The sequence below is a fragment of the Pseudophryne corroboree genome, chromosome 1, assembly GCF_028390025.1.
Source record: "Pseudophryne corroboree isolate aPseCor3 chromosome 1, aPseCor3.hap2, whole genome shotgun sequence".
NCBI lineage: Eukaryota > Metazoa > Chordata > Amphibia > Anura > Myobatrachidae > Pseudophryne > Pseudophryne corroboree.
The window spans coordinates 85,069,245-85,213,423 of NC_086444.1; the positions used below are offsets into that span (position 1 = coordinate 85,069,245).

A 144,179-nucleotide genomic window follows, 5' to 3' on the forward strand; every position below is an offset into this window, starting at 1 on the left:
ATACAGGATAAACAGCGAGTCAGTTTTCCTGACTCCAGCCGTCCTGGAAACATAAATTTTCAGGGCCCTGACTACGTCCAGTAACTTGGAATCCTCCAAGTTCCCAGCAGCCGCAGGCACCACAATAGGCTGGTTCAAGTGAAACGCTGATACCACCTTCGGGAGAAACTGAGGACGAGTCCTCAATTCTGCCCTATCCATATGGAAAATCAGATAAGGGCTTTTATAGGACAAAGCCGCCAATTCTGACACACGCCTGGCCGAAGCCAGGGCCAACAGCATGACCACTTTCCACGTGAGATATTTCACATCCACAGTCTTAAGGGGTTCAAACCAATGTGATTTCAGGAACTCCAAAACCACATTGAGATCCCAAGGTGCCACTGGGGGCACAAAAGGAGGCTGAATATGCAGAACTCCCTTGACAAAAGTCTGAACTTCAGGCAGGGAAGCTAGTTCTTTCTGGAAGAAAATCGACAGGGCCGAAATCTGGACCTTAATGGACCCCAATTTGAGGCCCAACGTCACCCCTGCTTGTAGGAAATGCAGGAATCGACCCAGTTGAAATTCCTACGTTGGGGCCTTCCTGGCCTCACACCAAGCAACATATTTTCGCCAATGCGGTGATAATGTTTTGCAGTGACATCCTTCCTGGCTTTGATCAGGGTAGGGATGACTTCCTCCGGAATGCCCTTTTCCTTCAGGATCCGGTGTTCAACCGCCATGCCGTCAAACGCAGCCGCGGTAAGTCTTGGAACAGACAGGGCCCCTGCTGCAGCAGGTCCTGTCTGAGCGGCAGAGGCCAAGGGTCCTCTGAAAGCATCTCTTGAAGTTCCGGGTACCAAGCTCTTCTTGGCCAATCCGGAACCACGAGTATAGTTTTCACTCCTCGCCTTCGTATTACCTTGGGAATGAGAGGCAGAGGAGGAAACACATAAACCGACTGGTACACCCACGGTGTTACTAGAGCGTCCACAGCGATCGCCTGAGGGTCCCTTGACCTGGCACAATATCTTTTTAGCTTTTTGTTGAGGCGGGACGCCATCGTGTCCACCTGTGGTCTTTCCCACCGGTTTACCAGTATTTGGAAGACTTCTGGATGAAGTCCCCATTCTCCCGGGTGGAGGTCGTGCCTGCTGAGGAAGTCTGCTTCCCAGTTGTCCACTCCCGGAATGAACACTGCTGTCAGTGCTAACACATGATTTTCCGCCCATCGGAGAATCCTTGTGGCTTCTGCCAATGCCCTCCTGCTTCTTGTGCCGCCCTGTCTGTTTACATGGGCGACCGCCGTGATGTTGTCTGATTGGATCAGTACCGGCTGGTTCTGAAGCAGGGGCCTTGCTTGGCTTAGGGCATTGTAAATGGCCCTTAGCTCCAGAATATTTATGTGAAGCGAAATCTCCTGATTTGACCACAGTCCTTGGAAATTTCTTCCCTGTGTAACTGCCCCCCAGCCCCGAAGGCTGGCATCCGTGGTCACCAGGACCCAGTCCTGTATTCCGAATCTGCGGCCCTCTAGTAGATGAGCCCTCTGCAGCCACCACAGCAGCGACACCCTGGTCCTTGCTGACAGGGTTATCCGCTGTTGCATCTGGGGATGGGACCCGGACCATTTGTCCAACAGGTCCCACTGGAAAGTCCTTGCGTGGAACCTTCCGAATGGAATTGCTTCGTACGAAGCTACCATTTTTCCCAGGACTCGTGTGCATTGATGTCCCGGTTTTAGGAGGTCTCTGACTAGAGATGACAACTCCTCGGCTTTTTCCACTGGAAGAAACACTTTTTTCTGGTCTGTGTCGAGAATCATTCCCAGGAACAGAAGACGTGTCGTTGGGACCAGCTGTGACTTTGGAATATTGAGAATCCAGCCGTGCTGTTGTAGCACTTCCCGAGAAAGTGCTACCCCCACTACCAACTGTTCCTTGGACCTCGCCTTTATCAGGAGATCGTCCAAGTACGGGATAATTAAAACTCCCTTCTTGCGAAGGAGTATCATCATTTCGGCCATTACCCTGGTAAAGACCCTCGGTGCCGTGGATAACCCAAACGGCAGCGTCTGGACTGATAGTGACAGTCCTGTACCACAAATCTGAGGTACTCCTGGTGAGGGGGGTAAATGGGGACATGTAGGTACGCATCCTTGATGTCCAGGGAGACCATGTAACCCCCCTCGTCCAGGCTGGCAATAACCGCCCTGAGCGATTCCATCTTGAACTTGAACCTTTTGATATAAGTGTTCAAGGATTTTAAATTTAAGATGGGCCTCACCGAACCGTCCGGTTTCGGTACCACAAACATTGTGGAATAGTAACCCTTTCCTTGCTGAAGGAGGGGTACCTAGACAATCACTTGTGAATACAGCTTCTGGATAGCCACCAACACTGCCTCCCTGACAGAGGGAATTGCTGGTAAGGCAGATTTTAGAAAACGGCGCGGGGGGGGGGGGGGGGACGTCTCGAATTCCAGCCTGTACCCCTGAGATACTACTTGAAGGATCCAGGGATCCACCTGTGAGAGAGCCCACTGTGTGCTGAAATTTCTGAGACGGGCCCCCACCGTACCCGGGTCCGCCTGTGAAGCCCCAGCGTCATGCTGTGGACTTACCGGACGCGGGGGAGGACTTTTGCTCTTGGGAACTGGCTGTATGCTGCAGCTTTTTCCCTCTACCTTTGCCTCTCGGCAGAAAGGATGCGCCTCGAGTCCTCTTGTGTTTATGGGGCCGAAAGGACTGTACTTGATAATACGGTGCTTTCTTTTGCTGTGGGGTAGCCTGTGGCAAAATGTCGATTTCCCAGCCGTAGCTGTGGAAACGAGGTCTGAAAGACCATCCCCAACAGTTCCACCCCTCAGCAAAATATTGTCCCTATCCAGGGTATCAATATTATCCGACAGGGAATCTGACCACGCAGCAGCAGCACTGCACATCCATGCTGATGCAATCGCTGGTCGCAATATAATGCCCGTGTGTGTATATATAGCTTTTAGGGTAGCTTCCTGCCTTCTATCAGCAGGATCCTTTTGGGTGGCCGTATCCGGAGACGGTAGTGCCACCTGTTTTGATAAACGTGTAAGCGCTTTATGTACCCTAGGGGATGTTCCCCAACGTGACCTATCCTCTGGCGGGAAAGGGTACGCTGCCAATAACCTTTAGAAATTATCAATTTCTTATCGGGGGAAGTCCAGGCTTCCTCACACACCTCATTTAGTTCCTCAGATGCAGGAAAAACTACTGGTAGTTTTTTCTCACCGAACATAATACCCTTTTTTGTGGTACCTGGGGTACTATCAGAAATGTGTAATACATTTTTCATTGCCTCAATCATGTAATGGGTGGACCTATTGGAGGGTACACTAGTCTCATCGTCGTCGACACTGGAGTCGGTATCAGTGTCGACATCTGTGTCTGTCATCTGAGGTAGCGGGCGTTTTAAAGCCCCTGATGACATTTGAGACGCTGGAACAGTCACAAGCTGAGTAGCCGGCTGTCCTATGTCGTCAAACCTTTTATGTAAGGAGCTGACACTGTCACGTAATTCCTTCCATAAGTCCATCCACACAGGTGTCGACCCCTCAGGGGGTGACAACACATTTACAGGCATTTGCTCTGACTCCACATCATTTTCCTCATCATACATGTTGACACAGCGGTACCGACACACAGCACACACACAGGAATGCTCTGACAGAGGACAGGACCCCACAAAGCCCTTTGGGGAGACAGAGGGAGAGTATGCCAGCACACACCAGAGCGCTATATACCACAGGGATATCACCTATAAAGAGTGTTTTCCCCATATAGCTGCATATATATATTATACTGCGCCTAAATTTGTGCCCCCCCCCCTCTCTTTTTTACCCTTTCTGTAGTGCAGGACTGCAGGGGAGAGCCAGGGAGCGATCCTTCCAGCAAAGCTGTGAGGGAAAATGGCGCCAGTGTGCTGAGGGAGATGGCTCCGCCCCTTTTTCGGCGGGCTTTCTCCCGCTATTTTAATATTTCTGGCAGGGGTTAATATACACCTATATCGCCTCTGGGGCTATATATGGTGTCAGTTTGCCAGCCAAGGTGTTGTTTATTGCTGCTCAGGGCGCCCCCCCCCCCCCCCCAGCGCCCTGCACCCATCAGTGACCGAAGTGTGTGGTGTGCATGAGGAGCAATGGCGCACAGCTGCAGTGCTGTGCGCTACCTTGAAGAAGACAGAAGTCTTCAGCCGCCGATTTTCCGGACCTTCTTGCTTCTGGCTCTGTAAGGGGGACGGCGGCGCGGATCCGGGAACGGACGACGAGGTCGGGTCCTGTGTGCGATCCCTCTGGAGCTAATGGTGTCCAGTAGCCTAAGAAGCCCAAGCTACCACCACTTAGGTAGGTTCGCTTCTTCTCCCCTTAGTCCCTCGGTGCAGTGAGCCTGTTGCCAGCAGGTCTCACTGTAAAATAAAAAAACTAAATTATACTTTCTTCCTAGGAGCTCAGGAGAGCCCCTAGTGTGCATCCAGCTCAGCCGGGCACAGAAATCTAACTGAGGCTTGGAGGAGGGTCATAGGGGGAGGAGCCAGTGCACACCAGATAGTCCTAAATCTTTCTTTAGATGTGCCCAGTCTCCTGCGGAGCCGTCTATTCCCCATGGTCCTTACGGAGTTCCCAGCATCCACTAGGACGTCAGAGAAAATAATAATATTGGTATACTACTTTTCTCCCAGTATGACTAAACAAAGTGCTTACATTTGTTTAAAAAAACCAACAAAAAAACCCCAAAAGATAGAAAATAAATGTGTTAATAGAGAACAGAAAAGACAGAAAAGAGAGCTAAGCATTTAGGTTATATTTTCTTTATTTAGAAACAAAAGGGACATTAATGAAATGAGTAAATAGTAAGCCCAGAGTCCAAATGGAGGCCTCTCAAGGTGTGCGAGGAAACCAGGGCTGGATTCACTCTCGCAGATCAACACCTCAAACCTGGCACACCAAATGTATGAGATATTTGCAAAAAATACTCACGTACAGCTGAGCGTCAGTGTAGGAAATCATGCTCTAAAGCAGACTTCCTCCATTTCAAACTTATGCTCTCTTCCAGTCTTCCAACCCCTGGCGCCTCTTTGCCACTCTCAACTACCTCCTCTGCCCACCCCTACCTCATCTCCCTTCCTCACTCTCTGCTCTTGACTTTGCCACTTACTTCACATCCAAAATTTACTCCATACATCAGGACATTAATCCCACCAAAAAAATCAGCACCCAGCCACCTCTCATCCCTTACCACCCCTCCCCATCCCTCTCACTAACTCTGACATCTATCTCCCATGTATCTGGTGAGGAAGTCATGTCCCTCATCCATTCCTTCCCCCTCCACCTACCCACATGACCCTATCCCAGGGCCAGACTAAGGCTTGTGCGGGCCCTGGGAAACTAAATTGGGGGGGGGAGACCCATCAATAAATTGACACCACCACTTACACTGTCTGCATGCTCTCCACTGAATGGCAGCACCAAAGTATATTCATACCTCTTAACATTGGAGGTTCAGGGAGCGGACCCACAAAGAGAGCAGAGCCTTGGGAAAGGGGAGGTCTTTGTGCCACCCCTGTACTCGTCACTGTGGGGGCTTGCCCAGCGCTGCCCCCAGACTCCCCATACACTGTGAATAGATGCCGTGCACATGTGCAAGGCTTCTATTCTCTTGCTGCTCCAAGAGCAGCGGTGTGTGCTCCCCCCCATCTGCCCCCCCCCCCCCCCACCGTGGAACACTGTGGCCTGCGGGTGGGACAGTGAAACACTCCAAGAAAAATGGGACTAGTTGAGAGGTATATTACAGATGGAGGAGTGCGGCTCCATCACGGACGTGCACTCCTGGCGGGACTAGGTGATCTGGCGCCTAGCCCCGTTACGGGAGTGCACATAGACGCTCCCATTAAAGTGAATGGGGCGCGTGCATGTCATGGTCGCGCGCGTGCCCCAGACGCTGCGATGGACGCGCCTAGGACGGCACGCCCAGGCACAGACGGAGCCACGATTAGCGTAGCTCCATCTGTACATCAGGGAACAGATTTCTCGTGGACATGGTCCACTGCCAGGAGCAAATGCAGGACTTTAAGTGGTGTGTCGTAACCAGGGGTTGCTTGGTCACTATGGAAACATACTGAAAATGTAAATATGTACAAAAAAAAACCCCTCACAAATAAATACAAGAATCCCAAATTACAGAACATAAATATACATAATATACAAAGCAGCAGTAAACCACACATATGTATCCACTCACATGCACTCTCTCTATACAGCAGCAGCCAAGAGCACATACACTTGTTGCAGCCTGCTAGCAGGGTAGCATCTAGTTGCTAGCAGCTCAGGTCTGCGAGGGGCGGTAACTTCACTGCATTAGGCCCCGCCCCCCCCCCTGCACTCCCGCGAATCGCGGCATTATATCAGCAAGGGGGCGGGGCTTTGATCTTCAGCCACTGACATCCACTGAGAGACGGAGGCAAACTAAGCTGTCTCTGGCCCTGATTCCGAGTTACTCGCTCGCTACCTGCTTTTAGCAGCATTGCACACATTAGGCCGCCACCCTCTGGGAGTGTATCTTAGTTTAGCAGAATAGCGAACGAAAGATTAGCAGAACTGCTACTAAATAATTCTTTGCAGTTTCTGAGTAGCTCCAGACCTACTCACAGATTGCGATCAGCTCAGGCCGTTTTCGTTCCTGGTTTGACGTCACAAACACGCCATGCGTTCGGCCAGCCACTCCCCCATTTCTCCAGACACTCCCGCGTTTTTTCCTGACACGCCTGCGTTTTTTAGCACACTCCCGGAAAACGCTCAGTTACCACCCAGAAACGCCCCTTTCCTGTCAATCACTCACCGATCAGCAGTGCGACTGGAAAGCGCCGCACGAACAACAGCAAAACTGCTAAGTTTTAGTTAAATAACTAAGCGCATGCGCCCTGCGTACCATGCGCATGCGCATTTAGCAACAAATCGCAGCATAGCGAAAATCGTCAACGAGCGAACAACTCGGAATGACCACCTCTGTCCCAAAACAAACAATGTAACTCGTCCATCAGTGACAGGGGCCTCTTTGTGCGCTACTGATCTGCGCTGCTGCCGAGAGCCAGCCAGGGGTGTGCAGAGTGGGGTTGGTCGGTTTACTTTACTGACAGTTTGCAGTTAGTGTGGGGGCCCCCAATGTGTGGGGGCCCTGGACGACCGCCCCGCCTATATTCCGGCCCTGCCCTATCCCCTCCCGCCTCCTCCGCTACCTCTCTCTCTGCCTGCTCCCATCTTGCCCACCTCAATTTCTCTCTCTCATCAGGCACTGTCCCCTCTGCCTTCAAGCATGCACGCATCTCTCCTATTCTTAAAAACCCTACCCTTGATCCACACACTCTCTCCAACTATCGACCCATCTCTCTCCTCCCTTTTGCCTCCAAACTCCTTGAGCATATTGTCTACAATTGCTTTACTGCCTTTCTTTCCTCACACTCACTATTTGACCCATTCCAGTCTGGCTTCCGTCCACTCCACTTAAACTGCCCTCACAAAAGTCTGCAATTACCTCCTTTCTGCTAAATCCAAGGGTCACTATTTGCTTACTCTCCTTGACCTCTCTGCTGCTTTTGACACTGTGGACCAACCTCAACTGCAAATCCTTAACTCTCTTGGTCTGCGTGATACTGCCCTCTCCTAGCTGTCCTCCTACCTCTCTGACCATTCCTTCTGTCTCCTGGCTCCACCCCCCTTCACTTCCACTAACTGTTGGTGTCCCCCAAGGTTCTGTTCTTGTTCCTCTCCTTTTCTCTCTTTATACATCCTCTTTAGGTGAACTCATTAGCTCTTTTGACTACGCTGACGATACTCAAATCTAACTTTCCTCCCCTGACCTCTCTCCTTCTCTCCTCACTCGTGTATTCGTCTCTCTGCTATCTCTTCTTGGATGTCCCAGTGCTTTCTTTTTACTTTGTAAATACATTTTTTATTTAAACACCATGTTTTGCACATTACATAATAAACGTGCATATCGCAGTATGCAACAATATTTCAAGCAGAGGGTATGCATGGAGTGTAATACAGGTCCAAAGCAAAAAGCAAGTAGTAATTATGAACATTAATAAGCTTCTTTCCCATAAAGTATGCAGACATTCAAAAATTTTAACCAAAGGAAATATTGCTGCAACTTGATCAATACCTTAAAGAAAGAAAGAAAAAAAATTCCATCCCAAAGATTTAGTTATTACAAAGTCCATCGCCCAGAGCGGGAGAGAGGAGGCCCGACCCCCGACCCATCTGTCAACACCCGACTCCCCAACCTACGATATTATATTAATCAGGGGGTCACCCATAATTGTTTGCATAGCATACCATTGGGTGTTTTTGATGGAGCCATGAATTTTACGTCTCTTGTCTAATTGCAGAGAATTAATGTAACTCTCCCATGTCTCCATAAACACATTGGGGTATATTTACTAAGGTCCCGATTTTGACCGAGATGGTGTTTTTTCTTCAAAGTGTCATCTCGGGAATTTACTAAACTCAAATCACGGCAGTGATGAGAGCATTCGTATTAAGTCCAAGAAAAAAAATACGAATGAATACACCATCGGTCAAACGCGGCTGTTTAGGTATGGAACACGGTCATTTACTAAACATTCGTATTTGGAATCTCTACCGTGAAAATGCATGTGCGGCCGTGAAAAAATACTAATCGTACAAAAAGCCTAAAAAAAAGTAGCCCTGCTTTTGAGAAGCGTGTTTACATGTGTTGTCAATTCTACATTAGTCACACCTGATTTTTTTGGACCTTTAAAAGGGGCCCCAACACATTTTTCACCACTCTCAATCTGAAATGGCTGCTACTGTGTGTACTACAGATTTCTTGTTTGCTGGGGGATACCTGACACTGCTCCATGAGGCTACAATAAACCCAGGCCAGGAAAATCTACAGGGTAAGCAGGTTGTACATGTTCCGCGTAGGCTGGCCATGGCTTGTTTTTTTAGTGTGCGTTTAAACGATAACACATTTGCTGATGACCATGTTATACAGATGCTCCGACTAAATGTAAATAACATTTTCCATCTGTATGACCTTGTCAAACTGAACCTAGACCCTGAGACAGCACGCTCTCGCTCTGTCTCAGGCCTGCTCAAACTCCTGGCTGTGTTGCACTTTATGGCTAATGGCAGCTTCCAGCCTGTGACTGGCAATGTAATTAGTATCTCACAGGCCACCTTTTATAAATATTTAATTCATGTGAGTTAAAACATACATACACGTCTATATCTAAGTCGTGCTTCTGTAATGTAATAGAACACAGTATTGTATTGATTACAGGTCATGACACTCACCTTTAATTTTGGATCGTCCACTCAGGTTTTGGATGTCTTGGATGGCTACATACATGCCTCTCTCTGCTTTCCTACCCAGGAGTCGCAGTGGCATGCAGTCAGGGTAGCTTTATCTGATCTTGCGGCCATGGCCAATGTTCTGGGTGCCATAGATTAGACACACATTGAGCTGAGGACACCTAGGGGCAGCCAATATATTTATAACAATACACATCTGGTCCTAGACACTAATGTACAGGTTGTTTCTGTAGCTAATTAAACAAGACACATATTCCGTGTGAGCAATTTATTTCCTACAGCAAAGGCATTTTTGCCACAACAACTCAACATAATATTATAATAGTGAAAAAATTAGCTGCAGGCCACATTATTTTTTTCTTTGTTGTGTGCTGGGTGCCGAGGATTGTGCTGGCTCGTTGCTCCTGGTTCTACTGGAGCGTCTAACTGGGGATTGAACTGGGGTCTGGTTTGGTGTAGTTGTCCCCGAGCTAGAGCTGACTTGGTGTGATGCCAAAACATTAAGGCTTTGGCTGAGTATATTGAGGCTGGCAGTGAGTTGCGTATTAGCTGCTGTGTGGCTTGCTATTATTCGGGACATGTTTTCATTGATAATTTGGTTGTGTTGGATGATCTGAATTAGGGATTGTTGTTGGCGCTGTTGTTCCATGATGCGTACGAGATTTGCTTGCATTTGGCAGTTGTCTGCCCTCATCTGTTCCATTGAATTGGCTATTCTTCCCACTTGAACGATAAGTCTGCCAGAGTTTCGAGCCAGTCTAGGCAGATGATGGGGCAGACTTGCCAGGTATTGGCTGTGGCTTTTCAGGCACGCATAGTTCAGTTCCTGTTGTTTGGCCCATCCGCTCCAAAACTCAGTGTCCATTTGTGTCTGGGCTGGTGTTGTGCTCAATTGTGGTCTGTGGGATGTTTGGGGTATGTCCTGCGGCGTGGTTGTCTGGGTATCATCTATGGGTTGCTGGTGAAGAGTGTATGTATCCTGCTGGTCACTTTCCTGCTGGGCATCCTCGGGCATGATGGCTGGTTCTGTATGGGGTTGAAGACAGCCAGTATTTAGTAACTTTTTAGCATTGGTCTTACTCTAGCTTTACGTCAACATGCATTTCTTCTTAATATTCATGTTTTAATTGCTCAATAGATTGTGGCATAAACTTAACTATGTTGTTCATCTGTTTGTATAAATATGTTGCTTCTATCCTTCACTACTCAGTTGATTTTTTTTTTTTTAATTGTTGGACTCTGAGCCACAATTAATGTGCGACCACGAAGAACTTGAACAAATACAAAGTACTACATTTACATATTGGGTATGAAGCTTCCTTTGGAACAACACACACAATACAATTAATGTGTTTACCAATACACTCATACATTGTTCAAGGCAGTCAGTGGTCTGGCAAAAACGTAAACAAATACAGTGTCCTAAAATGCACACATTAACAATGGTAGAAAAAGTATTACGGTGCACTATGTTTAGAAGTGGTGTTGTTGGCCATGCAAAACAATTGGATGAGACTTAACATTTATGTTGTTTTTTTACTACGAAAATTATGTGTCAAAAATGTGTTGATATGGCCAACATCACATCTGACAATTATCCATCTAAAAATACCTTAACGCCATCTGATTGTTGTTGTTGATTATTGCAAGGATGACTGGTCATTAGTTTAATTATATTTTCTATGTACTAACAGTGGGGCAGATGTCTAAACATGGAGAAGGCATAAGGAAGTGAAAAAACAGTGATATGTGCAAGGTGATAAAGGCACAAGGCAAACAGATCCAATATGTACATTAACAGTTGTGTTTATTTTGTACTGCTGCCTTTATCACCTTGCACATATCAGTTTTTTTTCAATTCCTTATGCCTTCTGCAGGTTAATAAATCGACAACACTGTTTGTTTACTTATTTACACGTAATTGTTATGTTTACTCACCAGACAACTGAGGGGATTGTGGATCCTCACTTTGGGGGCTGGCCAATAGAACTAGTGGTGGCACGGCCGACACTGCGGAGATGCGCCGTTGGGGTGGTGATGCTGGTGCTGGAGCTGGAGCCTCAAGACGGCGTCTCTTGGGTGGCCTCGTTGCCACAGTAACCGAGCCCTGTGATGGGCGCCTTAGTGTAGGTGGATTTGCCGAAGAAGAACCTGTGTGATAAGATAATCATTAACATTTTGTGTTTCTATGTGTTTGCAGAATATGTGTATACAGTTAAATCTTACCGGCATTGCCACCATCTGCATCTCTTGGCAGTGTTGGCTGTGGCCTGGCTGTGCTGCTTCTCTGGCATACTGTAGAAATATGAAGAATGTCCTTATGAACATACTATTTTGGTGATATGTTTTTGAAAATTCCTTATTGTGATGTAAACATATGTGGTACCTGATGAGAATAAAACTAAACGATGCTTATGGTTTTCGGCCTGACGTCATTGGGTGCGTATTCTTTAAATTAGCATAAATTATGCCAAACATACAATACACAAAGGCGCATAATGCAAACAATTATACTACTTAAAAACAAAACGTCGTAGCTTGACACAACCACAATATTGCACGCTAAGGTTTCAATTTTTGAAAATAATAATAAAACACTAGACAAAAATATCTTGTAAAAATTGGAAACATCACAACCAAATATGCATTCAAAAACACATCAAGCACACAAAGGGCAAGCCATAACAACACACAATGGGGGTAATTCCAAGTTGATCGCAGCAGGAATTTTTTTTAGCAATTGTGCAAAACCATGTGCACTGCAGGGGGGGCAGATATAACATTTGCAGAGACAGTTAGATTTGGGTGGGTTATTTTGTTTCTGTGCAGGGTAAATACTGGCTGCTTTATTTTTACACTGCAAATTAGATTGCAGATTGAACGCACCCCACCCAAATCTAACTCTCTCTGCAAATGTTATATCTGCCCCCCCAGCAGTGCACATGGTTTTGCCCAATTGCTTAAAAAATTCCTGCTGCGATCAACTTGGAATTACCCTCAATAATCATAAATGATATGAAATGTATTTACAAAAAACCTTTGTTTAAAATTTTTAAAATTTCAAAGCATGAAAACACACCTACAAACATTTACTTTTGACTTACAACACCAGAAAAACTCCAAGGCAACCAGTAATATTTTTTGAAAAAAAATATACAAAAAAAAACCCAGTACATCAGGCCTTGGCAACCTGTGGCTCTCCAGATGTAGTGAAACTACACATCCCAGCATGCCCTGCCACAGTTTTAGCATTCCCTAATAGCAAAACTGTGGCAAGGCATGATGGGACTTGTAGTTTCACAACAGCTGGAGAGCCACAGGTTGGCCAGGCCTGCACTACATCACCAACACATTAGAAGAATGAACAAACTGACAACCACAATTAGCTAGAAGACATTTCAGACAACTAAGGACAAAGCACACATGCTTAAATTGTTTATAAAAAACAAAAATAACTCACCATCCTGCCTTGGCCGATCCGAATCCCGGACATGAGTGGCACCAACCACTTCTTGCGGAATGAGTGCACACACAGGCTCCTCCCAATCTCTGTAAGATGCACGGAAGGGGTGTCCACCCCCGGTTTGGCGGGCCGATTTAGCCTCCTTGGCCATCTTGGCCTTGACACGGCGCTTTATGTCGTAAAAACGCTTACGACACGTGTCCTCGGTCCGCCTCACCACACCCTCACTATTCACAGCCGCAATGACCTTCCCCCACAGAACACTCTTCCTGCGTGACGACACCTTTGCAGCATCATGGCCAAACAACTGCCGATGATGCCTCATCAGCTCCCGCACCAAAGCCATATTTTCAGCATAGCTAAATTTGACATTGCGGCCAGTCTTTGTAGTGGTGCGTGGCTGCTGAGCCACAACACCATCACTATCACTGGAGGCCACAGCAGCAGCCACCCCCTCCTCCTCACTAACCACCTCCACCTCACTAACCTCCTCCCTCTCACTCACCTCCTCCCTCTCACTCACCTCCTCCACCTCACTCACCTCCTCCCTCTCACTCACCTCCTCCACCTCACTCACCTCTGCCTGGGACATAATCAGGACAAACAACAAATAACACTGAGAAAAAAAAACAGTTAACACACTCCTCCACTACCACTACCACTACACACCACACACCAAACACTCACTCACTCACTCACTCACTCACTCACTCACTCACTCACAATGACAATAGACGTTAAATAAAAAACAATGACTAAAAAGTAAACAAACTTTTAAATAACTACACAACAAGTATGACAAGACTACTTACACACACAGTACAGCACTCAACAATCGCAAATAACCTCCTCAAATCCTCCACAAACTCCAAACAACTCTCCAACTCCTAACACACCTTCCTCTCACCTCTCCACTAGCTAAACCCACGAGGTGCTGACGGTTTGGGGCGTTTTTATAGTAATGTGCACAGACACTCCTCCATCACGAATCAAACCAATCACGGACGAGTGACAAAAACTAAACTTAGTAAAAAAACGCGGCCATGAACGGACAAACACTGCCGTAACCAAAATGTGACGCAGTCGTAAAAAACCTCATAACATGGCCGCAAAACCACTAAATCGTCCGCATTCTACCTTACAAAACTACGAATGACATCGACATCTGAAAACACGGAAAAAAAAATACGACAGCTTAGTAAATTAGTCGTAATAAATTCAAAAAGTTGCACAATTACACATTCGATGTCATTCGTGATGAATCTCCCTCCAAATCGGTACAAGTACGAATTTTAGTAAATATACCCCATTGTCTCCGTCCAAAATTGTTTCAATCCATTTCATGTTAAAAAAACATGGAATAGTTTTTCCTGGAATAATTGTAGTGTTGGGGGATTAGTATTAATCCATGTCTGCAAAATTGTTTTACGTGCTACCGCGCTTATAATCAACAGCAGTTTTTTGCAGCCTTTTGCCACTCGCTGAACCTCTGGGAGTAAGCCAAATATTGCCCACACATTAGTAAGTGGAGAAGTGGAGCATAGTTTACCAAATGTTCCAAAGCATATGTATGTACTTGTATCCAGAACCTTCTCAATAGGGGACAGCTCCACAAATAATGGTATGTATCAGCCAATGGGGAGTGTCAGCAAGGGCAAGACGCTGATGTAGCCATCCCTGCCAAAAATTGTCTATGAGGTGAAAAAATAGGCTTTATGGAATATATTCAACAATATCTACTGTTATTGAATTGCCGGTAACAAAGCTCTAGACCAGTTAAGCGCTTTAGTTAGATCTGCACATGATAGAGATGGAACAACCCGGACCCATCCGCTCAGCCCAGAACGTATCTCCTCATGATTTATCTGAGGTTTTAATATAAAGTAGTGGATCGAAATCGCTTTTTGAGTTCTAGGTTCTGAACTGAGGAGTGTATCCAATGTGTTCTCCCAATCATTCTCTGAGAAATATCTTATAACTCCACTTGTATAGTGTTTTACCTGCATAAAAGCGAAAGGGAATCTGCGGAATGTAGGATATCTCTCAGAAGCTTGCATATATTGAATCGAACCTCTAGATTCTCTATCAATAAAGGATCCTATGTTCACCAATCCTTCCTGTTCTAATGTTATAAAGGGGTTTCCTGCTTGTCCTCCCTGGAACTCAGGGTTATGCCCTGAGTAAATGCCAAAGTTTCTTGGTAGACCACAAAAAAGGGTTATTACGGAGATCATCTGAGATCTTCGCATCTTAAAGATGCAGATAGCTAATTAGATCACAATTTTCCCTTCCCAGGCTTAATACATCTGCCCCTACGTCTCCTAGCCTGCCTCCTTCACTCTGTGTCTCTCAGCCTCCCACCCTTTACTCTGTCTCTCAGCCTGCAACCCCCCTTCACTCTGTGTCTCTCAGTCTGCCCCCTTACGTCTCTCAACTTGTCCCTTCACTGTGTCTTTCAGCCTCCACCTCCCTTCATTCTGTGTCTCTTACCACCCCTAACTCACCATTCACTGGCAGCCACACTCACCTCTATGTGTGACTTGGTGGACGGTGAGGCTAGACAGGAACCGCAAGAAGAATAGGGAAGGCTCATGGCAGGAGTCAACAAATAGGCCTGGGGCGTAATGTAATGTTGGCATTGTGCTCATGCCTCTCGGCAGCCTCCTCTGCGCTTCCTGTCCATTGGCACTGTCATGATCCAGGCTATTTCAGGTAGAAATAGGCCTGTTAAAATCAATGTATGTGATATCAATGTTCTGATCGATGTATCAATGTACCAGTGTGTGATAACTGTCTTAGCATGTCAAATGGTTGAAGCTTGATTGATCTGCTGGCATTTCATTATAGCCACAGAACTCAGAGACACACTGGCTACTCAGGTGTGAAATTCCTCCTGACCAGAGCTAGTTTAATTACCCCAGAATCAGAGCTAGGGCAAGAAAGGTGTTAAGCCCTTCCTGGTCTGTGTCTGCTCAGAACTGGCTATTTGCTTACAGAAGAACCATGGCCAGAGCTTCAAAGGCTATTACAAGATAAGGCCATTCGCCCCTGAGCAAGTGGCTGGGAAGCCCAGTATGAGCTGAAACTCAATACCTTCTCTGACTTTGGAAGTGTTAAAACAAACTCTCTAGAGCAGGCATTCCCAACCACGGTCCTCAAGGCACACTAACAGTGCAGGTTTTAGTGATATCCAGGCTTCAGCACAGGTGACTTAATTGGCAGCTCAGTTATTTTGATTTAATCATCTGTGCTGCAGCCTGGATATCACTAAAACCTGCACTGTTGATGTGCCTTGAGGACCGTGGTTGGGAATGCCTGCTCTAGAGGGAGGGGGCTGAATGGGCAGCCTGAGTTTTAAATAGGAGAAACACAGACTGCAAAGGGTGCATTATCAAAGAAGCGAGTCAGGAGAAGCATCCTGGCTCTGTAATGTCCCGATAATATCTGAAGAGGCTTCACTTCATCCCATCGTTCCTCTCTGCATGTGTTAGGATCATTGGGTTTTATCTCCCTATTTTTGTTTTTCTTGAAACTGTCTTCACTTATGTGACTGACTTTTTATCATTATATCTTGTAACTTTCTTTTCTGTAACATAAGCTTTGAGGTGTTTTACTTGAATTAAAATCTAATTTTATCTCTGGTTTTCTGTGTATCCAACCCAACTCTCTGAAAGAGGCGTTACCAAAATATTAATAATTCTGGGTTCAGGCAAAAGCCATAAGTTTGCCTTGGGTCATACCCTAAACATTTGTACTTTGGCTGGTGGAAGTGACCGTGTTGAAATTAACACACATGCTCAGGTATCCAGTAACGGTGTCACGTGGCAGGGACTCGCAGATTGGCATATCTGGGGAATCACCGTGCCTAGTATCGTGACAGGTACCTCACTCACATTTGGGGGTATGACCTTCCCCTTTGCCCCCCAAAACAAATGCACAGGTTTCAAGCAATGTGCTGCACAACAGTAAGTCTAAAATTGCTTATCACAGAACTTCGGAATGGAGTAGATGCACGCAGTAAAATCCACAATGTTTGTAGCTCATAGTATGCCCTTGTCTTCAATCACAATGTTCATGAGTCCGCTACAATAAACATGATATGTTTACTGATTGTTGTTAATTAATGATAGTCTGCAGCTATAAATTAACGTTGAGATGCTGTCCGAGACTGCTATTCATAACAGTTGCCAGGACTCACAATGCAAATAACTTGAAAGTGGCTCCACATTACAAGGAAATTGTTAGGAAATGTTGGGATCTGTTTTAGAAAAACTGCTGACAAAGGAACTAATTCATGTCGTCATCATCGCAAGTGAAGCTGCTGCCCAGAAAAGAATATAGACGCCTACCAGAGCCATTGCAAAGTCCTCAGCAACTGCGTACATGTAAGCTGCACTGATGCAATAACAAGGAAAATTAACTCCTTTAGTGAGCCCATGGTCACGCAGACTGGCCGCGGCAGTCGCGACGCTGTCATCGTTTTTCTACATACATGATTGCAGCTGAAGGCAGATACGCGCCCAGAAAATGACCATGACACACCTAGCTATCTAACCACACCCACATTAGGCAAATCATTCCTGCAATTTGTCATCACACCCATTTTTTCAGTTACATGCACTGGCAGAAAATTCGGGCCACTTGTTTGTGTCTGCCCCCCAGGCTGAAAGTTGCCAGCCATCCCCTGGCTACAGTGTGGTATAATGGGACTGGGGCACTACTGTGCTACTGTGGAGTGGTGTTTCTCTAGAAACATTGGGGGACCCTTCAAAATGTTACAACTGGGGCCAGCGCAAAGCAGTGCCACATGCTGCACAAGAGGATGCCGATGGCTGCACAGGGGAATATTAGTCCACCTGAACGCTGAATGGGGTGACAATATCACCCTTAGCAGATGACCTGGGCCCCTCCAATAAACCTTGGCCTGAGTAATCTCAGCGCCTCTGTAAGTAGACAAAGGGAGATGAAGTCATCAGACAGGTTGGGGGGGCCTGCATGTCAGAACTTACAGTCCATCGGGAGGGGTTATTTCTGAGATAAAAGGAGCTAGTGGCACTCAGAGAGGACATGGGACTTGATCTAGAAGAAGATGCAAAGGGAGTGGGTAGGATAGGATACTCGTAGTGGTGGGTTTTGATGAAGCGTTTGAAGGATTGAATTTGGGGTAGAATCTGATGAGCAGGGCAGGGTAGGGATGTGGTTACCAGAGAATGGAAGTGTGGGTCAGAGTTTGAACAGGAGTTGTGGCACAAATGTGATGTAATGCGAAGTTACAACAAGTTGGTTATGTTACATGATGTGTGACCACAGCTGTTGTATGACATCACTGCCCATCTGTGGGATCATTTACATGTCTCACATTCACTTTCAGCAGAGGTATGCAGGATGTTGTGTCTCTCGCTGGCTCTTTATATAGGACAGAGGGGTAAATGAATAAAACATACCGCTAGGTTAACTGTCTTCAGTTCAGAACAATGATCCCTAGAGTGTATGTCTGTCCATGTGATAAGGAATTGATTTGCTAAATGTCCCATCTTTGAGAGTTTTCAGGCATGTTTTGGAGTTAAAGGACCGATTCTGAGTTGGACACAAAGTGCTTGTGGTTACAGGCCACCACGGTAGCCTGATTTACTTATGCCATGCTAGTATCATACTTACCCACTTTTAAATACTCCCATGCGGGAGAAGCCCAGAGAAGAGAAGCAGCTAGGCACTTGGGGTGGTGGGAGCGGGCTTCCGAGTCATTAGACCCCACCCCAGTCACAGTAAGTACCGCAGATGGTGGTCTTAAGGAAGGGGCGTGGTTAAAATGGTAGCGATTCACATAATTTTAGCCCTGCCCCTTCATACAGGCTGCAATTCCAGCATTATCTCCCTATCCTGACCGTTTTACTAGGAAGTGGGCAGGATGTGGGAGAAGTACCCAGTCTTCCAAGAGAGTAGATAAGTATGACGAGTATCCGTTCAACTGATACAAGGGTTCATGCGTGTGCAAGTAGAAACCAGTGTCGGCCATTGATTTTAAACCTGCCGCAGTAGCCGTGCACCACTATCTGCACTTACACCAGCCCTATGCTATGGAAAAATACATTCTTATCTGTATTTGCGCTGTATGCTTGATTTGCATCCGTGAACAGAGATCCGTGCAACTCAGAATCATGCACTAGATGTGCCTTGTGGTGTCAAAGGCAAAGCCCATTTAAATCAGTGTGATTTTTTTTTTTTTTTAGTTATCATTGCTTTATACCTCTTCATATGTATTTCACATTTAAAACTCCTCTCCGGGAGAACAGAGAGGAGAATCAGCAGGGCACTTTGGGCGGCGTGGCCAGGCTTCCATGTCATTAGGCCCCACGGGTCCTTGGGGGAAGGGGTGGGGCTAAAATATGGCTATTTGCATAGTTTTAGCCATGCCCTCTCCATACTGACCCACGCTTCCCGCATTATCTCCCTGTCCTGCCGGCTTCCCTAGGAAGCAGATGAATTCTGGAGGACTACTAACTATTCCGGCCACTGGTCTAGCTATAATGGGTACAGGGCAGGGGGGCCCACACTGCACACCCTACATCCATTTTTTCAATACTTACCCTCCGGAGTCCCACATCGGCAGCAGCAGCGCTGCAGAAACCACCAGGAAAATGGCGTGATGCCATTTTTCTGGCATTTTGTGCATGCGCAGAAAACAAAACACTGGGAAAATGGGTGCCGTGCCATTTTCCCGGAGACCTGTTCATGCACACTAGACTCTGGGACAGCGCTAAGGTCTCCTAGTGTCCAGAGTCTACTGCTCTTCCAGCTAGAGAGGAGGCCCGGACAGAGACTGCACAAGGGCCTCCTCCCCTCATAAAGCACCCTTGCTTCCGGGGGCGCTGGGTAGTCTCCCACAACTTCCGGGAGAGTAGATAAGTATGATGTATTTCTATGAACGGAAAGGAGATAGATCAGCTGAGGTAATTTGCCTTCTGTGTCAGTTTCATGTCTCATTCACGTGTCTCCTCAGGTTACATGCTCCTCAGCAAGGGAGTGCTGGAAATTTTCTTTATGTGAAATGACCACTTAATTTGCAGTTATTTCCTGTTGGCTGCTGCTACTCAGGTTAAAGTGCAATAAGGACAGGGCTGCTTTGTGGATTCCAGTGCCGTCTTCCTTTCATGTGAACAGGAATCTACATATGTGGAAGTCTCAGGCCACCTGCCAGAGGCTCAGACCTTTATGTTAGGACAGCTCGATGCTATTTTTATGCTCATTAGCAGTTTAGCAAAGCTCTTGGCATCTCATTACATCACATCTGTGTCACTTTATGGCTATTGCAGTAATGACTAATTACACATTGACACCATTCCTGAAAATGCTGCGCTTACACCAAATGCCATTGCATAATAGGAATAATAGAAATACCTAATATACATAACAAGGGTAGCCTGACATAATACATAATTGATAATACGTATTTATTAAAGAGACAGTAAAGCCTGGATTTGATATTAATACATAACAGAGGTGAATAACATACATGAGATAAACGAAGGGCTGAAGGAAGAGACGGAACTGTACGCAGGCAATACACAGTTCTGCACATTTTCGACGGATCTACACTTACACGTGAAGAGATGGAACTGCAGTTAGCTCTGAGACGGTGAGTTAGCATCACCCGTACCTGCCGACGCTCCCGGGAAGTGCGAGAGACTCACAAATTTTCAGGCAGTCCCCCAGACTCCCGGAGGAGTAGGTGTCCCTCCCGCTTTCCGACCACTTCAAAGTGAAGTGTGCAATACGGGTCGGATAATGCCGCAAATCACAGATAAATGGGGTGGGGGCGTGGTCAATATGATGTGTTTCTCTGAAAATCACATCATATTGGCCCTGCCCCCTCTAGAACAACCTGTGTTTCACTGTATTCCTTACAAGGGGGCAGGGCCTAGTGATGCGTAAAGCCGGGCCCTGTCCCCACTACCAGTCAGCTGCATCTCTCCTCTGGGCTTCTCTCAAAGGAGAGAATGGAAAAGTAGTTAAGCATGGAGCTACTGCAAGCAATGAGTTGTACGTGAGCAGAAATGTACTGTTTGTAGTGTACCTGGCATAACCTGGTGCAGATGTGCACCAACAGTGAACCTAGCGTAATGATAGATGCGTACAGGTCTGCGACTGTTCAGATATATGCATTTTTTTGTCTATGCATACAACACAGGAGCACATACAGTTTTCCCACAACTGCATCAGGCGCAAAGTGTTTTTATTTACTAAATATATCCACCTGGCTCTCTTTTACCCCTTTGCAGGCAGCTGCTCTGGTAGGAACATACGCGTTGGGTACCGGATCCTGACAGTCAGGATGTGCGCGTCAGAATCCCAACAGCAGCATCACAACAGTTAGAATCCCAACATTTTTTTCAAGGTAAGCTAACCTTACCCCTTGCCCTCCTCATAACTCTCCCTACCCGCAGCCTAACCCTAACTCTTCCATCCCGCAGCCTAACCCTAGTGCCTATCCCTAACCTCCTCCCTGGCATCCAGAGCGTTGGGATGCAAACTACATCCCAAACATACCGTACTTGCCTATTTTTTTTTACCTGCATTAGGAGTGCAGAGTGCATAGCAATGGGATAAACATAATCACTGGTTCATACTAGTGTGTGATCCAGTGAGTCATCATTTGCATCATCAAGCCCTCACTTATTTACTTCACTAGGGAGGTGGGCAGGATCAGGGAGGGGGGTTTGCAGGGGCATATTAAAATCTTGGAGAGTCTGTATGCTGTGACCACCTTACCTTTTGCCCATAGCACCATCTTCTGATGTTTCTGGAAGATTGCACATATGCAGAAGATAACAGAGGGACTGGCACGGTGCAGAGCCTTTACCATCACCTGCAGTGGCACCATCACTGAATATATCACATTGAAGATGACGCCCTCCGCAGACTGAACAAGGGAGCGGCCACTGCAAGGCAACCAGGGGCAGATCCAGAAGAAAATGATAGCGGGGGCACCATGGAAGGGGCAAGTACATTTGTGTGCTGCTTCGGTGCATGTGAGGTGGCGCTTCTTATACAATGCCCACAGTTGTAGCGCTCATTATGCAATGTCCACTGTACTGGTAGTGCCCCTTATATAGACCCTATAGTAGTGGTGCCCCTTATGCAATGCCCGTATTGCCCCCAGTAGTAATGTTGCCTGTAGTAATGCCCCCAGTCATTTAGCGCCCTAGTAGTTATGCCCCCAGTGGTAATGCCCCTGCAGTTATGACCCCAGTAGTTTACCCCCCCCCTTTAGTTTAGCCTCCCAGTGGTAATGCCCCCAGTAGTTTGCCTGCTTGTAGTTTAGCCACCAGTAGCAATGCCCCCCTGTAGTTTGCCCCATTGTACTTTAGCCCCTGTAGTTATGCCCCCCTTGTAGTTTAGCCCCCAGTAGTAATGTCCCCAGTAGTTTGGCCCCTGTAGTTATCCCCCAGTAGTTTGGCCCCTGTAGTTATGCCCCCAGTAGTTTAGCCCCAAGTAGTAATGCCCCTGTAGTTACGCCGCCAGTAGTAATGCCCTCCTGTAGTTAGCCCCTTTGTAGTTGGCCCCCAGTAATAATGTCCCCTAGTAGTTTGCCCCCAGTAGATGCCCCCCAGTAATAATGTCCCCCAGTAGATGCCCCCCAGTAATAATGTCCCCCAATAGTTTGCCCCCAGTAGATGCCCCCCAGTAATAATGTCCTCCAGTAGTTTGCCCCCAGTAGTAATGCCCCCTAGGAGTTTGCCCCCAATAGATGACCCCCCAGTAGTAATGCCCCCAGTAGATGCCCCCAGTAATAATGCCCCAGTAGATGGCCCCCAGTAAAAATGTCCCCCAGTAGCTGCCTCCAGTAGTAATGCCCCCAATAGATGACCCCCAATAGTAATGCCCCCCTGTAGATGCCCCCCAGTAATAATGCCCCCAGTAGTAATGCCCCCCAGTAGTAATGCCCCTTGTTGATGCCCCCAGTAGTAATGCCCCAGTAGATGCTCCCCCAGTAATAATGCCCCCCCACCCAGTAGTAATGTCCCTTGTTGATGCCCCCAGTAGTAATGTCCCCCCCTAGTTTGCCCCCAGTAGATGCCCCCGCTGCACTGAGGAAGAGAAAACAGAACATACTTACCAAGCCCCGTTTCCGCTTCCAGACCGCTGCAGTCCTCCTCCTGGCGTCCTCTCCTCAGCACTATGAGAGAGACGTCATGACTGACGTCTCTCCCATAGCGCACGCCGCACAGTGACAGCGCTGAAGGCAGGAGCTCAGTACTGAGCTCCTGCCTCCGGCTGCCGCTGTGCAGGGAGACGGGCGCCCGCTCGTAACACAATCTCAGCGGGCGCCCGTCATCTCCCTGTGCGGTGCCGGGGGGGTGGGGGGGAGAGGGAGGGAGGGATGGGGGCACAAATGACAGGGGGGGCACGGGCCCGAGTGCCCCCCCCCCTGGATCCGCCCCCCCCCCCCCCCTTGGATCCGCCACTGAAGGCAACCATGTCGTCTGTTCTGAGTAACAGAGTCCTCCTTGACCCTGGAACCTGTGTGCAATGCACACCCTGCACCCATTATACTGTATATACACCATTGGTGGCCTGCTGTCCTAGAACTCAGGGCGGTCTTCCCAGATTATTATCCTTTATTTATATGGTGCCACAAGGGTTCCGCAGCGCCCAATTACAGAGTACATAAACAAATAATCAAACATGAAAACAGCAACTTACAGTTGATGACAGTATAGGACAAGTACAGGGTAAATAAACATAGTTACATCAGCAGATGACACTGGAATAAGTATCAGGTGGCAGAAGACTGATGGATTTGGTGCAGTTGAAGATTATTAAAGTAAGAAAGGATAAGCACATGAGGGAATAGGGCCCTGCTCGTGAGAGCTTACATTCTAAAGGGGAGGGGTAGACAGACAGGGGTGACACAGATGGGGTACATAGAGAGCGTAGAACAGAGGGTTACGATGAGATTTGGCTGGGTTTGGTGAAGAAGTGAGTCTTGAGAGCCCGTTTGAAGTTTTGTAGAGAGGTGGAGAGTCTGAGGGGGAGAGGTAGGGAATTCCAAAGAAGTGGTGCAGCACGTGAAAAATCTTGGAGGTAGGAGTGGGAGGAAGTAATCCATAGGCAGGAGAGTCAGCGTGCATTAGCAGAGCGAAGAGGACGAGTGGGAGTGTAAAGGGAGATAAGGTCAGAGATGTAGATGGGAGAGGAGTGGGTGAGGGCTTTGTAAGCGAGTGTGAGAAGCTTGAAATGGATTCTGAAAGGGAAGGGGAGCCAGTGAAGGTCTAGTAAGAGAGGAGAGGTGGACGTAGTGCGTTTGGTGAGGAAGATGAGCCGGGCAGCAGCATTGAGGATAGATTGGAGTGGAGAGAGGTATTTGTCAGGAATGCCAGTCAGGAGCAGGTTACAGTAGTCCAGTCTGGAGATGACCAGTGAGTGGATAAGAGTCTTAGTAGCATCCTGGGTCAGAAAGGGTCTGATCCTGGAAATATTTTTTAGATGAAAATGGCAGGTTTGTGAGAGGTGCTGAATGTGTGGTTTGAAGGAGAGGGAGGAGTCAAGGATTACTCCAAGACAGCGCACTTGGGGGCTAGAGGAGATAGTAGTGCCATCAATAGATAATGAGATTGTAGGAGGTGAGGTTATGCGGGAGGGAGGGAAGATGATCAGCTCGGTCTTAGACATGTTAAGTTTAAAAAAGCGCTGGGACATCCAGGAAGAGGTAGCAGAGAGACAGTTGGAGATACGAGTGAGGAGAGCAGGGGAGAGGTCTGGAGAGGAAAGATAGATTTGGGTGTCATCAGCATAGAGATGATATTGGAAACCAAAAGAACTAATGAGCTTACCTAGTGAGGACGTATAGAGAGAGAAGAGAAGAGGACCAAGGACAGAACCTTGGGGTACCCCTACAGTTAGTGGAAGTGAGGGGGAGGTGGAATCATGAGAGGAGACAGAGAAAGAATGGTCAGAAAGGTAGGAGGACAGCCAAGAGAGGGCAGTGTCACGCAGACCAGTGGAGTGAAGAATTTGCAGTAGGAGAGGATGGTCCGCAGTGTCAAAAGCAGCAGAGAGATCAAGTAGAATAAGTATAGAGTAGTGTCCCTTAGATTTAGCAGCATGGAGGTCATTACATACTTTTGTAAGGGCAGTTTCAGTGGAGTGGAGAGGACGGAAGCCAGACTGGAATGGGTCAAGCAGTGAGTGTGAGGAAAGAAAGGAAGTAAGGCGGTTGTAGACAATATACGCTCAAGGAGTTTGGAGGCAAAAGGGAGGAGAGAGATGGGTCGGTAGTTGGAGAGAGTGTTTGGATCAAGTGTAGGTTTTTTAAGAATAGGAGAGATGAGTGCATGCTTGAAGGCAGAGGGGACAGTGCCTGATGAGAGGGATAGATTGAGAAGGTGGGAAAGATGGGAACAAGCAGAAGGAGAGAGGTAGCGGAGGAGGCGGGAGGGGATAGGGTCAAGTGGGGAGGTGGTGAGGGGACAGGAACGAATGAGGGCCATGACTTCCTCTCCAGATGCATGGGAGAAAGATGTCAGAGTAGGTGCGAGGGATGAGGAGGGATGGTAAGGGATGGGAGAAAGCTGGTTACTGATGGTATGGTGTGGTGTGATGTCCTGACGTATGGAGTCAATTTTGGATGTGAAGTAAGTGGCAAAGTCAAGAGCAGAGAGTGAGGAAGGGAGACAAGGTGGAGGTGGGCAGAGGAGTGAGTTGAGAGTGGCAAAGAGGCACCGGGGGCTGGAAGACTGGGAGGAGATGAGGTTCTTGAAGTATAACTGTTTAGCAAGAGAAAGGGCAGCACTGAAGGATGAGAGCATAAGTTTGAAATGGAGGAAGTCTGCCTTAGAGCGTGATTTCCTCCAGTGTCGCTCAGCAGTACGTGAGCATTTCTGCAGATATCTGGTGCATTTGGTGTGCCAGGGTTGAGGTGTTAATTTGCGAGGGTGAATAGTGGTTGGTGAAGCAACAGAGTCAAGAGCAGAAGTAAGGGATGCATTGTATGTGGAAGTGGCTTGTTCAGGGCATGAGAGAGAGATAATAGGAGAGAGAAGTGAATCAAACAGGGAGGAAAGGAATGTGGTGTCAATAGCTTCAATGTTACGCTTAGTGATGGTAGCCTTAGGAGGTAGAGATGGGGAAGTCGAGAGAGATAGGTTAAAGGAGAGCAGGTGGTGGTCAGAGAGGGGAAATGGGGAGTTGGAAAAATCAGAAATATCACAGCGGTGAGTGAAGACCAGATTCAGTGAGCTCCCATTAACATGGGAGGGTAAGGAGGTCCACTGGGAGAGACCAAGTGAAGAGGTGAGGTTAAGGAGTTTAGAGGCAGGGGATTGTGTGGGGATGTCAATAGGGATGTTGAAATCACCTAGGATAATGGAGGGAATGTCAGAAGAGAGGAAGTGAAAAAGCCAGGAAGCAAAGTTGTCAATGAATTTGGAAGCAGTGCCAGGGGGGCGGTAAATGACAGGAGGTGTAGGAGACTAGGGTGGAAGGATAAAGATACATTATTAGGTAGACACTGAGTGATGTGGGGAGTATAAGAAAGCCTTGACATAGTGTTGAGTAGGTAAGTAGGTTGAGGGAAAGTGGAAGTAGGAGTGGAGACTGTAAGGGAATCAGAGCAGAAGAATTGCAGAAATGCAGGTGAGAAAAGCAGTGTAGGCTCAATGGGTGTAGATTTAGTATGAAATGAGTCAAAAGCGTAGATAAAGTGGGTGCAGAAATGTATTTGGGCTGTAAGAAATGAAAGGATTGTGAGAGGGTTAAGAAGCAATGGTAATTCCATTAGATTTTTTTAAGTGTTTGTAGATGAGAAGATGAACTCACAATTGTCCCAAAGAAGATCTTTGTGATCCTGATTATGGATGGAAACCAGATCTTACATATGTTCTTTTCTGCTAATGGGTTGCATAGTGTTCACAGAGTGAAAGTTGGAGGGTGATAAATTTGCATATGCAGTTGATATTGATAAGTAGTTCATCTGTTGTTGTTTGATGTTTTCTTTCAGTTGTTCGTCCAGTTTAAGTCCAGGCTAAGTCCAGGCTTTGATATTAAAAATAAGATTTTAAACCTACCGGTAAATCTATTTCTCCTAGTCCATAGAGGATGCTGGGGACTCCGTAAGGACCATGGGGTATAGACAGGCTCCGCAGGAGATAGGGCACCTAAAAAGAACTTTGACTATGGGTGTGCACTGGCTCCTCCCTCTATGCCCCTCCTCCAGACCTCAGTTAGAGAACTGTGCCCAGAGGAGATGGACAATACAAGGCAGGATTTAGCAATCCAAGGGCAAGATTCATACCAGCCCACACCAAACATACCATGTAACCTGGAACATACATAACCAGTTAACCGTATGAACAACAACAGTAATGGTCCAAGACCGATTTCAACTGTAACATAACCCTTATGTAAGCAACAACTATATACAAGTCTTGCAGATGTAGTCCGCACTGGGACGGGCGCCCAGCATCCTCTACGGACTAGGAGAAATAGATTTACCGGTAGGTTTAAAATCTTATTTTCTCTTGCATCCTAGAGGATGCTGGGGACTCCGTAAGGACTATGGGGTTTATACCAAAGCATCCAATCGGGCGGGAGAGTGCGTATGACTCTGCAGCACCGACTGAGCAAACGCTAGGTCCTCATCAGCCAGGGTATAAAACTTGTAGAATTTAGCAAAAGTGTTTGACCCCGACCAAGTCGCCGCTCTGCAAAGTTGTAATGCCGAGACGCCTCGGGCAGCCGCCCAAGAAGAGCCCACCTTCCTAGTGGAATGGGCCTTAACCGAATTTGGTACCGGCAATCTAGCCGTAGAGTGAGCCTGCTGAATCGTATTACAGATCCAGCGAGCAATAGTCTGCTTCGAAGCAGGTGCGCCAATCTTATTGGCCGCATACAGGACAAACAGAGCCTCTGTTTTCCTAAGTCTAGCCGTCCTGGCTACATAAATTTTTAAGGCCCTGACTACGTCCAGGGATCTGGAATCCTCCAGGTCACTTGTAGCCACAGGCACCACAATAGGTTGATTCATATGGAATGAAGAAACCACTGTAGGTAAAAATTGCGGACGTGTCCTCAATTCAGCTCGATCCACATGAAAAATCAAGTAGGGGCTCTTGTGTGACAAAGCCGCCAATCCTGACACTCGCCTTGCTGATGCTAAGGCCAACAACATGACCACCTTCCAGGTAAGAAATTTCAACTCAACCTTGTTAAGCGGTTCAAACCAGTGTGATTTTAGGAACTGCAACACTACGTTCAGGTCCCATGGTGCCACTGGAGGCACAAAAGGGGGCTGGATGTGCAGCACTCCCTTTACAAATGTCTGGACTTCTGGAAGAGAAGCCAATTCCTTCTGAAAGAAAATCGAGAGGGCCGAAATCTGTACCTTAACAGAGCCTAATTTCAGGCCCATATCCACTCCTATTTGTAGGAAGTGGAGAAAACGACCCAGATGAAAATCTTCCGTAGGTGCATTCTTGGTCTCACATCAAGACACATACTTTCGCCAGATACGGTGATAATGTTTTTCGGTCAGCTCCTTCCTAGCCTTTATTAAAGTAGGGATGACCTCTTCCGGAATCCCCTTTTTCACTAGGATTCGGCGTTCAACCGCCATGCCATCAAACGTAACCGCGGTAAGTCTTGAAATACACAGGGCCCCTGTTGCAACAGGTCTCCCCTCAGAGGAAGAGGCCAGGGGTCTCCTGTGAGCATCTCTTGTAGATCCGAGTACCAGGCCCTTCGAGGCCAGTCTGGGACAACGAGTATCGTCTGTACTCTTCTTCGTCTTATGATCCTCAACACTTTTGTGATGAGAGGAAGAGGAGGAAACACGTAGACCGATTTGAACACCCACGGTGTTACCAGAGCGTCTACTGCTACTGCCTGAGGGTCCCGAGACCTGGCACAGTACCTCCGAAGCTTTTTGTTGAGGCGTGACGCCATCATGTCTATTTGAGGAGTTCCCCAAAGACGCGTTACGTCTGCAAAGACTTCTTGATGAAGTCCCCACTCTCCTGGATGGAGATCGTGTCTGCTGAGGAAGTCTGCTTCCCAGTTGTCCACTCCTGGCATGAAGACAGCCGACAGAGCGCTTACATGATTTTCCGCCCAGCGAAGGATCCTTGTGGCTTCCGCCATCGCGACTCTGCTTCTTGTCCCGCCTTGGCGGTTCACATGAGCCACTGCTGTGACATTGTCTGATTGAATCAGAACCGGTAGATTTCGAAGAAGACTCTCCGCTTGTCGAAGGCCGTTGTAAATGGCCCTGAGTTCCAACACATTGATGTGTAGACAGGACTCCTGGTCTGACCAAAGACCCTGAAAATTCTTTCCCTGCGTGACCGCTCCCCATCCTCGGAGGCTCGCGTCCGTGGTAACCAGGATCCAATCCTGAATTCCGAACCTGCGACCCTCCAGGAGGTGAGCACTTTGCAACCACCACAGGAGGGACACTCTGGCCCCTGGGGACAGAGTTATTTTCCGATGTAAGTGCAGATGGGACCCGGACCACTTGTCCCGAAGATCCCATTGAAAAGTCCTTGCATGGAACCTTCCAAAGGGAATGGCCTCGTAGGCCGCCACCATTTTCTCCAGAACTCGAGTGCATTGGTGAACTGACACCCTTTTCGGTTTTAGCAGGTCTCTGACCATGTCCTGGATGTCCTGGGCTTTCTCTATTGGGGGGGAAGACCTTCATTTGTTCCGTATCCAGTATCATACCTAGGAACGGTAGTCGAGTTGTCGGAATCAACTGTGACTTCGGTAGATTTAGAATCCAACCGTGTTGCTGGAGCACACTCAGAGAGAGCACCACACTGCTCAGCAATTTCTCCCTTGATCTCGCTTTTATCAGGAGATCGTCCAAGTATGGGATAATTGTGACTCCATGCTTGCGCAGGACCACCGTCATTTCCGCCATTATCTTGGTGAAAATCCTCGGGCCGTGGAGAGTCCAAACGGCAACGTCTGAAATTGGTAATGACAATCCTGTACAGCGAATCTCAGGTATTCCTGATGGGGGGCATATATGGGGACATGAAGGTACGCATCCTTTATGTCCAGAGGCACCATAAACTCCCCCTCCTCCATGTTGGCTATTATCGCTCTGAGAGATTCCATTTTGAATTTGAATCTTTTTATGTACAGGTTTAGGGATTTCAGATTCAAAATAGGTCTGACCGAACCGTCCGGTTTCGGGACCACAAATAGGGTTGAGTAGTAACCGCTTCCCTGCTGGTGCAGGGGAACCTTGATTATCACTTGCTGTATGCACAGCGTTTGAATTGCAGCTAACACTATATCCCTGTCCGATGTGGAAGCTGGTAGGGCCGATTTGAAAAATCGGCGCGGGGGCACCTCCTCGAATTCCAATTTGTAACCCTGGGAAACTATTTCCAACACCCAGGGATTCAGGTCCGAACTGACCCAGGCCTGACTGAAAAGTTGAAGACGTGCCCCCACCGGTGCGGACTCCCTCAGGGGAGCCCCAGCGTCATGCTGTGGGTTTTGGAGCAGCCGGGGAGGACTTTTGTTCCTGGGCACCTGCCGAAGCAGGTGCTCTTTTGCCTCTGCCCTTACTTCTGGCGAGGAAAGAGGATCCCCAACCTCTTCTGGACTTGTGCGACCGAAAGGACTGCATCTGATAGGGTGTCACTTTCTTTTGCTGTTGGGGAATATATGGTAAAAAAATTGATTTACCTGCTGTAGCTGTGGAAACCAGGTCCGTCAGCCCATCCCCAAACAATACATCACCCTTATAGGGTAGTACTTCCATATGTTTTTTGGAATCCGCATCACCCGTCCATTGGCAAGTCCATAAGGATCTTCTCGCTGAGATAGACATGGCATTGGCCCTAGAAGCTAGCAATCCAATGTCCCTTTGATCATCCCTCATAAATAAGACTGCATCTTTTATATGGGCTAGAGTTCAGAATATAGTATCCTTATCCATATTATCAAATTGATCTGTCAGCTCATCTGTCCAAGCTGCAATTGCGCTACACACCCATGCCGACGCAATTGTCGGTCTTAGCACAGCACCCGTATGAGAATAAATACACTTTAAGGTAGTTTCTTGCCTGCGATCTGCAGGGTCCTTAAGGGCCGCTGTGTCAGGAGACGGTAGCGCAACTTTCTTGGACAAGCGCGTCAGGGCCTTGTCCACAGTGGGGGGTGATTCCCAAATCTCCCTGTTCTGCTTAGGGAAGGGGTATGCCATATAAATTCTTTTGGGGATCTGCGGTCTCTTTTCCGGAGTCTCCCAAGCTTTTCCAAAGAAATCATTTAATTCATGAGATGTGGGAAAGTTAATAATCTGTTTCTTTTCCTTAAACATGTGTACCCTTGTGTCGGGGACCGAGGGTTCATCCTCAATATGGAACACATCCCTTATTGCCACAATCATACACTGAATGGTTTTAGTCACCCTAGGGTGCAATTTTACTTCGTAGTAGTCGACACTGGAATCAGACTCCGTGTCGGTAGTAGTGTCTTGTGTTAAGGGACGCTTTTGAGATCCCGACGGGCCCTGTGAGTCGGTCCAATCCGAGGATTGACCCCCTGATGTCCCCCCTAATTCAGCCTTATCAAGCCTTTTATGTAAAGATGACACACTTGCATTCAACATATGCCACATGTCCATCCAATCCGGAGTCGGCACAACCGACGGGGACACACCACTCATTTGCTCCACCTCCTCCTTGGAGAAGCCTTCCGCCTCAGACATGTCGACACACACGTACCGACACACCACACACACAGGGATTAACCTATAAGGGGACAAAACCCCAACCAGGCCCTAAGGAGGGACAGAGAGAGAGTATGCCAGCACACACCAGCGCTTAAAAACACTGGAAAAATTATGACCAGATAGCGCTTTTCTATATATAATATACCAATTCCCACTCACTGCGTCGCTAATGTGCCCCCCTCTCTTTTTTCCAGCCTGTGAAGTTCAGCAGGGGAGAGACCAGGGAGCCAGCGTTTTCCTCATGCAGCTTCTGTGGAGAAAATGGCGCTGGTTAGTGCTGAGGATCAAGCCCCGCCAACCCGACGGCGGGCTTCGGTCCCAGTGATTTTTCAATGAAAATGGCGGGGGATCTTAGATTTACTGCCTCCGCAGCCTAATCTATCTGCATTTGCCAAACGTGAGGTTTATTGCTGCCCAGGGCGCCCCCCCCCCCCCCCCGCGCCCTGCCTCATGAAGATCTGATGTCTTCTGCCGCCTAAGATGTCTTCTGCCTTCTCATCCGGCTTCTTTCTTCGGCATCTGTGAGGAGGACGGCGGCGCGGCTCCGGGACGAACTCCAGATGAGACCTGTGTCCCGACTCCCTCTGGAGCTAATGGTGTCCAGTAGCCTTAGAAGCAGTGCCCAACTTGACAAGCCAGCTCTGCTTCTCTCTCCTCAGTCCCACGATGCAGGGAGCCTGTTGCCAACAGGACTCCCTGAAAATAAAAAACCTAACAAAATTCTTCTTCAACAGAAAACTCTGGAGAGCTCTCTGCAGTGCACCCATTCTCCTCTGGGCACAAGATCTAACTGAGGTCTGGAGGAGGGGCATAGAGGGAGGAGCCAGTGCACACCCATAGTCAAAGTTCTTTTTAGGTGCCCTATCTCCTGCGGAGCCCGTCTATACCCCATGGTCCTTACGGAGTCCCCAGCATCCTCTAGGACGTAAGAGAAATTATATATCTGCTCCCTTTGAGCCTCCTCCCTTAGAGTCCTACACCCTGGATCAATTAGCCAGGCTTAATCAGCCAAGTATACTCTAATATGAACTAACATTAACATGTGTAAGGTATAGGTTCACTGATTAAAACCCCACCCATTGCCCAACACCCACTGGTGGGCAATAAAGCTATAACAAACAAATAATGATGTAGGAGGAGGACATCCCAAATTCCCCAAATATCTAACAATTAGACAGGCTAAATTCTGCACAAAACAATAACTCCAGATTACCTAAGCAAACTGACACTGCAGAGTATAGTATCCCAGATCACTGTGCAGCTGCTGAGAGTTGTAGTAATTGTTTTGATTACCTAAGCAAACTGACACTGCAGAGTATAGTATCCCAGATCACTGTGCAGCTGCTGAGAGTTGTAGTAATTGTTTTGATTACCTAAGCAAACTGACACTGCAGAGTATAGTATCCCTGGCCCTCATTCCGAGTTGATCGGTCGCAAGGCGAATTTAGCAGAGTTACACACGCTAAGCCGCCGCCTACTGGGAGTGAATCTTAGCTTCTTAAAATTGCGACCGATGTATTCACAATATTGCGATTACTAACTACTTAGCAGTTTCAGAGTAGCTCCAGACTTACTCTGCCTGTGCGATCAGTTCAGTGCTTGTCGTTCCTGGTTGACGTCACAAACACACCCAGCGTTCGCCCAGGCACTCCCACCGTTTCCCCGGCCACTCCTGCGTTTTTTCCGGAAACGGTAGCGTTTTCAGCCACACGCCCCTGAAACGCTGTGTTTCCGCCCAGTAACACCCATTTCCTGTCAATCACATTACGATCGCCGGAGCGAAGAAAAAGCCGTGAGTAAAAATACTATCTTCATAGTAAAGTTACTTGGCGCAGTCGCAGTGCGAACATTGCGCATGCGTACTAAGCGGATTTTCACTGCGATGCGATGAAAAATACCGAGCGAACTACTCGGAATGAGGGCCCCAGATCACTGTGCAGCTGCTGAGAGTTGTAGTAATTGTTTTGATTACCTAAGCAAACTGACACTGCAGAGTATAGTATCCCAGATCACTGTGCAGCTGCTGAGAGTTGTAGTAATTGTTTTGATTACCTAAGCAAACAGACACTGCAGAGTATAGTATCCCAGATCACTGTGCAGCTGCTGAGAGTTGTAGTAATTGTTTTGATTACCTAAGCAAACAGACACTGCAGAGATTCTGGAGTGTCTTGGACTTTCCGAGACAGTAGGTCAGTATGGTTAGGAGCAGTGCTTTTACTGCAACTCTCCGAGACTTGTGTCCTCTTGGTCCCGCCCCTTCTTCAGGATCTCACAGTTCATGACATTTTGCTGTGTGTTAGTGGTTAATGATGAGTAATGTGATCACCTGCATCTGCTCTCCGGGTATCTCCTTGGATTTGCAAAATAAAATGTGGGCGAGAATAGTCTACATTACAACAGTCCATGGGCCTAATTCAGACCTGATCGCTCGCTAGCTGTTTTTTGCAGTCCTGCGTTCACACAGTCGTCGCCCACCGGGGGAGTGTATTTTAGCTGTGCAACTGTGCGATCGCATGTGCAACCGGGCGGTACAAAAAGATTTTGTGCAGTTTCTGAGTAGCCCAGGACTTACTCAGCCGCTGCAATCACTTCAGCCTGTCCAGGGCCGGAACTGACGTCAGACACCCGTCCGGCAAACGCTTGGACACACCTGCGTTTTTCCAATCACTCCCTGAAAACGGTAAGTTGACACCCACAAACGCCTTCTTCCTGTCAATCTCCTTGCGATTGGCTGTGCGAATGGACTATTCGTAAAACCCATTGCATAGCAAACAATACGCTTTGTACCCGTGCGACGCGCCTGCGCATTGCGGTGCATACGCATGCGCAGTTCTGACCTGATCGCAGCGCTGCAAAAAACGCTAGCGAGCGATCAGGTACACAGCACATTTGGAATACAAAGCAACGTTTGGATGCAAGGTTTGGTTTTGGAATTCTCCCTTGTAGACTTACCGCTGGAGGTGTTTCTTGACTATCTGGGTTTAAGAACACATTTTATATTCTATTTATTACAGTACATATAAATAATGTTTATGTGCATTATCATGACCACGTCTTCTAAGGAAACCACCGGCTACAGTACCTCTCACCCCTTTAACTCCTAGACTGACATAGAGAGACAAGCAATGCATTTGTTATTGCGCTGGGGGGGTTTCATTTCGGTTTTGTATATTTCTCTAATCTCCCATTTGACAGTAAAAGGGTTTGTTTTGGCACAAAGCAAAATGTTTTGTAAGTAGTACAAGGTCATATTGCATACACTGGGCAGGGAGGTGCTGTCCATATTGCTATTAAAGTATTTTGGATATTTCCAGAATTATTATTTTTTCTAGCACAGGGCACTGTTTAATCATTCTTTAAACTAATGTGTCACCTCTGGGAACACTAACCGCCAACATGAGACTGACCAGGGGCTTAGACAAATCCTCAGTAATGACAGGAAAACACAGCAAAATGTCTCATGCAACACAGAATCGCGCTTGCCTGGAATATGTCCTTGTCCGGTTCAGTCTCTCCAACTAATCCGGCCCAGGCCTTGCCAAATATCTGAAAGCATTGTTGAGAGGCTGGCACTGCTGCTGCATCGGTTACACTTCTCCCTCCTGTTTATCTCAGACAAACTCTCCCCTTGCCAAGTCCGGAGACTGTTGGGCCCAGGCCGCACATACTTAAAATAGTTATTCATTTATTTCTCATTCCCTTATGCATGCTTCAGAGTCATAGGGATCCTTCACCATAGTCACTGAACATATGTATTAGGCGCTGGGTACACTCTACCACACGCAGGATTAGTGTGACGCGCTGCCAGTAACCCGGTGCCACCTTTGAAGATCACGTGACAAGAATTCATACCCCTGGTGAGGAAAGGCATGTGGTTTCAATAATCTAAGCAAACGCATGGGGGAAAGGTGTCGAGGCTTGGAGAGAGATATAAGGGGACATTTAGTAAGCAGTGATAAGAGCGAAGATGTGAGCCAGTGTAGAAGTTGCCCCATCAACCAATCAGCAGCTCTGTATAATTTTATAGTATGCAAATTATAGATGTTACTTCAGTGCTGATTGGTTGCCATGGGCACTTTTCCACGGGCTCACTTCTCCGCTCTTATCACTGCTTAGTAAATGTCCCCCAAAGTACCAAACAAACGGCTCCTAACTGTCATTTTTCGAACAGAGCCTGTAAAACGGCAGTTAGGAGATGATTGCTTGGTACTTTCATCACACTTTTTCATCTATCTCCAAGCTTTGATACATATGCCCCAAATGTCCAACAAATCAATCCCTGTCAGTTTACAGGCTGTGTTTGAAAAATGACAGGAGCTGATAGGTTGGTATTTTATCTCTCTTCAAACTTTGATATATCTCCCTCTTTATATGTGTTTGCTAAAAACATATTTAGTGCCCTTAGTTTAAATTTATCAATGGATAATTAATATTGATATGGTAAAAAAATAGCAGCTGAAGCCAGGGCCGAAACTAGGATATTTGGCACCCGGGGCAAGGCAGTAATTTGGCGCCCCCCATGCACACACACAAACACACACATTTTGGAACCATGTCAAAACACAGTAATAAATGGTTGGCAAAGTGACAACCAGCACTGCCAGGGTGCATCCAGCACACATTCCCTATGAAAATGGATAGGAACACAAGAAAACTAACACACAGGGGATGACTCCAGCTGGCCAACTGCTGTAGGACTACAAAGCCATGTATGCCAGTTGGGACCTAGGACCATACTTTGGGAGGCAGCAGCTGTTTTGGCATATAGAGACCTCACCTCAGTGCCCAGATTAATTAGGGGAAGGGGGAGGCCCTGAGGAACAGGGCCGGGTGCAGACATAGGAGTGTTTGAACAGCCACCAGCCCCATTCATAAGTCTTCTATTTGCCTGGGTGGTTGGTTCTCTAGGAGTCCACATTGGTGGTACTGGGAAGCGGGGACCTGCAGCGAGGGTTCTGGGACCCGGCAGAAGGTAGCCTCTTAGGGCTGAGAGGAAGGAAGGAGGCAAAGTAACTATCTCTGCACCCTCTCATATTCTGTACCCAGGGCGCATGCCCCCTCCCCCCCCCCCAGTTGAGGCCATGCTGAAGCTTAGAAACCTGCTTTAGTTCCTGATAAACTACAGGCAAATGTAAGAAAAAAATACCTCAAGCCTAAACATATTTTTGTATGTGAGCCAATATTATATAATCAATATTTTACAGAATGACAATGTGGCTAACTATAATAGAACTCCAAAAATAAAAACATAAGAAAAGAAGCGGTCTATTTACTAACCATTGGAGAGAGATAAAGTACCAGCCAACCAACTAGTAATCAGTGGTTGATATCAAATTACTTTGCATATGTTGATCAGTAATGATCATTTCAGTATGTTAGATTGCAGCTAATGTTTAGTACCCAATTGAAGTATGGTTACTAATTACAAAAATATAGAGAAGATGGCGGGGTTTGTAGGTACCCCATTGATTGCATAAAGCAGATGTTTTACCATTATTTTAAAAGATGACAAAATTGGATCCAGATACTTATAGATCGCTGTGAGTTCAGCAGCGGTTTAAGGTACAATATGTTACGGCATAGTAGTGTCAGCATTACAGGGGTGTCATTAGGGAATTATTAACCTATAAGGTTTTTTTATGGGTAGGAAAGATGAAAACTCTTTGTAGTGTAGTAGATGTGATATATTTGGATTATTTTAAATGCACTTGTCTCTGATCTGTCCTTTGTTCCCCACATTCAATCTGTCTCAAAATCATGTTACATACACATAAGAAACATATCCAAAATACACCCATACCTTACACAAGACACTGCAAATAGTCTAATAATCCATGTTCTCATTATGGCCCTCATTCCGAGTTGTTCGCTCGCAAGCTGCTTTTAGCAGCTTTGCACACGCTAAGCCGCCGCCTACTGGGAGTGAATCTTAGCTTATCAAAATTGCGAACGAAAGATTAGCAAAATTGCGAATAGACATCTCTGTGCAGTTTCTGAGTAGCTCCAGACTTACTCGGCAACTGCGATCAGTTCAGTCAGTTTCGTTCCTGGTTTGACGTCACAAACACTCCCAGCGTTCGCCCAGACACTCCCCCGTTTCTCCAGCCACTCCCGCGTTTTTCCCGGAAACGGTAGCGTTTTTTTGCACACACCCATAAAACGGCCAGTTTCCGCCCAGAAACACCCACTTCCTGTCAATCACATTACGATCACCAGAACGAAGAAAAAACCTCGTAATGCCGTGAGTAAAAAACCTAACTGCATAGCAAATTTACTTGGCGCAGTCGCACTGCGGACATTGCGCATGCGCATTAGCGACTAATCGCTCCGTTGCGAGAAAAATATAACGAGCGAACAACTCGGAATGACCCCCTATGTCCCGTATTCATTTTTGCAATAGTCTTCTTACTGGTCTTACCAAAAAGAGACTCTCACCACTACAATCCATTCTGAATGCAGCGTCAAGGTTAATCTTCCTTGCCAGATCCACTCTGCCAGCCCACCATTGGTTAACTGTATTCTACCGTATTCAATATAAAATACTTTTACTCCCACACACGGCCATTAACCAAATTACATTATTGTACATCTCTTTGCTTATCTAAAAACTAGCTGTTCTACTCGTTCTTCGCACGGGAGTTTCTGATTTTCACGGTTGTAAATCTAAATGAGTGTTAAAAATATGGTAAATCTATAGAGATGTAAATTTGAGACTTCTTAATGTAAGTAAATATTAATCCATGGTTCTTGGCGTTACCCGAGGAGCACCCGTAGCAGATACGGTAAAAATAAGATTTTACTCACCGGTAAATCTATTTCTCGTAGTCCGTAGTGGATGCTGGGGACTCCGTAAGGACCATGGGGAATAGACGGCTCCGCAGGAGACTGGGCACATCTAAGAAAGATTTAGGACTATCTGGTGTGCACTGGCTCCTCCCCCTATGACCCTCCTCCAAGCCTCAGTTAGGAACTGTGCCCGGAAGAGCTGAGACAATAAGGAAGGATTTTTGAATCCCGTGTAAGACTCATACCAGGCCAGCCACACCAATCACACCATATAACACGTGATAGGAACCCCGGTTAACAGTATGATAACAAATGGAGCCTCTGAAGAGATGGCTCACAACAAAACCCGATTTTTGTAACAATAACTATGTACAGGTATTGCAGACAATCCGCACTTGGGATGGGCGCCCAGCATCCACTACGGACTACGAGAAATAGATTTACCGGTGAGTAAAATCTTATTTTCTCTAACGTCCTAGTGGATGCTGGGGACTCCGTAAGGACCATGGGGATTATACCAAAGCTCCCAAACGGGCGGGAGAGTGCGGATGACTCTGCAGCATCGAATGAGAGAATTCCAGGTCCTCCTCAGCCAGGGTATCAAATTTGTAGAATTTTGCAAACGTGTTTGCCCCCGACCAGGTAGCTGCTCGGCAAAGTTGTAAAGCCGAGACCCCTCGGGCAGCCGCCCAGGATGAGCCCACCTTCCGTGTGGAATGGGCTTTTACAGATTTAGGCTGCGGTAAGCCTACCGCAGAATGCGCCTGCTGAATAGTGCTACAAATCCAGCGCGCAATAGACTGCTTAGAAGCAGGAGCACCCAGCTTGGTGGGTGCATACAGGATAAACAGCGAGTCAGTCTTTCTGACTCCAGCCGTCCTGGAAATATAAATTTTTAGGGCCCTGACTACGTCCAGCAACTTGGAATCCTCCAAGTCCCTAGTAGCCGCAGGCACCACAATAGGTTGGTTCAAGTGAAAAGCTGAGACCACCTTTGGGAGAAACTGAGGACGAGTCCTCAATTCTGCCCTATCCATATGGAAAATCAGATAAGGGCTTTTACAAGACAAAGCCGCCAATTCTGAAACCCGCCTGGCCGACGCCAAGGCCAACAGCATGACCACTTTCCACGTGAGATATTTTAAATCCAGTCTTAAGTGGTTCGAACCAATGTGATTTCAGGAATGCCAAAACCACATTGAGATCCCAAGGTGCCACTGGGGGCACAAAAGGAGGCTGAATATGCAGTACTCCTTTGACAAAAGTCTGAACTTCGGGCAGTGAAGCCAGTTCTTTTTGGAAGAAAATCGACAGAGCCGAAATCTGGACCTTTATGGACCCCAATTTGAGGCCCAACGTCACGACCCCTGCTTGCAGGAAGTGCAGGAATCGACCCAGTTGAAATTCCTCTGTCGGGGCCTTCATGGCCTCACACCAAGCAACATATTTTCGCCAAATGCGGTGATAATGTCTTGCGGTGACATCCTTCCTGGCTTTGATCAGGGTAGGGATGACTTCCTCCGGAATACCTTTTTCCTTCAGGATCCGGTGTTCAACCGCCATGCCGTCAAACGCAGCCGCGGTAAGTCTTGGAACAGACAGGGTCCCTGCTGCAGCAGGTCTAGTCTGAGCGGCAGAGGCCAAGGGTCCTCTGTAAGCATCTCTTGAAGTTCCGGGTACCAAGCTCTTCTTGGCCAATCCGGAACCACGAGTATGGTTTTCACTCCTCGCCTTCTTATTATTCTCAGTACCTTGGGTATGAGAGGTAGAGGAGGAAACACATAAACCGACTGGTACACCCATGGTGTCACTAGAGCGTCCACCGCTATCGCCTGAGGGTCTCTTGACCGGGCGCAATATCTTTTCAACTTCTTGTTGAGGCGGGACGCCATCATGTCTTCCTGTGGTTTTTCCCACCGGTTGACCAGCATTTGGAAGACTTCTGGATGAAGTCCCCATTCTCCCGGGTGGAGGTCGCGCCTGCTGAGGAAGTCTGCTTCCCAGTTGTCCACTCCCGGAATGAACACTGCCGTCAGTGCTAATACATGATTCTCTGCCCATCTGAGAATCCTTGTGGCTTCTGCCATCGCCATCCTGCTTCTCGTGCCGCCCTGTCTGTTTACATGGGCGACCGCCGTGATGTTGTCTGACTGGATCAGTACCGGCTGGTTTTGAAGCAGGGGTCTTGCCTGGCTTAGGGCATTGTAAATGGCCCTTAGCTCCAGGATATTTATGTGAAGAGAAATCTCCTGATTTGACCACAGTCCTTGGAAATTTCTTCCCTTTGTGACTGCTCCCCAGCCCCGAAGGCTGGCATCCGTGGTCACCAGGACCCAGTCCTGTATTCCGAATCTGCGGCCCTCTAGTAGATGAGCCCTCTGCAGCCACCACAGCAGCGACACCCTGGTTCTGGCCGATAGGGTTATCCGCTGGTGCATCTGGAGATGGGACCCGGACCATTTGTCCAACAGGTCCCACTGGAACGTCCTTGCGTGGAACCTTCCGAATGGAATTGCTTCGTACGAAGCTACCATTTTTCCCAGGACTCGTGTGCATTGATGTACCGACACTTTTCCTGGTTTTAGAATGTCTCTGACCAGAGATGACAATTCCTCGGCTTTTTCCAGTGGAAGAAACACTCTTTTCTGGTCTGTGTCCAGAATCATTCCCAGGAACAGAAGACGTGTCGTCAGGACCAGCTGTGACTTTGGAATGTTTAGAATCCAGCCGTGCTGTTGTAGCACTTCCTGAGAAAGTGCCACCCCCACTATCAACTGTTCTTTGGACCTCGCCTTTATCAGGAGATCGTCCAAGTACGGGATAATTAAAACTCCCTTCTTGCGAAGGAGTATCATCATTTCGGCCATTACCTTGGTAAAGACCCTCGGTGCCGTGGATAACCCGAACGGCAGCGTCTGGAACTGATAGTGACAGTCCTGTACCCCAAATCTGAGGTACTCCTGGTGCGGAGGGTAAATGGGGACATGCAGGTACGCATCCTTGATGTCCAGGGATACCATGTAATCCAGGCTCGCAATAACCGCCCTGAGCGATTTCATCTTGAACTTGAACCTCTTGATATAAGTGTTCAAGGTTTTTAAATTTAAGATGGGTCTCACCGAACCGTCAGGTTTCGGTACCACAAACATTGTGGAGTAGTAACCCTTTCCTTGCTGAAGGAGGGGTACCTTGACGATCACTTTCTGCGAATACAGTTTTTGAATAGCCACCAACACTGCCTCCCTGGCAGAGGGAGTTGCCGGCAAGGCAGATTTTAGGAAACGGCGGGGGGGAGACGTCTCGAATTCCAGCCTGTACCCCTGAGATACTACTTGAAGGACCCCGGGATCCACTTGTGAGAGAGCCCACTGTGTGCTGAAAAACCTGAGACGTGCCCCCACCGTTCCCGATTCCGCCTGAGCAGCCCCAGCGTCATGCTGTGGACTTACCGGACGCAGGGGAGGACTTCTGCTCCTGGGAACTAGCTGTGTGCTGCAGCTTTTTCCCCCTTCCTCTGCCCCTCGGCAGAAAGGATGAGCCTCTAGCCCGCTTATTTTACTGGGGCCGAAAGGACTGTACTTGATAATACGGTGCTTTCTTTTGCTGTGGGGTAGCCTGTGGCAAAAAAGTCGATTTCCCAGCAGTAGCTGTGGAAACGAGGTCTGAAAGACCTTCCCCAAAAAGTTCCGCCCCTTTATAGGGTAAAACTTCCATGTGCCGCTTGGAGTCGGCATCACCTGACCATTGCCTAGTCCATAACCCCCGTCTGGCGGCAATGGACATAGCGCTTATTTTTGATGCCAGCCGGCAAATATCCCTCTGTGCATCACGCATGTATAAGACCGCGTCTTTTATATGGTCAATCGTCAGCAAAATATTGTCCCTATCCATGGTATCAATGTTTTCCGACAGGGAGTCTGACCACGCAGCAGCAGCACTGCACATCCGAGCTGATGCAATAGCGGGTCTCAATATAATGCCAGTGTGTGTGTATATAGCTTTTAGGGTACTTTCCAGCTTTCTATCAGCAGGTTCTTTTAGGGCGGCCGTATCCGGAGACGGTAGTGCCACCTTTTTTGATAAGCGTGTCAATGCTTTATCTACCCTAGGGGGTGTTTCCCAGCGTGACCTATCCTCTGGCGGGAAAGGGTACGCAGCCATTAACCGTTTAGAAATGATCAATTTCTTATCTGGGGAAGTCCACGCTTCCTCACACACCTCATTTAATTCGTCAGATGCAGGAAAAACTACTGGTAGTTTTTTCTCTCCAAACATAATACCCTTTTTTTTTTGTGGTACCTGGGGTATCATCAGAAATGTGTAATACATTTTTCATAGCCTCAATCATATAACGGGTGGATCTATTGGAGGGTACACTCGTCTCATCATCGTCGACACTGGAGTCGGTATCCGTGTCGACATCTGTATCTGTCATCTGAGGTAGCGGGCGTTTTATAGCCCCTGATGACAATTGAGACGCTTGGACAGGCACAAGCTGAGTAGCCGGGTGTCCTATGTCGTCAAACCTTTTATGTAAGGAGCTGACACTGTCACGTAATTCCTTCCATAAGTCCATCCACACTGGTGTCGACCCCGCAGGGGGTGACATCACATTCACAGGCATTTGCTCCGCCTCCATATCATTATCCTCATCATACATGTCGACACAGCAGTACCGACACACAGCAGACACACAGGGAATGCTCTTACAGAGGACAGGACCCCACAAAGCCCTTTGGGTAAACAGAGGGAGCGTATGCCAGCACACACCAGGGCGCTATATAACACAGGGATATCTTTTTTACCCTTTCTGTAGTGCAGGACTGCAGGGGAGAGCCAGGGAGCTTCCTTCCAGCGAAGCTGTGAGGGAATAATGGCGCCAGTGTGCTGAGGGAGTTGGCTCCGCCCCTTTTTCGACGGGCTTTCTCCCGCTATTTTATCGTTTCTGGCAGGGGTTAATATACACCTATATAGCCTCTGGGGCTATATATGGTGTTAGTTTTGCCAGCCAAGGTGTTATTATTGCTGCTCAGGGCGCCCCCCCCCCAGCGCCCTGCACCCATCAGTGACCGCAGTGTGTGGTGTGCATGAGGAGCAATGGCGCACAGCTGCAGTGCTGTGCGCTACCTTGGAGAAGACAGAAGTCTTCAGCCGCCGATTTTCCGGACCACCTTCTTGTTTCGGCTCTGTAAGGGGGACGGCGGCGCGGCTCCGGGAACGGACGACGAGGTCGGGTCCTGTGTTCGATCCCTCTGGAGCTAATGGTGTCCAGTAGCCTAAGAAGCCCAAGCTACCACCACTTAGGTAGGTTCGCTTCTTCTCCCCTTAGTCCCTCGCTGCAGTGAGCCTGTTGCCAGCAGGTCTCACTGAAAATAAAAAACCTAAACTATACTTTCTTCTAGGAGCTCAGGAGAGCCCCTAGTGTGCATCCACACTAGGGGCTCAGCCGGGCACAGAAATCTAACTGAGGCTTGGAGGAGGGTCATAGGGGGAGGAGCCAATGCACACCAGATAGTCCTAAATCTTTCTTAGATGTGCCCAGTCTCCTGCGGAGCCGTCTATTCCCCATGGTCCTTACGGAGTCCCCAGCATCCACTAGGACGTTAGAGAAAAGTGACTGAATCATTTTTGTAGTTTATGAAATTCTACACACTGGAGGTGCAATCCAAATTTTGATCCGATTGTTCGTTTGGGGCGTTATCATTCACGCAACGCAAGCCACTCATCGGTAATGACGTCATTATGTCAACCGCCTTTCATCGCCTTAGGGGAGGTTTATTAAAATTCTAATTATGTTGTTTCCCTATTTCCCACCTGGAGAATATCTATGTTATATTTCATCTTCCTAACATATCGGGAAGAAAGAGATATAGGTGGTCATTCCGAGTTGTTCGCTCGCTAGCAGTTTTTAGCAGCCGTGCAAACGCATTGTCGCCGCCCACTGGGGAGTGTATTTTCGCTTTGCAGAAGTGCGAACGCCTGTGCAACAGTGCGCCTGCAAAATCATTTTGTGCAAAAAAAGACCAGCCCTGTAGTTACTCTTCATGTGCATTGATTCTAACATTGGAGGGACGGCTTTTGACGTCACACACCCGCTCAGCGTTCGCCCAGCCATGCCTGCGTTTTCTCTGGCACGTACGTACGTCGCACGTGCGCATTGGCAGTGCATACGCATGCGCAGAAATGCAGATTTTTAGCCTGATCGCTGCGCTGCGAACAACGACAGCTAGCGATCAACTCGGAATTACCCCTCTAGTGATGAGTCAGTCAGTGAGTGATTGAGAGATACGGTAAAAAGTGACAGGACTATTTTTGTATTTTATTAATTCTACACACTGGAGGTACAATCCAAATTTTGATCCGATTGTCCGTTCAGGGGTTATCATTCACGCAGCGCAAGCCATGCATCGGTAATGCCGTCATTATGTCAACCCCTTAGGGGAGGTTTATTAAAATTCTAATTTTCTAATTTTCCTATTTCCCACCTGAAGAATATCTGTTACATTTCAGCTTCCTAACATATCGGGAAGTAAGAGAATTAATGATGAGTAAGTGAGGGCTTTCGCATTTATATATTTATATATATATATATATATATATATATATATATATATATATATATATATATAGACAGGGCCGGTGCTAGGGTGTTCGGCGCCCTCCTGCAAACAATTAATTTGCGCCCTCCCCCACATAGTTTTCAAAGGGATAGATGCGCGCCAGAGGCGCGCAGCAAACATATAGGGGTGTGGCTTCATAGGGAAGGGGCGTGACCACAGAATAGTACCAATTCACATTACAACGCACAATAGTACCCCTTATTCCACAGAAAGTGCCCCTAACACACATAATGCCCAACGCAGTAGTAGCGCCGCTTACACACAATGCCCACCACAGTAGTAGCGCCCCTTACACACATAGCAGCCCTTACACACATAATGCCCACCAATTCCTGCGTGCTGCCCTTTCACACCCCACGCTCATTTAAGGAGTCAGGAGGAAACACCATATCACCCGGCCGGCCAGCTACTGTAGTTCTCAAAACCCCATGGGGACTGCCAGGGTGTAGCTACACGTGGCTGGGTACTTGGTGGAGCTACGAGGATGGGGGTGTTTGGGCACTACTGCCAGCGGCTGCATACTGGAGGAGAAGTGGGGGTGTTCAGCATTACAGACTACAGGGGGTTTGGACATTACTGCCCGCACAGCTGCATGCTAGATGGATGAGGAGGTTCGGGCAGTGCCTGTGGCCAAGCATTTTAAGTTACGCAATCATGGTTTATCCACTTTGCGTTATAAAATGCTGGAGCAGGTTCCTTTTTCTAAGCGGGGTGGTAATAGACATAGAATTTTGCTGCAAAAAGAGGCTCGCTGGATACACCGGCTAAACACGGTTGCTCCCAGCGGCCTCAATGAAACCCTATCATTGACTTGTTTTCTTTGAGTACTGTTTTTTAAGGTATTTATATGTGAGGGGATACATCATTGTGGTGTCTTATATATGTACATGTTTATTTTACAAAACATCTGGATATAAATATTTAGCGTACGTATTAAGTTTTAATCACGTCTGCATAATCATGTACCTGGACTTTCTATTTAACGAACATGTATTTCATCAGAATTTGTAATTCATTCGGGAATCACATAATCCCGCATAGTATGATAAAGTTATGCGATCGAACTTTCCTCATGTAAAGCGTCATGATGTTGTTTTGTTGTCATGGTGATGGTTTTTCACACCGACACACGTCATCCTTATTGACAGCTCTGTCTCTAACAGATGACGTGGCCGGAAGTCAATCCTTTGGGATCCAAAGGAAGTACACGTGGTGGATGTATAGTATTTAAAGGTAAGAATGTTTGTTTATTGTTATTGCTACTTCTGACGAAGGTTAATAAACCGAAACGTTAAGTCCATACAAGGTGGAGTGATCTCTGTTCTTGTTTGCTTGAAATTCCGTGAGTGCCGCCTGATTGTATTCCCTACATTACTGCTTTGGCTGTGGAGGGCACCCGGTAAGCTGATCACGTTATTCACTTCTAAAGAGTGCCGAATATAAACTGCATATCTTCCATAGCACGTTTGCCACAACGTTGCATTTGATTATGGCACCTACTTCAGTAATACACCATTGATACTTTCCTTTTCTACAATTGGAATACTTTGGAAGTAACAGTTTTGCTCTACAACATGGATACTTTACATGAGGATGTTGCTGGATACAGACACACTCTTTTACCACAGGGGGAATTTCTCTCTCTATCGGATATCGATGCTGAACGCATTCTTATTAAAGAAAAATTTTCTTCAGCTGCTGAAGTGGCTTCCACAGAGCAATTATACCTGCAATTATTAAGGCTTAAAAACCGTGAAACAGACTTTTACTTGCATGGAGTCTGTTTATCAGACTATTACCGAGATAGGATGCTACCTAGGGGTTTCCGAATTCGCAACACCCCTACAATCGGCAGATACAATCCGGAATTCTGCCGTAAATGGGCAGCAGTATTGAATAAAGCTTCCTTCGATTTAATACTGCTTGTAGTGGAGGAAGCTACGAGAGAACTGAGCATGATCCGTGATAAGATCAAGGAACTTGAGACAACTATCTTGCCGATTTTGACGGCCGATACGAGTAATGACTGGATATCAAAATTAACACAGCAAGTGGATAAATATAAGGTGGATCTGGTTAAGTTCAAGTCTAAAAAACTTGCCACGGTCACCAAGGACTACACTGAGAACAAAGTATATCTTTGGGCTAATAACACGTCATTTAAACCCCAATCTTTCCGGCCAAGATCCCACAGAAGAGGGCGTCGGTTTCCACTGGAGGGTGATACCTCTAGTGGTACCTCAAACAGTGAACCTGACATGGCATCTGGTCGACAACGTCCGCGGGCTCAACGTGCCCCTTTAGGGGTCAAGACGCGAGCACAGCGAGAGAGCCCAAGCGAACACGAACCAGACGCGGCAAGCAATGCCAAAGAGAAGGGAAAAAGAGGGGCAAAACCAAAGAAATAATTTATAATTTATCTTCGCGAACACTCACGGATGTGGAAAATAGAGTGTTATCAAAAGGTCTTAATTTTGTACCTACTAATCTACATAGACCGTTTGAGAGTAAGGTTGATTTATCCAGATTTAATAGACAACTTCGTCTCAAGGAATTCTTCAATGCTAAATCTGATAACCTGACTCAGAATACTGACTGTCCTATAAAAGTCAAATCATCATTTGATCCATATTCGACCAACTCGGCTATAAGAATTTATACGAACATTATGTCTGATTGTATTGAAAACTGCACGGCAAGTAACAATTCACATGTTTCTAACCTCACAATTGAGGAACGTACTGCTTTACGTAATCTGTCCTCCTATCCTGATATCACTATACGCCCCGCCGATAAGGGGGGTGGTATAGTGATTCAGGATTTGGTGGATTATAAATTGGAAGCGTACAGGCAATTAGAAGATAATACCGTGTATGTGAAATTGTCCGCTGATCCCACAGTTAAATACTCGAATGAGTTGAATTTGTTGCTTGAGACGGCGGTAACTAGTGGTATCATATCCAGTAACACGCATAAGGCTTTGATGTTGTCGGCTCCGTCCGTACCTGTGTTTTACACGATTCCCAAACTGCATAAAGACCGTGTTTGCCCTCCTGGGCGGCCTATAATTGCAGCTAGGGAATCTTTGTATTCCAATGTAGCTAAGTACATTGATTTTTTCTTGCAGCCGGTAATACAGAACGAGGCTTCTTATTTGAAGGACACGCCTACTTTTTTGCAGAAATTACGTGAAATTAATGTTGATCCAGAGTCTTGCTGGTTATGTACGGCTGATGTAGTCAGCTTCTATACCAGCATTCCTCACAAACGAGGATTGGAAGCAGTACAGACACTCATTGATGGTAATCCCCATTATACTGGTCCAGCAGTGGATTTCTTTATATCATTATTACATCTAACATTGCATAGAAATTATTTCTTGTTTAACAATGAATTCTTTCAACAGGCACAAGGCTGTGCCATGGGGTCTTGTGCCGCACCGGCATATGCCAATTAATTTATGTTTGCAATAGAAAACAAGTTAATTTTGTGTAATCCCACATACAAATCATGCATTGCACTGTACACACGTTACATTGATGACGTGTTTATATTATGGACAGGCACTAAAGAAGGTTTCATTGAGATGATGCAGCATGTTAATGAGTTGGATGAGGCTATCAAATTTACATATGACATACAAGCATTTAGTATTCATTTTCTTGACGTCACCATCAGTAAGGCTAATGGTGAGTTCGTCACCTCCATTTACCATAAACCTACTGATGTCAATAGCCTACTGATGTCGTCTAGTCATCATCCGAGATCCTTAAAAAATGGTCTTCCATATTCACAGTACCTTCGTGTACATAGAATCTGTAGTAATTTGGAAGATGAATCTAATCAGATGGATTTAATGACTCAGAGGTTTTTGGAAAGAGGATATAGTAGCAGATTATTGCAGATAGCCAGGACACGAGCTGTATGTGAATCCAAAATTCCTGTAACAACATCTACTCATAAGAACAAATTAGATAATGCAGTCGTCTGTGTCACCAAATATACTACTTCGAGTCAGAAACTTACTAACACTGCTAAGAGGGTCTGGCCTGTCATACAGACAGATCCGGACCTCTCAAGTTTAAAAACTAGCAGGTTTATGCCTTGTTATAAGAGGGGGAGTAGTATACGTGACATGGTGGTGCATAATGATATCTCTCATTTAACCCCTCCCGACATTGGTACTTTTTTGAAAAGGAAACCGGGCAACTACAAATGTACAGGCTGCACTACATGCCTATACCTAGAAACAGGTGATTACATAATGCATCCCCATACAGGTGAAAAAATTGGGATTAATCAAGTTCTCACCTGCACGAGCAAGTTTGTTGTTTACTGTATAAGATGCCCGTGTGGACTGTACTATATAGGTAAAACCACCTGCCAATTTAAAGAGCGCATGTCCCAGCATAGGAGTGCCATCAAACAAATATTGGAAGGCAAAAGTATAGATCAACCGGTGGCCAAGCATTTTAAGTTACGCAATCATGGTTTATCCACTTTGCGTTATAAAATGCTGGAGCAGGTTCCTTTTTCTAAGCGGGGTGGTAATAGACATAGAATTTTGCTGCAAAAAGAGGCTCGCTGGATACACCGGCTAAACACGGTTGCTCCCAGCGGCCTCAATGAAACCCTATCATTGACTTGTTTTCTTTGAGTACTGTTTTTTAAGGTATTTATATGTGAGGGGATACATCATTGTGGTGTCTTATATATGTACATGTTTATTTTACAAAACATCTGGATATAAATATTTAGCGTACGTATTAAGTTTTAATCACGTCTGCATAATCATGTACCTGGACTTTCTATTTAAGGAACATGTATTTCATCAGAATTTGTAATTCATTCGGGAATCACATAATCTCGCATAGAATGATAAAGTTATGCGATCGAACTTTCCTCATGTAAAGCGTCATGATGTTGTTTTGTTGTCATGGTGATGGTTTTTCACACCGACACACGTCATCCTTATTGACAGCTCTGTCTCTAACAGATGACGTGGCCGGAAGTCAATCCTTTGGGATCCAAAGGAAGTACACGTGGTGGATGTATAGTATTTAAAGGTAAGAATGTTTGTTTATTGTTATTGCTACTTCTGACGAAGGTTAATAAACCGAAACGTTAAGTCCATACAAGGTGGAGTGATCTCTGTTCTTGTTTGCTTGAAATTCCGTGAGTGCCGCCTGATTGTATTCCCTACATTACTGCTTTGGCTGTGGAGGGCACCCGGTAAGCTGATCACGTTATTCACTTCTAAAGAGTGCCGAATATAAACTGCATATCTTCCATAGCACGTTTGCCACAACGTTGCATTTGATTATGGCACCTACTTCAGTAATACACCATTGATACTTTCCTTTTCTACAATTGGAATACTTTGGAAGTAACAGTTTTGCTCTACAACATGGATACTTTACATGAGGATGTTGCTGGATACAGACACACTCTTTTACCACAGGGGGAATTTCTCTCTCTATCGGATATCGATGCTGAACCATAGGCGTGCGCACAGGGGGTTCCTGGTGCGCACAGGCACCCCCTAATGTACAGCACCCCTCACATGCCACGCCTGCAGCACAGTGGAGTGGTGATCACTTCTCATTCCTGGCTGTGTGGCTTTTCCCCTCTGCTGCGGCTGCTGCAGCCAGGGCAAGACGATATACAGCATGCTAAGCTGTTGCCCAGCATATGGCCAGCTCAGCTTAACTGGTGCAGCGCCGCAGTGATTTTCTGCACTGCCACTGATTGACTGAAGTCCCGTGCTCCTCCTCCCCTGGCCGGGCAGCTCCTGCTGATTTGGATGGGGTTTTCTAAAAGTGGGCGTGGCCACGGGAGTCCGCGATTAGGCCACACCCCCAACTTTCCCTGGGCCCGGTGATCTGCTGTATGTACAGCCCTGCCTTCTCTTGCTGGTGCAGCTGGATCTCTGACAGCTGCCATCCCATGGAGCCCGCTCAGGAAGGAGAAGGTAAGATGTGTGTGTAGGTGTAGGTGTGTGTGACTGTGTTAGCAAACTCGGCAACATGTGGCAAAGAGTACACCCGTGCCGGGCCCCAAGGTTCGGAGGGGCCCCGAGGTTCTGACCCCACCCCCTGTTTTATCTCTGCTATAGCGTACATGATCCATGAGGAGCAGGGGGAACACTGTTCCTGTCTGGAACAGGTGTGATTGGAACTGCAGCATGACAGAAGAAGAACAAAGCAGCCGCAGGCACCGTCCCTACCCATGAGGAAACTGACACAGTGTGGTAAGTGTCAGTGTATTTTTACTATATTTCCATTCTCATGAAATCTCTCTCTCTCTCCCTCCCTATCTGTCCTTCCCCCTCTCTCACCCGCCTCTCTCACCTATTTTTTCCTCCTACTTCCTCTTTCTCCCTCCCCCTCTCACTCTCTCCCCCACTCTCCCTCTCTCCCTCCAACCCTCCCACCCCACGCCCTCTATATGTCTCTCCTCTCTCTCTCTCTCTCTCCCTCTTTCCCCATAACTCTCTCTCTATGGGGCCCATTTATCACGGATTACATATTGAATGCGATCTAGACGGGATCTTACCGCCCAGGATCGCATTGCAATATGTGGTCCCTTCAGATGATCGCGATGCACTGAGGCATTTCTGGCAGAAGGTTCTCGGGGAACCCAGCTGGATCTATTTTCCCCGATCTAGGATACAATGGGCTATCGCAGTCAAATATTGCAGTAGCTGCAGGGAACAATATCGGGATACATTGTGCAGCATTTCATCCCCCATAGAAACCTATGGGGGATGCGGCTGCGGGCAGAAATGTAGGGATCGCAGCAGGTATCTCCGATACCTGCTGCAATCCCTTCTTTATACATACCAGGGAAACCTTATATTTGCGGCTAATTTCTGAAAACGGGTGTTTTTCGGGGACATAGCTGCAAATATTATTTGATAAATGGGCCTCTGTCTCTCTCCTTCTCCGTATCCTACCACCCTCTTTCTCTCTCCTTTTCTCTGCCTATCTCCGCCCCCCCCCCCTCTTCTGGGGGGGCATCTATCTCCCCCTTTCTCTCTCGGTGGTCGAGGTGCCACCTGACCTGCAGTCATTTACTTCTACCACTGTCTACTCCAGCGGGGTAAGGCTTCATGGTCATGCTGGGTGATGCCTGCTGTACTGGGTCAGAGGCGGAACTACAGATGTTGTCTCCGCTCATCCATTATTGCAGCATTGATGGTGTGACTAGTGTGCCTTACTCTATGATGCACACGTGCATATTCACGCGCATGCCATAGACTTCTATGGAGCAAACGCTGGCTGCAATTATTCGCAACACAGCGTTCAGTGCAGCTTGCCGCGATGCATATGCCCATGGGTACGCAGCACAGCAAAGATGAGGCTGGCTACATCTGTAGTGACAGTGCTAGGGACACCAGCCAAAATCTGCCTAGGGTATCAAATTGATTAGGGCCAGCTCTGGGCATAATGTGAATTGTAGATCATACCGTTCTGCTTAATGTGAATTTCGGCTCATACCGTGTGGCATAATGTGAATTTGGATCATACTGTGTGGGGTAATGTGAGTAAGTGGCACTACTGTCAGTAGCTTGGGAGCATGGGGACACGTATGACAAATGCTGGTGTTCTGTGGAGGAAGAGTGTGATGGCATAGAAAGAGGCAAATGTGGCTCTGATGGCACGTGTATATATTAAACTGTACTTGTGTTATATTAAAACTCAAATGTTCAGGCCCCTACATCTCCTGTACTTTTCAGAATGTCCCACTCAAAATTAGGGTATAGGTGCTTGGGGGTGCAAGGGGTGGGGGGTGCATATGCACCTAGGCCCACCACTCTTTAGTTCCGCCACTGGGTCAGGTATAGGTTGGGGACGTGTAAGCAGCGATAGGATGCAGCGGCAGCTAGGACTCTGGGTTATGCCATAGCAGACAGTCAGTACGGGCCGGTGGTCACACCATTATGTTTCATTTTATTTCTCTCGGGTGTATTATATCTACTTTATTATTAGGAACTAGGGAGAAATTAGATTATGCCATGTGATTTTACTGAATGTAAAATAGTGCTAGACATGTCCCTGGGCAGTGCTAGACACACCCAAAAGGTGGTGATAGACACACCCAAAAGGCGGTGCTAGACACGCCCCTCCTGCGGTGCACCCCCTAATAAAATAAGCTGCGCACGCCTATGTGCTGAACGCATTCTTATTAAAGAAAAATTTTCTTCAGCTGCTGAAGTGGCTTCCACAGAGCAATTATACCTGCAATTATTAAGGCTTAAAAACCGTGAAACAGACTTTTACTTGCATGGAGTCTGTTTATCAGACTATTACCGAGATAGGATGCTACCTAGGGGTTTCCGAATTCGCAACACCCCTACAATCGGCAGATACAATCCGGAATTCTGCCGTAAATGGGCAGCAGTATTGAATAAAGCTTCCTTCGATTTAATACTGCTTGTAGTGGAGGAAGCTACGAGAGAACTGAGCATGATCCGTGATAAGATCAAGGAACTTGAGACAACTATCTTGCCGATTTTGACGGCCGATACGAGTAATGATTGGATATCAAAATTAACACAGCAAGTGGATAAATATAAGGTGGATCTGGTTAAGTTTAAGTCTAAAAAACTTGCCACGGTCACCAAGGACTACACTGAGAACAAAGTATATCTTTGGGCTAATAACACGTCATTTAAACCCCAATCTTTCCGGCCAAGATCCCACAGAAGAGGGCGTCGGTTTCCACTGGAGGGTGATACCTCTAGTGGTACCTCAAACAGTGAACCTGACATGGCATCTGGTCGACAACGTCCGCGGGCTCAACGTGTCCCTTTAGGGGTCAAGACGCGAGCACAGCGAGAGAGCCCAAGCGAACACGAACCAGACGCGGCAAGCAATGCCAAAGAGAAGGGAAAAAGAGGGGCAAAACCAAAGAAATAATTTATAATTTATCTTCGCGAACACTCACGGATGTGGAAAATAGAGTGTTATCAAAAGGTCTTAATTTTGTACCTACTAATCTACATAGACCGTTTGAGAGTAAGGTTGATTTATCCAGATTTAATAGACAACTTCGTCTCAAGGAATTCTTCAATGCTAAATCTGATAACCTGACTCAGAATACTGACTGTCCTATAAAAGTCAAATCATCATTTGATCCATATTCGACCAACTCGGCTATAAGAACTTATACGAACATTATGTCTGATTGTATTGAAAACTGCACGGCAAGTAACAATTCACATGTTTCTAACCTCACAATTGAGGAACGTACTGCTTTACGTAATCTGTCCTCCTATCCTGATATCACTATACGCCCCGCCGATAAGGGGGGTGGTATAGTGATTCAGGATTTGGTGGATTATAAATTGGAAGCGTACAGGCAATTAGAAGATAATACCGTGTATGTGAAATTGTCCGCTGATCCCACAGTTAAATACTCGAATGAGTTGAATTTGTTGCTTGAGACGGCGGTAACTAGTGGTATCATATCCAGTAACACGCATAAGGCTTTGATGTTGTCGGCTCCGTCCGTACCTGTGTTTTACACGATTCCCAAACTGCATAAAGACCGTGTTTGCCCTCCTGGGCGGCCTATAATTGCAGCTAGGGAATCTTTGTATTCCAATGTAGCTAAGTACATTGATTTTTTCTTGCAGCCGGTAATACAGAACGAGGCTTCTTATTTGAAGGACACGCCTACTTTTTTGCAGAAATTACGTGAAATTAATGTTGATCCAGAGTCTTGCTGGTTATGTACGGCTGATGTAGTCAGCCTCTATACCAGCATTCCTCACAAACGAGGATTGGAAGCAGTACAGACACTCATTGATGGTAATCCCCATTATACTGGTCCAGCAGTGGATTTCTTTATATCATTATTACATCTAACATTGCATAGAAATTATTTCTTGTTTAACAATGAATTCTTTCAACAGGCACAAGGCTGTGCCATGGGGTCTTGTGCCGCACCGGCATATGCCAATTAATTTATGTTTGCAATAGAAAACAAGTTAATTTTGTGTAATCCCACATACAAATCATGCATTGCACTGTACACACGTTACATTGATGACGTGTTTATATTATGGACAGGCACTAAAGAAGGTTTCATTGAGATGATGCAGCATGTTAATGAGTTGGATGAGGCTATCAAATTTACATATGACATACAAGCATTTAGTATTCATTTTCTTGACGTCACCATCAGTAAGGCTAATGGTGAGTTCGTCACCTCCATTTACCATAAACCTACTGATGTCAATAGCCTACTGATGTCGTCTAGTCATCATCCGAGATCCTTAAAAAATGGTCTTCCATATTCACAGTACCTTCGTGTACATAGAATCTGTAGTAATTTGGAAGATGAATCTAATCAGATGGATTTAATGACTCAGAGGTTTTTGGAAAGAGGATATAGTAGCAGATTATTGCAGATAGCCAGGACACGAGCTGTATGTGAATCCAAAATTCCTGTAACAACATCTACTCATAAGAACAAATTAGATAATGCAGTCGTCTGTGTCACCAAATATACTACTTCGAGTCAGAAACTTACTAACACTGCTAAGAGGGTCTGGCCTGTCATACAGACAGATCCGGACCTCTCAAGTTTAAAAACTAGCAGGTTTATGCCTTGTTATAAGAGGGGGAGTAGTATACGTGACACGGTGGTGCATAATGATATCTCTCATTTAACCCCTCCCGACATTGGTACTTTTTTGAAAAGGAAACCGGGCAACTACAAATGTACAGGCTGCACTACATGCCTATACCTAGAAACAGGTGATTACATAATGCATCCCCATACAGGTGAAAAAATTGGGATTAATCAAGTTCTCACCTGCACGAGCAAGTTTGTTGTTTACTGTATAAGATGCCCGTGTGGACTGTACTATATAGGTAAAACCACCTGCCAATTTAAAGAGCGCATGTCCCAGCATAGGAGTGCCATCAAACAAATATTGGAAGGCAAAAGTATAGATCAACCGGTGGCCAAGCATTTTAAGTTACGCAATCATGGTTTATCCACTTTGCGTTATAAAATGCTGGAGCAGGTTCCTTTTTCTAAGCGGGGTGGTAATAGACATAGAATTTTGCTGCAAAAAGAGGCTCGCTGGATACACCGGCTAAACACGGTTGCTCCCAGCGGCCTCAATGAAACCCTATCATTGACTTGTTTTCTTTGAGTACTGTTTTTTAAGGTATTTATATGTGAGGGGATACATCATTGTGGTGTCTTATATATGTACATGTTTATTTTACAAAACATCTGGATATAAATATTTAGCGTACGTATTAAGTTTTAATCACGTCTGCATAATCATGTACCTGGACTTTCTATTTAAGGAACATGTATTTCATCAGAATTTGTAATTCATTCGGGAATCACATAATCCCGCATAGTATGATAAAGTTATGCGATCGAACTTTCCTCATGTAAAGCGTCATGATGTTGTTTTGTTGTCATGGTGATGGTTTTTCACACCGACACGTCATCCTTATTGACAGCTCTGTCTCTAACAGATGACGTGGCCGGAAGTCAATCCTTTGGGATCCAAAGGAAGTACACGTGGTGGATGTATAGTATTTAAAGGTAAGAATGTTTGTTTATTGTTATTGCTACTTCTGACGAAGGTTAATAAACCGAAACGTTAAGTCCATACAAGGTGGAGTGATCTCTGTTCTTGTTTGCTTGAAATTCCGTGAGTGCCGCCTGATTGTATTCCCTACATTACTGCTTTGGCTGTGGAGGGCACCCGGTAAGCTGATCACGTTATTCACTTCTAAAGAGTGCCGAATATAAACTGCATATCTTCCATAGCACGTTTGCCACAACGTTGCATTTGATTATGGCACCTACTTCAGTAATACACCATTGATACTTTCCTTTTCTACAATTGGAATACTTTGGAAGTAACAGTTTTGCTCTACAACATGGATACTTTACATGAGGATGTTGCTGGATACAGACACACTCTTTTACCACAGGGGGAATTTCTCTCTCTATCGGATATCGATGCTGAACGCATTCTTATTAAAGAAAAATTTTCTTCAGCTGCTGAAGTGGCTTCCACAGAGCAATTATACCTGCAATTATTAAGGCTTAAAAACCGTGAAACAGACTTTTACTTGCATGGAGTCTGTTTATCAGACTATTACCGAGATAGGATGCTACCTAGGGGTTTCCGAATTCGCAACACCCCTACAATCGACAGATACAATCCGGAATTCTGCCGTAAATGGGCAGCAGTATTGAATAAAGCTTCCTTCGATTTAATACTGCTTGTAGTGGAGGAAGCTACGAGAGAACTGAGCATGATCCGTGATAAGATCAAGGAATTTGAGACAACTATCTTGCCGATTTTGACGGCCGATACGAGTAATGACTGGATATCAAAATTAACACAGCAAGTGGATAAATATAAGGTGGATCTGGTTAAGTTTAAGTCTAAAAAACTTGCCACGGTCACCAAGGACTACACTGAGAACAAAGTATATCTTTGGGCTAATAACACGTCATTTAAACCCCAATCTTTCCGGCCAAGATCCCACAGAAGAGGGCGTCGGTTTCCACTGGAGGGTGATACCTCTAGTGGTACCTCAAACAGTGAACCTGACATGGCATCTGGTCGACAACGTCCGCGGGCTCAACGTGTCCCTTTAGGGGTCAAGACGCGAGCACAGCGAGAGAGCCCAAGCGAACACGAACCAGACGCGGCAAGCAATGCCAAAGAGAAGGGAAAAAGAGGGGCAAAACCAAAGAAATAATTTATAATTTATCTTCGCGAACACTCACGGATGTGGAAAATAGAGTGTTATCAAAAGGTCTTAATTTTGTACCTACTAATCTACATAGACCGTTTGAGAGTAAGGTTGATTTATCCAGATTTAATAGACAACTTCGTCTCAAGGAATTCTTCAATGCTAAATCTGATAACCTGACTCAGAATACTGACTGTCCTATAAAAGTCAAATCATCATTTGATCCATATTCGACCAACTCGGCTATAAGAACTTATACGAACATTATGTCTGATTGTATTGAAAACTGCACGGCAAGTAACAATTCACATGTTTCTAACCTCACAATTGAGGAACGTACTGCTTTACGTAATCTGTCCTCCTATCCTGATATCACTATACGCCCCGCCGATAAGGGGGGTGGTATAGTGATTCAGGATTTGGTGGATTATAAATTGGAAGCGTACAGGCAATTAGAAGATAATACTGTGTATGTGAAATTGTCCGCTGATCCCACAGTTAAATACTCGAATGAGTTGAATTTGTTGCTTGAGACGGCGGTAACTAGTGGTATCATATCCAGTAACACGCATAAGGCTTTGATGTTGTCGGCTCCGTCCGTACCTGTGTTTTACACGATTCCCAAACTGCATAAAGACCGTGTTTGCCCTCCTGGGCGGCCTATAATTGCAGCTAGGGAATCTTTGTATTCCAATGTAGCTAAGTACATTGATTTTTTCTTGCAGCCGGTAATACAGAACGAGGCTTCTTATTTGAAGGACACGCCTACTTTTTTGCAGAAATTACGTGAAATTAATGTTGATCCAGAGTCTTGCTGGTTATGTACGGCTGATGTAGTCAGCCTCTATACCAGCATTCCTCACAAACGAGGATTGGAAGCAGTACAGACACTCATTGATGGTAATCCCCATTATACTGGTCCAGCAGTGGATTTCTTTATATCATTATTACATCTAACATTGCATAGAAATTATTTCTTGTTTAACAATGAATTCTTTCAACAGGCACAAGGCTGTGCCATGGGGTCTTGTGCCGCACCGGCATATGCCAATTAATTTATGTTTGCAATAGAAAACAAGTTAATTTTGTGTAATCCCACATACAAATCATGCATTGCACTGTACACACGTTACATTGATGACGTGTTTATATTATGGACAGGCACTAAAGAAGGTTTCATTGAGATGATGCAGCATGTTAATGAGTTGGATGAGGCTATCAAATTTACATATGACATACAAGCATTTAGTATTCATTTTCTTGACGTCACCATCAGTAAGGCTAATGGTGAGTTCGTCACCTCCATTTACCATAAACCTACTGATGTCAATAGCCTACTGATGTCGTCTAGTCATCATCCGAGATCCTTAAAAAATGGTCTTCCATATTCACAGTACCTTCGTGTACATAGAATCTGTAGTAATTTGGAAGATGAATCTAATCAGATGGATTTAATGACTCAGAGGTTTTTGGAAAGAGGATATAGTAGCAGATTATTGCAGATAGCCAGGACACGAGCTGTATGTGAATCCAAAATTCCTGTAACAACATCTACTCATAAGAACAAATTAGATAATGCAGTCGTCTGTGTCACCAAATATACTACTTCGAGTCAGAAACTTACTAACACTGCTAAGAGGGTCTGGCCTGTCATACAGACAGATCCGGACCTCTCAAGTTTAAAAACTAGCAGGTTTATGCCTTGTTATAAGAGGGGGAGTAGTATACGTGACATGGTGGTGCATAATGATATCTCTCATTTAACCCCTCCCGACATTGGTACTTTTTTGAAAAGGAAACCGGGCAACTACAAATGTACAGGCTGCACTACATGCCTATACCTAGAAACAGGTGATTACATAATGCATCCCCATACAGGTGAAAAAATTGGGATTAATCAAGTTCTCACCTGCACGAGCAAGTTTGTTGTTTACTGTATAAGATGCCCGTGTGGACTGTACTATATAGGTAAAACCACCTGCCAATTTAAAGAGCGCATGTCCCAGCATAGGAGTGCCATCAAACAAATATTGGAAGGCAAAAGTATAGATCAACCGGTGGCCAAGCATTTTAAGTTACGCAATCATGGTTTATCCACTTTGCGTTATAAAATGCTGGAGCAGGTTCCTTTTTCTAAGCGGGGTGGTAATAGACATAGAATTTTGCTGCAAAAAGAGGCTCGCTGGATACACCGGCTAAACACGGTTGCTCCCAGCGGCCTCAATGAAACCCTATCATTGACTTGTTTTCTTTGAGTACTGTTTTTTAAGGTATTTATATGTGAGGGGATACATCATTGTGGTGTCTTATATATGTACATGTTTATTTTACAAAACATCTGGATATAAATATTTAGCGTACGTATTAAGTTTTAATCACGTCTGCATAATCATGTACCTGGACTTTCTATTTAAGGAACATGTATTTCATCAGAATTTGTAATTCATTCGGGAATCACATAATCCCGCATAGTATGATAAAGTTATGCGATCGAACTTTCCTCATGTAAAGCGTCATGATGTTGTTTTGTTGTCATGGTGATGGTTTTTCACACCGACACACGTCATCCTTATTGACAGCTCTGTCTCTAACAGATGACGTGGCCGGAAGTCAATCCTTTGGGATCCAAAGGAAGTACACGTGGTGGATGTATAGTATTTAAAGGTAAGAATGTTTGTTTATTGTTATTGCTACTTCTGACGAAGGTTAATAAACCGAAACGTTAAGTCCATACAAGGTGGAGTGATCTCTGTTCTTGTTTGCTTGAAATTCCGTGAGTGCCGCCTGATTGAATTCCCTATATATATATATATATATATATATATATATATAGACAGGGCCGGTGCTAGGGTGTTCGGCGCCCTCCTGCAAACAATGAATTTGCGCCCTCCCCCACATAGTTTTCAAAGGGACAGATGCGCGCCAGAGGCGCGCAGCAAACATATAGGGGTGTGGCTTCATAGGGAAGGGGCGTGACCACAGAATAGTACCAATTCACTTTACAACGCACAATAGTACCCCTTATTCCACAGAAAGTGCCCCTAACACACATAATGCCCAACGCAGTAGTAGCGCCGCTTACACACAATGCCCACCACAGTAGTAGCGCCCCTTACACACACACAATGCCCATCACAGTAGTAGCGCCCCTTACACACATAGCAGCCCTTACACACATAATGCCCACCAATTCCTGCGTGCTGCCCTTTCACACCCCACGCTCATTTACAGGAGTCAGGAGGAAACACCATATCACCCGGCCGGCCAGCTACTGTAGTTCTCAAAACCCCATGGGGACTGCCAGGGTGTAGCTACACGTGGCTGGGTACTTGGTGGAGCTATGGGGATGGGGGTGTTTGGGCACTACTGCCAGCGGCTGCATACTGGAGGAGAAGTGGGGGTGTTCAGCATTACAGACTACAGGGGGTTTGGACATTACTGCCCGCACAGCTGCATGCTAGATGGATGAGGAGGTTCGGGCAGTGCCTGTGATGCTGCTGTGGCCAGGCCAGGTGGGTGGACAGATAGTTCCGGCCCACTTTAGCTTGTGCTAATAGTTTGAAAATTGTATACACACAAACTCTATATTGTAGTATTTCATTCAAAGATGGGCAGCCTGAGCTTGGCATGGCATGCTGGGGCTTGTAGACCCACTTCAGCAGGACAATATTTTAGAATGACTGCAGTGGTTGTTTGTTGTGAGTACATAGCACAGCAATAAGAACTGAACATAACATATACAACAGGAGGCACTGAGCAGGGGAGGAAAATCTGAAAAACTGCAGTAGTCCTGCCCCCAGTATCAACGTGTCAGGCCTCCCTTTTACCTGCTCCCGGGTAGCAGCTGCCTGGTACTCCATTCTGACCTCACGGAGAGCATGGGCGCTGATGCTCCGGACCCGCAGCAAGCCGCACCGGAAGGGAAGAGAGCTTATAGTAAAGCAGATGGCCAAGCTGTTAGTTTTTGCGCCAGAGCTAGCTGGTTATGACGGTTCCGGCAACAGCAGTGTGGAGGAGAGGAACCAGGGGGAGAGGGGAGGGAGGCCGAGGGCAAGGGACCACGCCTCTCCTGCGGCCGGACCACCACCATTGGCAGCCGCAGGCAACAGCGTACTGTCAGTGGGCCCCAGTGAAGTTCTGCCACTGACGGCGCCGCTGCCTTTCACACAGAGTGATAGGCGCAGCGGCAAAGGGCAGCAATATCGCACATCAGCAAGGTCTGTAATGCATGGGGAGCGCCGATCCTGCACAGCGCCTCCCTGCATTGCAGACCTTGCTGAGCGGGTAGAGCCGGCACTGTATATAGATATATCTCCCAACTCGATCTCTTCGCGCTTCACAAGATCTAGCTATTAACTCTTTCACTATGGCCATCAGTCAAACTGTACATGGACCTTATCCCATTAACGTTCTAAGCATGTCTGCCACCACACCACCCTTAGGGGTAAATTTACTAAGGAGCGGGTTTGTAGAAGTGAAGATGTTTCCCATAGCAACCAATCAGATTCTTGCTATTATCTTCTAGAGGGTGCTAGATAAATTATAAGTAGAATCTGCTATGGGCAACAATCCAGTTCTATAAACCCGCACCTTAGTAAATATTTTTTATATGTTATAACATAAAGTTGCATATATATATATTAGAGATGTGCACTTGAAATTTTTCGGGTTTTGTGTTTTGGTTTTGGGTTCGGTTCCGCGGCCGTGTTTTGGGTTCGACCGCGTTTTGGCAAAACCTCACCAAATTTTTTTTGTCGGATTCGGGTGTGTTTTGGATTCGGGTGTTTTTTTCAAAAAACACTAAAAAACAGCTTAAATCATAGAATTTGGGGGTCATTTTGATCCCAAAGTATTATTAACCTCAAAAACCATAATTTCCACTCATTTTCAGTCTATTCTGAATACCTCACACCTCACAATATTATTTTTAGTCCTAAAATTTGCACTGAGGTCGCTGGATGACTAAGCTAAGCGACCCTAGTGGCCGACACAAACACCTGGCCCATCTAGGAGTGGCACTGCAGTGTCACGCAGGATGGCCCTTCCAAAAAACACTCCCCAAACAGCACATGACGCAAAGAAGAAAAAAAGAGGCGCAATGAGGTAGCTGTGTGAGTAAGATAAGCGACCCTAGTGGCCGACACAAACACCTGGCCCATCTAGGAGTGGCACTGCAGTGTCACGCAGGATGGCCCTTCCAAAAAACACTCCCCAAACAGCACATGACGCAAAGAAGAAAAAAAGAGGCGCAATGAGGTAGCTGTGTGAGTAAGCTAAGCGACCCTAGTGGCCGACACAAACACCTGGCCCATCTAGGAGTGGCACTGCAGTGTCACGCAGGATGGCCCTTCCAAAAAACACTCCCCAAACAGCACATGACGCAAATAAAAATGAAAGAAAAAAGAGGTGCAAGATGGAATTGTCCTTGGGCCCTCCCACCCACCCTTATGTTGTATAAACAGGACATGCACACTTTAACCAACCCATCATTTCAGTGACAGGGTCTGCCACACGACTGTGACTGAAATGACGGGTTGGTTTGGACCCCCACCGAAAAAGAAGCAATTAATCTCTCCTTGCACAAACTGGCTCTACAGAGGCAAGATGTCCACCTCATCATCATCCTCCGATATATCACCGTGTACATCCCGCTCCTCACAGATTATCAATTCGTCCCCACTGGAATCCACCATCTCAGCTCCCTGTGTACTTTGTGGAGGCAATTGCTGCTGGTCAATGTCTCCACGGAGGAATTGATTATAATTCATTTTAATGAACATCATCTTCTCCACATTTTCTGGAAGTAACCTCGTACGCCGATTGCTGACAAGGTGAGCGGCGGCACTAAACACTCTTTCGGAGTACACACTTGTGGGAGGGCAACTTAGGTAGAATAAAGCCAGTTTGTGCAAGGGCCTCCAAATTGCCTCTTTTTCCTGCCAGTATAAGTACGGACTGTCTGACGTGCCTACTTGGATGCGGTCACTCATATAATCCTCCACCATTCTTTCAATGGGGAGAGAATCATATGCAGTGACAGTAGACGACATGTCCGTAATCGTTGTCAGGTTCTTCAGTCCGGACCAGATGTCAGCATCAGCAGTCGCTCCAGACTGCCCTGCATCACCGCCAGCGGGTGGGCTCGGAATTCTGAGCCTTTTCCTCGCACCCCCAGTTGCGGGAGAATGTGAAGGAGGAGATGTTGACAGGTCGCGTTCCGCTTGACTTGACAATTTTGTCACCAGCAGGTCTTTGAACCCCAGCAGACTTGTGTCTGCCGGAAAGAGAGATCCAAGGTAGGTTTTAAATCTAGGATCGAGCACGGTGGCCAAAATGTAGTGCTCTGATTTCAACAGATTGACCACCCGTGAATCCTTGTTAAGCGAATTAAGGGCTCCATCCACAAGTCCCACATGCCTAGCGGAATCGCTCCCTTTTAGCCCCTCCTTCAATGCCTCCAGCTTCTTCTGCAAAAGCCTGATGAGGGGAATGACCTGACTCAGGCTGGCAGTGTCTGAACTGACTTCACGTGTGGCAAGTTCAAAAGGTTGCAGAACCTTGCACAACGTTGAAATCATTCTCCACTGCGCTTGAGACAGGTACATTCCACCTCCTATATCGTGCTCAATTGTATAGGCTTGAATGGCCTTTTGCTGCTCCTCCAACCTCTGAAGCATATATAGGGTTGAATTCCACCTCGTTACCACTTCTTGCTTCAGATGATGGCAGGGCAGGTTCAGGCGTTTTTGGTGGTGCTCCAGTCTTCTGTACGTGGTGCCTGTACGCCGAAAGTGTCCCGCAATTCTTCTGGCCACCGACAGCATCTCTTGCACGCCCCTGTCGTTTTTAAAAAAATTCTGCACCACCAAATTCAAGGTATGTGCAAAACATGGGACGTGCTGGAATTTGCCCATATTTAATGCACACACAATATTGCTGGCGTTGTCCGATGCCACAAATCCACAGGAGAGTCCAATTGGGGTAAGCCATTCCGCGATGATCTTCCTCAGTTGCTGTAAGAGGTTTTCAGCTGTGTGCGTATTCTGGAAACCGGTGATACAAAGCGTAGCCTGCCTAGGAAAGAGTTGGCGTTTGCGAGATGCTGCTACTGGTGCCGCCGCTGCTGTTCTTGCGGCGGGAGTCCATACATCTACCCAGTGGGCTGTCACAGTCATATAGTCCTGACCCTGCCCTGCTCCACTTGTCCACATGTCCGTGGTTAAGTGGACATTGGGTACAACTGCATTTTTTAGGACACTGGTGAGTCTTTTTCTGACGTCCGTGTACATTCTCGGTATCGCCTGCCTAGAGAAGTGGAACCTAGATGGTATTTGGTAACGGGGGCACACTACCTCAAGAAATTGTCTAGTTCCCTGTGAACTAACGGCGGATACCGGACGCACGTCTAACACCAACATAGTTGTCAAGGCCTCAGTTATCCGCTTTGCAACAGGATGACTGCTGTGATATTTCATCTTCCTCGCAAAGGACTGTTGGACAGTCAATTGCTTGGTGGAAGTAGTAAAAGTGGGCTTACGACTTCCCCTCTGGGATGACCATCGACTCCCAGCAGCAACAACAGCAGCGCCAGCAGCAGTAGGCGTTACACGCAAGGATGCATCGGAGGAATCCCAGGCAGGAGAGGACTCGTCAGAATTGCCAGTGACATGGCCTGCAGGACTATTGGCATTCCTGGGGAAGGAGGAAATTGACACTGAGGGAGTTGGTGGGGTGGTTTGCGTGAGCTTGGTTACAAGAGGAAGGGATTTACTGGTCAGTGGACTGCTTCCGCTGTCGCCCAAAGTTTTTGAACTTGTCACTGACTTATGATGAATGCGCTGCAGGTGACGTATAAGGGAGGATGTTCCGAGGTGGTTAACGTCCTTACCCCTACTTATTACAGCTTGACAAAGGCAACACACGGCTTGACAAATGTTGTCCGCATTTCTGTTGAAATACTTCCACACCGAAGAGCTGATTTTTTGGGTATTTTCACCAGGCATGTCAACGGCCCTATTCCTCCCACGGACAACAGGTGTCTCCCCGGGTGCCTGACTTAAACAAACCACCTCACCATCAGAATCCTCCTTGTCAATTTCCTCCCCAGCGCCAGCAACACCCATATCCTCCTCATCCTGGTGTACTTCAACACTGACATCTTCAATCTGACTATCAGGAACTGGACTGCGGGTGCTCCTTCCAGCACTTGCAGGGGGCGTGCAAATGGTGGAAGGCGCATGCTCTTCACGTCCAGTGTTGGGAAGGTCAGGCATCGCAACCGACACAATTGGACTCTCCTTGTGGATTTGGGATTTGGAAGAACGCACAGTTCTTTGCGGTGCTTTTGCCAGCTTGAGTCTTTTCATTTTTCTAGCGAGAGGCTGAGTGCTTCCATCCTCATGTGAAGCTGAACCACTAGCCATGAACATAGGCCAGGGCCTCAGCCGTTCCTTGCCACTCCGTGTGGTAAATGGCATATTGGCAAGTTTACGCTTCTCCTCCGACAATTTTATTTTAGATTTTGGAGTCCTTTTTTTACTGATATTTGGTGTTTTGGATTTTACATGCTCTGTACTATGACATTGGGCATCGGCCTTGGCAGACGACGTTGATGGAATTTCATCGTCTCGGCCATGACTAGTGGCAGCAGCTTCAGCACGAGGTGGAAGTGGATCTTGATCTTTCCCTAATTTTGGAACCTCAACATTTTTGTTCTCCATATTTTAATAGGCACAACTAAAAGGCACCTCAGGTAAACAATGGAGATGGATGGATACTAGTATACTTATGGATTGACCAGCGACTGCCGACACAGAGGTAGCTACAGCCGTGGACTACCGTACTGTGTCTGCTGCTAATATAGACTGGATGATAATGAGATGAAATTAATATATATATATATATATATATATATATATATAATATCACTAGTACTGCAGCCGGACAGGTATATATATTTATTATGTAATGACTGATGACGGACCTGCTGGACACTGTCAGCTCAGCAGCACCGCAGACTGCTACAGTAAGCTACTATAGTAGTTTGTATCAAGAAGAAAGAGAAAAAAAAAACCACGGGTAGGTGGTATACAATTATGGATGGACCAGCGACTGCCGACACAGAGGTAGCTACAGCCGTGGACTACCGTACTGTGTCTGCTGCTAATATAGACTGGATGATAATGAGATGAAATTAATATATATATATATATATATATATATATAATATCACTAGTACTGCAGCCGGACAGGTATATATATTTATTATGTAATGACTGATGACGGACCTGCTGGACACTGTCAGCTCAGCAGCACCGCAGACTGCTACAGTAAGCTACTATAGTAGTATGTATCAAGAAGAAAGAGAAAGAAAAAAAAACACGGGTAGGTGGTATACAATTATGGATGGACCAGAGACTGCCGACACAGAGGTAGCTACAGCTGTGGACTACCGTACTGTGTCTGCTGCTAATATAGACTGGATGATAATGAGATGAAATTAATATATATATATATATATATATATAATATCACTAGTACTGCAGCCGGACAGGTATATATATTTATTATGTAATGACTGATGACGGACCTGCTGGACACTGTCAGCTCAGCAGCACCGCAGACTGCTACAGTAAGCTACTATAGTAGTATGTATCAAGAAGAAAGAGAAAAAAAAAACCACGGGTAGGTGGTATACAATTATGGATGGACCAGCGACTGCCGACACAGAGGTAGCTACAGCCGTGGACTACCGTACTGTGTCTGCTGCTAATATAGACTGGATGATAATGAGATGAAATTAATATATATATATATATATATATATAATATCACTAGTACTGCAGCCGGACAGGTATATATATTTATTATGTAATGACTGATGACGGACCTGCTGGACACTGTCAGCTCAGCAGCACCGCAGACTGCTACAGTAAGCTACTATAGTAGTATGTATCAAGAAGAAAGAGAAAAAAAAAAACCACGGGTAGGTGGTATACAATTATGGATGGACCAGCGACTGCCGACACAGAGGTAGCTACAGCCGTGGACTACCGTACTGTGTCTGCTGCTAATATAGACTGGATGATAATGAGATGAAATTAATATATATATATATATATATATATATAATATCACTAGTACTGCAGCCGGACAGGTATATATATTTATTATGTAATGACTGATGACGGACCTGCTGGACACTGTCAGCTCAGCAGCACCGCAGACTGCTACAGTAAGCTACTATAGTAGTATGTATCAAGAAGAAAGAGAAAAAAAAAAACCACGGGTAGGTGGTATACAATTATGGATGAACCAGCGACTGCCGACACAGAGGTAGCTGCAGCCGTGGACTACCGTACTGTGTCTGCTGCTAATATAGACTGGATGATAATGAGATGAAATGAATATATATATATATATATATAATATCACTAGTACTGCAGCCGGACAGGTATATATATTTATTATGTAATGACTGATGACGGACCTGCTGGACACTGTCAGCTCAGCAGCACCGCAGACTGCTACAGTAAGCTACTATAGTAGTATGTATCAAGAAGAAAGAGAAAAAAAAAACCACGGGTAGGTGGTATACATATACAATTATATATATATTATATACAATTATATATATATATATATATATATATATTAAACTGGTGGTGATTAATTAAACTGGTGGTCAGGTCACTGGTCACACTATCAGCAACTTGCAAGTAGTACTCCTAAGCAGACAATCACAATATATACTGGTGGTCAGTGTGGTCACATTGGCAGTGTGGCACTCTGGCAGCAGAGTGCCAGCAAAAGTGTGCACTGTACGTTAAAATATGTACTCCTGCTCTCAGACTCTAACTGCTCCCCACTGTCTCCCCCACAAGTCAGATATACAGTCACACTATCACTTCAGCAAGTAGTATTAGGAGTACTCCTCCTAATGCTCCCCAAAATTACTAAAGTAAATAATACTGTGTCTCTCTCTACTCTACTAGTCTCACTCTCTATAAACGGAGAGGACGCCAGCCACGTCCTCTCCCTATCAATCTCAATGCACGTGTGAAAATGGCGGCGACGCGCGGCTCCTTATATAGAATCCGAGTCTCGCGATAGAATCCGAGCCTCGCGAGAATCCGACAGCGGGATGATGACGTTCGGGCGCGCTCGGGTTAACCGAGCAAGGCGGGAAGATCCGAGTCGCTCGGACCCGTGTAAAAAAAACTGAAGTTCGGGCGGGTTCGGTTTCCGAGGAACCGAACCCGCTCATCTATAATATATATGACACTGGGGTATATAGTGTTTCATGTTTGAAAATATTATTAAACAAATAAAGCGGGAACAACATATATTTAAGCTAAAGAGTTAGGTCTAAAATAAAACAGGCCCACAATCACCTTTTTTATACATGTTAAATATTATGGCCCACAATATAGAAGAAGCATCCAGTAAAGGTACATATATGCAGGGCCGTCTTTTCGTATGGGCTCAATGGGCACTTGCCCAAGGGCCCCAGTAGTATAAGGGCCCTATACTGATAGCTGAGGGTCCGCTCTTTCCAGGGGTACCAGATTTTTGAAAATCTGCCCTGGGGAACCAGAGATATCCAACTTTAAAGCAGTGGTCCCCATCCGAGCCTGTTAATTGCCCTTCCCCCCTAGATATTTTGGGCTTTGTCTGACTTAGAGTAGTTCTGTGGGTATACTCCAAAAGCTGTGACTCTCCCCTTTCACTGGACACTGGCGGGTTGTCTCTACTATGCCCAGAACCAGAGATATCAGCCTTCCAGCAGCTGGTCCCTGCTCCAGCTCCACATGCCTGGTATGCAGTTTTATAATTTTGTTGGTGGATTGCTCTGGCTCCTGATCTCTGATCCCCAAGTCCCCAGAACTTCCTGAAAGGTGGGACTCTCTACTTTTATATGCCATTGAAAGCTAAGAAATCTATTTCAAGGAATTTGAGATATCTGCAATCAAGCAAGCTGCCCTCTCACCACAAAATTGTGAATATTAAGCCCACTCCACTATGTACCCCTCCCCTGCGTATTAAACACCCCCTACCGCTCTGGAAGTCAAGTACTGGGGCCCTTTCATTCAGTGCAATGCCCTTTTCTACAGTTTAGTGTTCTCCCTCTCACTGCATCTCCCACCATCTGTGCAGTAAAGGAGTAATTAGCAGAAATTGCTGCTCCAGGTCCTACATGCTGAGTGGAAGATAGAACACCCACTACCGACTGCGGGTCATCAAAGCTGCCGCTGATAGCACCCCCCACCCCTACCGCTGGGGGATGGGTAGGGGACCACAGTGCATTGCTGTGCCCAGGGGTCTACACTGCTGTTAAGACGGCCCTGCATATATGATACATTACAAATATTTCAGTAGACCTGCCACCTGTGCTGATACTCCCTATAGTCGGAAAAGATCCAAATAATACAATATAGTCAAATGTACTCCACTGCATTTGGAAATATGTTAAAATAATTCCAGAGAAACATACAGTACAGTATGTTCCATGAGTTTGGCAAGGCTAATGCAGAAATACATGATTACATAGTTGTCTCTTACTTAAAGACATATTTTACAGCATAATTAATGCCAATGAAAATAGTTTTACATTAGTAGGACTCTATGCCATTCATAGGCGTAATTAAAAATTAATGCATTTCATCGCTGCATTTTCAAGGCACCTCTGTGCCTTCTCCAAATTAAGTTTCGTCATTGTAAGAGGGCCCACAAATGCTTATGACACACCTGTGTTTCTCAACTAGCCCCCTTTTACCTCCCATAAACACTTCCTGACTGTCAATCACTCTGCGTCCAAATTCTCACTATGAGCTCCATCAGTAAAGTACACATGGGCAGTGCGACTCTGATGCAAAAACATCGCACATGCTGCATTGTGCACAGAGCGTACATAGGGGGTCATTCCGAGTTGATCGTAGCTGTGCTAAATTTAGCACAGCTACGATCAGGCACTCAGACATGCGGGGGGACGCCCAGCACAAGGCTAGTCCGCCCCACATGTTAGTGCCGCCCCCCCCCCCCCAGAAATGCAAAAGCATCGCACAGCGGCAATGCTTTTGCACCTCAGGAGTTACACCCTGCCAGCGCAGCTCCTGCAGCTGGCCGGGAGAACCTCTTTGCTGCCCCGGGTCGCAGCGGCTGCGTCTGCCCCCCCAACCGGACCGCACCGCACCCCCTAAACGGGTGGCCGGACCGCACCCCCTCAACGGCGTCTTAATGCCGCCGTCCTTCAGCCATCTGGCATGCGCCGGTGCATGCGCAGTTCCAACCCGATCGCTACGCTGCGAAAAACTGCAGCGAGCAATCGGGTCGCAATGACCCCCATAGTGCGACTAGGGGGCCTGATTATTTTCTGTCAGTATTGAGACGTGTTCTTCTGAATATTCATTGTTATGTACTAAAGTTATGTTGCCAGTTTAGTGGTTAAGGAAACGCACTGTCCCTGGTAATTTCAACTCAGCTGAAACGTGTAGTTTTTCTCAGAGAATTCGGACCAGGGGAAGGGGGACAAGATACACATAGGAGACACAGTTGGAGATGTACTAAGCCTTGCAAAGTGATACATTTCACTGTGATAAAGGGTGTAATTCAGACCTGATCACTAGGGTGTGTTTTTTTCATCCCTGCGATCAGGTAGTTGCCGCCTACAGGGGGAGGGGGTAGTCGTTGTGCAGGGGTGCGATCACATGTGCAGGAGAGCTGCACAAACAGAAGTTTGTGCAGTCTCTGTACAGTCCAGGACTTGTTTAGCCGCTGCGATGATTGGGGCCGGAGCTGACGTCAGAAACCCTCCCTCCAAACGCCTGGTCCCTCCTGCGTTTTTCCAGACACTCTTCAAAAATGGTCAGTTGCCACCAACAACGCCATCTTCCTGTTAATTTCCTTGTGTTCGCCAGTGCGATGGGATTTTTCACACCATCCCGTCGCTGCGGACCGTCGCGCCTGCGCATTGCGGTGCATACGCATGCGCATTTCAGACCTGATCGCCCACCCACAGCAGCGATCAGGTCTGAATCGGCCCCAAAGTACCAGCCCACCAGCTCCTAACTGTCATTTTTCATATCCAGCTTGTAACATGGCAGTTAGGAGCTGATTGACTTGTACTTTATCACATACTTGCCGCCATTTCGGCAAGGCGGGGGGGCGTGATGCAGCACACACTGGGGGCGTGGCCACGGGTGCTGCTGCTGGGTAGGGGAGGGGTGTGTCCTCAAATTCCCGTCATCGCAAACCCGCTCCCGACACCTAATGCTGAGATTACAGGCACTATGCAGCAAGGGAGCGGGGCCACGATGACGTCATCGCCATCCCTTTCCCTGGCTGCTGGAGGATGTGAGTTGCAGCGGGGGATTGCGGGCAGGTGGTGGGGGCCGGGATCGTCACCCGATTTTCGGGAGTTTCCTGGCCATTCCGGGAGAGTAGGCAAGTATGCTTTATCGCCATAAAATGTATTACTTTTCACGGCTTAGTACATCTTCCCCTCAGTGACAGGCGGTCAACCTGGCTTTGTCTTTCCAAATATTGCCGCTTCAGCTTCTATAGGCTAAATCATCGGAATTTCGCCAGTTCCTGCAACGTGCAGGCTAGTATATATGGACTTATCCAATGGTCCCTTGTGGATGATATTACACCTACCTACAAACAGTAGGTGACAAAGATACAACACTCTCCAACTAAAATACTCCGACATGACCATGTGTATAGTGCAGCATTCCAATGTGACGTGTGCTCACTAGTACAAAGAAAGAGCACTCACATTTTTAAATATTATTCCCATCTGTTAAATGTTAATTCATCAGCAATATTATTGCACATTGTTTTATCCCACTAGGTGCCAAAACTGTAGAGTATTTCCTGTGTTCAGCACAATGTCAAGTTCCATTAATTTCTGCAAGGCATAGAATAACAGAGGAAAGGGGACATTCCCAAATGTATTCCACACATCTGTCACATGTGAAAGATTTGCTGTGACAACCCCCGTCTCCATTGTATTTGTTCCTTGTCTAGTGTAAGTAGCTACATTATATTTATACACATATTTGTACTCGTGTCACCAGTTCCAAATTCTGATTATGTTTATTTTACTCTTCGTTCGTTTTGTATATTTATTGGAAGATATGTATTTACAAGCAATAGCACAAGCTTAGGTGCAAGGTTGTCAGTAGACATTTGTGGCCACATGGAATCGTTTTTTTAAGTTAAATATGTAACCCCAACCGTCGTGTACACTAAAAGCAACAAACACTGTGGTAAAAAATGCTAAACAAATAAGAGGAACAGAGCAATCACATGAGAAGGGAGAGGGTTAAACCTTGCGTCGGGGGGCTGTCTTGTGGGACACCATGTGATTGGCTTGTCCTATGATTGTTAGGGGTGTGTGTTTAATGTGCTTTGTGAGACTTTGTGGGTTGATTATAGCCATGCCACCATACAGATGTGCCAGCCTTCAGCTTACATGCTATTCGTGGCAACACCTAACCATACCACCTATACAGAATATATATATATATATATATATATATATTAGAGATGTGCACTTGAAATTTTTCGGGTTTTGTGTTTTGGTTTTGGGTTCGGTTCCGCGGCCGTGTTTTGGGTTCGACCGCGTTTTGGCAAAACCTCACCGAATTTTTTTTGTCGGATTCGGGTGTGTTTTGGATTCGGGTGTTTTTTTCAAAAAACCCTAAAAACCAGCTTAAATCATAGAATTTGGGGGTCATTTTGATCCCAAAGTATTATTAACCTCAAAAACCATAATTTCCACTCATTTTCAGTCTATTCTGAACACCTCACACCTCACAATATTATTTTTAGTCCTAAAATTTGCACCGAGGTCGCTGGATGACTAAGCGAAGCGACCCTAGTGGCCGACACAAACACCTGGCCCATCTAGGAGTGGCACTGCAGTGTCACGCAGGATGGCCCTTCCAAAAAACACTCCCCAAACAGCACATGACGCAAAGAAGAAAAAAAGAGGCGCAATGAGGTAGCTGTGTGAGTAAGATAAGCGACCCTAGTGGCCGACACAAACACCTGGCCCATCTAGGAGTGGCACTGCAGTGTCACGCAGGATGGCCCTTCCAAAAAACACTCCCCAAACAGCACATGACGCAAAGAAGAAAAAAAGAGGCGCAATGAGGTAGCTGTGTGAGTAAGATAAGCGACCCTAGTGGCCGACACAAACACCTGGCCCATCTAGGAGTGGCACTGCAGTGTCACGCAGGATGGCCCTTCCAAAAAACACTCCCCAAACAGCACATGACGCAAAGAAGAAAAAAAGAGGCGCAATGAGGTCGCTGTGTGAGTAAGATAAGCGACCCTAGTGGCCGACACAAACACCTGGCCCATCTAGGAGTGGCACTGCAGTGTCACGCAGGATGGCCCTTCCAAAAAACACTCCCCAAACAGCACATGACGCAAAGAAGAAAAAAAGAGGCGCAATGAGGTAGCTGTGTGAGTAAGATAAGCGACCCTAGTGGCCGACACAAACACCTGGCCCATCTAGGAGTGGCACTGCAGTGTCACGCAGGATGGCCCTTCCAAAAAACACTCCCCAAACAGCACATGACGCAAAGAAGAAAAAAAGAGGCGCAATGAGGTAGCTGTGTGAGTAAGCTAAGCGACCCTAGTGGCCGACACAAACACCTGGCCCATCTAGGAGTGGCACTGCAGTGTCACGCAGGATGGCCCTTCCAAAAAACACTCCCCAAACAGCACATGACGCAAAGAAGAAAAAAAGAGGCGCAATGAGGTCGCTGTGTGAGTAAGCTAAGCGACCCTAGTGGCCGACACAAACACCTGGCCCATCTAGGAGTGGCACTGCAGTGTCACGCAGGATGGCCCTTCCAAAAAACACTCCCAAACAGCACATGACGCAAAGAAGAAAAAAAGAGGCGCAATGAGGTAGCTGTGTGAGTAAGCTAAGCGACCCTAGTGGCCGACACAAACACCTGGCCCATCTAGGAGTGGCACTGCAGTGTCACGCAGGATGGCCCTTCCAAAAAACACTCCCCAAACAGCACATGACGCAAAGAAGAAAAAAAGAGGCGCAATGAGGTAGCTGTGTGAGTAAGCTAAGCGACCCTAGTGGCCGACACAAACACCTGGCCCATCTAGGAGTGGCACTGCAGTGTCACGCAGGATGGCCCTTCCAAAAAACACTCCCCAAACAGCACATGACGCAAAGAAGAAAAAAAGAGGCGCAATGAGGTAGCTGTGTGAGTAAGATAAGCGACCCTAGTGGCCGACACAAACACCTGGCCCATCTAGGAGTGGCACTGCAGTGTCACGCAGGATGGCCCTTCCAAAAAACACTCCCCAAACAGCACATGACGCAAAGAAGAAAAAAAGAGGCACAATGAGGTAGCTGTGTGAGTAAGATAAGCGACCCTAGTGGCCGACACAAACACCTGGCCCATCTAGGAGTGGCACTGCAGTGTCACGCAGGATGGCCCTTCCAAAAAACACTCCCCAAACAGCACATGACGCAAAGAAGAAAAAAAGAGGCGCAATGAGGTAGCTGTGTGAGTAAGATAAGCGACCCTAGTGGCCGACACAAACACCTGGCCCATCTAGGAGTGGCACTGCAGTGTCACGCAGGATGGCCCTTCCAAAAAACACTCCCCAAACAGCACATGACGCAAAGAAAAATGAAAGAAAAAAGAGGTGCAAGATGGAATTGTCCTTGGGCCCTCCCACCCACCCTTATGTTGTATAAACAGGACATGCACACTTTAACCAACCCATCATTTTAGTGACAGGGTCTGCCACACGACTGTGACTGAAATGACGGGTTGGTTTGGACCCCCACCGAAAAAGAAGCAATTAATCTCTCCTTGCACAAACTGGCTCTACAGAGGCAAGATGTCCACCTCATCATCATCCTCCGATATATCACCGTGTACATCCCGCTCCTCACAGATTATCAATTCGTCCCCACTGGAATCCACCATCTCAGCTCCCTGTGTACTTTGTGGAGGCAATTGCTGCTGGTCAATGTCTCCACGGAGGAATTGATTATAATTCATTTTAATGAACATCATCTTCTCCACATTTTCTGGAAGTAACCTCGTACGCCGATTGCTGACAAGGTGAGCGGCGGCACTAAACACTCTTTCGGAGTACACACTTGTGGGAGGGCAACTTAGGTAGAATAAAGCCAGTTTGTGCAAGGGCCTCCAAATTGCCTCTTTTTCCTGCCAGTATAAGTACGGACTGTCTGACGTGCCTACTTGGATGCGGTCACTCATATAATCCTCCACCATTCTTTCAATGGGGAGAGAATCATATGCAGTGACAGTAGACGACATGTCCGTAATCGTTGTCAGGTCCTTCAGTCCGGACCAGATGTCAGCATCAGCAGTCGCTCCAGACTGCCCTGCATCACCGCCAGCGGGTGGGCTCGGAATTCTGAGCCTTTTCCTCGCACCCCCAGTTGCGGGAGAATGTGAAGGAGGAGATGTTGACAGGTCGCGTTCCGCTTGACTTGACAATTTTGTCACCAGCAGGTCTTTGAACCCCAGCAGACTTGTGTCTGCTGGAAAGAGAGATCCAAGGTAGGTTTTAAATCTAGGATCGAGCACGGTGGCCAAAATGTAGTGCTCTGATTTCAACAGATTGACCACCCGTGAATCCTTGTTAAGCGAATTAAGGGCTCCATCCACAAGTCCCACATGCCTAGCGGAATCGCTCCCTTTTAGCTCCTCCTTCAATGCCTCCAGCTTCTTCTGCAAAAGCCTGATGAGGGGAATGACCTGACTCAGGCTGGCAGTGTCTGAACTGACTTCACGTGTGGCAAGTTCAAAAGGTTGCAGAACCTTGCACAACGTTGAAATCATTCTCTACTGCGCTTGAGACAGGTACATTCCACCTCCTATATCGTGCTCAATTGTATAGGCTTGAATGGCCTTTTGCTGCTCCTCCAACCTCTGAAGCATATAGAGGGTTGAATTCCACCTCGTTACCACTTCTTGCTTCAGATGATGGCAGGGCAGGTTCAGGCGTTTTTGGTGGTGCTCCAGTCTTCTGTACGTGGTGCCTGTACGCCGAAAGTGTCCCGCAATTCTTCTGGCCACCGACAGCATCTCTTGCACGCCCCTGTCGTTTTTTAAAAAATTCTGCACCACCAAATTCAAGGTATGTGCAAAACATGGGACGTGCTGGAATTTGCCCATATTTAATGCACACACAATATTGCTGGCGTTGTCCGATGCCACAAATCCACAGGAGAGTCCAATTGGGGTAAGCCATTCCGCGATGATCTTCCTCAGTTGCCGTAAGAGGTTTTCAGCTGTGTGCGTATTCTGGAAACCGGTGATACAAAGCGTAGCCTGCCTAGGAAAGAGTTGGCGTTTGCGAGATGCTGCTACTGGTGCCGCCGCTGCTGTTCTTGCGGCGGGAGTCCATACATCTACCCAGTGGGCTGTCACAGTCATATAGTCCTGACCCTGCCCTGTTCCACTTGTCCACATGTCCGTGGTTAAGTGGACATTGGGTACAACTGCATTTTTTAGGACACTGGTGAGTCTTTTTCTGACGTCCGTGTACATTCTCGGTATCACCTGCCTAGAGAAGTGGACCCTAGATGGTATTTGGTAACGGGGGCACACTACCTCAAGAAATTGTCTAGTTCCCTGTGAACTAACGGCGGATACCGGACGCACGTCTAACACCAACATAGTTGTCAAGGCCTCAGTAATCCGCTTTGCAACAGGATGACTGCTGTGATATTTCATCTTCCTCGCAAAGGACTGTTGGACAGTCAATTGCTTGGTGGAAGTAGTAAAAGTGGGCTTACGACTTCCCCTCTGGGATGACCATCGACTCCCAGCAGCAACAACAGCAGCGCCAGCAGCAGTAGGCGTTACACGCAAGGATGCATCGGAGGAATCCCAGGCAGGAGAGGACTCGTCAGAATTGCCAGTGACATGGCATGCAGGACTATTGGCATTCCTGGGGAAGGAGGAAATTGACACTGAGGGAGTTGGTGGGGTGGTTTGCGTGAGCTTGGTTACAAGAGGAAGGGATTTACTGGTCAGTGGACTGCTTCCGCTGTCGCCCAAAGTTTTTGAACTTGTCACTGACTTATTATGAATGCGCTGCAGGTGACGTATAAGGGAGGATGTTCCGAGGTGGTTAACGTCCTTACCCCTACTTATTACAGCTTAACAAAGGCAACACACGGCTTGACAAATGTTGTCCGCATTTCTGGTGAAATACTTCCACACCGAAGAGCTGATTTTTTTGGTATTTTCACCAGGCATGTCAACGGCCCTATTCCTCCCACGGACAACAGGTGTCTCCCCGGGTGCCTGACTTAAACAAACCACCTCACCATCAGAATCCTCCTTGTCAATTTCCTCCCCAGCGCCAGCAACACCCATATCCTCCTCATCCTGGTGTACTTCAACACTGACATCTTCAATCTGACTATCAGGAACTGGACTGCGGGTGCTCCTTCCAGCACTTGCAGGGGGCGTGCAAATGGTGGAAGGCGCATGCTCTTCACGTCCAGTGTTGGGAAGGTCAGGCATCGCAACCGACACAATTGGACTCTCCTTGTGGATTTGGGATTTCGAAGAACGCACAGTTCTTTGCGGTGCTTTTGCCAGCTTGAGTCTTTTCATTTTTCTAGCGAGAGGCTGAGTGCTTCCATCCTCATGTGAAGCTGAACCACTAGCCATGAACATAGGCCAGGGCCTCAGCCGTTCCTTGCCACTCCGTGTGGTAAATGGCATATTGGCAAGTTTACGCTTCTCCTCCGACAATTTTATTTTAGATTTTGGAGTCCTTTTTTTACTGATATTTGGTGTTTTGGATTTTACATGCTCTGTACTATGACATTGGGCATCGGCCTTGGCAGACGACGTTGCTGGCATTTCATCGTCTCGGCCATGACTAGTGGCAGCAGCTTCAGCACGAGGTGGAAGTGGATCTTGATCTTTCCCTAATTTTGGAACCTCAACATTTTTGTTCTCCATATTTTAATTGGCACAACTAAAAGGCACCTCAGGTAAACAATGGAGATGGATGGATACTAGTATACTTATGGATGGACCAGCGACTGCCGACACAGAGGTAGCTACAGCCGTGGACTACCGTACTGTGTCTGCTGCTAATATAGACTGGATGATAATGAGATGAAATTAATATATATATATATATATATATATAATATCACTAGTACTGCAGCCGGACAGGTATATATATTTATTATGTAATGACTGATGACGGACCTGCTGGACACTGTCAGCTCAGCAGCACCGCAGACTGCTACAGTAAGCTACTATAGTAGTATGTATCAAGAAGAAAGAGAAAGAAAAAAACACGGGTAGGTGGTATACAATTATGGATGGACCAGCGACTGCCGACACAGAGGTAGCTACAGCCGTGGACTACCGTACTGTGTCTGCTGCTAATATAGACTGGATGATAATGAGATGAAATCAATATATATATATATATATATAATATCACTAGTACTGCAGCCGGACAGGTATATATATTTATTATGTAATGACTGATGACGGACCTGCTGGACACTGTCAGCTCAGCAGCACCGCAGACTGCTACAGTAAGCTACTATAGTAGTATGTATCAAGAAGAAAGAGAAAAAAAAAAACCACGGGTAGGTGGTATACAATTATGGATGGACCAGCGACTACCGACACAGAGGTAGCTACAGCCGTGGACTACCGTACTGTGTCTGCTGCTAATATAGACTGGATGATAATGAGATGAAATCAATATATATATATATATATATATATATATATATAATATCACTAGTACTGCAGCCGGACAGGTATATATATTTATTATGTAATGACTGATGACGGACCTGCTGGACACTGTCAGCTCAGCAGCACCGCAGACTGCTACAGTAAGCTACTATAGTAGTATGTATCAAGAAGAAAGAGAAAATAAAAAACCACGGGTAGGTGGTATACAATTATGGATGGACCAGCGACTGCTGACACAGAGGTAGCTACAGCCGTGGACTACCGTACTGTGTCTGCAGCTAATATAGACTGGATGATAATGAGATGAAATCAATATATATATATATATATATATATAATATCACTAGTACTGCAGCCGGACAGGTATATATATTTATTATGTAATGACTGATGACGGACCTGCTGGACACTGTCAGCTCAGCAGCACCGCAGACTGCTACAGTAAGCTACTATAGTAGTATGTATCAAGAAGAAAGAGAAAAAAAAAAACACGGGTAGGTGGTATACAATTATGGATGGACCAGCGACTGCCGACACAGAGGTAGCTACAGCCGTGGACTACCGTACTGTGTCTGCTGCTAATATAGACTGGATGATAATGAGATGAAATCAATATATATATATATATATATATATATATATAATATCACTAGTACTGCAGCCGGACAGGTATATATATTTATTATGTAATGACTGATGACGGACCGGCTGGACACTGTCAGCTCAGCAGCACCGCAGACTGCTACAGTAAGCTACTATAGTAGTATGTATCAAGAAGAAAGAGAAAAAAAAACCACGGGTAGGTGGTATACAATTATGGATGGACCAGCGACTGCCGACACAGAGGTAGCTACAGCCGTGGACTACCGTACTGTGTCTGCTGCTAATATAGACTGGATGATAATGAGATGAAATTAATATATATATATATATATATATATATAATATCACTAGTACTGCAGCCGGACAGGTATATATATTTATTATGTAATGACTGATGACGGACCTGCTGGACACTGTCAGCTCAGCAGCACCGCAGACTGCTACAGTAAGCTACTATAGTAGTATGTATCAAGAAGAAAGAGAAAAAAAAAACCACGGGTAGGTGGTATACAATTATGGATGGACCAGCGACTGCCGACACAGAGGTAGCTACAGCCATGGACTACCATACTGTGTCTGCTGCTAATATAGTCTGGATGATAATGAGATGAAATCAATATATATATATATATATATAATATCACTAGTACTGCAGCCGGACAGGTATATATATTTATTATGTAATGACTGATGACGGACCTGCTGGACACTGTCAGCTCAGCAGCACCGCAGACTGCTACAGTAAGCTACTATAGTAGTATGTATCAAGAAGAAAGAGAAAAAAAAAAAACACGGGTAGGTGGTATACAATTATGGATGGACCAGCGACTGCCGACACAGAGGTAGCTACAGCCGTGGACTACCGTACTGTGTCTGCTGCTAATATAGACTGGATGATAATGAGATGAAATTTATATATATATATATATATATATATATATATATATATAATATCACTAGTACTGCAGCCGGACAGGTATATATATTTATTATGTAATGACTGATGACGGACCTGCTGGACACTGTCAGCTCAGCAGCACCGCAGACTGCTACAGTAAGCTACTATAGTAGTATGTATCAAGAAGAAAGAAAAGAAAAAAAAACATGGGTAGGTGCGGTATACATATACAATTATATATATATTATATACAATTATATATATATATTAAACTGGTGGTGATTAATTAAACTGGTGGTCAGGTCACTGGTCACACTATCAGCAACTTGCAAGTAGTACTCCTAAGCAGACAATCACAATATATACTGGTGGTCAGTGTGGTCACAATGGCAGTGTGGCACTCTGGCAGCAGAGTGCCAGCAAAAATGTGCACTGTACGTTAAAATATGTACTCCTGCTCTCAGACTCTAACTGCTCCCCACTGTCAGTGTCTCCCCCACAAGTCAGATATACAGTCACAGTATCTATCACTTCAGCAACTAGTAGTACTCCTCCTAATGCTCCCCAAAATTACTAAAGTAAATAATACTGTGTCTCTCTCTACTCTAGTCTCACTCTCTATAAACGGAGAGGACGCCAGCCACGTCCTCTCCCTATCAATCTCAATGCACGTGTGAAAATGGCGGCGACGCGCGGCTCCTTATATAGAATCCGAGTCTCGCGATAGAATCCGAGCCTCGCGAGAATCCGACAGCGGGATGATGACGTTCGGGCGCGCTCGGGTTAACCGAGCAAGGCGGGAAGATCCGAGTCGCTCGGCCCCGTGTAAAAAAAAATGAAGTTCGGGTGGGTTCGGATTCCGAGGAACCGAACCCGCTCATCTCTACTATATATATATATATATACACTGCTCAAAAAAATAAAGGGAACACTAAAATAACACATCCTAGATCTGAATGAATTATATATTCTTATTAAATACTTTGTTCTTTACATAGTTGAATGTGCTGACAACAAAATCACACAAAAATGATCAATGGAAATCAAATTTATTAACCCATGGAGGTCTGGATTTGGAGTCACACTCAAAATTAAAGTGGAAAAACACACTACAGGCTGATCCAACTTTGATGTAATGTCCTTAAAACAAGTAAAAAAGAGGCTCAGTAGTGTGTGTGGCCTCCACGTGCCTGTATGACCTCCCTACAATGCCTGGGCATGCTCCTGATGAGGTGGCGGATGGTCTCCTGAGGGATCTCCTCCCAGACCTGGACTAAAGCATCCGCCAACTCCTGGACAGTCTGTGGTGCAACGTGGCGTTGGTGGATGGAGCGAGACATGATGTCCCAGATGTGCTCAATTGGATTCAGGTCTGGGGAACGGGCGGGCCAGTCCATATCATCAATGCCTTCGTCTTGCAGGAACTGCTGACACACTCCAGCCACATGAGGTCTAGCATTGTCTTGCATTAGGAGGAACCCAGGGCCAACCGCACCAGCATATGGTCTCACAAGGGGTCTGAGGATCTCATCTTGGTACCTAATGGCAGTCAGGCTACCTCTGGCGAGCACATGGAGGGCTGTGCGGCCCCCCAAAGAAATGCCACCCCACACCATTACTGACCCACTGCCAAACCGGTCATGCTGGAGGATGTTGCAGGCAGCAGAACGTTCTCCTTGGCGTCTCCAGACTCTGTCACGTCTGTCACATGTGCTCAGTGAGAACCTGCTTTCATCTGTGAAGAGCACAGGGCGCCATTGACAAATTTGCCAATCTTGGTGTTCTCTGGCAAATGCCAAACGTCCTGCACGGTGTTGGGCTGTAAGCACAACCCCCACCAGTGGACGTCGGGCCCTAATACCACCCTCATGGAGTCTGTTTCTGATCGTTTGAATAGACACATGCACATTTGCGGCTTGCTGGAGGTCATTCTGCAGGGCTCTGGCAGTGCTCCTCCTGTTCCTCCTTGCACAAAGGTGGAGGTAGCGGTCCTGCTGCTGGGTTGTTGCCCTCCTACGGCCTCCTCCACGTCTCCTGATGTACTGGCATGTCTCCTGGTAGGGCCTCCATGCTCTGGACACTACGCTGACAGACACAGCAAACCTTCTTGCCACAGCTCGCATTGATGTGCCATCCTGGATGAGCTGCACTACCTGAGCCACTTGTGTGGATTGTAGACTCTGTCTCATGCTACTACTAGAGTGAAGGCACCGCCATCTTTCAAAAGTGACCAAAACATCAGCCAGAAAGCATAGGAGCTGAGAAGTGGTCTGTGGTCACCACCTGCAGAACAACTCCTTTATTGGGGGTGTCTTGCCAATTGCCTATAATTTCCACCTGTTGTCTATTCCATTTGCACAACAGCATGTGAAATTGATTGTCAATCAGTGTTGCTTCATAAGTGGACAGTTTGATTTCACTTGGAGTTACATTGTGTTGTTTAAGTGTTCCCTTTATTTTTTTGAGCAGTGTGTGTGTGTGTATGTATATATATATATATATATATATATAATGTAAATATAAAAATTAATTTACTTCCACACATTATATCCTGGGACAGGGGCTCTTATAGGAGCCTGCCCCTGCGATGTATAAAGTAAAGTAATCACATCAGCAGTCATTAGACAGGGCAAGTGGCTGTTATTGGGGAGGGTTCCAGAGAATCCACTCATAGCTCTGCTCCCATCCTGTCTGAGGCAGGGGCGTAGAGAGTCACACTGGGCCCCGGTAAAGGGAGGGCATTGCTTAAAAAGGGGCGTTACTATAAAAATATTTATACAATTAAAATAAGATTTTACTCACCGGTAAATCTATTTCTCGTAGTCCGTAGTGGATGCTGGGACTCCGTAAGGACCATGGGGAATAGCGGCTCCGCAGGAGACTGGGCACAACTAAAGAAAGCTTTAGGACTACCTGGTGTGCACTGGCTCCTCCCACTATGACCCTCCTCCAGACCTCAGGATACTGTGCCCGGAAGAGCTGACACAATAAGGAAGGATTTTGAATCCCGGGTAAGACTCATATCAGCCACACCAATCACACCGTACAGGGGCGGATCCAGAAAAAAATTACAGGGGGGGCACCATAAGGGACATGGCTTCGTTGGAATGAGCGTGGCTTCGTTTGAATGGGCGTGGTATTGCAGGAAAAGACTACCTTATACCCCAGTTTTGCAACCTGCACGCCCAGACGTTGGCCACCACAGGAAAGAAAAATAATCCTGATTCATGCCCCTTACATTATTTGTCATTTTTCCTCCTTATAGTAATGCCCAGTATACATTATTCCACATACTGCAATGGCCCTTAGACATTATTCCACACACAATAATGCACATGACACAATATGCACACACTGTAATGCCCCCGACACATTATGCCACACACCGTAATGCCTGTGACACATTATGACAGGAATCGCAATGCCCGTTATACATTATGCTACACACTGCAATGCCCCTGATACATTATAGCACATACAATGTCTGTGACACAGTATGACACACACTGCAATGTCCGTGATACATTATGCCACACACTGCAATGACCCTGAGACATTATACCACATATCACAATGCCAGCGATATAGTATACCATACACCGTAATGCCTGTGACACATTATGACACACACCGCAATGTCCGTGATACATTATGCCACACACCGTAATGCCCATTACACATTAAGTCCTACAGTAAGGCTTCTAATTACTTTTCAAATACCTGCTCGTTGTCAGGGGTTTCATGCACTGGGTGTCATGCTCGTTGCCAGGGGTTTCATGCTCTTGGTTCCATGCACGGTGCCAGGGGTTTTCATGCTCAGGGTGTCATGCTCGTTGCCAGGGGTTTCATGCACTGGGGGTCATGCTCGTTGCCAGGGGTTTCATGCACTGGGTGTCATGCTCGTTGCCAGGGGTTTCATGCACTGGGTGTCATGCTCGTTGCTAGGAGGTAGTCCTTGTTGCTAGGGCTGTGCTCCCAGTGCCACATATGTCCCCAGTGCCAGATATTCCCCCACGGTGCCAGGTACTCACATGCCCCCAGTGCCAAATATAGCCCCCCCCCATGTGCCAGGTACACATATACCCCCAGTGCCAGATATTCCCCGACAGTGCCACATATGCCCCCAGTGCCAGATATCGCCCCCCCCCCAGTGCTGTATATGACCCCAGTGCCACATATGCCCCAGTGCCAGATATTCCCCCCCCAGTGCCACATATGCCCCCAGTGCCAGACAATGCCCCAGTGCCAGATATCCCCCCAGTGCCAGATATTCCCCCCAGTGCCAGATATCCCCCCAGTGCCAGATACCCCCCCAGTGCCAGATATTCCCCCAGTGCCAGATATTCCCCCCAGTGCCAGATATGTCCCCAGTGCCAGATATTCTCCCCCCCCCTCCCTGCCAAATATGCCCCCAGTGCCAGATATTCCCCCCCAGTGCGTGCGTCCCCCGTCCCCCCCCCTTCCTCCGCCGCCGCCGCTGCTCCCCCCGCTCCCCTGCTGTTAGGAGGGACACGGAGGGCACAGTGCACGCCTCCCTGTGTCCCTCCTGTGTCTCCGGCGGCCGCGGGTCACTGTAATAAAGGAAGTGCTCACGAACGGCACTTCCTTTATGAGACCAGCGGCCGCCGGAGACCCAGGAGGGACACAGGAGAGGCGCGCACTGTGCCCTCCGTGTCCCTCCTAACAGCAGGGGACGAAACGAGACCGCAGACTGACATGCGGACGCTCATCCGCATGTCAGTCTGCACTAAAAATGACAGGGGGGGCACGTGCCTTGGTGCCCCCCCCCCTAAATCCGCCACTGACACTGTATAACTCGTGATACAATACCCAGTTAACAGTATGAAATATAACTGAGCCTCTCAACAGATGGCTCAACAATAACCCTTTAGTTAGGCAATAACTATAAACAAGTATTGCAGACAATCCGCACTTGGGATGGGCGCCCAGCATCCACTACGGACTACGAGAAATAGATTTACCGGTGAGTAAAATCTTATTTTCTCTGACGTCCTAAGTGGATGCTGGGACTCCGTAAGGACCATGGGGATTATACCAAAGCTCCCAAACGGGCGGGAGAGTGCGGATGACTCTGCAGCACCGAATGAGCAACTCTAGGTCCTCCTCAGCCAGGGTATCAAACTTGTAGACTCTTGCAAAAATGTTTGAACCCGACCAAGTAACAGCTCGGCAAATTTGTAAAGCCGAGACCCCTCGGGCAGCCCCCCAAGAAGAGCCCACTTTTCTCGTGGAATGGGCTTTTACAGATTTAGGGTGCGGCAGTCCAGCCGCAGAATGTGCAAGTTGAATCGTGCTACAGATCCAGCGAGCAATAGTCTGCTTAGAAGCAGGAGCACCCAGCTTGTTAGGTGCATACAGGATATATAGCGAGTCAGTTTTCCTGATTCCAGCCGTCCTGGAAACATATACTTTTCAGGGCCCTGACTACGTCCAGTAACTTGGAATCCTCCAAGTCCCAAGTAGCCGCAGGCACCACAATAGGTTGGTTCACATGAAAAACTGATACCACCTTAGGAAGGAATTGGGAACGAGTCCTCAATTCCGCCTTATCCATATAAAAAATCAGATAAGGGCTTTTGCATGACAAAGCCGCCAATTCTGATACACACCTGGCCGACGCCAAGGCCAACAGCATGAGCACTTTCCACGTGAGGTATTGTAGCTCCACGGATTTAAGTGGCTCAACCCAATGCGACTTCAGGAAATCAAACACCACGTTGAGATCCCACGGTGCACGGTCACGGTGGAGGCACAAACGGGGGCTGACTATGCAGCACTCCCTTAACAAACGTCTTAACTTCAGGCAGTGAAGCCAGTTCTATTTTGGAAGAAAATCGATAGAGCCGAAATCTGGACCTTAATGGCACCCAATTTTAGGCCCATAGTCACCTCTGACTGTAGAAAGTGCAGAAATCGACCTAGCTGAAATTCCTCCTTCGGGGCCTTCCTGGCCTCACAGCACGCAACATATTTCCGCCATATGCGGTGATAATGATTAGCGTTCACTTCTTTCCTAGCTTTAATTAGCGTAGGGATAACTTCCTCCGGAATGCCCTTTTCCTTCAGGATCCGGCGTTCAACCGCCATGCCGTCAAACGCAGCCGCGGTAAGTCTAGGAACAGACAGGGCCCCTGCTGCAGCAGGTCCTGTCTGAGCGGTAGAGGCCATGGGTCCTCTGAGATCATTTCTTGGAGTTCTGGGTACCAAGCTCCTCTTGGCCAATCCGGAACAATGAGTATAGTTCTTACTCCTCTCCTTCTTATTATTCTCGTTACCCTGGGGTAAGAGAGGCAGAGAAGGGAACACTTACACCGACTGGTACACCCACGGTGTTACCAGAGCGTCCACAGCTATCGCTTGAGGGTCCCTTGACCTGGCGCAATATCTTTGTAGCTTTTTGTTGAGGCGGGATGCCATCATGTCCACCTGTGGCCTTTCCCAACGGTGTACAATCATTTGGAAGACTTCTGGATGAAGTCCCCACTCCCCCGGGTGGAGGTCGTGTCTGCTGAGAAAGTCTGCTTCACAGTTGTCCACTCCGGGAATGAACACTGCTGACAGTGCTAACACGTGATTTTCCGCCCATCGGAGAATCCTTGTGGCTTCTGCCATCGCCATCCTGCTTCTTGTGCCGCCCTGTCGGTTTACATGAGCGACCGCCGTGATGTTGTGTTGAAGCAGGGGTCTAGCCTGACTTAGGGCATTGTAAATGGCCCTTAGTTCCAGAATATTTATGTGTAGGGAAGTCTCCTGACTTTTCCATAGTCCTTGGAAGTTTCTTCCCTGTGTGACTGCCCCCCCAGCCGCGAAGGCTGGCATCCGTGGTCACCAGGACCCAGTCCTGTATGCCGAATCTGCGGCCCCCTAGAAGATGAGCACTCTGCAGCCACCACAACAGCGACACCCTGGCTCTTGGAGACAGGGTTATCCGCCGATGCATCTGAAGATGCGACCCGGACCACTTGTCCAACAGATCCCACTGGAAGATCCTTGCATGGGACCTGGCGAATGGAATTTCTTCGTAAGAAGCTACCATCTTTCCCAGGGCTCGCGTGCATTGATGCACCGACACCTGTATTTGTATTAGGAGCTCTCTGTCTAGAGACGACAACTCCTTGGACTTCTCCTCCGGGAGAAACCCTTTTTATCCTGTTCTGTGTCCAGAACCATACCCAGGAACAGTAGACGCGTCGTAGGAACCAGCTGCGACTTTGGATATTCAGAATCCAGCCGTGCTGTTGTAGCACTTCCCGAGAAAGTGCTACTCCGACGAACAACTGCTCCCTGGACCTCGCCTTTATAAGGAGATCGTCCAAGTACGGGATAATTTTTTTCGGCCATTACCTTGGTAAATACCCTCGGTGCCGGAGACAGACCAACGGCAACGTCTGTAATTGGTAATGACAATCCTGTACCACAATTTTGAGGTACTCCTGGTGAGGAGGGTAAATAGGGACATGCAGGTAAGCATCCTTGATGTCCAGTGATACCATGAAATTCTCCAGGCTTGCAATAATCGCCCTGAACGATTCCATTTTGAACTTGAACCTTCGTATATAAGTGTTCAAGGATTTCAATTTTAGAATGGGTCTCACCGAACCGTCTGGTTTCGGTACCACAAACATTTTGGAATAGTAACCCCGGCCTTGTTGAAGGAGGGGTGCCTTGATTTCACCTGCTGGAAGTACAGCTTGTGAATTGCCGCCAGTACTACCTCCCTTTCTCCGAGGGCAGCAGGCAAGGCTGATGTGAGGTAACGGCGAGGGGGAGTCGCCTCGAACTCCATCTTGTATCCCTGTGATACTACTTGCAGAACCTAGGGATCCACCTGTGGGCAAGCCCACTGGTCCCTGAAGTTCCCGAGACGCGCCCCCACCGCACCTGTCTCCACCTGTGGAGCCCCAGCGTCATGCAGTGGACTCAGAGGAAGCGGGGGAATATTTTTGATCCTGGGAACTGGCTGTCTGGTGCAGCTTTTTCCTTCTTACCTTGTCTCTGTGCAGAAAGGAAGCGCCTTTGACCCGCTTGCTTTTCTGAAGCCCAAAGGACTGTACCTGAAAATACGATGCTTTCTTAGGCTGTGAGGAAACCTGAGGTAAAAAAAATTCTTCCCAGCTGTTGCTGTGGATACGAGGTCCCAGAGACCATCCCCAAACAATTCCTCACCCTTATAAGGCTGAATCTCCATGTGCCTTTTAAAGGCAGCATCACCTGTCCACTGCCGGGTCTCTAATACCCTCCTGGCAGAATGGACATTGCATTAATTCTGGATGCCAGCCGGCAAATATCCCTCTGTGCATCCCTCATATATAAGACAACGTCTTTAATATGCTCTGTGTTAGCAAAATAATATCCCTGTCTAGGGTATTAATATTATCTGACAGGGTATCAGACCACGCTGCAGCAGCACTATTTATGCTGAGGCAAATGCAGGTCTCAGTATAGAACCTGAGTGTGTATATACAGACTTCAGGATAGCCTCCTGCTTTTTATCAGCAGGCTCCTTCAAAGTGGCCGTATCCCAAGACGGCAGTGCCACCTTTTTTGACAAACGTGTGAGCGCCTTATCCACCCTAGGGGATATCTCCCAACGTGACCTATCCTCTGGCGGGAAAGGGTACGCCAGCAGTAACTTTTTAGAAATTACCAGTTTCTTATCGGGGGAACCCACGCTCTTTACACACTTCATTCACTCATCTGATGGGGGAACAAAACACTGGCTGCTTTTTCTCCCCAAACATAAAACCCCTTTTATGGGGTACTTGGGTTCATGTCAGAAATGTGTAACACATTTTTCATTGCCGAGATCATACAACGGATGTTCCTAGTGGATTGTGTATATGTCTCAACCTCGTTGACACTGGAGTCAGACTCCGTGTCGACATCTGTGTCTGCCATCTGAGGTAACGGGCGTTTTTTGAGCCCCTGATGGCCTTTGAGACGCCTGGGCAGGCGCGGGCTGAGAAGCCGGCTGTCCCACAGCTGTTACGTCATCCAGCCTTTTATGTAAGGAGTTGACATTGTCGGTTAATACCTTCCACCTATCCATCCACTCTGGTGTCGGCCCCACAGGGGGCGACATCCCATTTATCGGCCTCTGCTCCGCCTCCACGTAACCTTCCTCATCCAACATGTCGACACAGTCGTACCGACACACCGCACACACACAGGGAATGCTCTGACTGAGGACAGGACCCCACAAAGTCCTTTGGGGAGACAGAGAGAGAGAGTATGCCAGCACACACCAGAGCGCTATATAATGCAGGGATTAACACTATAACTGAGTGATTTTTCCCCCAATAGCTGCTTGTATACACATATTTCGCCTAAATTTAGTGCCCCCCCTCTCTTTTTAACCCTTTGAGCCTGAAAACTACAGGGGAGAGCCTGGGGAGCTATCTTCCAGCTGCACTGTGAAGTTAAAATGGCGCCAATGTGCTGAGGGAGATAGCCCCGCCCCTTTTTCGGCGTTTTTTTCTCCCGCTTTTTCATGGATTCTGGCAGGGGTAATTTATCACATATATAGCCCTGGGACTATATATTGTGATGATTTGCCAGCCAAGGTGTATTATATTGCCCTCAGGGCGCCCCCCCCCCCCCCCCCAGCGCCCTGCACCCATCAGTGACCGGAGTGTGAGGTGTGTATGAGGAGCAATGGCGCACAGCTGCAGTGCTGTGCGCTACCTTGTTGAAGACAGAAGTCTTCCGCCGCCGATTTTCCGGAACACTTCTTGCTTCTGGCTCTGTAAGGGGGCCGGCGGCGCGGCTCCGGGACCGAACACCAAGGTCGGGTCCTGCGGTCGATCCCTCTGGAGCTAATGGTGTACAGTAGCCTAAGAAGCCCAAACTACCACCAGTTAGGTAGGTTCGCTTCCTCTCCCCTTAGTCCCTCGCTGCAGTGAGTCTGTTGCCAGCAGATCTCACTGTAAAATAAAAAACCTAAAATATACTTTCTTTCTAGGAGCTCAGGAGAGCCCCTAGTGTGCATCCAGCTCAGCCGGGCACAAGATTCTAACTGAGGTCTGGAGGAGGGTCATAGTGGGAGGAGCCAGTGCACACCAGGTAGTCCTAAAGCTTTCTTTAGTTGTGCCCAGTCTCCTGCGGAGCCGCTATTCCCCATGGTCCTTACGGAGTCCCAGCATCCACTTAGGACGTCAGAGAAATAATTGCGGCCGCGCTCCACAGGGGGGTGCAATTATAACACAGGGAGGGGGGCGCGAGGGAGGGCACCTGCTTCCTACCTTACTTGAACAGGAAGCGGGTCCCTAATCCACGGCGGCTGGCCACAGCACAGGTATAATGGGGGGTGTAGCGGACCCGGGCCCCTCCAGCAGCCTGGGCCCAGGTAGTTTGTATCCCCCTCTTGGTGCTACTTGTCTGAGGATGTGCATGGCTTGTAATGTGACTTGCCTCTGCCCTCATACAGAGTACATTTTCAGCTGAACCTGGTGGGAAATGGGGGTGTTGGGATGTGCAACATGTGAGGTTGAGTGGTGCCATGGGCGTGTGGGGTGTGGGTTTGGCTCTAAGGTGGGGAAAGAGAAGGGATGAAGGGGGAGAGCTAAGGGGGGAGAGGGAAGCCCAGGCCACAGTAACTAACCCCACACTGTAGGGGTCTGAGCTAGGTGCAGGAGGGGAGGAGGGCCCAGGAGGCGTGAAGAGAAGGGCTGTGGGGAGGGAGGAAGTGAAGCAGTCACTATTTAATTTACGCTAGGTACAAAACACTCCTAATAAACGGTAAAGCTACTTCATATATTAATTCAGGGTTTCTTCATTCTTAATTTAGCAGATATCCTTGCAGATTCACTGGTAAAGCAAGCAAAGAAGATTTTGGAATGCCATTAAGTAGCCATCCTGTGTAAAATTGTAAGAATTATTTGATGCAATTGATGATATAATTTTGCCGATTGTGACCTAAGCTTTACAATATGCTTACTCTGAAAAGCAAACAATAAAAATGAAACCGTAATAAACTGAACATAGTGATACCAAGAACATAACAAAATTGACCTACAATATACAGTATTATTTAGAGATTGGAAACCCTGACAACTCATAGGAGCCGAAATAACTGGTATACAGAACACAAGCAACAAGACAAAGGGGGTAATCCAGATCTGATCACCGCTGTGCGTTTTCGCACAGCGGGCGATCAGATCCGAACTGCGCATGTGTATGCACCGCAATGCGCAGGCACGACGGATGGCTGCAAAGTGGATCGCCGGTCAGCGACGGGTTTGTGCGAAGGATCCATTCGCACGAGCGTTTGCAAGGAGATTGACAGGAAAAGGGCGTTTGCTGGTGGCAACTGATAGGGACGTCTTAACAGCAGTGAAGGCCCCTGGGCACAGCAATGCACTGGGCCCTCTACCCATTCTCCATCTGTAGGGGGTGCTATCAGCGGCAGCTTTGATGTCCCGCGGGCGGTAGGGGGTGTTCTATCTTCCGCTCAGCATGTAGGACCTGGAGCAGTCATTTCTGCTAATTACTCCTTTACTGCACAGATGGGGCGAAACTGTAGAAGGGGGCATTGGGCTGAATGAAGAAGCCCTGGTACATGACTTCCAGGGTGGTAGGGGGTGTTTAATACGTAGGGGAGGAATGGATAGTGGAGTGGGCTTAATATTTATAATTTTCTGATGAGAGGGCAGCTTGCTTGACTGCAGATATCTCAAGTTCCTGAAAATATATTTCTTAGCTTTGAATGGGATACAAATACTAGAGAGTCCCACCTTTCAGGAGGTTCTGTGGACTTGGGGATCAGAGTTCATGAGCCAGTGCAATTCACCAACCAAAATATAAAACTGCATATTAGGCGTGTGGAGCTGGAGCAGGGACCAGCTGCTTGAAGGCTGATATGTCTGGTTCTGGGCACAGTAGAGACAAGCTGCCAGTGTCCACCAAAAGCGGAGAGTCACAGCTTTTGGATTATACCCTCTGAAAAACTCTAAGTCAGACAGAACTCGAGATATCTGGCTGGGAAGAGCAATTAACAGGCTTGGATGGGGACCACTGCTTTCAAGTTGGATATCTCCGGTTCCCCAGGGCTGATTTCAAAAATCTGGTACCCCTGGAAAGAGGGGACCCTCAGCTATCAGCCTAGAGCCCTTTTACTCCTGGGGCCCTTGGGCAAGAGCCCATTGAGTCCATACAATAGGACAGCCTTGGCAACTGACCGTTTTCAGGGAGTGTGTGGAAAAACGCAGGTGGGACCAAGCGTTTGAAGGGAGGATGTCTGATGTCAAATCAGGTCCCGAGCAGGCTAATGTGATTGTAGTGGCTGAGTAAGTCCTGGGCTGCACAGAGACTGCACAACATCAGTTTGTGCAGCTCTGCTGCTCATGCAGTCGCACACTTGCACAGCGAAAATATACTCCCCCTGTAGGCGGCGACTATCTGATCGCAGGGCTGCAAAAAACGCTGCCTAGTGAACAGATCTGAATTACCCCCAAAGTTTCTGTCAACGAGCAAGATCAGCACTAGCTGAAGTCCTCTCTCACACACTCAGTATGGAAAATTGTCTTTTATTGCGTTAAACCTACACTATTCCTTAAGGAAAGCTGCATTCCCTACACTCTAAGGGGCAGACTAGTTGGGCCAAGTGGTTCTTATCTGCTGTCAAGTTCTATGTTACTTGCTATGTAACAGAATGTGCGCGTTCCGACAGGAAACTTATATGCTGATGCCTGTCCTCTTCCTTATTTCCAGTGCTACCTGGACAGTGAGGAATTATTTGAAAAAGTGACAGTAAGGGAGGTAATGGAGAAATGGCGACTCAAACCCAGGTGCGTTGCAACCATTTTGGGGGCGTGTCACAGCTTGCGTTTGTGATCCTGTGCGCATTTACAATGGCTCTGGCATCTCATTCCATGCGGCCGCGCCACCATATGGATACTCAAAATTCTGCTAATCGAGTGTTCTGTGAAGGATGCTGCGTCTTTATACGCAGACATTGGAATTTGCAAATCTGCCAGTGGGCGTCTCAATACAAATCCGGGCGGCTGCGGCATTTCCATATTTGCGCATAAGCATTGCGTACATATTTGCAGCTGTGACGGCATCTGCGTACATCACTGAATGGGGCCCGTTGAGTGGTACAAATAAATCAAAATACAGGATAAGAATGTAGACCTGCGCTTTATACTACAAACAATAACAGTAAAAGCTCAGAAGTGCCGAAAAGTATAAATGTATTTTAAAATCAATTATTAGACATCACATATTAGTAATAATTCCATAGATGCATTATATTAATCACAAACAACGTCCAGCCTGCGTAAGGTGAAGCTTACTCAGGCTGCCCGTCGTATGCTGTAAGTAACCCTGGACACGTCAAGGCTTCAAAATGGGAGCGAAACCGCCCTGTTTTGAAGAATCGTCCCGGGTGCCGCCCCCCAAATGCTGCAGCATGTCAATCCTTCTGCATCTAACAAGGGGCTGAGAGCAATATCGCAAATCCCGTTCTCCACATGCACGGAGTGGGTCTTGCGCCTGCGCAGCCCAACATCCATCGGATTTGTACGGAAACCGCTGGGTTTTACAAATCTGAATTAGACCCACAGCACACATGTAAAGTAAGCACACAGGTACTACACTAGTATTTATATACTGGTATTTCACAGATTACATTTACCATCATTTAAACATAATTTCCCAGGGGAAACACTTCAAGGATCGCACACAGGGGCTAATTCAGACCTGATAGGTGCTGTGCGTTTTCCCACAGCAGCAATCAGGCCTAAACTGCGCATGCGCCGGCGCCACAGTGCGCTGACGCATGGCAGACAGCCGACGGCTGTCTTAGCCCTGCGATTGCCTCTGCCTGATTGACAGGCAGAGGCAGTCGCTGGGTGGGAGGGGGCGGGCTAGCGCCGTTTAGTTGCTGTTTAGGGGGCGTGGTCTGGGCAACACACGCATGCCTTGACCATTGGGGGGGCGGGCCGCGGCGGCTGCGTGACGTCACATGCAGCCGCTGCGACCCGGGCTGCGACGAGTAGCTCCCTGCCAGCACGCAGGAGCTGCGCTGGCTGGGAGCTACTCTTCCGGTACAAAAGCATTGCCGCTGTGTGATGCTTTTGTACTTGTGCGGGGGCGTTGGCCCTGACATGCGGCACGGACTAGCCCTGTGCTGGGCGTCTCCCCGCATGTCAGGGAAGCTGATCGTAGATTTGCTAAATTTAGCACATCTACAATCAGGTCTGAATCACCCCCACAATCATATGCAATCGCAAGTACAAACATGCACATACTGTACACAGTATGCATGGAAAAGAGGAAAGAGCCGCTAGCCCACACATACACAAGGACAGTTCTCTTACAGTAATAATATTTGCACATACAACAAACTAGTCACTTTGATCATCTATAATGACTAATTTCCCTGTACTTTAGTAACAGTTTACTCTTCATTGTATATATTTGAGCTGAATCTGAGTCGCACAGAAGTCGCAATGTGCATGAATCTCACAGATTTCAACACGACGCAAACACACTAATAAAAGTCTGCGCTTAATGTGTCCGCAAACGGTCGGCGATCGCTAAAGCGTACTGTTTGATCCGTCTTTCGATAGACCACACTTTCCACACAGACCACCTGCGGCCGACCTCTTACAACAGGTTTAGTATGAAATACCTACAATCAAAATCCCGATGGTCAAAATCCCAACAACAATTGACCGACGGTCTAAATCTAAATCCCGACAAGGTCAAAATACCGACAAGGTCAAAATACCAACATTTAAAATACCGACAAGGTCAAAATACCAACATTTAAAATGTCGATAAGGTCAAAATACCAACATTTAAAATGTCGACAGGTCAAAAAGTCGACTCAAATTTTTCTCTTTTGTGTGTGTATGTCGACATAGGTCGACATGGGCACCGTATAAGTGTTCCGCGTCCTCTCGCTGCACTGTGTCTCGCTGCACTCGCCTACTATTATATTCCACCTCCAGGTCCACTGGGATGGTAAAGTATGAACAAGTCGGTTTCAATGAAAAAAAAAAATCACTTTTCGACCTGTCTGTAAATGTCTGTATTTTGACCTTGTCGACATTTTAAATGTCGGTATTTTGACCATGTCAGGATTTTGACCTTGCTGGGTTTTTGACCATTGGTGATTGGTTGTTAGGATTTTGACCATCGGAATTTTCATTGTAGGTAAATTGCCCGCATCCCCTTACAACGCCATCGGGAAATTAGCACTGATTAAAGGGTCCCGGCTTCACCATTTTTTAAACATTTTACTTTGCATCTAAATAAAACAACAAAAGGTCAGTTTTAAAGGATTACATACGTAATCCAGCCCGGCAGAGTGCCGCCAGGGGGCGAGCAGTGCGAGTCACCTTGCGGGCTCAGTAGCGAGCTACACTTGCCACAGGTTCTATTCCCACTCTATGGGTGTTGTGGAAAAAATAGCCCCTGTGCGCTGGTATTCCGGCTGGTGGCATTCCGACAGCCAGCAAATTGAACGGATCCCGTTTTAAATACATTGTGGTTATGTGCCTACATATGCATGCTTTTAAGGGCTCGTTATACTATACAACATTAAGCACATGTCACACAGAACTACTTCATATTAAGTTCCAACCTAGCGTGAGTGGTTGCAGCAGGCTGGAAGTTTTATGATGGTCTTGTGGCTGTGATGTTACAGCTTCTCAGTCTCATGTTTAATCTGCCACATCCTGCTAGTGTCATCGTTTATAAGCGTCCCAGTGTCATACAGTCCTTCCTGTAGTGTCCCAAGTGAAAATGTAATAGGAAGTTGGCGTGCTCCTATGCCATGCCTCTGTCTGCCACAATCACCTGCTGCCCTGGCATCATCAGACAGACATGTTCCACTATGATACTAGACGGAACGCAAGCTCCGTGTCTGAGATTCACAACAGTACTCCGTCCTGAGGTAATACTGATCCCTGGGGCCCATGGCGGGTTTCAGAACACATAAAAGCCTTGGATTCTCTTTACTTTTTGGCAGGACTACAAGGCGCCCCCGATGAGGAGATCTTAGCAGCATACTTGTAAACTCCGTAGGCCGTGGGGGTTTAAACAACAGATTATTTATGAGCAAAACCTCATCTTTGAAATAGTTGTAATAGTTTAAGTGAACATTGGAACCTTACATGCTGTCTAGACTGTGTGCAACTCATGCACCTGTTAATTGGTAGTGCAGAGACTAAGGAACAGTGCAACACATCAGAAAATATATCATTATGACAGTGGTACTGTAGATTATAACGGAAGTAATCAGGTGCTGTGCAATACAGGAGCGAATTTTGTTCTGGTCTGCGTAAGTGCACCGAGGTTTGGGCCAAGGTGGAATTGTGGAGCAAAGTAGGGAATAGGTCCACCTGTACTCCTCTTTGTGTGACAAAATGCAGAACGAGATTCCCTTTATGTATGGTGAGATAAAACCAATCCAGCACTACAAAAGGGATTTATTCTTTCACGAGCTCTGAGCTGCCAGATATCAGTCAATGGGAAGTTGAGGAGGAACATATTTACAGGCCTATTTACTAAGCCTTGGACAGAGATAAAGTCCCAGCAAATCAGTTCCTAACTACCATGTTACACTGTGGGCTAGATGCATCATCGCTTGGAGAGTGATAAAATGGAAAGTTATAAAGTACCAGCCAATCAGCTCCTGTCATTTTTAAACAGGGCCTGTGACATGGCATCTGGGAGCGGATTGGCTGGTGCTTTCTCTCTCTCCATTTTATCTCTTTCCAAGCGATGATGCATCTAGCCCACGGGTAGTGTTTGAAAAATGACAGTTAGTAGCTGATTGGCTGATACTTTATCTCCGTCCAAGGCTTAGTAAATAGACCCCTTAAAACATTTAAGGGGAGATTCAAATGTTTGAAAAATCAGTTGGGAGTCTGTTTTTTCCTTTCTAATAGACAGGAAAAAACAGACACCCAACCAACTTTTCAAACAGTTGAATCTCCCTCTTAAAGTTTAAGGGGGAGATGTATCAAACTTTAAGTGGAGATACTGTTCACAGCCACCAATCAGATTTTAACTATCATTTTATGGAATGTGCTAGATAAACTTAGATACATATAGGGGCATATGTACTAAGCCTTGGAGAATGATAAAGTGGAGAGATATAAAGTACCAGCCAATCAGCTCCAAACAGCCATGTTACAGGCTGTGTTTGAAAAATGACGGTAAGGAGCTGGTTGGCTGGTACTTGGGGGGTAATTCAGGGGTGTAGTATGGTATGCCGGCGGTCGGGCTCCCGGCGAGCCCGGGGAGCCCGACCGCCGGCATACCGACAGTGTGGCGAGCGCAAATGAGCCCCTTGCGGGCCCGCTGCGCTCGCCACGCTGCAGGCACGGTGGCGCGCTACGCGCGCCATGCTATTTTATTCTCCCTGCAGGGGGGTCGTGGACCCCCACGAGGGAGAATAAGTGTCGGTATGCCGGCTGTCAGGATTCCGGCGCCGGTATACTGTGCGCCGGGATCCCGACAGCCGGCATACTGAAGACCACCCGTAATTCAGATCTGATCGCAGCAGCAAATTTGTTAGCAGTTGGGCAAAACCATGTGCACTGCAGGGGGGCAGATGTAACATGTGCAGAGAGAGTTAGATTTGGGTGGGTTATTTTGTTTCTGTGCAGGGTAAATACTGGCTGCTTTATTTTTACACTACAATTTAGATTTCAGTTTGAACACACCCCACCCAAATCTAACACTCTCTGCACATGTTGCATCTGCCCCCCCCCCCCTGCAGCGCACATGGGGGGTCATTCAGAGTTGTTAGCTTGTTGACGATTTTCGCTATATTGCGATTAGTCGCTTACTGCGCATGCGCAAGGTTCGCAGAGCGCATGCGCTTAGTTATTTAACACAAAAGTTAGGTATTTTACTCACGGCATAACGAGGATTTTTCATCGTTCTGGTGATCGTAATGTGATTGACAGGAAGTGGGTGTTTCTGGGCGGAAACTGTCCGTTTTATGGGAGTGTGTGGAAAAACGCTGACGTTTCTGGGAAAAACGCGGGAGTGGCTGGAGAAACGGGGGAGTGTCTGGGCGAACGCTGGGTGTGTTTGTGACGTCAAACCAGGAACGAAAAGGACTGAGCTGGTCGCAATGGCTGAGTAAGTCTGGAGCTACTCAGAAACTGCTAAGAAATTTCTATTCGCAATTCTGCTAATCTTTCGTTCGCAATTCTGCTATGCTAAGATACACTACCAGAGGGCGGCGGCTTAGCGTGTGCAATGCTGCTAAAAGCAGCTAGCGAGCGAACAACTCGGAATGAGGGCCATGGTTTTGCCCAACTGCTAACAAATTGTGCTGTGCCAAACAGAGCCTTATTGGTTGCTAGTGGCAATACCTCCACTTGCCTCTTTAGAAGGCTTGATGGTATGCACTCACTGTGTCAGCGGTTATCACGTTGACATTTACAATATTGACTGCAGGTCAGCATTTCCAAGAGAGTTTGGGTTGGCATTAAGGTGGCAATTAGGGTTAGGCTAGCATTAGGGAAACCATGAGGTTACAGTTAGCATTAGGGTTAGGATTAGAGACAGAAGGAGAAAGGAACATGCAGTAGACATGCTGAATGGGCCGGATTCAGAGCAGGATTTCTGTACGGGGTTCCAAATGGTTGATTTTAGAGTGACTGTGTAATGCCCGAACAGAGGGTAATGGTGAAACATCCCATAATAAGTCAGCATACAGTACATAAAAGAAATACAAGAACCAATAGGAGACAGAACTGAGATGTACACACCTTATGATAAGACACCTTACTGGCAGCTGCTCTCTGGTCCAGTTCCCTGATTGGGCGCTCAGATCCACACACAGAACAGACTTGGTTGCTGCTACCAGGGCCGGACTGGCCCACATGTGCTAGCAGTATTTACTATGTATATTTATCAAGGAGCCCACTGGCCACACCCCTAAACATGGCCCCCTACCTCTGTATTCTCCCGGTGGGCCCTTCATGCCCAGCCCGACACTGGCTGCTACTGGGCATGTACAACCGCTCAATGCTTTCCCTTATACTGTATGTTGTTATGTAGCTGTAGCAAAATCATATTATTGTTATTCTACTGCTGTTTACACTGCTGATGACCGGGAGGAGGTGGTTTCTGGGCAACTGGAATCCCCCCTCCTGTATTTGCCTATGCAGAGATGTACGCAAACTTGATTTATTATGCAGTTGAGCGCAGTGACATGCAGTGAAGTTAGTGGCCGGGGAGGCACTGCCTGATTCACGCCAACCCCCCACCCCCACCCCGCCCCCTCGGTGTGGTGTTCCCCTGCAATCACATTAAACACCCACCAAAGCAGTCAGCCCAGGGATGGAATTTCTCTGAAAGTGGGAACCCCCACCCCCCCAATCACCTCCATTCCTGCTCACCGTCGGACGCCGTCCCGGGACTCTGTCGGGAATGGAGGTGATTGTAAGTGTAAATTTGTTTTTCTGCACTTGCACTTGTTATCCTAATGATGGGGTATCATTCCCCGAAACGTTGATGTGTTTGCACTGATGTGTGTGCACAAAAGTATCTCACTGTATTACATGCTTTGGAGTGCCGCCTCATTTTTTGCATATGTGAAGGGGGTTGCTACACCTCAGGAGGGCAGACAAGCCAGGTTACAGATTGGGGTGAAGGCTGCCCCATTAGTGTGCCGGGTTCGTATCGTTATATAGGGTATAGTGTATCCAACCAGAGTCAAAGTGTGCTGGGACTTCTAGTTCCACAGCCAGCTGCAGTGTGACATAATGTGGGACAGGTATAATTTCCATCTGAGAATGGTCAGTTACTCGCATCTCCCAGTACAGATTGCTAAGTGCCGGAAGGACAACCCCTAATATAGCTGACATCTCGTCAGTCCCCTGAGGCTCTTAGTGGTACAAGAGCGGTCTGCAGCGGTGCATTAGCTGCCATGCCTGTTTGGATCCGAGCACTGAGCTGCGGGGAGAAACCCTTCACTTAAGTATGACAATACTATCAGCCCCATGCTGGTAAGTTAAGATACAGCCAGACAGAGAAAACAATCTATTTGCTCAATAATGTTATGTATAATCCAGTAGCCGTTTCAAAAAAAAAAAAAATAACTCTGGTTTATAGAACAACAATTAAATAAAACTTCAGAAAAGGCTGTGCTTGAAGAAAAACTGCACTCCAATGGTTCCAGCAGTGTTAAAAAATAAACAAAAACAAAACAGATATAACCTTTAATATACATAAAACATTATAATTCACAATGTTTCACTTGAAGCCAGATACTAGGAGAAACATTGTACCAGTAAATACATTATGCTGGAAAGTGCAGTGATTCTTTCACACAGCCCCCTAGATAACACACACTCACTATATTATTTTTATTACCAGTTATTTATATAGCACACACATATTCTGCAGCGCTTTACATATATATTTATATTTATTTATTTATATATATATTTTTTCCCCCTTCTTAAATTGTGTTTATTAAATAGAAGAAATGTAACACACATGTAATAATACAATATGAAACATTAAAGGCGGACAGTTGACACACCTGTCCGTTCATCACAGCAATATGTTTAATTGTAGAAAATTGCAAGGCAAAGTAATTAATTCCCTAATGGTCATAAAGTATAGTATAATAATACATAACAGCTACGCCAAAGCGTGACAATGAGAGAGGGTGGAATGGTAAATATCCAATAGTGAGAGTCCCCTTTTAGAGAAACTAAAAAGGTGGCGACCCATCAGTAAGAGTTGTTACATTATACCAAGTTGTTAATCTGACCACTTTACGGATATTCTCTTTGGTATCAATAGGCAATGTGAGTAAGAAAGGAAGCCAGATCTCAAAAAACCCAGCAGCGCGGGATTCAACATCTAAAGCACATTCAGTCCAATCCATTTGGAATAGGAGTAATAACCGGGGCAACATAAGAGAAATAGGGATATGGTCTTTTTGTATCCATTGGGACAGTATTGTTTTCTTCGCTGCAGCTGTGATGCGAGCCAGAAGCAGTCGTGTACCTTTGGTTAGTGCAGGGGTTTGGGGTTCTATATAGTTCCAGAAGGCCCATGCCATTGTTAATGTAAATGGGATACCCAAGTTGGTCTTAATGTATATCTGTACTAGATCCCAGAATGATTGTATAACTTGGCAAGACCATAAACAATGTATAATATCAGCATCAGGGGATCGACATTTGAAACATAAATGAGTCATCTGCAGCCCCAGTAAGGAACCGCAGTCGAGGGGTATAATAAGCTCTGTGCAAAATTTTCAAGTGCATCTCCGCATACGAGGAAGATACCAACTGTTTAGTGAGTAAATTAGACCATTTAATAATCGTGTGTATATCTACTCCCGCAAAGACATCTTTCCATTTAGCTATGCCCGTGGTGGTTTTAGTATAGTCAATCTTTCGTCTGATATAAGTGTATATTAAAGATGTAGAGTGAGGGGAGTCTAGACGTTGTCGTACTATTCCATCCAGTGGAAAAGCGAGGTCAGTGGACTGTGAGTGGGCTAAAACGGATGTTGCAAAGCTACGCATTTGAAAATACACAAAAAAAGGGAAGTGTAAAGTCGGGTATCTATCCCGTAATTGGGACAAAGATAATACCACTGAGCAGTCATCATTTAAGAATTGAAATAATGAGCGGAGTCCCCGGAGGTGCCAACTGTGTATAATCTCACCTGCCTCCCCTCCCTGAAAAGCCAGATTCCCTAATAAAGGCTGGAACAGGGAATGTTGTAGAGTGAGTTTAGAACGTTTTCTAATGTGATGCCATGCCTTGAAAGGGGCATATAATAATGGAATTGATTTTAAATCCTGCGATATGGAGGAATTCGGGAAATGTAATATCTTTAGCAAATCATGACTAGGGAGCAAAGCCTGTTCTAGTTCCTTGTTAACAAAATTGTCCCCGTCACCTATCCAGTCCAAGGCACATCTATAATTAGCCGCTAAAGAATAATCTTCCAGGCAGGGGAGATTGACTCCCCCAAGTGAGGGCGGTTGTTTTAATTTAAACAATGCAATTCGAGGACGTTTATTCGCCCATATAAATTTAGTAATGGCTTTATTTAATGTATGGATATCCTTTTTGGATAACAAGAATGGGAGCATCTGTATCGGATAAAGCAAACGCGGAAAAGACACCATTTTGTATAAATGGCACCTACCCAAATATGAGATCGGCAGTTGTTGCCACCTCGTAAAGTCCTCAATTATCCTATTAATGTAGTAAGAAAAATTTAAAGAATACAATTCCGAGGGACTAGATGATACACGTATACCTAGATATGTTACATAGTTATGCGCCCATTTAAATGGGAAAGCACCATCCCATCCCCCCCCTCGCATCTCCACCTAACGCCAGTGCCTCCGTCTTGTCGAAATTAATCAGAAATCCTGATATTAAGTTGAAATTCCGCAAAGTAGTCAATAGTGAGGGAAAAGATGTTATAGGATCGCTGAAGTATAGTAAAAGATCATCCGCAAAGGCAGATACTTTTATGGTATGAGAGCCCACTGCAATACCCTTCCAGGACTCTTCATTAATAAATGTGCGTATGAGCGGGTCTAAAGCCAAATTAAATAACAATGGAGAGAGAGGGCAACCCTGTCTCGTACCCCTATGTGGCTGAAATGAGTTTGTATTTAACCCATTAATCGTAATAAATGCTTGAGGTGTGGCATATAAAGTTTTAAAAACATTGATAAACTCCGTACCAAAGTGTTGGGCCTGTAGGACTCGCAGTATATGAGACCAGGAGACGCGGTCAAATGCCTTATCGGCATCACAACTGACTATAAGGGCTTTTCTACACTCTGATTGATTTGAGCTATGTATCGCTGCCAACAAAGTACGTATATTGGCCCTCATTCCGAGTTGTTCGCTCGGTATTTTTCATCGCATCGCAATGAAAATCCGCTTAGTACGCATGCGCAATGTTCGCACTGCGACTGCGCCAAGTAACTTTGCTATGTAGAAAGTAATTTTACTCACGGCTTTTTCATCGCTCCGGCGATCGTAATGTGATTGACAGGAAATGGGTGTTACTGGGCGGAAACACGGCGTTTCAGGGGCGTGTGGCTGAAAACGCTACCGTTTCCGGAAAAAACGCAGGAGTGGCCGGAGAAACGGTGGGAGTGCCTGGGCGAACGCTGGGTGTGTTTGTGACGTCAAACAGGAACGACAAGCACTGAACTGATCGCACAGGCAGAGTAAGTCTGAAGCTACTCTGAAACTGCTAAGTAGTTAGTAATCGCAATATTGCGAATACATCGGTCGCAATTTTAAGAAGCTAAGATTCACTCCCAGTAGGCGGCGGCTTAGCGTGTGTAACTCTGCTAAATTCGCCTTGCGACCGATCAACTCGGAATGAGGGCCATTATGTACTGAAGTTCTGTTTCGGACAAACCCATTTTGAGCAGGATGTAAAATTCGCTGCAAGATGGGCTGAAGTCGAAACGCTAATAATTTGGTAAATAGTTTCAAGTCCTGGTTCAGTAGGGAAATCGGCCTATAGGATTGCACATATTTAGGATCCTTTCCCGGTTTCGGAAAAGACCACTATTCTAGCTTCATCGAAACCTGTCGGAGCTGGATTTCCTCGCAACAATGAATTAAAGAGAGCTAGCAGGTGTGGTGTCAAATGTGTAGTAAGCATTCGGTAGTACTCTGCCCCAAACCCGTCCGGACCAGGGGATTTCCCTTTTTTTAACAATTTGATTAGAGATAATAATTCCGATTCCTGGACCGGTGCCGTTAGAGACTCCCTCTCTTCCTCCGTTAGTACTGGTAATCCCGCCCTTTCCAAAAATCTCAGTCCCTCCTTTGAATAATCAGGAGGAGACTGATATAAAGTTTGGTAATAGCGTAAAAATTCTTCAGAGATAGCAGGAGTATCCATAACAGTAGAAGCAGGGTCAATATACAATTGAGTGATACGTGAAGGAGCAGAGCACGACCGAACTAAGTTTGCCAATAACCAGCCCGATTTATTGCCAGTTCTAAAAAACTTGTTCCTACGGATATCATGAGAGAAACTCGCCCGTTCGGTACATAGGGCATCATATTGCTGTTTAGCTGTAAGGTAGGCCTGGCGATTTTCTGGTGTGTAGTGTGAAACAAGTAAATTATAAGCTTTAGTTAAAGTTTGACTAAGATCATTTAAGTGAATGTTAAGTGCCTTGCGTCTCCTGGAGACATACTCCATAATCTGGCCCCGTATTACCGGCTTCGAGGCAGCCCAAAACAGATTTATGTCCTCCGCATGTTCAATGTTATCAGTTTTATAATTTAAAAATGCCTGTTCAAGATGCAGGCGAAAGTCTGAGGAGTTTTCCATATAGGCTGGAAACCTCCAGTTGTAGGATTGTGGTATAGGGGTGTCTAACTTTACAGTGAACCACACCGGAGCATGATCAGAAAGGAGAATGGGATCTATCTGGGAGTGTACTACCTGCTGCAAAAGGGCATCCGAAATCAACCAATAATCTAATCTGGATGAGGAGTGATGGGGATGTGAATAAAATGTATACTCACGAGAATCAGGATGTTGGCACCTCCAGGGATCGCATAATCCCATCGAGTTGGTCAATAGCAGTGGCGTGCGGTGAGGTCAGTGTCTGGTGAGGCACTGCAGCCATAATGTTCGCTAAGTCCTGCCGATGATGCAGAGCAGGGAGGGCAGGATGGGAGCAGTGGTGCGGAGCAGGAGGGGGCAGGATGGGAGCAGTGGTGCGGAGCAGGAGGGGGTGGGATAGGGCAGTGGTGCGAAGCAGGAGGGCGCAGGAAGGGAGCAGTGGTGCGGGGCATGTTGGTAGCAATGATGCGGAGTGGGGGGGGGGTGAGGTTGGGAGCAGTGGTGCGGAGCAGGAGGGGGCCGGATGGGAGTAGTGGTGTGGAGCAGGAGGGGGTAGGATGGGAGCAGTGGTGCGGAGCAGGAAGGGAGCAGTGATGCGGGGCAGGTTAGGAGCAATGGTGCGGATCACAGGGGGCAGGATGGGAGCAGCGGTGCGGATCACAGGGGGCAGGATCGGAGCAGCGGTGCGGATCACAGGGGGCAGGATGGGAGCGGCAGTGCGGATCACAGGGGGCAGGATGGGAGCAGTAGTGCGGAGCATGGGAGCAGTGGTGCGGGGCAGGTTGGGAGCAATGATGCAGAGTGGGGGGGTGAGGTTGGGAGCAGTGGTGCGGAGCAGGAGGGGGCCGGATGGGAGTAGTGGTGTGGAGCAGGAGGGGGTAGGATGGGAGTAGTGGTGCGGAGCAGGAGGGGGCAGGATGGGAGCAGTGGTGCGGAGCAGGACGGGGTGGGATAGGGCAGTGGTGCGAAGCAGGAGGGCGCAGGAAGGGAGCAGTGGTGCGGGGCATGTTGGTAGCAATGATGCAGAGTGGGGGGGGGGTGAGGTTGGGAGCAGTGGTGCGGAGCAGGAGGGGGCCGGATGGGAGTAGTGGTGTGGAGCAGGAGGGGGTAGGATGGGAGCAGTGGTGCGGAGCAGGAAGGGAGCAGTGATGCGGGGCAGGTTAGGAGCAATGGTGCGGATCACAGGGGGCAGGATGGGAGCAGCGGTGCGGATCACAGGGGGCAGGATCGGAGCAGCGGTGCGGATCACAGGGGGCAGGATGGGAGCGGCAGTGCGGATCACAGGGGGCAGGATGGGAGCAGTAGTGCGGAGCATGGGAGCAGTGGTGCGGGGCAGGTTGGGAGCAATGATGCAGAGTGGGGGGGTGAGGTTGGGAGCAGTGGTGCGGAGCAGGAGGGGGCCGGATGGGAGTAGTGGTGTGGAGCAGGAGGGGGTAGGATGGGAGCAGTGGTGCGGAGCAGGAAGGGAGCAGTGATGCGGGGCAGGTTAGGAGCAATGGTGCTGATCACAGGGGGCAGGATGGGAGCAGCGGTGCGGATCACAGGGGGCAGGATGGGAGCAGTAGTGCGGAGCATGGGAGCAGTGGTGCGGCGCATGGGGGGCAGATGGGAGCAGTCGTGCGGAGCAGGGGGGGGGCAGGTTGGTAATGAAAGGTACTCGCTCGCTAAGTTAAACAACAATCTCACCTGCTCCCTGTAGCTCCCGGGTCCCGGCTGCTATCGTTCCCTCCATGGACACTGCTCCCAGGGCCGGATTATAGGAAGGGCGACAGGGGCCCCCACACATTAAGGGCCCCCACACTCCGCTATTTAAACTGGAGTACTCCACAGCTGCATAGAGGGGAGTGGTGCTCTGCGCTACCCTACACATGGAGGGCGGGACTCCTGCTCCTGGCGCTGAGCGCAGCTAAACAGCCTTACAGTCACAATGGGGGAGTGACCGTCACTAGAAGAGTGGCATATCATCGCGGACACACTACTCCCGCCGCCATCGTGACTCACCTCTGAAGACGTGACTCCCTCCCTCCAGGAGGATGTGCCCCGCTGCCCGCAGATTATCAATGTCTGTCCACATGCTGGAAGCACCTGGCTGATCCAACCCTCTATGCTCTTGCCAATTGATGTAAGTGAGTCACCGCTCCCCTCTCAATCCGCAGTGGCCGCCCTGTCTCCCTTCTCACTGTGAGATGACGGACCCCATGCTGGCAGTGTTAGAGCTGTGTGCCCCTGCTGTGCGTATGTGCACAGGTGAGTTTGGGGGGGGGGGGGGGAGTGCTTTGTCTCTGTTGTACAGTATGTGCACAGGAGCTCCTGCTGTATGTGTGTGTGGGGGGTGATGTGTGCCCCAGCTGTGGGTGTGGATGGGGGTGATGTGTGTCCCTGTTGTGCGTGTGGATGGGGGGGCTGTGTGCCCCTGCTGTGGGTGTGGATGGGGGTGATGTGTGTCCCTGCTGTGCGTGTGGATGGGGGGTGATGTGTGCCCCAGCTGTGGGTGTGGATGGGGGTGATGTGTGTCCCTGCTGTGCGTGTGGATGGGGGGGCTGTGTGCCCCTGCTGTGGGTGTGGATGGGGGTGATGTGTGTCCCTGCTGTGCGTGTGGATGGGGGTGATGTGTGCCCCAGCTGTGGGTGTGGATGGGGGTGATGTGTGTCCCTGCTGTGTGTGTGGATGGGGGGGGCTGTGTGCCCCTGCTGTGGGTGTGGATGGGGGTGATGTGTGTACCTGCTGTGCGTGTGGATGGGGGTGATGTGTGTCCCTGCTGTGGGTGTGGATGGGGGGGCTGTGTGCCCCTGCTGTGGGTGTGGATGGGGGGGCTGTGTGTCCCTGCTGTGTGTGTGGATGGGGGGGCTGTGTGCCCCTGCTGTGGGTGTGGATGGGGGTGATGTGTGTCCCTGCTGTGTGTGTGGATGGGGGGGCTGTGTGCCCCTGCTGTGGGTGTGGATGGGGGTGATGTGTGTCCCTGCTGTTCGTGTGGATGGGGGTGATGTGTGTCCCTGCAGTGGGTGTGGATGGGGGGGCTGTGTGCCCCTGCTGTGGGTGTGGATGGGGGTGATGTGTGTCCCTGCTGTGCATGTGGATGGGGGTGATGTGTGTCCCTGCTGTGGGTGTGGATGGGGGGGCTGTGTGCCCCTGCTGTGGGTGTGGATGGGGGTGATGTGTGTCCCTGCTGTGGGTGTGGATGGGGGAGCTGTGTGCCCCTGCTGTGGGTGTGGACAGGGGGGGGGGGGCTGTGTGCCCCTGCAGTGGGTGTAGATGCATGTGTGTGTATGGTGGGTAGACTGTGTGCCCCTGCTGTGTGAGTGATTTGTGATGGCCTCCACATGCCCCTGGGCCCCCACATACCCGACTGCTGTCCATAGCGCCCAGCCACCGCCGCCGATCTGTGTCTCCCCTCCCGCAGGCACCAGGTCGGAATGAGCCCCCCTCCCGCAGGCACCAGGTCGGAATGAGCCCCCCCCGCAGGCACGAGGTCGGAATGAGCCCCCCTCCTGCAGGCACCAGGTCGGAATGAGCCCCCCTCCCGCAGGCACCAGGTCGGTATGAGGATGACAGCTGCTGCGTTGATGGGACTGAGAAGCGGGACACGGCGGGAGCTCTGCTCACACTTGCTCCGGCTATCTGTCTTAGCGCCGCGGCTCCTGTGTGACAGCCTCACACAGGAGCCGCATCGCTAAGACAGATAGCCGGAGCAAGTGTGAGCAGAGCTCCCGCCGTGTCCCGCTTCTCAGTCCCATCAACGCAGCAGCTGTCATCCTCATACCGACCTGGTGCCTGCGGGGGGACGACGATACTGATCGGCGGCAAACGTGAGTGGGGGGGATGCAGTGACCTGATCCCACTGGCTGCAGGATCAGTAGGAGACACACGGGGAAAGGGGGGGAAGGAAACTAGACGCTACCGACACAGATGAGATGACACAGATTCTGGAGTCACTGTCGGAGACCGTTTCCGAAGCCCTGCCCACTGCCCAATCACATTGACAGGGGTGTGCTTTCATATGAGCTGAAAGCACACCCCTGTCAAAGCGGCACTGCTATTAGGTGCCGCTTCTGCTGCTTTTCTGAATGGGCTTTCACTGTCCAACGCTTGGCCCCGCCCCCCTCTTCCGGTCCTTTCACATAGACTGCGGGAGGCACCTACAGCGGTGCCTCCAAAGCACATATAATACTGTTTCATAGATGGTAACAATAATTACAATAATATAAAGAGTAAACCAGATACTTATGACACAGAACAAGTGTCATAAGTATCTTCTTTGTATTATTTTACACATTACTGACAGGGGAGGCACTGCCTCCCCTGCCTCCCCTGACTGCACGTCCCTGGTCAATAGGGAAAGCGATGGGGGGGCGATGGAACCATGGGCGGTTGTAGAGATGGTTCTGTCTAATCCTGTCAATTGAACACAGTTAAAGTCCCCTCCCAAAATGACTGCGCCCTCTGCCCAGTCTTGTAACTTTGCATAGATATCTGTGAAAAAGTGGGCGTTAGTACCCGTGGGAGCATAGATATTAGCTAAGGTGTAAGGCAAACCATGTACAGTCAGTTTCAAAAACAGATACCTTCCCTCTGGGTCTATTAAGCAGTCACTAATATCGTAAACCAGAGATTTACTAAAAATAATCATGACCCCCCGTTGTTTAGATGTGTAAGATGCCGTTTTAAAGTCTCCTATCCATGAATCCCGTACCACATTAGGGTCAGAAATTTTCCAGTGTGTTTCCTGCAAGAAAACAATATCTGGCCGTAAACGTTTTAGGTGGGTCAGAATTTTCTTTCTCTTTATAGGGGAATTTAAGCCCTCCACATTCCAAGTAACTAGTTTAAGAGCTGTTTTTAACTTTTTAGGGGGATTAATAATCGCAGCCATTTAACCGATGCCAACCCTAGGCCAAATCATAAAATTAACCTCTCTCTTTAGGGAGCCCTTTCCCGTCCCAGCGAGCGGGGAAGGGGATAGTGAAAAAGTGACCAGTAGGGGGGAGTATAAACATATCACAGTTAATAGGGATATATCACATGTGTCAACCTCAATTAAAATTCCAACAATTACAATAAACCTTTTTAACATTATATGAACCCAGGAGGATTTCCGACTGGGTCGCATCCCAACAGAACATTGCAGGGCACTATCATACCGCGAGAACAATAGGGATTTCGAACCAGAGGGCCATCTAATACTAGAGCATTTTAAAAGCTGAGTAAAGATGATAAGAGAAAGAAGAAATGAGATCAGCAAGTCATAGACAAAGAGTAAGAATAAGGAAAAGAGGGCAAGTGAGCCAAAGAGGAAAAAAGGAAGACTGAACTGGAGATTTTCTATAGGATGGTTGGTCCCGAAAAGAATCCAACAAATGCTACAAAACATCACATCATATCGAGGCACAAAACTACCTAAAATAGATCTAATACGTTTCAAATCAAATATGATCAACTGTAATTTGAATGTTCAAGAAATAAAAGATGACTTCGCAAAGCAATTTTGTAGTGTCAATCCGCATCGTCCATCCTGGACGAGCGGGAAGAAGCTAAGGAGTCCACAAAGTTACTTGCAGCTTGCAGAGTGTCAAAGAAGTAAGTTTTTCCTGAATGTGTGACCCTCAGTTTTGCAGGATACAGTAGTGCAAATCGAAGCTCCATCTCAAACATGCGTTTGCATACTGGGGAAAACTCTCGTCGCTTTGCAGCCACCATATATGAAAAGTCTTGAAAAATAAGAATCTTGGATTCCTGGTATTTCAGAAAGGGACGTTTTCTATAGGCATCCAGCAGACGAACCTTATCAGCGTAATTTAAAAACTTCATGATGACCGGTCTGGGCCTATCTTTGGTAGATTGTCGGTCTGGACCAATACGATGAACACGTTCAATCATCATTGATTCCGAGTCTGATACACATCCCAATTCCCTCGGCAGCCATTGAGAAACCAGATTCATCAGTTCGTAAGGTTTGACCGATTCCGGGAGCCCTATAAGGCGCACATTACTTCTTCTGTTTCTGTTCTCTAAATCTTCGAGTTTCTCTTGCATGGACGTCACTATTTTATCCTGTTCCGAGAGGGCCGTTTTGGCTGTTGTTAAATCATCCTCAAGGTCTGAGATTCTTTGCTCCGCCTCCGACAAACGTTGGTCATGATGATTCAACTGAGTAAGGGCAGAATCCAATGAGTCCTTCAATGGAGCCAATTTTTGATCCAAGAGGGAGGCCAAGATGTCAGTGATCTCGTGCGTTGTAAAAGATTTGGCAGAATCCGTCGTTGTAGTAAGTGATGAGCATCGCAATGGACTATTATTAGGACCAGATGCCGGTGACTGAGGGCTGTCTGCAGGGATGTTGTCTCGGCCCCGGCCTTTATTCGCTTGTGAACCGCGGGGGTTTCTGGGAGTTTTAGCCATGTACTTATCCATTATGAGAAACTTATGGTGTAAAGGGGTCCGTAGGGTATGATAAGGTATAAAAGATGTAGGCAAACTTGTAGCTGCAATATAATTGCGCACCAGCTAGGGGAGCTCCCACTCTATGTATTAAGGATGGTCTGCTGTTTTTTAATAATAATTTTTTTTTTATTATTATTATTATTATTATTATTTTTTTAATTATTTTTCCCCCCCTTTTCTTTTCCTTTCCTTCTATGGCTGCATAAATAGGCCAGCCTGTGGTGTAGTTGAAAGGAGCCACAGGACAAACGCTGCGGACCGGTCCAATGAGCAAAATAGACCCAGTAGCTATAGCTGTTTATATGTAGTAATCAAAGCCCCTGAGTGGGAGAGGCATAATAAGAAAAATAAAAATAAAACAGAAATAAAAATATAGGTGAAGGGCACACAGTATGGGAAGACAGAACACTCGTCTGTCCTTACCAGCTTACTACAGCCACAAAGTTTGGAAGGCAGGAGAATGGTAGAATTGCAGGCTGTTCCAGCAGTGTTTCCCACACTTAAGATGGCCGCCGGGTGATGCACTGCCCAGGGAAGCAACCCTAGGGATCCGGTGTGTGGGCTCCGTGCTTGCTGGACGAATGCTGGCTGTGTGCAGGGGGAGGCCAGGACCTGGATCACCAGGTAAGACACGCGCCGGGGAGCAGGAGAGGCAGCGCTTCAGTCGCGGGCACGAACGGGACGGGAAGCTCCGCTCCGTCGCCTTGGCAACCCGCGGCCGGCGCCCAGCGCACTAGAGGTCCCGGCTGTGTGGAGGTAAGAAGGCCGCAACCCGCAAGGACGCTCTGAACGTCCCCCGGCTCCGCAACCCGCCTCCTCCAGTCCCCCGTCCGCAGCAGAGGGGTAACAGGTGGCGTGATAGAAGCTGGTGGGCCAAACGGCAGGGTTTTTTTTTCTTTTTAAGGACGTCGTGCAGGAGCCGATCCAAGGCACGTCCTTCTCCCTAGCCCGCCAAGCCACGCCCCTATTTATATTTTTATAATAGGATTTTTATTCCTACCGGTAAATCCTTTTCTCTTAGTCCATAGAGGATGTTGGGGACACTTCAAGAATCATGGGGTATAGACGGGATCCGCAGGAGACATGGGCACTTTAAGACTTTCAAATGGTGTGACCTGTCTCCTCCCTCTATGCCCCTCCTCCAGACTCCAGTTTAAGGAACTGTGCCCAGGGAGACGGACATTTCAAAGAAGGAATTTATTGTTAAACCACGGTGAGCATCTTACCAGCTCACACCTCAAGCATGCCGCAGACCATGGCATTCAACAGAACACAAGCCAACGGCATGAAAATTTGCAGCAATATGCTGACAAAATCGTAACACAATCTGTGTGTAACCACAACCAATAACTGCAGATACAGTACGCACTGGGACGGGCGCCCAGCATCCTCTACGGACTAAGAGAAAAGGATTTACCGGTAGGTATTAAAATCTATTTTCTCATACGTCCTAGAGGATGCTGGGGACACTTCAAGAACCATGGGGTTATACCAAAGCTCTAGAACAGGGTCTCAAACTTGTAAATTTTTGCAAAGTGTTTGAACCCGACCAAGTAGCTGCTCGACAGAGTTGCAATGCCGAGACCCCTCCGGGCAGCCGCCCTGGATGAGCCCACCTTTTTGGTAGAGTGGGCTTTCACTGATTTCGGTAACGGCAATCCAGCCATAGAATGAGCCTGCTGAATTGTATGACAGATCCAGCGTGCAATAGTCTCCTTGGAAGCAGGAGCCCCAATCTTATTGGGAGCATACAGGACAAACAGAGCTTCAGTTTTCCTAAGTGGAGCCGTTCTGGTGACATAAATCTTCAAACCCCTGACAACATATAGAGAATTTGACTCTGCAAAGGCGTCAGTAGCCACCGGCACCACAATAGGCTGGTTCATGTGGAACGATGAAACCACCTTCGGCAGAAATTGTTGACGAGTGCTCAACTCTGCTCTATCTTCATGGAAGATTAAATAAGGACTCTTGTGAGACAATGCCACTATCTCAGACACCCGCCTTGCGGATGCTAAAGCCAATAACATGACCACTTTCCAAGTGAGAAATTTCAACTGCACCTGTAAAGGATCAAACCAATGTGATTGAAGAAACAGCAACACCCCATTAAGATCCCATGGTGCCACTGGGTCACAAATGGAGGTTGGATATGCAAAACTCATTTCACGAAAGTCTGAACTTCTGGAAAGGAGGCCAATTGTTTTTGAAAGAAAACCGATAAGGCTTAAATTTGTACTTTAATCGAGCCTAACTTTTGGTCTGCATCCACACCTGCTTGCAGAAAATGGAGAAAACGCCCTAGCTGAAATTCTTCTGTAGGAGCCTTCTTGGATTCACACCAAGATACATATTTTATCCAAATACGGTGATAATGTTTTGACGTTACTCCTTTCCTAGCTTGTAGAAGTGTAGGAATGACTTCACTGGGAATACCCTTATGGGTTAGGATCCAGCGTACAACCGCCAAGCCGTCAAACGTAGCCGCGGTAAGTCGTGATATACGCACGGCCCCTGCTGTAACAAATCTTCTCGTAGAGAAAGAGGCCAGGGATCTCCTATGAGTAATTCCTGAAGATCTGGATACCAAGCTCTCCTTGGCCAATCCGGAACAATGAGGATCGCCTGAACCTTTGTTCTTCTTAAGATCTACCTTCGGAATGAGTGGAAGCGGAGGGAACACATACACCGACTGAAACACCCATGGTGTCACTAGCGCATCCACTGCTATTGTTTGGGGTCCCTTGACCTGGAACAACATTTCCGAAGCTTCTTGTTGAGACGAAACGCCACCACGTCTATTTCAGGAATTCCCCAAAGACTTGTCACTTCTGTGAAGACCCGTTTGATGAAGACTCCACTCTCCTGGATGGAGAACGTTTCTGCTGAGGAAGTCTGCTTCCCAGTTGTCCACTCTTGAAACGAACATCGCTGACAGAGCGCTTGTATGTTTTGTCACCCAGCGAAAAATCCTTTTTGGCTGCTTTCATTGCCAGTCCGTTTTTCGTTTGTAGAAAACCGCTGTAAACGGCCCTTAACACTAGACCTTTTATGTGGTGACAAGTTTCCTAACTTGATCATCTTCCTTGGACGTTTTCCCCCTGTGTGACTGCTCCCCAGCCTTGGAGGCATTCATCCGTGGTCACTAGGATCCAGTCCTGGATCTCGACCCTGCGCCCCTCTAGGAAGTGAGAACTGTGCAGCCCCCACAGATTCTGGTCTTGAAAAACAGGATTATCCTAGGTGGGAACCGGACCACTTGTCCCACAGGTCCCACAAGGAAACCCTGGCATGGAACCTGCCAACTAAATGGCCTCGTAGGTCGCAACCATCTTTTCCAGCAACCAAATGTACTGATAGATTGGATCTTCCGAGCCTTTACCACTGGAAGAAAACAAAACTCTTCTTAGTTTTGTATCTAGTATTATTCCCAAACCCGACAACCACGTCGTTGGAACCAACAGTGGTTCTGACAAGTTCAGGATCCAACCATGTTGTTGAAGAACTGTCAGGGAGAGTGCAACGTTTTTCACCAACTGGTTTCTTGATCTCGCCGTAATCAGGAGACCATACGGAATAATTGTGACTCCTTACTATCGAAGGAGAACCATCATTACCGCCATCACCTTGGTGAAATTGGTAATGACAATCCTGAATTGCAAACCTCAGGTAAGCCTAATGCGGAAGAAATAAGACCTCCTTTATCCTTTTTCCAGATTGGAGATCCCTGTCATGAGAAACTCCATCTTGGAATTGAATTCCATTAAGTAGAAATTTAGGGATTTCAAAATTAGAATTGGTGTGACCGAGCCGTCCGGCCTCGAGCGCATGAAAAAGCTTGAATAAAAGCCTTTTTCCTATTGTGACTTGGACACCAGGACAATGACCTGATCCTGACACAACCCTTGTATTGCGTGACATACTACCTCCCCGTCCGGAGGAAAATTTGTAATGTCGATTTGAAAAATCGGTGATGGGAAACGTCTGGAAACTTCAGTATGCACCCTCGGGACACTATTCTTAAAAACCCACGGGTCCAAGTCCGTTCCAGGACTGACTGAAGAGTTTTTAGATGTGGCCCACCGGTGTGGGCTCCCGCAAGATAGACCCAGCGTCCTGCGGTGGATGTGGCAGAAACAGAGGATGATCCCTGCTCCTGGGATCTTGACTAGGCTGCTGACCTCTACCCTTTTCTCCTTCCTTTACCTACAAAGAAAGGGTGAATCTGTATCTATTTTGGAGAAATGACTGCATCCGACAATGATGCGTCATCATCCGTTGTGAGGGAACATAGAGCAAGAAGGTAGACTTACCCGCGGCCTCTGCCAAGATCAACTTAACTAGGGCTTAACCAAACCAGTCTTCACCTTCATAGGGAAGAGACTCCATTTCTTCTCGGAGACAATATCAGCATTCCATAGGTGAATCCACAACGCTCTCCTAGCCGAGACCGCCATAGAATTGGGCCGCTAACCCAAGAGTCTCATATCCTTTGCAGTCGCACGAAAGTATGCTGCTGTGTCCTTGATATGACCCAACGTAAGGAGTATCCTATCTCCTCCCCAGGGTATCTATAACGGATGACCAGGTAACCGACCATTTTTGAATACTACTACTCCCCCATGCACATGCAATGGCAGGTCTAACTGACGTATGCGTGGACACATAACTAGAATATAACGCAGCTTCCTACATATGATTCACTGGCTTTGTGTCAGTGCCCCGTGCAGAACAGGGGGTGACTCCCACTGTATTCTATCCGCTCTGGGAAAAGAACAAACAATCGGAATCCTCTTGAGGATTTAAAACCATCATGTCAGGGCTGACCCAGACCTTATCAAACAGAGCGATTCACCACGAGAATGAGGAATGTAACTTTATTATAATTTTATCTGTATGTGTATACATGTGTACAACATATACATACCTACAAACATATATTTATATATACAGACATAGCCCTTTCTGATATGCATTACATTCACATGCAATCTTTTTTACCCAGTCAGATATTGATGGCGTCGACAGGGCCACCCACTCACATCTGTGTCCCTAATATAGTTTTCTTTTGTGAAAAACATTCATCCTCCGACCTTTGTACCAAGTACCATCAGGAGTCGGCGGTGCCGACAGGGTCATTCCCACAGTCATTTGTGGGAAGCACTCCGCAACAGACATGCCGACACACGTGTATTAACCACCACCGACATATAGTGGACCGATTCACAGTATAATTCTGTCAGAGAGACACAGATATGTTTGCCAGCTCATAACCCAGCGCTTACTGAACGGTTTTGAAGACTATATAATGCCCCAAACCTGCAGCACTTTTATACTGAACATATATTTCACATTTACTGCGCTCCCCCCCCCCCCCCCTCCCCGTTTTCCACCCTGATACTGTCAGCAGTGTGAGGAAGGACCAGCGTTTCTACCAGAGAAAATGGCGCTGGCTGTGTGAGCTGTGAGGGCTAAGCCCCGCCCCCGCAATGGCACCCTTCAGAACTGCTATTTCTGATACTATCTTTATATTGGCGGGGGTTAGGACAGTGCCCCTGGCACCTATGTCCCCTGTTGCCAGTCTATATTGAGGTATACCTGCTGCCCAGGGCACCCCCCCCCCTGTGCCCTGCACCCTGTAGTGCCTCTGTGTGGGTGCATGGCGCGCAGCGCGGCCGCTGTGCGGTACCTCATAAGCCGTCACTGAAGTCTTCTGATCTTCTTCTACTCACCTGTCTTCTGACTTCTGGCTCTGCAAGGGGGGTGACAGCGGGCTCTGGGAATGAACCCCTAGGCGTACCTAGTGTTCCAAACCCTCAGGAGCTAATGGTGTCCTGTAGCCAAAGAATTAAACTCCCTAGAAGAAGTTCTGACTTCTCTCCCCTAAGTCCCACGATGCAGAGAGATTGTTGCCAGCAATCTCCCTGAAAATAAAAAACCTAACATAAAGTTTTTTTCCGAGAAACTCAGTAGAGCTTCTCAGTGTGCATCCAGTCTGCCTGGGCACAGATCTAAACTGGAGTCTGGAGGAGGGGCATAGAGGGAGGAGCCAGGTGACACCATTTGAAAGTCTTAAAGTGCCCATGTCTCCTGCGGATACCGTCTATACCCCATGGTTCTTGAAGTGTCCCCAGCATCCTCTAGGACTTATGAGAAATATATATATATATATATATATATATATATATATGCATCCCTCATCAGACAAGCAGCGGCACTCGGAGACTTTGTTATGGTGAAAAATAAAGTGCAAATTTATTCCATATTACAGCAAGGCCAACGTTTCGGGGCTCGTCTGCCCCTTTGTCAAGGTGAGTACAAAGTGAAGTATATATGTAAATGTATTACCTTTATAGGGTGAAGAAGACCCGCGAACGGGAACTGCGGTGTGAGATCGGGAACGCGCCATACTTCCGTCCCGAGTATTGGGTGCTCAGTGATGACGTCAGCCCGCAGTGCCGTGGTGCGTCCCCCTTCCGCCGGCTGTCCGTGTCTCCATGGCAACCTGGACACGGTCGCACTGAAGTTCCCCCGGCGTCCTCGTCTCCTAGGTTACCCGGCCCACGTAGGCAACCAACGTCAGGGTCCCCACCTCATCACTGCGGCGCTGCATCCATCAACTGCTGCACTGTGTGAAAAAACATAAGTGTTTGCTGACAGTGGACATACTGATGCTAAAACCTAACTAACATGCAAAATGTATCTGTGACTAGACAACCACATTTCTATATTGTGCTATAAACAAGGCTGCATATCTATCACATTGTACCTATATACAAGAAAAAGGAAAATCAGATTAAGGGAAAACAACTGTTGTTCTAAACTGTACATATTCCTTACTAACTCAAGTTACAGATGTCATTCTGGTATATATATTCCAATAGGTGAGAATCATTCTGTAAAGAGGCCAAACTTTCACTAACTAAAAGACACTCCACTGCATTTTGTCATTTAGACCTTTAGGTCTCATAGTGTCCAGTGTGTACATCCATTTGGCCTCCATACGTAGTAGAGGCCCATGTCGATCACCTCCTCTTAACCTTTTGGGGACATGGTCGATCAGGGAAAATTGTAAGTCCTTCAAACCATGCCCATACTCCGCGAAATGTTTAGCTACAGGCTGGTCCGTCGGTTTGCCCGATGATTTGTGCATGGCGAACCGCTCTCTTATGTTGCGGATTGTTTTGCCCACATACTGGAGCTGGCATGGACATGTAATTAAGTATATTACGTGCGTTGTTGTACAGGACAATACATGGTTAATTTTAAATGTTCTTCCTGTAGAGTAGGACCTGAATGTGGCACCAGTGCTCATGAACTTGCATGTGTCACACCCCAGACACCGATAGCACCCTGGAGTTTTAGTTAAAAAAGTAGAAGATGTTACTCTGTCAAATCCAGTAATGTCGGTGTGTACCACCATATCCTTGATGTTTTTTGCTCTGGTGTAACATGCCATGGGCCTCTTGTGTCTAAGTGTGGACAACTTGCTATCAGTTGATACAATGGGCCATAAGGCATTGAGTGCCCGAGGAACCACCGGGCTGGAGCTGTTGTATTTCGTGACAAATGGTAACATTTGTGTACTAGCCTTAGGGCATTGAGCTAATAATCTCTCCCTGGGTATCCTCGCGACTTCACGCTTACTTTCCATCAGGGCTTTTTGTTCATACCCTCTGGCCACAAACCTAGTCACTACCTCTGATAATGCCTTCTCCACTTTGTCCGGTTCACTTGTGATTCTTGCGGCTCTAATTAGCTGCGACTTGGGCAGGCCTTTTTTCAGGGCTCTGGGGTGGTGGCTATTGTGTCTCAATAGCGTGTTTTTATCCGTCGGTTTGTAATATACTTCGGTCTGGATCTGGTCCCCCTTTAAGGACACCCAAACATCTAAGTAATTTAAGGCCGCTTGACTACTTTGTGCCGTAACTCTGATCGGAGATGGTCTACTATTAATGAATGTGATTAACTGATCAAACCGTTCCTGTCCCCCGGCCCATAAAATAAAAACGTCGTCTATATACCTCGAATAATGGAGAATGTACTTGGCAGTCTCGTGGTTGTCAAAGAACATATGCTGTTCTTCCTGTAGCATAAAAATGTTCGCAAAAGATGGCGACACGTTGCTGCCCATGGCACACCCACTGGTTTGTTGAAAGATTTTCCCATCAAAAAGAAAGTAGTTCCTCGTGAGTGTGAGTTCTAACAATTTGAGAAAAAGATCATGATCGAGGGAACTCATCTTCATCCTGGTCAAAAACCCTTTCATGGCTGACAGACCTTCTATTTGGGGTATGCATGTATATAGACTACAGATATCTATGGTACAGATCAGTGTGCTTTGGGGAACTGTGCCTATTGTATTAAGGTTGTTTAAGAACATGGTAGTGTCCCTAATGAACCCACGCTGCTGTGCCACCAAAGGTTGTAAAATGCTGTCTAAAAAGATGGATATGGGCTGGTATAATGCCTTCTGAGCGGAAATAACGGGCCTTCCGGGTGGATTGCTTCTATCCTTATGAATTTTGGGTACAGTGAATAACACTGGTACTACCGGAAACTCCTGTTTCAACGCCGTGCATAATTTGCTGGTTATTTTATTTGAAAGGCAGGCTTGATCCAAAATGTTATCTACTTCTTCTTTGTATCGTCCCGTAGGGTCCGCCGGTAACTTCTGATATACTGCCTCGTCGGCCAGTTGCCTGTAAATTTCAGACTTGTAGTCTGTTAAATTCATGATGACAATCCCGCCCCCCTTATCGGCGGGACGGATCACAATGTCCTTATACGAACCCAGCTGTTTCAAAGCCCTGAATTCAGCCTTGGACAAATTGTGGTTTACGTTGGTCGACGCTGCTGTATATTTGGATACTGACTCGTCTACCAATCGAATGAATGATTTGATAGATGAATTATTTGATGGTGGATCAAATCTTGACTTGTGCACAGTACTAATGAATGCCTGATGTGGATCCTGTACTTCAACTGATTGGTGACTTTGAAAAAATCCCTGCAGTCTGAGTTTGCGTGCAAACTTGTGTAATTCAATCTGCCAACCCAGATCTTCAAACTTATTAGTCGGAATAAACGAGAGCCCATTGTTTAATACTTTTATCTCTAGCTCACTAAGCTGGCGATCCGACAAGTTGTAAATTAGGTCTTCCTTTTGGACGAGGTGCTTCTGGATCCTGGCGTTTTGTTTGGCCCTGCGGGTGGACGTCCTCTTGTTTTTGTACCTGCCCCGTTCCGCAGGGGAGGTCCCTAAAGGGGCCTCAGCCTTGTCTCCTGGACCTTCAGAATCATTGACAGCGAACTCGCTGTCACTATTAGACGTAGCTGGGTCCTTATAGCGATCCTCTCTCCTTTTGCGCCAGCTATGTTTGGCCCTATAATTATAGGGTTTGTGATTTCCGGGTTCCCCTCCTGTGACCCACCGGTAGACTTTATTCGTCTCGTAGTCCTCTTTCACTGTGAGATGCTTGTTCCGTTTAAACTTAATGAGCTCTTTTTTATATGCGTCACATTGTTGCTGAATTTTAAGAACAGCTGCTTGATTGCTGTCCTTCTGGAGCGTGCTTCTGTGCATGGTTTCAAGCTGATGAATTTTGTCCCTTGTGATCTTGAGTTCCCGTGCTGATTCCTCTACTACAAGCAGTATTAGATCTAAACTGCACTTGTTAAGAATTCCTATCCACCTATTGCAGAACTCCACATTGAATCTGCCGATGGTGGGAACATTGCGCACACGGAACCCTCGTGGGATCATCTTATCTCTGTGATAATTAGATAATGAAATTCCGTGCATCAGATAATCGCACTCGCGCCGCTTAAGTTTGATGAGTTGGTGATAAATGTCATCCATAGTAAGTTGCTCCTCAGACTCCGCCAAACTTTCTGTGAAGTACAGACGATCCGCATTGGCCTCCGTGAAACTATATGTGTCAGTTCCAACTGCCGGCATGCCTCCAAATCCCATAGCCGTTTCTTGTGACATCCTTTTTCAGTGAATATATACAGTGATTAGCCTCCAAGTGGTGCCGTTCCTGTGAGGAATGCAAAAGAGCTAAAAGTGTCCAACTGCCAACGAAAAAAAGTGCTTAAAGTGATATAAAGTGCTGTGTGCTTCAGTGCTCAATTCCACATGAGAAATTTTTTTTTTGGTGTCGTTTTCTTCGTAAAGTGACCGGGATCCCAAATTAGTGCACCGCGTCCCCTCGCATGGCTCGCTTCGCTCGCCATGCTTCGGGCATGGTGCCTTCGCTCCGCTACCGCTTCGCTCGGCACACTTTACCGTTCCAATCGTAGTCCACGTGGATCGTTAAGTATGAAAAAATAAAAAATAAAAAAAAATGTGAAAAACTCATGTCGACCTTTAGACCTGTCGACCTAGCACATGTCGACCTAGAAACCCTGTCGACCTTCCATCCATGTCGACCTAGTGACTGTCGACCTATAGTGGTCGACCTAAACATTGTCGACCTGTGCTGCCACGTCGTCAAGGCAACCGGGAGACAAGTGCTAGCAGAGTAACCTGAGCGCAGCTGATACTCCGGTTCGGGTCTTTTGCTGTGCAGTGGTTACAGGCTCTGTGCACGGCAGGGGATCCGGTGCTGGTTTTTGTGCTCACAGTCTGTGAGGTCTGAGTGGGGCGTGGACAGCACCTGCTATATAAGGCCTCTTCTCAGGTTAAGCAGATGCTGTTGAATCTTTGTTGGTTAGTCAGTTCCTGAAAGTTAGCCAGTACTGTGTAGCTTTGTATTTGTTGTTGCTTACTGCAAATAGGCCTGGGGATTTGGTACTACACTCTGCCAATCCAGACCTAGCAGTAAGACTGGAGTCAGTCGTTTAACTTGCTGGGGTTCTTTTGCTACTCTGTGAACTTAGCAAGTTTGCGGCTGTATTCTCAGATTTGCCTGCCTAAATCCTGTCTCACTGTGCAAGGTGTTTAGGTGTCAGTTTAGTGGCAGTAAGCTGAACCTGTGCACTGCAAGTGAGGATTAGGATTGTGGAGACTCTCCTTGTGTCTATCATTCCATCTCTGACCAAGGAGTTTACTGCCACACCCGTTGGTAACCCTTTAGGGTTTTGCTGTTGCCCTTAGCAACAGCATTTCGGGTTCTCTACGTATTAAAACACAACATCTTGCTTTTTCCATCTGAGCATTACTAATACTAGGGAGACACCCAGTTTCTTAGCCTCTGGGCGTCTCTGTTCACTTTGTGTTTATTTTGTTACCCTATCACCTTCTGTGTACGTAATGTCATATTCCCCAGTCTGTCTGTGAGTTCATTTGTTTTGCATCCCTATCCGTTCAGACACCAGTACATTCCTGCAGGCACTGGTGTGCATAACAGTTCAGACACCAGTACATTCATGCAGGCACTGGTGTGCATAACATATTCAGCAGCCTAATACTCCTGTTGAAATTTTGTGGGAATATGGAGCATACCCCTCAAAATACGTTGCAACAGGTGGTCGATCAGGTGCAGGTCCTGGCTCGACAATTTAATGATTTGTCCATTAAAATGCACACCTCCCAGGCCACTGGCGGAGCTCCCGCAGCAGCAGCACCTTCAGGGGTTAAGGAGCCGAAAGTAAATCTCCCGGATCGTTTTTCTGGAGATCGCTCGCAGTTCTTTTGTTTCAAGGAGAGCTGCAAGCTATACTTCCGGCTTAGGCCTCAGTCTTCTGGGTCGGAGATTCAGCGGGTGGGCATAGTGATTTCCTTGCTACAAGGAGACCCACAGGTCTGGGCATATGGGTTGCAGCCTGACTGTCCGTCGCTTAAAAGTGTTGATGCTTTTTTTACGGCCCTGGGCATGTTGTATGATGACCCTGACAAGACGGCCTCAGCCGAGGCTAAGATTTCGATCCTTAAGCAAGGTCGAAGGCCAGTTGAGGTTTACTGTACAGAGTTTCGGAGGTTGGCCCATGATACCCAGTGGAATGACCCAGCCCTGAGACACCAGTACCGAAGAGGTCTTTCTAACCAGATAAAAGACCAACTGGTACAATATCCCTTGCCTGATAGCTTGGATCAGCTCATGCAGTTATCCATCCGGGTGGATAGACGGCTGAGAGAGCGTAGGCTTGAAAGGGAGACCGAGGTTTCCTTCTTTCCCAAGGGAACCTCAGACTCTAAGGAATTTTCCGAGGAGCCTATGCAGATTGGGGCTGCCCGCCTCTCGTCGCGTGAGAAGACGCGGAGGAGACAGCAGGGGTTGTGTTTGTACTGTGGGAATAAAGGTCATGTGGTAGTATCATGCCCAGAAAAGCCGGAAAACTTCAGGGCCTGAGGGTGATGGGAAATATCCTGTCAGGCCAGAAGTCAGAATTTCCCAAGAAGACTTTTATCATTCCGGTGACCTTGAAGATCCTCGGTCAAACTGTCAAGACTGAGGCCTTTGTGGACAGTGGGGCCGACGGGGTTTTTATGGACTGCCAATTCGCCCTGAAACACTCTGTTCCCTTAGTACCCTTGGCATCGGAAATTGAGATTTGTGGGTTAAACGGGGAACCATTATCCCAAGGTAAAATTACCTCTTGCACTAGCCAGATTTCTTTGTTTATTGGAGCCACACACTCTGAAAAATTGTCCTTTTATGTGACTGTCTGTACTTTTGCCCCATTGGTGTTGGGGTTACCCTGGTTAAGGGCCCACAATCCTCAATTTGACTGGGTCTCTGGGGAGATTCTTAGTTGGGGTACTGATTGTTTCAGGAGTTGCTTGAGCCTTCCAGTCAGGCTCTCGCAGCTAAGTTTGCCAGGATTGCCAGGGTGTTATGCAGATTTTGTGGACGTGTTCTCCAAAAAAGTTGCAGAGGTACTACCTCCCCATCGCCCCTATGACTGTGCCATTGATTTGTTGCCAAATGCTAAGCTTCCCAAGAGCAGGTTGTACTCCCTGTCACGTCCTGAGACTCAGGCTATGGCAGAGTACATTCAGGAGAACTTGGCTAAGGGATTTATCAGACCTTCACAGTCTCCAGTTGGGTCGGGATTCTTCTTCGTGGGTAAAAAGGACGGTTCGTTGCGACCCTGCATCGACTTCAGGGAATTGAACCGTATCACGATTAAAAACTCATACCCACTGCCTCTCATTTCGGTCTTGTTTGACCAGCTTCGTACTGCCACCATTTTTTCTAAGATTGACCTACGCGGTGCGTACAATCTAATCCGAATAAGAGAGGGGGATGAATGGAAGACTGCCTTTAATACCCACTCAGGGCATTATGAATATTTGGTGATGCCTTTTGGGCTCTGTAATGCCCCGGCAGTCTTCCAGGATTTCATGAATGATGTACTCAGGGAATATTTGGATAGATTCTTAGTTGTATACTTAGATGACATCCTAATCTTCTCCCATTCCCTGGAGGAACATCGGAAGCATGTACGCTTAGTCCTCCAGAAACTCAGAGACCACCGGCTTGGGGCGAAGCTGGAGAAGTGCGAATTTGAAGTTCAGCAAATCGCATTTCTAGGATATATTATCTCCCCAGAAGGTTTCCAAATGGAGGGTTCCAAGGTACAGGCAGTCCTGGATTGGGTGCAGCCCACTAGTTTGAAGGCGCTTCAGCGTTTCCTGGGCTTTGCGAATTTTTATAGACGATTTATCGCTGGATTTTCGTCTATAGTGGCGCCCTTGGTGGCACTCACTAAGAAAGGGGCGGATGTTGCTCACTGTTCTTGTGAGGCTAAAGCGGCTTTTGCCCGTCTCAAAAGGGCATTTGTATCGGCCAAGGTGCTGCGACACCCAGATCCAGAGCGTCCTTTTGTGGTGGAGGTGGATGCCTCTGAGATGAGTATTGGGGCAGTGCTCTCTCAGATGGGAGTGTCTGATAATCGCCTTCATCCCTGTGCTTACTTTTCCCGTAAATTTTCGCCTGCCGAGATGAATTATGACGTGGGTAACCGGGAATTGTTGGCTATTAAGGATGCACTCGAGGAGTGGAGACACTGGCTTGAGGGGGCTAAGTTTGTGGTCTCAATTCTCACCGACCATAAGAATCTGGCATATTTAGAGTCAGCGAAGCGTCTCAATGCCAGGCAGGCACGATGGGCTTTGTTTTTTGCTCGCTTTAATTTTTTGATAACATATCGCCCTGGGTCAAAAAACATCAAGGCTGATGCGCTCTCGCGGAGTTTTGCTCCAATCCAGGAGACCACCGAGGAGCCGTTGCCCATTGTGTCCCCATCATGTATTAAAGTGGGCATTACCCAGGACCTCTTATCATTAGTCCTTAGAGCACAGGAGCAGGCTCCTCCAGACCTTCCGGTAGGTCTTTTGTTTGTGCCTCCTAGGTTAAGACAGCGAGTGTTCCTGGAATTCCATGCTAAGAAGTCGGCAGGTCACCCGGGTATTGCCAGAACTCGGGAGTTGCTATCTAGGGCGGTGTGGTGGCCCTCGGTGGCTAAGGATGTGGATCAGTGGGTTCGGGCATGTGACGTCTGTGCCCGAAATAAGACTCCTAGAGGGGTTCCTGTTGGCCCATTACATCCACTCTCTATCCCATCTAAGCCATGGACCCACATTTCAATGGATTTTGTGGTGGACTAGCCCAAATCCTCGGGGATGACAGCCATCTGGGTTGTCGTTGACAGGTTTTCGAAGATGGCGCACTTCGTACCACTGGTTGGGCTGCCATCGGCCAGACGCCTGTCTGAATTATTTATGCTGCATGTTGTGCGTCTCCACGGGTTGCCACTTGATGTGGTCTCTGACCGCGGATCCCAGTTTGTGGCCAAATTCTGGAGGGCATTTTGTTCCGATCTCCAGATTTCTGTCAGCTTGTCGTCAGGCTACCATCCGCAGTCTAATGGGCAGACTTAAAGGGTGAACCAGTCCTTGGAGCAGTTCCTCAGGTGTTATGTCTCCAAGTGTTAGACTGACTGGGTTGCTCATCTGTCCATGGCGGAGTTTGCCTATAACAACGCGGCTCACTCTGCTACAGGGATCTCTCCCTTCCTTTGTGTGTATGGGCATCATCCTAAGGCCAATTCTATTGACCCCCTGGACTCCACGCCTGGTGGTTCCTCTGTGGTTTCGGTCCTTAGAGGTATTTGGAGGAAAGTGAAGAAAGCCCTTGTGTCTGTGTCATTAGTGACCAAAAGGGTTTTTGATAAGCGGAAAAGACCCTGCAGCTTCAAATTAGGAGACTTCGTCTGGTTGTCTACCAAGAATTTGAAGTTGAGACAGCCATCTCATAAGTTAGGCCCCCGGTTCATCGGCCCTTATAAGATCACCAGGGTTATCAATTCGGTGGCATTTCAGTTAGATCTGCCCCGTTCTTTGGGTATCAATAAAACATTTCATTGTTCCCTTTTAAAACGGGCGATTAGTAATCCTTCTTCCAGTGGAAGACCTTCCCCTCTTCTGATACGTGGCCAGAGGGAGTTTGTTGTTGAAAGGATTCTTGACTCCAAGATGGTTCGGGGTCGGCTGTCATTTTTGGTGCACTGGAAGGGGTATGGCCCGGAGGAGCGGTCGTGGGTGCGCAGTTGTGATCTTCATGCCCCCAGACTGATACGCTCTTTCTTCTTGCAGTTCCCCGATAAACCCGGTGGTAGGGGTTCTTTGACCCCTCGTCAGAGGGGGGGTACTGTTAGGGTCTCCTGCCCTGTGCTGCCACGTCGTCAAGGCAACCGGGAGACAAGTGCTAGCAGAGTAACCTGAGCGCAGCTGATACTCCGGTTCGGGTCTTTTGCTGTGCAGTGGTTACAGGCTCTGTGCACGGCAGGGGATCCGGTGCTGGTTTTTGTGCTCACAGTCTGTGAGGTCTGAGTGGGGCGTGGATAGCACCTGCTATATAAGGCCTCTTCTCAGGTTAAGCAGATGCTGCTGAATCTTTGTTGGTTAGTCAGTTCCTGAAAGTTAGCCAGTACTGTGTAGCTTTGTATTTGTTGTTGCTTACTGCAAATAGGCCTGGGGATTTGGTACTACACTCTGCCAATCCAGACCTAGCAGTAAGACTGGAGTCAGTCGTTTAACTTGCTGGGGTTCTTTTGCTACTCTGTGAACTTAGCAAGTTTGCGGCTGTATTCTCAGATTTGCCTGCCTAAATCCTGTCTCACTGTGCAAGGTGTTTAGGTGTCAGTTTAGTGGCAGTAAGCTGAACCTGTGCACTGCAAGTGAGGATTAGGATTGTGGAGACTCTCCTTGTGTCTATCATTCCATCTCTGACCAAGGAGTTTACTGCCACACCCGTTGGTAACCCTTTAGGGTTTTGCTGTTGCCCTTAGCAACAGCATTTCGGGTTCTCTACGTATTAAAACACAACATCTTGCTTTTTCCATCTGAGCATTACTAATACTAGGGAGACACCCAGTTTCTTAGCCTCTGGGCTTCTCTGTTCACTTTGTGTTTATTTTGTTACCCTATCACCTTCTGTGTACGTAATGTCATATTCCCCAGTCTGTCTGTGAGTTCATTTGTTTTGCATCCCTATCCGTTCAGACACCAGTACATTCCTGCAGGCACTGGTGTGCATAACACCTAGACACTGTCGATCTTCAGACCGGATCCCCATCCTCACACGGTTGATTCTATTTCGGAGTGGGAGAAGGGACCTTCTGACGTGTGTCTCCAACTGAGAGAGGAAAAAACCAGCAACCACAAATCAGCAATGTATCAGATGCCAGCTTCCCCAAAAAACCCAGCCAGCTCCTCACCCCATACAACAACAACAACAACAACAACACACACACACACCTTTCCTTCCCCCACCCACAACTGGTACTGTGCTTCCTCAGTACCATAGTGTACTTACAAAGCATGGCTGTCTGCTTTCTGCTGTCCTGGCTCCTCTGAGGCATCGTCGCTTCATCATTACAACATGAGTGCGACACTGCCAGGAGCTGGATGCAGAGCTGCCTGAACTGTGGAGAAAGAACATTGCAGGGGTCATCTGCGCCGGCCCTTTTTAGGAGGAAGAGCACCGGGCACGGGTAGGCGATCCTCAGGATTTTATTATGCAAAATGTATTCACCCATGCTGAATGCAAGGCCAGTATTGGCAGCGTGCAGCGCCCTCTTGTGGCCGGCCCTGACTGAGGCACTAATACTAGTGCCGCTTCTAATGCTTTTTTTAATGGGCTTTTACAGCACGGAGCTCGGCCCCGCCCCCAACTTCAGCTCCTTCAATATTGTCAGTGGGAGGCAGTGCTCTTTCTGCCTCCCAAACATATTTGTCTGCATTTGCACAGCAAAATGATTTGAATAATACAAAACAGATATTAATGACACAGAATATGTGTTAAAAATATCTTCTTTGTATTTTTTTTAATCATTAATGACAGGGGAGACACTGCCTCCCCTGACTGCAGGTCATACTTGCCTACCTGACCCTCTCCATGAGGGAGAAAATGCTCTGTTCCTGGACTTTTCTGGTAATGTATGATTGCCATCCCCTGTGGTGAGCTAGTTCATTGATAAGAAAGGTGTTTCACCACAGGTGATGGCAATCATACATTACCAGGAAAGTCCAGGAACAGAGCATTTTATCCCTCATGGAGAGGGTCAGGTAGGCAAGTATGCTGCACGTCCCTGGTTGAGCGATTATTGTTGGTCTGTGGACGTGTCGCATCGCGCATGTGCTGCAAATGTGTTGCAACAGCGGTAGTTTGCAAAACGATAGGAAGTCAAGGGCCATTAGGGAGAGGTAACGGGGAGTGGCAGTAAAAATGCAGATGGGTCGCGATCTTTTCAGGGGGGGGGGGGGGGTGACTGATACCGTGTGAGCTGCAATGTCTCCGGTGCCTTACTCCCTGCTGCTATGCTGCCCACATGGCTACTCAGAAGAACTTTAAAAAAAGACTGTTCTGCAATGGATGCTGCGTCTTAGTATGTGGCCTCTCAATACAAATACAGGAGCTGTGACATTAACATTTCCACACAGATGCCTAACAATTTGCAGTTGTGAATGCATTTGCACAATTCTCTGAATCATGCCCAGTGTTAACCTTGTGACTGTCCAACACTGATAAATCCCTCTAAATGAATAATAGGGACAGTCCTAAAGTGAAAGTAGTTGGAATGTGATGTGACATTTTTACCATTTCTACAATTACAGATTTTTCTTTTCATCCTGCAAAGATTTGGTTTCCCGGTGTGTTTCCAAAGCCTTAACTTACATGCTACATGCAGCGTTTGTGAGTATTAGAGTCAGGGGAGGATTGCTATGTTACTAGGACCCAGCATTGCAGCATGTGCCGTGTACTTCTTATCGGCGAACCTGGGACGCTGGGGGGTTGTGGCTGAAGGAACCTCAGAAAGGCGGTGACCTGGCATTCCTGACCTCCAGACTAGGTAATGACCACAGTCTCTGCACCGACTGAAGTTCCATCCCATTGAAACTCAGAAAACAGCGGGAATGGGCAGATCATCACTTACCTGCTACTATAAAACTGTACGTACATAACTCAGTTTGTGACCAGTTTAAAAACTTTTATTATTTATGACAAAAAGGGAAAATTGTAATCGGTTTTGTTCTATTATTGTGTTTGTTCCCACTTGTAAAGCGTTACTGTGTACACTGGTGATATCTAAATGAAATAGCACCAGTCGCAGTGTACAATTATTTACAGATCCCTTAACCCGGACTATAGCTCCCATATCTCCCAGACATAAAAATCCACACAAGTGAAAGCCACATCCCCTCTTCCAAGCCCAAGTCTCATCATTCTGGTGACTAATGACGTGGAATGGCCAAGAAGGGACACCTGATGGAAAACAAGAATAAAAATGAAATAATGTTCCCTTTTTCTGACCATCCCACATCTGCCGTTATCTTACCAAAACAATGGGGGTCATTCCGAGTTGTTCGCTCGTTATTTTTTTCTCGCAACGGAGCGATTAGTCGCTAATGCGCATGCGCAATGTCCGCAGTGCGACTGCGCCAAGTAAATTTGCTATGCAGTTAGGTATTTTACTCACGGCATTACGAGGTTTTTTCTTCGTTCTGGTGATCGTAATGTGATTGACAGGAAGTGGGTGTTTCTGGCCAGAAGCTGGCCGTTTTATGGGTGTGTGCGAAAAAACACTACCGTTTCCGGGAAAAACGCGGGAGTGGCTGGAGAAACGGAGGAGTGTCTGGGCGAACGCTGGGTGTGTTTGTGACGTCAAACCAGGAACGAAACTGACTGAACTGATCGCAGATGCCGAGTAAGTCTGGAGCTACTCAGAAACTGCTAAGAAGTGTCTATTCGCAATTCTGCTAATCTTTCATTCGCAATTTTGATATGCTAAGATTCACTCCCAGTAGGCGGCGGCTTAGCGTGTGCAAAGCTGCTAAAAGCAGCTTGCGAGCGAACAACTCGGAATGAGGGCCAATGTGCCACTTGGGAGGGGATAAAACTTTTCATAGAAAGTGGTGGAAGACTCCACCTGTCCACAGTTTGCAACAGATAATGGGGGTAATTCCGAGTTGAACGCAGCATCAAATTTGTTAGCAGTTGGGCAAAGCCATTTGCACTGCAGGCGGGGGGCAGATATAACATTTGCAGAGAGAGTTAGATTTGGGTGGGGTGTGTTCAAACTGAAATCTAAATTGCAGTGTAAAAACAAAGCAGCCAGTATTTACCCTGCACAGAAACAAAATAACCCACCCAAATCTAACTCTCTCTGCAAATGTTATATCTGCCCTCCCTGCAGTGCACATGGTTTTACCCAACTGCTAACAAATTTGATGCTGCGATCAACTCGGAATTACCCCCAATAACAGGTCTCAGCCTGGTCCCAATCTATGGGTGAGGCTACTGATTCTGCTACTTAAGAAATCTGCATAAATCATGAATCTTCTTGGAAAGAAGATTGTTGCCAGAGAGACTACATTGCTATGTGTCCTCACCATAACTGGGTCCATCTCCCCGTAGCCTTCTGCTGAGCTGTTGTCTATTATTACCATCAGAGGCAATTCCTGTGGCTGCATTGCCTCTTTTTCCTTCCAGTATACATAAAGACATATCCTCATCCTGGTGTACTTCAACAGTGACATCTTCAATTTGAATATCAGAAACTGGACTGTGGGTGCTCCTTCCAGCACTTGCAGAGGGCGTGCAAATGGTGGAAGGAGCTACCTCTTCCCGTCCAGTGTTGGGAAGGTCAGGCATCGCAACCGCCGACACACTTGGACTCTCCTTGGCGATTTGTGATACCATCTTAGAATGCACAGTTCTTTGCTGTGCTTTTGCCAGCTTAACTCTTATAATTTTTCTAGCGGGATGATGAGGGCTTCCATCGTCATGTGAAGCTGAACCACTAGTCATGAACATAGGCCAGGGCCTTAGCCATACCTTGCCACTCCGTGTCGTAAATGGCGTATTGGTAAGTTTTCATTTCTCCTCAGACGATTTAAATAATTTTTTTTTGGTAATTTTACTGAACTTTGGCTTTTTGGATTTTACATACCCTCTACTATGACATTGGGCATCAGTCTTGGCAGACAACGTTGATGGCATTTCATCGTCTATGTCATGACTAGTGGCACTAGGAGGAAGTGGTTCTTGATCTTTCCCTATTTTATCCTCCAAATTTTTGTTCTCCATTATTTTTCTGGAGTTATATAACAATATGCGGCACAGGAGAGTGTACCCCTACACCACACAGGGCAAACCCTGTAAAAATTATTTGGATTAAGTATTAATAACCCCTTTTTCTCTGACGTCCTAAGTGGATGCTGGGACTCCGTAAGGACCATGGGGATTAGCGGCTCCGCAGGAGACTGGGCACAACTAAAGAAAGCTTTAGGACTACCTGGTGTGCACTGGCTTCTCCCACTAAGACCCTCCTCCAGACCTCAGTTAGATTCTTGTGCCCGGCTGAGCTGGATGCACACTAGGGGCTCTCCTGAGCTCCTAGAAAGAAAGTATATTTTAGGTTTTTTATTTTACAGTGAGATCTGCTGGCAACAGACTCACTGCAGCGAGGGACTAAGGGGAGAAGAAGCGAACCTACCTAACTGGTGGTAGCTTGGGCTTCTTAGGCTACTGGACACCATTAGCTCCAGAGGGATCGACCGCATGGAACCGGCCATTGATGTTCGGTCCCGGAGCCGCGCCGCCGGCCCCCTTACAGAGCCAGAAGCAAGAAGTGTTCCGGAAAATCGGCGGCAGAAGACTTCAGTCTTCACCATGGTAGCGCACAGCACTGCAGCTGTGCGCCATTGCTCCTCATGCACACCTCACACTCCGGTCACTGATGGGTGCAGGGCGCTGGGGGGGGCGCCCTGAGCAGCAATATAAACACCTTGCCTGGCAAAATCATCACAATATATAGCCCCAGAGGCTATATATGTGATAAATACCCCTGCCAGAATCCATAAAAAAGCGGGAGAAAAGTCAGCGAAAAAGGGGCGGGGCTATCTCCCTCAGCACACTGGCGCCATTTTCTCTTCACAGTGCAGCTGGAAGACAGCTCCCCAGGCTCTCCCCTGTAGTTTTCAGGCTCAAATGGTTAAAAAGAGAGGGGGGCACTAAATTTAGGCGCAATATTGTTTATACAAGCAGCTATTGGGGGAAAAATCACTCAGTTATAGTGTTAATCCCTGCATTATATAGCGCTCTGGTGTGTGCTGGCATACTCTCTCTCTGTCTCCCCAAAGGACTTTGTGGGGTCCTGTCCTCAGTCAGAGCATTCCCTGTGTGTGTGCTGTGTGTCGGTACGGCTGTGTCGACATGTGGGATGAGGAAGGTTACGTGGAGGTGGAGCAGAGGCCGATAAATGGGATGTCGCCCCCTGTGGGGCCGACACCAGAGTGGATGGATAGGTGGAAGGTATTAACCGACAATGTCAACTCCTTACATAGAAGGCTGGATGACGTAAAACAGCTGTGGGACAGCCGGCTTCTCAGCCCGCGCCTGCCCAGGCGTCTCAAAGGCCATCAGGGGCTCAAAAAAGCGCCCGTTACCTCAGATGGCAGACACAGATGTCGACACGGAGTCTGACTCCAGTGTCGGCGAGGTTGAGACATATACACAATCCACTAGGAACATCCGTTAAATGATCTCGGCAATGAAAAATGTGTTACGCATTTCTGACATGAACCCAAGTACCACATAAAAGGGGTTTTATTTTTGGGGAGAAAAAGCAGCCAGTGTTTTGTTCCCCCATCAGATGAATGAATGAAGTATGTAAAGTAGCGTGGGTTCCCCCGATAAGAAACTGGTAATTTCTAAAAAGTTACTGATGGCGTACCCTTTCCCGCCAGAGGATAGGTCACGTTGGGAAATATCCCTTAGGGTGGATAAGGTGCTCACACGTTTGTCAAAAAAGGTGGCACTGCCGTCTTAGGATACGGCCACCTTGAAGGAGCCTACTGATAAAAAGCAGGAGGCTATCCTGAAGTCTGTATATACACACTCAGGTTATATACTGAGACCTGCAATTGCCTCAGCATAAATAGTGCTGCTGCAGCGTGGTCTGATACCCAGTCAGATAATATTAATACTCTAAGACAGGGATAATAGTTTGCTAACATAGAGCATATTAAAGACGTCGGCTTCGATATAAGGGATGCACAGAGGGATATTTGCCGGCTGGCATCCAGAATTAATGCAATGTCCATTCTGCCAGGAGGGTATTAGAAACCCGGCAGTGGACAGGTGATGCTGCCTATAAAAGGCACATGGAGATTCTGCCTTATAAGGGTGAGGAATTGTTTGGGAATGGTCTCTGGGACCTCGTATCCACAGCAACAGCTGGGAAGAAATTTTTTTACCTCAGGTTTCCTCACAGCCTAAGAAAGCACTGTATTTTCAGGTACAGTCCTTTCGGCTTCAGAAAAGCAAGCGGGTCAAAGGCGCTTCCTTTCTGCACAGAGACAAGGGAAGAAAGAAAAAGCTGCACTAGCAGCCAGTTCCCAGGATCAAAAATCTTCCCCCGCTTCCTATGAGTCCACCGCATGACGTTGGGGCTCCACAGGTGGAGACAGGTGCGGTAGGGGCGCGTCTCGGGAACTTCAGGGACCAGTGGGCTTGCCCACAGGTGGATCCCTAGGTTCTGCAAATAGTATCACAGGGATACAGGCTGGAGTTCGAGGCGACTCCCCCTCGCCGTTACCTCACATCAGCCTTGCCTGCTGCCCTCGGAGAAAGGTAGTACTGGCGGCAATTCACAAGCTGTACTTCCAGCAGGTGAAATCAAGGTACCCCTCCTTCAACAAGGCCGGGGTTACTATTCCAAAATGTTGTGGTACCGAAACCAGACGGTTCGGTGAGACCCATTCTAAAAATTGAAAGCCTTGAACACTTATATACGAAGGTTCAAGTTCAAAATGGAATCGCTCAGGGCGATTATTGCAAGCCTGGAGAATTTCATGGTATCACTGGACATCAAGGATGCTTACCTGCATGTCCCTATTTACCCTCTTCACCAGGAGTACCTCAAAATTGTGGTACAGGATTGTCATTACCAATTCCAGACGTTGCCGTTGGTCTGTCCCCGGCACCGAGGTATTTACCAAGGTAATGGCCGAAATAATTATCCCGTACTTGGACGATCTCCTTATAAAGGCGAGGTCCAGGGAGCAGTTGTTCGGCGGAGTAGCACTATCTCGGGAAGTGCTACAACAGCACGGCTGGATTCTGAATATTCCAAAGTCGCAGCTGGTTCCTACGACGCGTCTACTGTTCCTGGGTATGGTTCTGGACACAGAACAGGATAAAAAGGGTTTCTCCCGGAGGAGAAGTCCAAGGAGTTGTCGTCTCTAGACAGAGACCTCCTAATACGTATACAGGTGTCGGTGCATCAATGCACGCGAGCCCTGGGAAGGATGGTAGCTTCTTACGAAGAAATTCCATTCGCCAGGTCCCATGCAAGGATTTTCCAGTGGGATCTGTTGGACAAGTGGTCCGGGTCGCATCTTCAGATGCATCGGCGGATAACCCTGTCTCCAAGGGCCAGGGTGTCGCTGTTGTGGTGGCTGCAGAGTGCTCATCTTCTAGGGGGCCGCAGATTCGGCATACAGGACTGGTGACCACGGATGCCAGCTTTCGAGGCTGGGGGGCAGTCACACAGGGAAGACACTTCCAAGGCTATGGAAAAGTCAGGAGACTTCCCTACACATAAATATTCTGGAACTAAGGGCCATTTACAATGCCCTAAGTCAGGCTAGACCCCTGCTTCAATAACGGCCGGTGCTGATCCAGTCAGACAACATCACGGCGGTCGCTCATGTAAACCGACAGGGCGGCACAAGAAGCAGGATGGCGATGGCAGAAGCCACAAGGATTCTCCGATGGGCGGAAAATCATGTGTTAGCACTGTCAGCAGTGTTCATTCCCGGAGTGGACAACTGAGAAGCAGACTTTCTCAGAAGACACGACCTCCACCCGGGAGAGTGGGGACTTCATCCAGAAGTTTTCCAAATGATTGTACACCGTTGGGAAAGGCCACAGGTGGACATGATGGCGTCCCGGCCCAACAAAAAGCTACAAAGATATTGCGCCAGGTCAAGGGACCCTCAGGCGATAGCTGTGGACGCTCTGGTACCCAGCCTCTCTTACCCAGGGTAATGAGAATAATAAGAAGGAGAGGAGTAAGAACTATACTCATTGTTCCGGGTTGGCCAAGAAGAGCTTGGTAACCAGAACTCCAAGAAATGATCTCAGAGGACCCATGGCCTCTGCCGCTCAGACAGGACCTGCTGCAGCAGGGGGCCTGTCTGTTCCAAGACGTACCGCGGCTGCGTTTGACGGCAGGGCGGTTGAACGCCGGATCCTGAAGGAAAAGGGCATTCCGGAGGAAGTTATCCCTACGTTATTTAAAGCTAGGAAAGAAGTGAACGCAAACCATTATCACCGCATATGGTGGAAATATGTTGCGTGCTGTGAGGCCAGGAAGGCCCCAAAGGAGAAATTTCAGCTAGGTCGATTTCTGCACTTCCTACAGTCAGAGGTGACTATGGGCCTAAAATTGGGTTCCATGAAGGTCCAGATTTCGGCTCTATCGATTTTCTTCCAAAATAGAACTGGCTTCACTGCCTGAAGTTCGGACTTTTGTTAAGGGAGTGCTGCATAGTCAGCCCCCGTTTGTGCATCAAGTGGCACCGTGGGATCTCAACGTGGTGTTGGATTTCCTGAAGTCGCATTGGGTTGAGCCACTTAAATCCGTGGAGCTACAATACCTCACGTGGAAAGTGGTCATGCTGTGGGCCGTGGCGTCGGCCAGGCGTGTATCAAAATTGGCGGCTTTGTCATACAAAAGCCCTTATCTGTATTTTATAGGGATAAGGCGGAATTGAGGACTCGTTCCCAATTCCTTCCTAAGGTGGTATCAGTCTTTCATGTGAACCAACCTATTGTGGTGCCTGCGGCTACTTGGGACTTGGAGGATTCCAAGTTACTGGACGTAGTCAGGGCCCTGAAAAGTATATGTTTCCAGGACGGCTGGAGTCAGGAAAACTGACTCGCTATTTATCCTGTATGCACCCAACAAGCTGGGTGCTCCTGCTTCTAAGCAGACTATTGCTCGCTGGATCTGTAGCACGATTCAACTTGCACATGCTGCGGCTGGACTGCCGCACCCTAAATCTGTAAAAGCCCATTCCGCGAGGAAAGTGGGCTCTTCTTGGGCGGCTGCCCGAGGGGTCTCGGCTTTACAACTTTGCCAAGCTGTTACTTGGTCGGGTTCAAACATTTTTGCAACAGTCTACAAGTTTGATACCCTGGCTGAGGAGGACCTAGAGTTTGCTCATTCGGTGCTGCAGAGTCATCCGCACTCTCCCGCCCGTTTGGGAGCTTTGGTATAATCTCTATGGTCCTTACGGAGTCCCAGCATCCACTTAGAACGTCAGAGAAAATAAGATTTTACTCACCGGTAAATCTATTTCTCGTAGTCCGTAGTGGATGCTGGGCGCCCATCCCAAGTGCGGATTGTCTGCAATACTTGTTTATAGTTATTGCCTAACTAAAGGGTTATTGTTGAGCCATCTGTTGAGAGGCTCAGTTATATTTCATACTGTTAACTGGGTATAGTATCACGAGTTATACGGTGTGATTGGTGTGGCTGGTATGAGTCTTACCCGGGATTCAAAATCCTTCCTATTTGTGTCAGCTCTTCCGGGCACAGTATCCTAACTGAGGTCTGGAGGAGGGTCTTAGTGGGAGGAGCCAGTGCACACCAGGTAGTCCTAAAGCTTTCTTTAGTTGTGCCCAGTCTCCTGCGGAGCCGCTAATCCCCATGGTCCTTACGGAGTCCCAGCATCCGGTATACAGGGGAGGGGTCCTGGGGTGCACACCGGTAATGAGAGGTGCGACCCTGCGGAGACCTTTCAGTAGAACTGCATACAAAGAAAAAGGTTGCAGGTGCACAATTCAAACATTACCAATTTATTAATAATAATAATTGCAATAAAATTTTGCATTTTAAGCGAGGTTCTTCGCATAGTTATGGCCATAAGTAACGGCTTGCCCACCGCGTCCAGGTGACCTCATTAGTCGGGCAAGTCCCTAACATTTTGGGGGGTACAAATCTAGGGTGCGGGACCCCCCAAAATGAAGCAGCTGAGTGACCCCAGGGCAACACAAAAGTGAAAAAATATATAGTGAAAAAGTGAAAATAGGTTAGTGAGAGAGGCTGCTGAAAACAGCAGGGGTAAATTAGTGAGAGGTAGTGAAGGGGGAGATAAAGTAGTGAGAGGTAAAGTAGTGAAAAGTGAAGGTAGGAAATGAATTACATTGAAACAAAACACACGATAGGGATGAAAGTAAATATGAAAATAAGTGTTAATATGTGTTGCTCCTGAGGCAAAACAGCCACAACAATTCAGGGGGACCCACACCCCGGAAATGCCCCCCCATCTGATAATCCAATATACATTTGTGCAGGACTCACCTTGCTCTGCATGCAGTCTAAGAAATGTCAGGAACCTAATTAAAACCAATATATAGGACAGGTGGGCGTGGGTGCTACCACCAGGCAGAAGGGGTCTCTGGCCTTCTATTGTGTATGTGAATACACAGCATTAGGTATACAGGGGAGGGGTCCTGGGGTGCACACCGGTAATGAGAGGTGCGACCCTGCGGAGACCTTTCAGTAGAACTGCATACAAAGAAAAAGGTTGCAGGTGCACAATTCAAACATTACCAATTTATTAATAATAATAATTGCAATAAAATTTTGCATTTTAAGCGAGGTTCTTCGCATAGTTATGGCCATAAGTAACGGCTTGCCCACCGCGTCCAGGTGACCTCATTAGTCGGGCAAGTCCCTAACATTTTGGGGGGTACAAATCTAGGGTGCGGGACCCCCCAAAATGAAGCAGCTGAGTGACCCCAGGGCAACACAAAAGTGAAAAAATATATAGTGAAAAAGTGAAAATAGGTTAGTGAGAGAGGCTGCTGAAAACAGCAGGGGTAAATTAGTGAGAGGTAGTGAAGGGGGAGATAAAGTAGTGAGAGGTAAAGTAGTGAAAAGTGAAGGTAGGAAATGAATTACATTGAAACAAAACACACGATAGGGATGAAAGTAAATATGAAAATAAGTGTTAATATGTGTTGCTCCTGAGGCAAAACAGCCACAACAATTCAGGGGGACCCACACCCCGGAAATGCCCCCCCATCTGATAATCCAATATACATTTGTGCAGGACTCACCTTGCTCTGCATGCAGTCTAAGAAATGTCAGGAACCTAATTAAAACCAATATATAGGACAGGTGGGCGTGGGTGCTACCACCAGGCAGAAGGGGTCTCTGGCCTTCTATTGTGTATGTGAATACACAGCATTAGGTATACAGGGGAGGGGTCCTGGGGTGCACACCGGTAATGAGAGGTGCGACCCTGCGGAGACCTTTCAGTAGAACTGCATACAAAGAAAAAGGTTGCAGGTGCACAATTCAAACATTACCAATTTATTATTAATAATAATTGCAATAAAATTTTGCATTTTAAGCGAGGTTCTTCGCATAGTTATGGCCATAAGTAACGGCTTGCCCACCGCGTCCAGGTGACCTCATTAGTCGGGCAAGTCCCTAACATTTTGGGGGGTACAAATCTAGGGTGCGGGACCCCCCAAAATGAAGCAGCTGAGTGACCCCAGGGCAACACAAAAGTGAAAAAATATATAGTGAAAAAGTGAAAATAGGTTAGTGAGAGAGGCTGCTGAAAACAGCAGGGGTAAATTAGTGAGAGGTAGTGAAGGGGGAGATAAAGTAGTGAGAGGTAAAGTAGTGAAAAGTGAAGGTAGGAAATGAATTACATTGAAACAAAACACACGATAGGGATGAAAGTAAATATGAAAATAAGTGTTAATATGTGTTGCTCCTGAGGCAAAACAGCCACAACAATTCAGGGGGACCCACACCCCGGAAATGCCCCCCCATCTGATAATCCAATATACATTTGTGCAGGACTCACCTTGCTCTGCATGCAGTCTAAGAAATGTCAGGAACCTAATTAAAACCAATATATAGGACAGGTGGGCGTGGGTGCTACCACCAGGCAGAAGGGGTCTCTGGCCTTCTATTGTGTATGTGAATACACAGCATTAGGTATACAGGGGAGGGGTCCTGGGGTGCACACCGGTAATGAGAGGTGCGACCCTGCGGAGACCTTTCAGTAGAACTGCATACAAAGAAAAAGGTTGCAGGTGCACAATTCAAACATTACCAATTTATTAATAATAATAATTGCAATAAAATTTTGCATTTTAAGCGAGGTTCTTCGCATAGTTATGGCCATAAGTAACGGCTTGCCCACCGCGTCCAGGTGACCTCATTAGTCGGGCAAGTCCCTAACATTTTGGGGGGTACAAATCTAGGGTGCGGGACCCCCCAAAATGAAGCAGCTGAGTGACCCCAGGGCAACACAAAAGTGAAAAAATATATAGTGAAAAAGTGAAAATAGGTTAGTGAGAGAGGCTGCTGAAAACAGCAGGGGTAAATTAGTGAGAGGTAGTGAAGGGGGAGATAAAGTAGTGAGAGGTAAAGTAGTGAAAAGTGAAGGTAGGAAATGAATTACATTGAAACAAAACACACGATAGGGATGAAAGTAAATATGAAAATAAGTGTTAATATGTGTTGCTCCTGAGGCAAAACAGCCACAACAATTCAGGGGGACCCACACCCCGGAAATGCCCCCCCATCTGATAATCCAATATACATTTGTGCAGGACTCACCTTGCTCTGCATGCAGTCTAAGAAATGTCAGGAACCTAATTAAAACCAATATATAGGACAGGTGGGCGTGGGTGCTACCACCAGGCAGAAGGGGTCTCTGGCCTTCTATTGTGTATGTGAATACACAGCATTAGGTATACAGGGGAGGGGTCCTGGGGTGCACACCGGTAATGAGAGGTGCGACCCTGCGGAGACCTTTCAGTAGAACTGCATACAAAGAAAAAGGTTGCAGGTGCACAATTCAAACATTACCAATTTATTAATAATAATAATTGCAATAAAATTTTGCATTTTAAGCGAGGTTCTTCGCATAGTTATGGCCATAAGTAACGGCTTGCCCACCGCGTCCAGGTGACCTCATTAGTCGGGCAAGTCCCTAACATTTTGGGGGGTACAAATCTAGGGTGCGGGACCCCCCAAAATGAAGCAGCTGAGTGACCCCAGGGCAACACAAAAGTGAAAAAATATATAGTGAAAAAGTGAAAATAGGTTAGTGAGAGAGGCTGCTGAAAACAGCAGGGGTAAATTAGTGAGAGGTAGTGAAGGGGGAGATAAAGTAGTGAGAGGTAAAGTAGTGAAAAGTGAAGGTAGGAAATGAATTACATTGAAACAAAACACACGATAGGGATGAAAGTAAATATGAAAATAAGTGTTAATATGTGTTGCTCCTGAGGCAAAACAGCCACAACAATTCAGGGGGACCCACACCCCGGAAATGCCCCCCCATCTGATAATCCAATATACATTTGTGCAGGACTCACCTTGCTCTGCATGCAGTCTAAGAAATGTCAGGAACCTAATTAAAACCAATATATAGGACAGGTGGGCGTGGGTGCTACCACCAGGCAGAAGGGGTCTCTGGCCTTCTATTGTGTATGTGAATACACAGCATTAGGTATACAGGGGAGGGGTCCTGGGGTGCACACCGGTAATGAGAGGTGCGACCCTGCGGAGACCTTTCAGTAGAACTGCATACAAAGAAAAAGGTTGCAGGTGCACAATTCAAACATTACCAATTTATTAATAATAATAATTGCAATAAAATTTTGCATTTTAAGCGAGGTTCTTCGCATAGTTATGGCCATAAGTAACGGCTTGCCCACCGCGTCCAGGTGACCTCATTAGTCGGGCAAGTCCCTAACATTTTGGGGGGTACAAATCTAGGGTGCGGGACCCCCCAAAATGAAGCAGCTGAGTGACCCCAGGGCAACACAAAAGTGAAAAAATATATAGTGAAAAAGTGAAAATAGGTTAGTGAGAGAGGCTGCTGAAAACAGCAGGGGTAAATTAGTGAGAGGTAGTGAAGGGGGAGATAAAGTAGTGAGAGGTAAAGTAGTGAAAAGTGAAGGTAGGAAATGAATTACATTGAAACAAAACACACGATAGGGATGAAAGTAAATATGAAAATAAGTGTTAATATGTGTTGCTCCTGAGGCAAAACAGCCACAACAATTCAGGGGGACCCACACCCCGGAAATGCCCCCCCATCTGATAATCCAATATACATTTGTGCAGGACTCACCTTGCTCTGCATGCAGTCTAAGAAATGTCAGGAACCTAATTAAAACCAATATATAGGACAGGTGGGCGTGGGTGCTACCACCAGGCAGAAGGGGTCTCTGGCCTTCTATTGTGTATGTGAATACACAGCATTAGGTATACAGGGGAGGGGTCCTGGGGTGCACACCGGTAATGAGAGGTGCGACCCTGCGGAGACCTTTCAGTAGAACTGCATACAAAGAAAAAGGTTGCAGGTGCACAATTCAAACATTACCAATTTATTAATAATAATAATTGCAATAAAATTTTGCATTTTAAGCGAGGTTCTTCGCATAGTTATGGCCATAAGTAACGGCTTGCCCACCGCGTCCAGGTGACCTCATTAGTCGGGCAAGTCCCTAACATTTTGGGGGGTACAAATCTAGGGTGCGGGACCCCCCAAAATGAAGCAGCTGAGTGACCCCAGGGCAACACAAAAGTGAAAAAATATATAGTGAAAAAGTGAAAATAGGTTAGTGAGAGAGGCTGCTGAAAACAGCAGGGGTAAATTAGTGAGAGGTAGTGAAGGGGGAGATAAAGTAGTGAGAGGTAAAGTAGTGAAAAGTGAAGGTAGGAAATGAATTACATTGAAACAAAACACACGATAGGGATGAAAGTAAATATGAAAATAAGTGTTAATATGTGTTGCTCCTGAGGCAAAACAGCCACAACAATTCAGGGGGACCCACACCCCGGAAATGCCCCCCCATCTGATAATCCAATATACATTTGTGCAGGACTCACCTTGCTCTGCATGCAGTCTAAGAAATGTCAGGAACCTAATTAAAACCAATATATAGGACAGGTGGGCGTGGGTGCTACCACCAGGCAGAAGGGGTCTCTGGCCTTCTATTGTGTATGTGAATACACAGCATTAGGTATACAGGGGAGGGGTCCTGGGGTGCACACCGGTAATGAGAGGTGCGACCCTGCGGAGACCTTTCAGTAGAACTGCATACAAAGAAAAAGGTTGCAGGTGCACAATTCAAACATTACCAATTTATTAATAATAATAATTGCAATAAAATTTTGCATTTTAAGCGAGGTTCTTCGCATAGTTATGGCCATAAGTAACGGCTTGCCCACCGCGTCCAGGTGACCTCATTAGTCGGGCAAGTCCCTAACATTTTGGGGGGTACAAATCTAGGGTGCGGGACCCCCCAAAATGAAGCAGCTGAGTGACCCCAGGGCAACACAAAAGTGAAAAAATATATAGTGAAAAAGTGAAAATAGGTTAGTGAGAGAGGCTGCTGAAAACAGCAGGGGTAAATTAGTGAGAGGTAGTGAAGGGGGAGATAAAGTAGTGAGAGGTAAAGTAGTGAAAAGTGAAGGTAGGAAATGAATTACATTGAAACAAAACACACGATAGGGATGAAAGTAAATATGAAAATAAGTGTTAATATGTGTTGCTCCTGAGGCAAAACAGCCACAACAATTCAGGGGGACCCACACCCCGGAAATGCCCCCCCATCTGATGATCCAATATACATTTGTGCAGGACTCACCTTGCTCTGCATGCAGTCTAAGAAATGTCAGGAACCTAATTAAAACCAATATATAGGACAGGTGGGCGTGGGTGCTACCACCAGGCAGAAGGGGTCTCTGGCCTTCTATTGTGTATGTGAATACACAGCATTAGGTATACAGGGGAGGGGTCCTGGGGTGCACACCGGTAATGAGAGGTGCGACCCTGCGGAGACCTTTCAGTAGAACTGCATACAAAGAAAAAGGTTGCAGGTGCACAATTCAAACATTACCA

General features: G+C 47.2%; 1 long non-coding RNA gene across 1 annotated transcript; it reads right to left on the minus strand.

The window, feature by feature from the left end:
* Positions 1-9,601: 9,601 nt before the first annotated feature.
* LOC134943207 (uncharacterized) lies at positions 9,602-96,660 on the minus strand. The gene is made up of 4 exons (XR_010181625.1): positions 96,584-96,660; positions 11,575-11,643; positions 11,287-11,499; positions 9,602-10,374 (listed from the first exon to the last, which is right to left on the minus strand). It is a non-coding gene; the product is annotated as an uncharacterized LOC134943207 (long non-coding RNA).
* Between the last annotated feature and the right edge of the window lie 47,519 nt (positions 96,661-144,179).